This window comes from Mytilus californianus, unplaced genomic scaffold (assembly GCF_021869535.1).
Source record: "Mytilus californianus isolate M0D057914Y unplaced genomic scaffold, xbMytCali1.0.p SCAF_7, whole genome shotgun sequence".
NCBI lineage: Eukaryota > Metazoa > Mollusca > Bivalvia > Mytilida > Mytilidae > Mytilus > Mytilus californianus.
Genome location: NW_026262723.1, coordinates 77279639 through 77392845, shown reverse-complemented (window position 1 = coordinate 77392845; position 113207 = coordinate 77279639). Strand labels below are relative to the sequence as shown.

Sequence of the window (113207 nt, the reverse complement as noted above, 5' to 3'; positions counted from 1 at the left end):
AGTTGCTTCAATTTTTTTTTTAAGATTTGAAAGAACAAACATTAAACATTCGTATATTGTAAATTTATGTTTATCTAATGAATTGATTATTAAGGCAAAATAATTAATATTTCATCAAGGTTTTCAAAAGCAACGCATATATATATCAATGTAAACGATCCCCATCTTCACCCCAAGTCCATGATGTCACTCCATACCAAGTTTGGAATAAAATGACAGGTGATTATAAAACAGTTGGTCAAACATTCTTGGGCTTTACACTGCTTGAAAGATTTATATGTTTTCTTTAAAATGAACCATAAATGAAAATTATTATAGGCCCAGAAATAATTCAAATAAATGTGGATAGTGTTCACATGTTGACACAGATGATGCCCCCGCTTGCATATCATATAGTTATAAAGGGATATAACTGAAGAACGGTAAAAGTGACGCTATCCAAATTTGAACTTGATCTGAGTTTTATAGTAATAAGCATTGTGTGTAAGTCTCATAACATTTGGTTGAGGCTAACTTAAGTAGAGAACAGAAACTAAAAATGTAGCAATTTTTCTATTTGTTAAAACGCATAACCCGATCTAGAACGGTTGTGTATAAGTTTTATAACATTTGGTTGAGACAAACTAAAAAATTCAGCAATTTTTATGTTTATAAAGGGACATAACTCAAGAATGGTTAAAGTGTTGCCACCAAATTTCGTACTTAATCTGTATTATGTAGTAATAAGCATTGTGTATAAGTTTCATAACATTTGGTTGAGGCAAACTAAAGTTAGAAAACGGAAACAAAAAATGTGTACTTGATCATAATTTTGTGGTAATGAATATTGTGTATAGGTTTCATAATGTTTGGTTGGGGCAAACTTAAGTTACAGAATGGAAACATAAAATTTTGCAATCTTTCGATTTATAAAGGGGCATAACTCAATAATGGTTAAAGTGACACTACCCATATTCAACTTGATCTGTGTTTTATCAGTGGAAGTCAAAATTTAACATAAAGCATTGATTGTAGTTGATTCAACTATAACCATGGACAAAGGAAGATAACTCCAATTTAAAAAAAATACTGGATATTTAGAGGAAAATAAAAATTTTACAATTTTTCCATTTATAAAGGGGCATAACCCTAGAACTGTTAAAGTGACGCCACCAAAATTCAAATTTACTCTGTGTTTTGTAAAAATAAGCATTGTGTATAAGTTTCATAACGTTTGGTCGAGGCAAACTTAAGTTAGAGAACGGAAACTAAAAATTTTGCAATTTTTCCATTTATAAAGGAGCATAACTCTAGAACGGTTAAAATGACGCCACCAAAATTCAAACTTGATCTGTGTTTTGTGGTAATAAGCACTGTGAATAAGTTTCATAACATTTGGTTGAGGCTAACTCAAGTTAGAGATCGAAAAACAATTTTGGGACGAACGGACGTACAGACGAACGTACGGACGGACGTATGTACAGACGGACAAGGGTAAAACTTAATGCCCCCTCCGCTACGGCGGGGGCATAAAAAATAATTAGTGTAAATTCAATTAACCTAGACTCATTTTTTGCATCAATAAAATTTTATAATAAACAAGAAATAATTGTAACAGGATGCCGTCTCCCAAACAAAGCTCCCATAATTCGTCATTCCCATGGTCGCCTGACATTGGGCAATATCCAGTACAAATTGGTTTGGTATAGTAAAGTGATATGCATATGTGACGCCTAGGGGATTGACCCTGTATGTCAGTCAAATCTTTTTGAAATGACGAACAGGAATAATATGGTTTAGGAGTGGGTATCTCGACCGTTTACAAGTTCTCAAACAGGAGGGGTGGGGTGACCCCAGGGACTCCCCATATATTTCATTTGATTTGTTTTTAATATTGTCCCATACATGAATATATATGGTTTAGGGGTGAGGAACTCGACCATTTGCAAGTTCTCAAACAGGAGTGGTTGGGTGACCCCAGGGATTCCCCTTTTATTTCATTTGATTTGTTTTATTGTCCCATACATGAATATACATGGGTTAGGGGTAGGGATCTCAACAATTTCCAAGTTCTCAAACAGGAGGATGTGGGGTGACCCCAGGGACACCCCCTATATTTCATTTGATATGTTAAATTGTCCCATTCATGAATATATATGGTTTAGGGGTGGGGATCTCGACCGTTTACAAGTTCTCAAACAGGAAGGGGTGGGATGATCCCAGGGACTCCCCATATATTTCATTTGATTTGTTTTATTGTCCCATACATGTATACATATGGTTTAGGGGTGGGGATCTCGACCATTTCCAAGTTCGCAAACAGTAGGAGGTGGGGTGACCCCAAGGGACCCCATATATTTCATTTGATTTGTTAAATTGTCCTATGCATGGATAAATATGGTTTAGGGGTGGGGATCTCTACCGTTTACAAGTTCTTAAACAGGAGGGGTGGGGTGACCCCAAGGACTCCCCCTATATTTCATTTGATTTGTTTTATTGTCCATTACATGAATATATATGGTTTAGGTGTGGGGATCTCGACCGTTCACAAGTTCTCAAACAAGAGGGGGTGGGGTGACCCCAGGGACTCCCCATATATTTCATTTGATATGTTAAATTGTCCAATACATGAATATTTATGGTTTAGGGGTGGGAATCTCTACCGTTTACAAGTTCTCAAACAGGAGGGGTGGGGTGACCCCAAGGAGTCCCTTTATATATCATTTGATTTGTTTTATTGTCCCATACATGAATATATATGGTTTAGGTGTGGGGATCTCGACCGTTTACAAGTTCTCAAATAGGAGGGGTGGAGTGACCCCAGGGACTCCCCCTATATTTCATTTGATTTGTTTTATTGTCCCATACATGAATATATATGGTTTAGGGGTGGGGATATCGACCGTTTAAAAGTTCTCAAACAGGAGGGGGTGGGGTGACCCCAGGGACTCCCCATATATTTCATTTGATTTGTTATATTGTCCCATACATGAATATATATGGTTTAGGGGTGGGGATCTCGACCGTTTACAAGTTCTCGAACAGAAGGGGTGGGTGATACCGGGTACTCCCCCAAATTATTTTCATTTGATTTGTTTTATTGTCCCATACAAGTATATCTATGGTTTAGAGGTGGGGATTGCGACCGTTTACAAGATAAAAGCACATTTTCAATTGAAGGGGATAGGGATGACCCCCATGGACTCACCCTATACTTTATTTGATTTTTTTTATTATCCTTTACTCATTACTGCAGACCGAGTGTGTCTATCACTTAATGTTTTCGAGAAATAGTCATTTGAAAATTCAAAAACTAAAACCCCATAGGGTTCTACAGTAAACCTATCCCTTCTTTAGGCCCCTCAAAATACCCCTAAATAGACCCCAATGCACAAACAAAAGATTGATGGCTACGCTAGACATGTTAGTCTAACATTTTATGAAACCCTAAGTAAATCTGACAAGCGGTCCGAGTTGTCTTCTTAGACGGTTCGAGTGGATTTGGTCCGACTTGTCTCGGGGACGAGTTGTCCACATTACTTAAAACATCCCATCGACGTCGATTTCCGGATCTGTTTCATGACCTCGTTTCATTCATAAAACAACAACCTTATTTGGCAAGAAAAGTTGTAAAATTACCGCCAACTTAGATATATAACTTAATTTCCTCTTTCATAGAGATTTGTTGTACATGAACAATATTCCTGCGCATTTTGCCATTTGGGAAATATAAACGACTTGTATTTACATATTTTCGGCGATGAAATATTCCATACAATTGTTCTTTGACATCTTAGGGGACGACCATTTGATATTCTGGGGGGGCCAGGAGGATTTTGAAAATAAATAACTCAGCCTTGATAATCACAAAAATAAATGGTTTGTTCTGTGGTAGTTTGAAAATAAATTACCTGACTTGCAATGTATAGAAAATAAATAACTCAGCAGGTCTAATTGAAAGTATGAGATGGCACCAGATTCTTCATAAATTCATCTTTTTTCCAAAAAAAAATCGGGAAACACTTCCCATTTCTTTTAATAATAAAAGTATAAATATTATTTAAATATACTTGAAATGTCAGAAAATTGGTTTCATTTAACTTGAGGTTAATTGTCTCTGGAACACTTACCTCACTTTTATTAAATCAGGGCCGTAACTACATGTATGAAATTTCAAAACCAAACGCTTGTCTCCATATCAAATTGTGTTCACCGTGAGTGCCTTGCAAGAAGCAAGTTCTGTTCTCCCTCAGACGTAGCCCCTGATTTTTCAGGATCAATGTTTCTTATTTATTTGTCTTTTGTTCATTGATTGCCCTTCTGTATTCTGTTAGTGTTGCATTCATTTTGTAATTTAGTAATTTTATTATTAACTTGATCATGAGTTTAAAAAAACACAGCAGCCACAGACTTAACTATGTGAATTACATTTTTGCTTTATCATGCATATTTGTCTTTTGATGTTGTCCCTAGAAACTTAAGTCTTACACTGAATCTATAACGTGATTTTGCTTTGAGACCAAAATATTGTCATAAAATTATTAAAACAGAACTTGCATTTTTAGTTTAAGAAAGGGTCTGGGGAACACCCAGAAGGCATGATTTTGCATCATTTGTTCTATAGCTTCTTGGGCTTTCAGCGGTTCAAAAACCCTTCAAAATTTTTTTTTTAAAGAGCCTTAGTTACAACCATACTTTAATACTGTGTATGTATGCAATACATGTATATGCATTGGGGGATATAGAAGATTCATTTCTGCAGAGGATAATAATTAATTCTGATTAAATGGAACATAATGATTTGACTATACATGAATTATTTATAATAAACAAATAATTTAAAATTGTATGTTTTCGAATATTATAAATATAGTTGTGAAAATAAATAATCAGTCCCTGGCTTTAATGAATATGAAAAATCTTGCTTCAATAGTGCAGAAAATAGATAATCTGTCCTCTTAGTTTACAAAAATAAATAACCGATCCAAAACAAATCCTCCTGCCCCCCCCCCCCCCCCCCCAGAATATCAAATGGTCGTCCCCTTAGCCAAAAGCACAGGGGATAATAAACTACGCACGGATTTCTATTGAGCACTATTAAAATTTTCCTATGTGCAACTTCAAATATTATGGGTCGTTCGACGATCAGTTAAGGTTCTTCTGGTTATATTTTTTGTATTCCAGAATTAAAAGTATGAAAAAAATGTCACAGTCCAATAAGTTATAAATAACATATCAGCCTGCTAGATTATAACAATGGCACTTTTTTCAGTATTCGTTGGGAAGAACACAAAATCTAGGGTGCTAGCATAAGGCAGCTTAACTGCCTAAAAAATATGTTAATCTTATGGTAAGATGAAACCCTCCGTGAACCTCTCCTTTGTGGATATGTTTTTAATTTCCTGATTCTCAACAATAGCATACTCTCTGTTCCATCGTATGAATGTATGAACTTCAATGAAGTGAAATGACTGGATTTATTTCAGATTGTTTTATTTGACTGGGAATAAATGTTATAAATAAAGATATTCTGCATTGTGGTACACCGACATCAAATATTCATTGGTGTGTTTCTATTAGATTCGGTTACACTTCTTTGGATTGGAGACATATAAAATACTATGCTACATTGATATATTATTTTGAAAAGCGTCTATGTTAGAAAAATACTTATTGCAAGAATTAGCAGATTTATAGAAATATGGCCTATTGTCTTCTTCAAATTACACATATATTAAAAGTTTAACATGTTTAAACATAATACGTTTGTTTATTCATGTTTAAAAATAACCTTCTAACTTCAACAACCTCCAGTTCTTGGTATAAGTTCTTTAAAAAAAAAAATTTCTACGTCATAACAAAAATGTTTATCTCTGGTATCTAAATCTATTTCTGTCTGTTTGAAAACTGTATTAGGCTATAGATTCAATACTGTTAATCAAATAGATGATACAAGTTTCATTTAAGAACAGCTTGTGATTAGGGTCATATAAAACGAGTTTCTTGTAATTCTAATGTTATCAAAATTATTTAGATGAAGAGATTACAAATGGGACATGGTTTACATTTGGCCAAATATGGTATAGAAAATCAAATTTATCATAATTTATCAAAAAGGTTATCGTTTTGTTCTAACTTGAATGGATATATTTCAAAAGCCTTATTTCCAAGGAAAGTAAATCTCTTCACAAAGTACACTGGAGGCTCCAACACATTTTGGATATTTTGTCAAAAAACAATAATTTTGTACATTTATTCTAATCCATTGTTTTAGGAAAACATTGGCCCAAAACTAGCTACGATCCAAAATGTTCTGCAACCAAAAAATGACAATGTTTCTATTGAATCCTTTGACCCAACAATTTTCCGGATCGGAGGTTAATTTGAAAGATTTCGAAAACTATTATGAAGTATGGAATAATTTGACCAAAACTGAAATAACAACACACATAATGCATAATTAAGGGATCATAACTGCGTAATTTATTAAGTAATGTGCCAAAAAAAAGATGGTTTATATAAGAAGTTATATCACAAATGTTTCTAAGTAAAATTTCGGTATTCTAACAAGTAACAGATAAAAAAAAAATGTTATGTTATTACAAATCCGGTAAATAGTCTAATTCGGTAGGTCACATTCGTGAAAAGGGAAAGGGTATTGTAGTTGCGACATAAGGAACATATCCGATATGATCTGTGAAACGGTTATTCCATAACGGTCAACCAACTCATAATGGCGTCCGTAAAATTTACGAAGGGATGATTTCAACTTCACCATTTGGAACTCTTGGTTTAATAGCTTCCTTGTGAGCAGCAATCCTCTATCAAGGAAATCATGATAGGAAATACAAGCCCGGGAATATCGTATCAATTGGGAGATATATACATACTCACTGTTCCATCGTATGAATATACGAACTTCAAGTAATTGAAATGACTGGATTTATTTCAGATTGTTTTATTTGACTGGGAATAAATGTTATAAATAAAGATATTCTGCATTGTGGTACACCGACATCAAATATTCATTGGTGTGTTTCTATTAGATTCGGTTACACTTCTTTGGATTGGAGACATATAAAATACTACGCTACATTGATATATTATTTTGAAAAGCGTCTTTGTTAGAAAAATACTTATTGCAAGAATTAGCAGATTTATAGAAATATGGCCTATTGTCTTCTTCAAATTACACATATATTAAAAGTTTAACATGTTTAAACATAATACGTTTGTTTATTCATGTTTAAAAATAACCTTCTTACTTCAACAACCTCCAGTTCTTGGTATAAGTTATTTAAAAAAAAAAATTCTACGTCATAACAAAAATGTTTATCTCTGGTATCTAAATCTATTTCTGTCTGTTTGAAAACTGTATTAGGCTATAGATTCAATACCGTTAATCAAATAGATGATACAAGTTTCATTTAAGAACAGCTTATGATTAGGGTCAAATAAAACGAGTTTCTTGTAATTCTAATGTTATCAAAATTAGTTAGATGAAGAGATTACAAATGGGACAAGGTTTACATTTGACCAAATATGGTATAGAAAATCAAATTTATCATAATTTATCAAAAAGGTTATCGTTTTGTTCTAACTTGAATGGATATATTTCAAAAGCCTTATTTCCAAGGAAAGTAAATCTCTTCACAAAGTACACTGGAGGCTCCAGCACATTTTGGATAATTTGTCAAAAAACAATAATTTTGTACATTTATTCTAATCCATTGTTTTAGGAAAACATTGGCCCAAAACTAGCTACGATCAAAAATGTTCTGCAACCAAAAATTGGCAATGTTTCTATTGAATCCTTTGACCCAACAATTTTCCGGATCGGGGGTTAATTTGAAAGATTTCGAAAACTATTATGAAGTATGGAAAAATTTGACCAAAACTGAAGTAACAACACACATAATGCATAATTAAGGGATCATAACTGCGTAATTTATTATAAGTAATGTGACAAAAAAAAGTTGGTTTATATAAGAAGTTATATCACAAATGTTTCTATGTAAAATTTCGGTATTCTGACAAGTAACAGATTAAGAAAAATATTTTAATCTTATGGTTGAATGAAACCCTCCGTGAACCTCTCCTTTGTGGATATTTTTTTAATTTCCTGATTCTCAGCAATAAAAGAGGGACGAAAGATACCAGAGGGACAGTCAAACTCATAGATCGAAAACAAACTGACAACGCCATGGCCAAAAAAATAAAAAGACAAACAGACAAATAATAGTACAGATGACACAACATAGAAAACTAAAGACTAAACAACACGAACCCCACCAAAAACTGGAGGTGATGTCAGGTGCTCCGGAAGGGTAAGCAGATCCTGCTCCACATGTGGCACCCGTCGTGTTGCTTATGTTATTACAAATCCGGTAAATAGTCTAATTCGGTAGGTCACATTCGTGAAAAGGGAAAGGGTATTGTAGTTGCGACATAAGGAACATATCCGATATGATCTGTGAAACGGTTATTCCATAACGGTCAACTTGGCCAACTCATAATGGCGTCCGTAAAATTTACGAAGGGATGATTTCAACTTCACCATTTGGAACTCTTGGTTTAATAGCTTCCTTGTGAGCAGCAATCCTCTATCAAGGAAATCATGATAGGAAATACAAGCCCGGGAATATCGTATCAATTGGGAGATATATACATACTCACTGTTCCATCGTATGAATATACGAACTTCAAGTAATTGAAATGACTGGATTTATTTCAGATTGTTTTATTTGACTGGGAATAAATGTTATAAATAAAGATATTCTGCATTGTGGTACACCGACATCAAATATTCATTGGTGTGTTTCTATTAGATTCGGTTACACTTCTTTGGATTGGAGACATATAAAATACTACGCTACATTGATATATTATTTTGAAAAGCGTCTTTGTTAGAAAAATACTTATTGCAAGAATTAGCAGATTTATAGAAATATGGCCTATTGTCTTCTTCAAATTACACATATATTAAAAGTTTAACATGTTTAAACATAATACGTTTGTTTATTCATGTTTAAAAATAACCTTCTTACTTCAACAACCTCCAGTTCTTGGTATAAGTTATTTAAAAAAAAAAATTCTACGTCATAACAAAAATGTTTATCTCTGGTATCTAAATCTATTTCTGTCTGTTTGAAAACTGTATTAGGCTATAGATTCAATACCGTTAATCAAATAGATGATACAAGTTTCATTTAAGAACAGCTTATGATTAGGGTCAAATAAAACGAGTTTCTTGTAATTCTAATGTTATCAAAATTAGTTAGATGAAGAGATTACAAATGGGACAAGGTTTACATTTGACCAAATATGGTATAGAAAATCAAATTTATCATAATTTATCAAAAAGGTTATCGTTTTGTTCTAACTTGAATGGATATATTTCAAAAGCCTTATTTCCAAGGAAAGTAAATCTCTTCACAAAGTACACTGGAGGCTCCAGCACATTTTGGATAATTTGTCAAAAAACAATAATTTTGTACATTTATTCTAATCCATTGTTTTAGGAAAACATTGGCCCAAAACTAGCTACGATCAAAAATGTTCTGCAACCAAAAATTGGCAATGTTTCTATTGAATCCTTTGACCCAACAATTTTCCGGATCGGGGGTTAATTTGAAAGATTTCGAAAACTATTATGAAGTATGGAAAAATTTGACCAAAACTGAAGTAACAACACACATAATGCATAATTAAGGGATCATAACTGCGTAATTTATTATAAGTAATGTGACAAAAAAAAGTTGGTTTATATAAGAAGTTATATCACAAATGTTTCTATGTAAAATTTCGGTATTCTGACAAGTAACAGATTAAGAAAAATATTTTAATCTTATGGTTGAATGAAACCCTCCGTGAACCTCTCCTTTGTGGATATTTTTTTAATTTCCTGATTCTCAGCAATAAAAGAGGGACGAAAGATACCAGAGGGACAGTCAAACTCATAGATCGAAAACAAACTGACAACGCCATGGCCAAAAAAATAAAAAGACAAACAGACAAATAATAGTACAGATGACACAACATAGAAAACTAAAGACTAAACAACACGAACCCCACCAAAAACTGGAGGTGATGTCAGGTGCTCCGGAAGGGTAAGCAGATCCTGCTCCACATGTGGCACCCGTCGTGTTGCTTATGTTATTACAAATCCGGTAAATAGTCTAATTCGGTAGGTCACATTCGTGAAAAGGGAAAGGGTATTGTAGTTGCGACATAAGGAACATATCCGATATGATCTGTGAAACGGTTATTCCATAACGGTCAACTTGGCCAACTCATAATGGCGTCCGTAAAATTTACGAAGGGATGATTTCAACTTCACCATTTGGAACTCTTGGTTTAATAGCTTCCTTGTGAGCAGCAATCCTCTATCAAGGAAATACAAGCCCGGGAATATCGTATCAATTGGGAGATATATACATACTCACTGTTCCATCGTATGAATATACGAACTTCAAGTAATTGAAATGACTGGATTTATTTCAGATTGTTTTATTTGACTGGGAATAAATGTTATAAATAAAGATATTCTGCATTGTGGTACACCGACATCAAATATTCATTGGTGTGTTTCTATTAGATTCGGTTACACTTCTTTGGATTGGAGACATATAAAATACTACGCTACATTGATATATTATTTTGAAAAGCGTCTTTGTTAGAAAAATACTTATTGCAAGAATTAGCAGATTTATAGAAATATGGCCTATTGTCTTTTTCAAATTACACATATATATTAAAATTTTAACATGTTTAAACATAATACGTTTGTTTATTAATTAATTAACATACAGTATCACAATATATCATTTTACAAGTCCGTGACGCGCGGAAGTAGTCAAGGAGATAGTATTATTTTTTTTCAGGGATTGACAGGATACACGTAATAGTTTTAGTTTCAACTTCAAGGTTATTATGCAAGAAAATTTAATATGTTTTTTATTTGATTTTCACTTTAAATAGGGCTTTATCTCTGATCTTATTTCAGTGTGCACAATTCTTTTCTACGTATTTCACCTTTATCAATATTACTGTTTGGTCGATTGCATATACCATTTTGTTTTAGGGGTGTTCAGATTCAATGTCGAGTTAATGTATATTATTTAGCGTTGTCTGCGAGAAACAAATCATTTCTTTGATAAAGTATTTAAATTCAAATCCAAAATAAATATAGTTAATATATATATTTTATTGAACTGTGTAAATTGATCGGAATGCGAATGCTAAGGGAGCTACCATTTGATTTTTATGGGGGGGCTAGGATGAAATTTGAAAAAAATAGGCAGGACAGGAGTTTTGAGTAAAAAAAAAGGCAGGATGAGATTATTTGCAAAAATAAAAGGCAGGATGACAATTTATGTAAAAAAAAAAGTCAGGATAAACTAAAAAAAAAAAGGCAGGACCGAATAGAGTGAAAAATAAAAAGGCAGGACCGAAAAGAGGGAAAAATAAATAGGCAGGACAAAATTTTCATCCTAGCCCCCTCATAAAAATCAAATGGTAGCTCCCTAACATACACCTAAAATTCTTTTTTTGTGTATCCCGTTTAACACATGACATTTTCGCAGGAACTTCATCCATTGACATCGTAATCATCATCGTGACAATTGAATTTGGGGATTAATGTAATGTGAAGTAACAGCAATTGATTTTTGGATGTAATGTGATATTATTTGTTTCTTCTATAGTACATAATTTGACGTCAGGTTTGTACACATTAAGACTCTAGTCAGTGGCGGATCCAGGGGGACAGGGGATTCCGGACGTTGAAACCCCCCTTTTTTATTGACATGTGACGATCAATGCATTTGAATGGGGATATTTAGTTGGAACTGACCCTTTATCCTGGGTAAGGTTACTGAAGAAGATGTACAGCATATTACAACAAAAAATGTCCCAGAAAAGGGGGGGATCGGGTCTGTTCGCAACATGCTCGCCCTAGGTCCGTTCGCCCTGATTACATGCTCGCCTTAGGTTTGTTCGCCCTTAAGTTATAGTCCGTTCGCCCTAGGATCGTTCGCCCTATTTTTATTGGATATATATATATATTCCAAATTTGGGGGATATTTAGTTGGAACTGACCCTTTATCCTGGATAAGGTTTTCCTCTTTTTGAAAATAGCTGTATCCGACCCTGCTAGTCAAGTCAGAACTGAAGAAGATGTACATCATATTACAACAAAAATTGTCCCAGAAAAAGGGGGGGGGGGGGGGGGGGTCGGGTCTGTTCGCAACATGCACGCCCTAGGTCCGTTCGCCCTGATTACATGCTAGCCTTAGGTTTGTTCGCCCTTATAGTCCGTTCGCCCTAGGATCGTTCACCCTATTTTTATTTAGGATATATGTATATGTTACATTTATGAACGGGAAAAGGGGGAGGGGAAAGGCCTTAATCTGTCTCTGGTCATATGAATTCGTACTACATGCTATGCTATGCATGCTTTTCAGTGGAAAATATCACATCACTGCATTCTTAATAGTACATAAACCCACGAGACGAGTGTAACGTGAAACCGGACAGGGCGTTTTAATATGTTTATCCTCCAGTTTATGATCGTACCAGTTTCCTGGAATTTGAAGATCAATGGCCAATGCAAAATTTCTAAAGTCAATTAAATACTATTTAATGTGAATTTCAACACCTATCAACTTAACTCGAACCTGGTAAATCAAAACTGTTTAAAACCCTTTCAGTCTGATATTCGTTCAAACCAAATATTTGGAAATGGGCAGAAACCTAAATGTATGAAACTGGGCTGAAACCCTAATGTATAAAACCAATTAAAACAAATGTATGGAAACTATTTGAAGTGGTATGAAACTTTATTTAAATATATGTCTCTAACTGTCGGAACAACAGGGTAGCACAAAGGTATGGTTTAACAGCAAACACTCACTGCAATAGTGAGAGATGTGTAACGTTAAACCCTAGCACCAGTTTGGAAATTTGTACCGAACCAACTGTTTCAGCCTTTCTATATCCTGTCAGTAGGTTTCAAACACTTCACTATTTAACTAATCCTGTAAACTATATAAGATATCTTATAAAATATGAGATATCTTATAAAGTATATAATATATCTTATACATGTATAAGAAAATATTTTTAAGATACATTATAAACTTTAGAAAATATCTTAGATTTATAAGATATCTTATATACTTTAGAAACAAGTATGAATTTTTGTGGCATCACTTTTACCGTTCTAGAGTTGTGTCCCTTTACAAATGGAAAAATTGTGGAATTTTTCGTTTCCGTTCTCTAACTTTACTTTGCCTCAATCAAATGTTATGACACTTACAGACAGTGCTTATTACAATAAAACACAGAACAAGTTTGAATTTTGGTGGCGTCACTTTTACCGCGCTATAGTTATGCCCCTTTACATATTGAAAAATTGCTGAATTTTTGGTTTCCGTTCTCTAACTTCAGATTGGCTCAACCAAATGTTATGAAACTTATAAACAATACTTTTTACCACAAAACTCAGATCAAGTACAAATTTGGGTAGCGTCACTTTTACAGTTCTTCAGTTATGTCCCTTTATAACGTTAAATACAAGCGGGGGCATCATCTTGGTAACATGGACACATTCCCCATTTATTTATTTAAAAAGGGGAGGATTTCCCAGTTATTTAATATGCTGAATGAAGTTGATTTTAGTTTTTGGATTGTGAGCCCTTTTTTTGGGGTAATTGATAAGTATTGATAAGTATTTAGGTGTAAAGGGTATAAAATTAAACAGTGTTAGATCACATATAAATTGATTTATTAAAGTTCTTTGACATGTTTAATCCAATGGTCTATATATTTAATTTTGGGTTTCAATTTTAGAGTCTAAAATCCAACAAAAATTCTTGGGGTTCAATGGTACATGTATGCTGAATTTAACGGCATATTTTGAATATTGATTTGGGCCTGGTATACTTTGTCAATATACTATGTTCCAGATCAAATACACAACCAATAGGAGGAAGTGAGAGCCATGCAGTTGTATGTGCGGAAGGGGAATAACTTTTAGATTCAGAGCTTTAACAGATATGAAAAAGTTAGATATTTAAGACATGCATAAGCAGTCCGGAATGCGGTTCGATAAAATTGCTCCCCTTGTTTATTTCGCTCTCCTGTCAAATCATGTAATTTCGCTGCCTCCAATGGTAGACGCGACAACGGTGGGTGTCGTCAGGACAGGTACGATTAAAGGAATCAGTTAGGAATTAGACGATCTCCATTGGTATAGGTGAGTTGTTTAATAGTTGTTGCTTCAAGATAAATGAATGTTTTGGATTAATTCATAATCAGGAATAGCTGGAAGGGAAAGAAACCTGTTTCTACGAGAACCCGGAAACTGATGGTCGAATTTTAAAAAAAAATCTAGAGACGATCGTTCTGAGTGTGCCACCTACACATTCAAACATGTACACAACCACAGTAACTCCTATCTATCTAATGTGTTTTCATAATTATGTGATATAGGGCAAAAAAAGTAGCAGTTTTTTGTGTCGTGTTGTTAAGCATTTCCAGGGGAGATAATGTTATTTTTTACGGTGTGTTTGATAGGTTTGTTACAATGTAACATTATATAATACACACTCATTAAGTTGCTAAAAAGCGCCTCTCACACACAATTAACTCAATTTCAATTATTCTATTTACCGGGTTATTGTAGTCCTATAATATAAGACTTCGGAGGTTCACATCATTTACATTCAACGTTTTTTATCGGATTTTTTTTAATATCAATGTTGAGCAGTTCAACGATTCAACTTTGATAGTAAAAAAAATCCGAAAAAATGCGTTGAATGATAATGATATGAACCTCCGAAGTCTTATACTATGATTTATCATGTTTATAGGACTACCGTTTATTATTTCTTACTCCTAACTAAATGTGTTTGTGGTGTATATTACAAAAAAAGGGGGGTGCTTTAAAAACACCGAAATACCTTAACAATCCTACAATACCTGTTTACAGAATAAGAGAGATATTTCGTATTCTAAACCTTACTTTTCTCACATATTTGTTAGATATGTTGAAAATATAGCCAAATGTTTAGTACGTTCATCCATCCCCTCTTTTCCAATCCACTGATTAGTTAAACAGACAGCTCTAAAGAATACAGGCGGAAACCCAGTTGAAATAGAACAAAAGAATCGAAGCTCTTTGTTAGAGAAGGCGATAAATGCTTACAGTAATGTTTACTATAGTAACAAAATTTTTAAAAGTTAATAGAAACAAATAAAATGACAGTTTTCGGCTAAATTACGAAGTATTTTATCATAAAAACACAATTTGCATAAGTTTTCCTATTTATCTATTACATAATTAAGCAGAACAATTAGATATCAAGTCGGCGACATGGGTGTCTATTCAGTTGGATCTAAAAAATGCATAACCTCCGATTTTTATTTTTTTTTTACCACGGACGGAGAACATATCAATCTATTTGTTCCTTAATTTTCGTTTCTGCCCTTCGATTATGTAACTCAAGAAAAAAATTCAAAAAAAAGGGTAACAATTGCATCGAAAAGATAAAATCGAGTGCACCTTTTTATGTTTGGGCGTGTTTGGGTTAAATATTTTGTCTTGAAAACGTATAAAGCAAGAGTATTGATACATCATCTCGCTTCAGATTCTATTATTTTTATATATCAAGGCTACAGGTTGACTTTAAAACATCGAAAGTTCACAGTACTAAAAAATTAAATATATGGGTCAAGTGAAATACCTTTCTAATGAATCACAAAAACAGAGTAGGTGTGTTCGAATAGCAAATTTTTACTAAAAGTACTTGACGACTGACTTTAAAGTTGGATCTTAAAAATGCATATCTTCGAAAAAACTTCATTTTTTGTGTGTGATAATTAGGGTTTATAGTCTTCAACCACTGAAAATTTTTAGTCTGCCCTTCCACGAAATGTTTAATTAGAATTTTTTTAAATGTTTATGAATTTCCGAAAATTCCACCTGACAACCGATCCGACAATAGTTTTAAGTTGACTGAATGCAGACAAGTACATTAACTGATGCTCTTTAGCTAGTAGATACATTTGTCTTTTAAAATACACCTGGCATATAAGGATCGTAATGGTGCTATGTGGATAAATATATCGGTTTTCAAGAGCTAAATTGGAAGCGCGTCATCCCTACAATGGCTTCCATTTTTACGATGTAAAAATGAACTGGCGTAATGGGGAGATAATTTTGACGAAGTAGAATCCTGACTGTAAGGTGTAACAAAATGTGTAACAAAACTTTTTAAATAATACAGAAATTATGACTGTCGGAGTAATTGTAATTGTTTAAGAAAAAAAACATGTCAAACATGCAAATATTAATTTTAAATAATAGTTTTAATCACTTAAAAGTCATGTGATGTTACATATATAGGACGGGGTGTGTTCGATGCGTTAATCAATGAGGAAAACCCCGCCATATAACATTCAACTTTGAAATTGCGTACAAATGTCAAATTTAGGTGTGCCACTTTGGGAATGGTCTTAACCGATTGATAATTCATTTCTTAAAATTCGTAAATTTTCCCAGATTTTTTCTATGTCGAGCAAAAAAAAATAGCAGTTTATAAGGAGACCCCCTAATTGACGTAACAACTTGACTTATGGTCGTTTTAAAAACGATTGTTTGCAAGTTGCATTGTTAACAGTTGTACAATATGAAAATTAATCAACGTGAATGCAAATATTCATAATGATTTTACGGAAAGTAACTTTTGTGTCATCTTGACAACCGTATACAAAGTTCATTTCACTTTTCTACCTTCTAAACACAAGAGTTCGAATTCTTTTGTTCTATTTAAACCGCATACCGGACTGGTAAGCTAGATCACATTGACATGTATATAGTCTTAAACATAGAGTATATAGTTAAACAAGTAAAAGAAAAAAATGTATATGTCATGATGGATTTTTATCATTGAACAACAGTCGGTTAATTACATTAAAATTCATTATATTGATGAACAGGCATCTCAATCAAGAATTGAGAAATAGAGACTAGAATATGTATTTGAAATGAGGGCGAAATACAAGTCAGGACAGATTACAAGAGCAAAATTGTTCATTCCTTGGTCTTCAGATATCAAGCGAAAACTGACCTGTGGTAGCTATGCGTGTCTTTGATGTCTTTATAATGTTTACTTTTAGGTATATATAGCTATATCAATGTGCTATGAAATTATTTTTAAACACGAATGTGCTATGGAATGACTAACTTTTAACCATAAAGAAAATATTGTAAAAACGCAAATGTCCTATACAAAAAGGGCAAATGTCCATAGTTAAAAAGCGCAAATGTCCATATTTAAAAAGCGCAAATGTCCATTAAAAAAAAAGCGCAAATGTCCTATGAAAAAGCGCAAACGTCCCGCGCCGTGTGAAGTAGACACTGAATACTTATTTATTAGGTCTCAGTACTTTCCTAGAAAAAAATGTGCTTGTGATATGCCAAACTCTTTAATTTGAACCTAAATATGTGAGATACCTTTTAAATAGTTACTAGAACATAATACATGATATGTAGGTCATAATGACCCAGTTTTTGAAATAATTATTGTGTTATAAAACAGAGATTATAGCAGCGAAATAGTATGGTTTTTTTTTAATTTCATTTTATGATACTGACCTAGACAAATTACTTAATCAGTCACTTAAATGTGAAAAAACTTGTTGTGGTGACAAATTATTTTGCTCAGCTGTGATGATACATATATTAGAATTGGCAACGTGAAATATTATTCCTATACCATAATACTGTATTGTACTGTATAATAATTCTGATGAATGTTTAAATCAAGGATTTGTATAGTCTTACTTTACAAATCCATGTTTAAATGAACAAGAGTGCACACGCTGAAATGTCTCGCCTGTTTTACTAATCATGATTTTTTTTTGTTTTATCCAAAAAATAAATGTTTACTACAAGTACCACATAAACTTAACATAAATAATGATCCATGAAAATGAGATCAAGGTCAGATAAACCAAACAGACAGACATAAACACCTTGCAATCAATACAAACTCAAATATAGTTGTCCTATATAGCTTATAGTATACAAGAAACAGACATCATGAAAACTTAATATTGACCAATGTACTATGAAAATGAGGTCAAAGTCAGATGAACCCAGACAGACAGACATGTACTATTACAACCCTTACACACACAAACTGTAGTTGACCTGCTTACAGTATCTGAGAAACTGATCTAATCATGTAACTATAACCTTGATCACTGATCCATGAATTGAGCTCAAGGTCAAGTCAACGGTATCTGAAGGATATAAAGACCTTGTAAGGATCCCATATACTAAATATAGTTATCATATTAGATTTAATAAGGGAGTAATTCACAAAACGATAAAACGTTTTTTTTCCAAGCAGTCGCTGAACCATGAATATGAGAGCAAGGACAACGGACATATGACAGACACAAACTTTGTAACATAAGGCATATGTATACAAGGTATGAAGCATCCAGATCTACTACCCTCTGAAATATAAAGCATTATACAGTTTACACCGCTGCCAGATTGTAATCCCCATTGCTCGCATTTGGAGACTTTCGTCGCTGGCGAGACAATACCTAAACAAGTCACTAAAGTAGAACTGCTTATTTGGTACTAAATATTAAAATATGATCGTATTATGATGTCACCTCCCCATTACTTTCAGAAAAATGATCATAATGGAAATAAATTGCTTCGTTGAGCGCAGCTGGATACGACTGCAGATGTCAAACCCTGAACAGTTGGGGCAAAAATGGACACAATATTTGCGCTTGATACAGGTCTGAATTTGGATTTTAATTCAATATTTGACACATAATAGGTTTCTGACACAGAATAACTGTAGTCAAAGAACTTAGAATGAATTAGTTATATGATTTGAATTTATATTCAATGTTTTGCTTTTGTGCAATGCACTATACTGTTACGAATTGACCCCCCCCCCCCCCCCCCAAAAAAAATATTTACCCCCCTTTTTTTTGCTTTTGTGCAATACACTATGCTGTTGCGACTTAACCTCCCCCCGAAAATCTTTTTTTTACCCCCCCCCCCCTTTTAAAAAAAAAATATTTGAAGAAATTTTCTTTTTGATTTCTGAAATCTTAAGGAGGAAAAATTGTTCCCACCCTCAATTTTTTTTACCCCCCCCCCCCCCCCCCCAATTTTTTTTTAAACCTCCCCCCTTTTCCAAAAAAAATTCTTTCCCTCAAATTTCCAATGGAGTTTGCAACCATAATAACCCATTTAAATACATCATAAAAGTCTTTTAAATAGAAAATGACATACATAATCATGGCTAAAATTAATATACCATAATCAGCATTTTTAAATAATAAAATTTTTAAAATAGTAACTTCTAAAAATAAATTGACAGCTAATCACCTCAAGACAATACATTTCTTTATACATAATTTAAAAGCAGTATAAGGGAGGTAATTCAAACACAACATTGTATTTAAGTAATTGTCCATTAACCAGGACATACTTGTTTTTTCTCACTTTTTTGCCCCTAATTCCTAAACGGTTTGAGCCATAACACCCCAAAGCCAATCCTAACCATCCCTTTGAGGTATAATTTCAGAGAGATCCATACACCGTTCCACAAGTTATTGTCTGGAAACTAGAAAAATGCTTATTTGGGCCCCTTTTTGGCTCCTAATTCCTAAACTGTTGGGACCATAACCCCCAAAATTAATCCCAACCTTCCTTTTGTGGTTATAAACCTTGTGTTTAAATTTCATAGATTTCTATTTACTAATACTAAAGTTATTGTCCGGAAACCAAATGTCTTCGGACGACGCGGACGACAACGATGTGCGGTCGTATAAAAATAACTAGTTGGAACACACAAGCATAAAATCTTATAATTAAGACTTTAAATGTTGTTGAAACTATTAAAGTTATACCACTTATGATTCAGAAATACCATCAATTTACCAGTATTGGTTTTCTTTTATAGCAACTTATAAACCAGCTTACAAGAGGCACACCTGCGCCTGTATCGCTCACCTGGTGAAATAATCAAGATTGCTAATTAGGACTTTTATATACATTAACATGAATTAATCTTTGTGTTGCTGATCATTTTTTTCAATCTAAAATTGAGAATGGAAATGGGGAATGTGTCAAAGAGACAACAACCCGACCATAGAGCAGACAACAGCCGAAGGCCACCAATGGGTCTTCAATGCAGCGAGAAACTCCCGCACCCCGAGGCGTCCTTTAGCTGGCCCCTAAACAAATATGTATACTAGTTCAGTGATAATGGACGTCATCTGCATGTTTAACATAGCTCCTATAATTTTTTTTTTAGATAACAACCAAAACGGCAAAAACAGTAAAAATCTAGATTTCAGGGGGTACCAACTATAAAAAAAAGGTTGTGAGTAGATAGAAATTGACATGTTGATAATTTTTGTAATTGTCCTTTTTAAGCTAGCTCCTGTGGTTTATTAATCAACATTTCAAGGGCAATAACTCCAAAATAGGTGGGTATATTTTTCTAAAATGTTCCTGGAAGATAGTTGTTGTGCTGAACATTTGTACCTTGACAGTCTTTCTCTAATTGCTATAGTAATAAAATGTTTGCTAACAAGCCTTGTACAAAACCCACTTTTAGACCCTGGCCTACCAGTATATAAATTTTAAGAAAAATAATAAGCTATACTGCTGTACCCCAATTTTTGACATTTTTACCTATTATGTCTGTTTGTTTTGTTCACACATTGTTGTCAAGATAATGGAATTTTATGCATCTGTCATACAAGTGAGAGGTTTAGCTAGCTGTAAAACCAGGTTTAATCCACCATTTTCCACATGGGTAAATGCATGTACCAAGTCAGGAATAGGACAATTGTTTTCCATTCGTTTGATGTGTTTGGACTTTTGATTTTGCCGTTTGTTGGGGGACTTTCTGTTTTGGGTTTTCTTGGAGTTCGGTATTTTTGTTATTTTACTTTTAATCAAAACACAGAAGAATTATATTTCATGTATGCCTCTATTTTTATAACTGTAACCTTGACTTTGACCTATTGACCTAAAATTCAGAGGCCTTGTCTCATTTCTATTCTGATATCTACAATTTGTATAATTTATAATAAAATCCAACACGAGTACCTCAAGTAAGTACCCAGAAATAGCAAATTGTATCTCATATTTTTATATTTTCAGCATCTGTGACCTTTCACACAGAAAGACGAACCTTGAGAAAAGAATAGACTGAAGACAAAGCAACGACTATGTGATTCTCAAATAATTTTCAGAGAACATGAAAATTAAACTAACTGAAAAAGAATGTAATAATATATTACATGAATAGCTCTTTTATTTGTTGTTCTTCAACTTGACAATGTTGGAAGTCAATTATCAGATGTATGTGACTGTTTTTTTATACTTCAAGATGTATTTTTATCTGTGGATTGAAAAGGAACTAAAAACTAACAGATATTTTTTAATTGTCACCTGTTTACAAACAACAATAATTTAAATCAAAATCACTAAATTTCTCAATCTTAAATAATGTATACCTGAATGCATAAATCATATATTTTAACCATTTACTACATGTAAGCACATTATTCTGTAGTCTTAAATTGCTCTGACTTCTGACAGGGGGAATCAGGGAATAAAAAATACATATTTGGAATACAAATTGAATAAGGAAATGAATGGTGTATCATTTATTTGCTTGACAAAGAATCTTTTACAATTTATAATCAGAAACTTGTTGCCCAAAGTTAGGGTTATCAATTTCCAAGTTTCCTACATGGACTGCGTTATGATGTCCCATGGTCCATGCAAAACGAAAATAACACCGTCAGATGTTAGAGCAATCTAGAACTTATTATACCCATTACCAAAACTACCCTTTTCTTAATGAGGATGGTAAAGGGGGGTGCTTGCACGGCAAAAACGTGAAATAAGACATAATTTCTGTCATGAACCTTGCACGAGAAATAAAGACTTTGATGTGAACCTTTTGTGACTGAGTCACTGTCCTCTTGTATATATAAACTCTCTGTTTTACTTAATATTCCGGATTAAGTATACACATTTATGATATAAATGGTTTACGGCTTTTAAAAAAGTATATAACGATCTTCTTAACTATAAAATGAAAATAAAGGAACAACATCATAGGCCTTTCTGCTTTATCAAAAAACAAAATTCAATCATTTTTTTTACTTGACGATCCCTGCCTAGTGTTTGAAATTTATTTGAAAAATACCGAGCACGCAAAATAAGCATTTGAAATTCACGATGCACGTAAAATTAAATAAGCAGAACACGTTGAACGAGGCACCTGTCTTGCACGACTGAACGTCAAATAAAAAAGTTAAAACACGTTGAACGTGAAATAAAAAACGGCGATCACGTTGCACGAAAATAACCCTTTACCACCCTCCTTAATGTTTATCTAAATTTATTTAGTTTTGTGTTTGCAACCCCAAACAATTAAATCATTATGAAATATACAAACTATAAATATAAACAACCACATTGCAACAGTATAGATCTAAAATAGTTTATCAATGTTCATTCTAAGTTATAATCAAGCTGTGAGAATTTCTAATTATTTGTGAGTTATTTCTGTCTATTGAAATTTTTTAAATTTACATTACTTGTAAAGATTCACCAGAGAAGTCGATCTCATCTGTCAACAATACACATCTGATCTTTTTGTTTAATTTTTTTTTATCTCAACATGCACATGTATCATTTCAGCCACAACTTTTGTTCTTTGAACAAACCCAAAATGTTGTTGACAAAAGGATAAAATATTATGGTTGACAATCTAGACTAAAAAAAATTATGACTATTCATAAACTATCATTTATAATACCCAAATAGTAGAAATTGCTTTCTAAAGTATTGTTTTACTAGATGATGTGACTTTCAAACAAGGATGCTGTGTTCTCAAATAGGGATTCTCTTCAAGAAACTGCTAATTAAACATCAATATAAAACTTCACCTGAGTCAACCAAACATACTGTCAAAAGTGGTCTAGAATTTTATTTTACAAAAAAATTAGATGTGCTTGTAATATGGAAAACTCTTAAGATGAACATAAATGAATGAGACATTTTAAAAAATCTACTAATACATGATATGTAGGTCATAATGACCTAGTTTTTGCAAAATTGTTTTGTACAAAAACATGAGGATTGCAGCAGTGAAATATCATTGTTTTTCCCGTATTTTATAAGATACTTACTTAGGCACAATACTTAACCAGTCACTAAAATGTAAAATGCCTGTAGTAGGGATTCATTTTGCTCAGCTGTGATGTAACATACATTAAAATTGACAATGTGAAATAAGGTTGCTCTACCAAAATGGATTTCTATCGAATGGATAAATGAAAAGCTAAACAAGTCACTAAAAGGTGACATAACTCTTACAGAAAAGAACTGTTTATTTGGAAGTTAATTTCAAAATATTATTAATTTATAATACATGTATCAACAATTTTTTTCTTTCAGAAAATGATTCTAACAGAAAATAAATTAACTACTGGTAATAAGACATCAAAGCATGAAACTGAATAATTGGGAACTAAAATGTTGTAGGAACTATTAAAATTATACTTTTACTGATTTATGATTAATTAATTTACAAATATTGGTTTCTTTGAAAGCAACTTGAAAATGAAACTTTTCAAAACCAGATAAAGTAAATCATCTTTCAACTGTGAGGGGCATAACTTTTTTTCTTTTTTGGGACAATAAACCCAATTGTTTTCTTTTTTCAATACCTGTATCACTTTAACAAAGCACACAAAACATTACACCGGTAAAGTTTTAGCTAATGTATCACAGAACTGGTTGTATGCATATAATGATATCTTACATGATAAAAAAGTCTTCCTTTAAAAGGTTTTTAAGAACCATATTTTAGCGCTTTATAAAGTGATTTTGTTTTCCTAATATATATTTTTTTTATTACAAACAATACATACTAAGTGAGAAAAGCTCACACTGGCAAAAAAGGCCAGGTCTGATGAACTAAAAACTACAAAATACAAATCTTTACCCCCTAAATTAATTATACAATGAATGTTAATTACTTACAAAATTCAATAATCATCTTCTGTGTTTAAAATGAATATTCAGTGATGGTTTTTTAAGACTTAACAGTAACATAAAATAAATAAATTTTAAATTATAAAATTTATATAACAAAATACTAAATATAATTGTCTTCTGCATAACTGCACATAGAACTCTTGTATATAATTCTTTCTGTCATCTTTTGATTCTGTCCTGCTTATCACAATCTATAATAACTATGTCTCCCCATTGGCATCATTATCATCTGGTTTTTCACCAATGTCTGGGTCTGTACTATCCATGGCATGGGATGTGTCTGTGGCATGCGAAGCATCTGTTACATGCGATGTATCAACATGGTCTTCAGAAACAGACCTGAAAAAATCCAGCATTCTTTACAATCAATTTAAAAAGACGATAAATATGATAGTTGGATTTACGAGTTAATGTGTAGTACACTTCTGTCTCCTAAAAGAATTTATAGTTTACTATAGATAGAAGATAGAAGAAAGCAGATAGATAAATGATACCAACTTTCAGGTACATGTCCTGTATTTTCTAGTGAAAGTACCATAACCACAGCAAATCAAATGTTAAAAATTAAACTTTGTTTTATAATCATCATTAAACATTTAGGTTTTTTAAATAAGTAGGACTATTTGTGGTTGTGTAAATGATTATTTTGTTCTGAAAATTGATGCCACAATCATTGTGTGCAGTTTTTTTTAAATTTTAAATGCAAATAATGTCATATTTCATATCAACTAACAATCACTTATTGCTTATTGGTTTTTGAATAAATGGTAAAAGAAAGCATGGTAAGAGCCAAATTCACAAAAAAATGTAAAGTTATAAATTTCAAATTTAAATTAATTCTGAATTAAAATGAAAACAATAATTTAATATGGCTATTGCAAGGACATCGTTGCCAATAATGATCATCTCTTATGTCATCAACAGTGCAAATCAGATGCCAACATAGACTTCTATGACTAAGGTCAGAATGCATTCTTGCTGTTGTGCACAGATTCAGACAGTTTTTTCTAATGTATATCCTTATTTCAACTTCCTTTACATTCAAATGTGAGAAGTGGTCATAATGAAAAAAAATTCAAACTTGATCTGTATTTTGTGGTAATAAGCATTGTGTATAAGTTTCATAACCTTTGGTTGAGGCAAATTTAAGTTAGAGAACGGAAACGAAAATTTAGCAATTTTTTCATTTGTAAAGGGGCATAAATCTAGGACGGTTAAAGTGACACAGATGATGCCCCCGCTTGCATATCATATAAAGTTATAAAGGGACATAGCTGAAGAACGGTAAAAGTGACTCTACCCAAATTTGTACTTGATCTGAGTTTTGTGCTTATAAGTATTGTGTATAAATTTCATAACATTTGGTTGAGGCAAACTTAAGTTAGAGAACAGAAACCAATTTTGGGACGTACGTACGTACAGACGGACAAGGGTAAAACTTAATGCCCCCTCCGTTACGGCGGGGCATAAAAATTTGAATCATATCAACACATGTAGTTACAACAACTATATCGTGCCATTATAGAAATTGTTGAAAAGATTGAGTTTAATCTGCAGATAAGGTTTCAGAAAATTATCTGTTTTGACTAATCAGAATTTCCTTTTAAAAAATGATTAATATAAAGCTACAGCCTAACATGCAAACAAAAAAAAAATACAATGCCAAAACTAAACAGTAAAAAAGATGTTTTTCAATAATGTTAAATGTATAGGTTATATGGTCATGGTAATATTGATAGGTATGAAAAAAAACAAAGAAAAATTTAAGATTTTAATGAAGTTCACATTTTAATTCCGTGGACTAGACTATGAAATATGATACTACATGTACCAGTATGACTACTTTACAGAATAAACAAGTTTGACCTGTAACTAGCAGTACTTGTGACATCAAACTGTTCATGGAAACATTACTAACATTGAAAATGTGAAGTGTTGGGCAATCAGAATTGAGACAAAAACCTAATATGAAATATAAAAAATAATCAGAGGTGAATAACTGACTTGTAATCAAATATTATGGAAAGCAACTAGTCTGCTTAACCCTAACTATGGAAGGGCTGTAACATTACTGCCTTTCCCCAAATTTCCAATTAGGCTCTCCATACTTTTTGAGGTTACCTGTTTGATATTGATTTAAAAATGCAAGCATGACCCACCAAACTAAGGATATTTATTGTTATGTGCATCAAGTTTAAGGTGTAGTTTGAGCCCAAATTTGAACTCTGAATTGAAATCTGAAAAAATGACAATTATGGAGGGGTGAGCTTCCCTTCTTTATCTGGCCAAAGCAGTAGAGGTATGTTACTTCCAAAAAACAGTGTAAACCAGCAGGAAAATTACTGTACTACTAATCATGTTTATAACTTAAAATACATTTTTGGAATGACTATTTTAGATTGCAGGTCCAAATGAAACAAATCTGGGGAGACAGGATTTTTGGTCAAAATGGCCACCTTTAAACAGGGATGTATTCCTAAAAAGGTTAAGGTTGGAGAATTCCTTTTGTTCAGAAGCTTTATTTATGAAACTGACAATAATCTTAAATTTACACTGACCTACAAATCTGTAAATGTAATATTCAAGCAAAACATTTGAACACTATCATAATGTAAATTACCCCACAAAACAGCTAATACCACTGAAAGTATATTAAACTACCTTTAACAATATTCTTTTCTAAGCTAAAATATTAGTATACAATCTAAATTCTTTTACTAACTGTACAACAAGCTACATGTATACAGCCAAACTTTATCATCTTCTCTTCATTTAGTTATAGGAACTCAGAAATCTTTTTTCTATCCAGTAAATTAAGAAACTTTTGTGATGTTTTTTTTTTATATTGTGAAAAATACTACACAGAAGTAAGATTGTATTTACTTTCAGAAAGATGCATTTTTTCATTTGTTCAAAACACATCAAAACTCAATTATTCAATAAGATGACGAATAGCAATTAAAGATATGTTCCTTTTTGGTTTTTTTTTCATGAGTGTGTAGGGACTTTGTGTCATGAATGAATACACTGTAATTTTTCCTTTCCCTTTAAAGTTCAAAATATGGTCTGGAATTTTATCTAAATTTTCAAATATATAAGAAACAGTAAAAATGGATAACATTATGACAGATCATAATAAAGATTTACTGTAGATCTACTCATGCATATTTCCATAAAGCACTAAACATACCATCACAACTAGTATAAAACAAAATCACAAGGCTTGATAAAAAAAAAAACATTACATACATGAAGGAATACTTTATATTTTAAGCTAATACCCTGTTTACAGTTTTCAAAATGTTTTGCATGAGCAAACATGTATATCCTTTGTCCTTTTCTTAATCAAATCTCCATAAAACTGGCAATTTTTTATTTAAAAATATATTGTATTCAGTGTTCCTCAAAATATTGCCAGTTTATTTGGCTAGTAGATCTGTTACTTCCTCGTTCCATAGATTGCATCTGAATCTGTCCTCTCCAGGAAACTAGGATATCACACAGAAGCACTTCTATCCATATTCCACCGACTTTTAAAACAAGCTAAGGTTTGTCCAGCTTTCCATGAAGTACACTGTTAACCTAGGATACTTTCCATGAAGTATACTGTTAACCCTAGCTACTTTCTATAAAGTATACTGTTAACTAGGATACTTTTCATGAAGTATACTGTTAACCTAGGATACTTTCCATGAAGTATAATGTTAACCTAGGATACTTTCCATGAAGTATACTGTTAACCTAGGATACTTTCCATGAAGTATACTGTTAACCTAGGATACTTTCCATGAAGTATACTGTTAACCTAGGATACTTTCCATGAAGTAAACTGTTAATCTAGGATACTTTCCATGAAGTATACTGTTAACCTAGGATACTTTCCATGAAGTATACTGTTAACCTAGGATACATACCATGAAGTATACTGTTAACCTAGGCTAGTATAAAATTGATTCTACTTTAAATGAGAGCTACATTTGAAATGTTCATACATAACTTAACAACTTTAATTTATATTTGTTAATCCAAGGTTAGATTGGTGCAACTGCCGACAGGTTTTTATCCAGTAAAGATGTTTTAAAAATTATTCTGAAATTAACAGTTCACCAAAAATAAGTAAGAAATACAAGCTCACATTGTTATGTTTTTAGAAATCTATAAAACAAATAAATGGGAATTGTGGACACAGATGATGCCCCCACTTGCATGTAACATTATAAACGAATTTAACTCAAGAACGGTAAAAGTGACGCTACCCAAATTCGTATTTGATCTGAGTTTTGTGGTAATGAGCATTGTGTATAACTTTCATAACATTTGTTTGAGGCAAACTTAAGTAAGAGAATGGAAACCAATTTCGGGTCGTACGGACGGACAGACGTACAGACGGACAAGGGTAAAACTTAATGCCCCCTCCGCTATGGCGGAAGAATGAAAAGTGCAAAAAGCTTCATAATGAACACAGGACAGAAAAATGGAGGCAAACACATTTAAATGATGTATGTCAAAATTAATGTTACATGGATAATGTGGTTTATAAAATCCATCTTTTAATCATATTGTACTTAAAACTTAATGGATTGGTTAAAAGTATATAATTATTATTCTTTCAACTGCTCCAAATAAAAAAAATAATTTCTACTGCAATATAACAGATCCTTTTCACTTTTATTCAATTAAACAAAATCTGTTATACCTTCATTGTCTTTCTTTGAATTTAAAGTCTTAGCCATTTCAGCAAAAGTGTAGTTATTTTTATTTAGTACATGTACCATTGTAAATGTTATATATGGACAACATAATCTAACCACAGTTATTTTGAAGTATATGTACACATGAAGAAATAGCTCTATTTGTTTATTGAACATTAACTGTATATCCCCAAGAACACCACTAAGTTTTCCTCCTTTAACATATACTGATATGTCAACTTCCATGTCATACAGGGTGGTTCTTTACCGGTACACATGCACTGAGTTTAAATGTAATAATCTTTTATTAGTTCTTTCTGCTAGGTCATGCCATAAATTCAGGACAAAACTTTTCTTTTGAATATTTCTGTGTCCATCTTCCATTCTTAGTGTAAAAATTTCCATCTAATCATATTTCAGAATTTCTGACATCTTTCTCCCTATATGTATTTGAGGAGGTCATATGTTAGACCTTTATTATTGTCAAGACACAATTAAAAAAAATCATAAAGGTTTCCAAAAAAACCCTAAGCTGGGGAAACCTGTGTCTTGCCTGCAATTGCTCTGTCAGTGTAAAAGTGTAATGATGACTGTAAAAAGTGAGTCTATTTATCGGTAAAATAAAGAATCTAAAAAAAAAATCAATCTTTTTCCTTAGATGCTATTTCTTGATCTTGAAGATTAGGTTCTGTCCAAGTTCCATAACAATCTATGAAGGTTTATAAATTATCATGTCAAAAAAATTGAATCCCAGACTGTCTGTTAATGTTAGACAAGGGGCTGTCGAGTGACAGCAAACTGGATTTTCCTGCAGAGGTCGAACCCTGAACAGTTCAGCAAGTATGGACACAACATTTAAGCTGAAAACAGCTCTGAATTTGGACTGTGATTGAATATTTAAAATAGATTATTATCTAATTAATACTGAAAATGATATTTTCAAATCTGAACCCCCAAACAGGATCATGTAAAAATTAAACATTAACACACACAACAAAAATAAAATACCACATAACAACTGTGACATCTACCTTCATAACACACATGACTTAAAAAAAATAGTTATAAAGAAATTTTGACAACTAATGACTAAAATTAATTGAACAGATTCCATATACTTAATGTTATCATTACCGGTTCATGGAACAAGTTTGAGCTATTTCCCTTTGAACGGAAATTGTTTAACTAATAAAGCAAACGTAGTTCTCTAAAATTAGATATGATTCAACCACTAAAATTAGATATGATTCAACCACTAAAATTAGATATGATTCAACCACTAAAATTAGATATGATGTAACACAATGTATATCTGTTTTCAAATTATAATCAAATATAATTAATAGTTCCAAATATTTTTTCTTCAATTGTTACAAACTAATATAGATCTGCAACTTATCTATCAATGACAACTTTATCTACACAATGTAATGTAATGAAATATATCCGTTAATAAAAATAGATTATTATCTAATTAAAGGAGTTCACTTCATCAAAAAAAAAATAAATATATAGCTTTCAGAAAATTAGTTTATACAGTAAAACAAACAAACCTACCACAAAATTCTTCAAACAATTTACCAAAGAAAAGAAAAAAAAAATCCAAAATGTCATTTATCATTTATACAATGTCTTTTATAAATCTTTTAAAAAATGAGTTATTTCCCTTTGAACAGAAAAGTAGTAATCATTAAGTATTTCATCAAAATTGAATTCTTGGGAAAGGGCTATAACTAAACAAGAAAAGCTAAAATCGTGAAAATATAACTCGACCTTCATTTAGTCACAGGAAACAACATATCTAATTTTGAAAAAATTTCGTCAAAGCATTTTCATGTTAATGAACAGACACCGTTTGGCAGCCGCCCGCCCGCCCACCATACATTACCAAATTAATAACCATTTTTTTTTTTTACAAAATCCTGTTAAAAACTAAGTGCATCTATCAGAAAAATACTGAAAATGAAAAAAAAATATATTTTCCTTTTGCTTCAGACATCTCTTATTCATAAAAAAAGCTTCTGCCAAAGTTTCATAAAATTCTATGAAGGTTTGACAAAGTAATTGATGGTTAACAAACTGTAAAAATGCTAAGTTCATTTATCAGTTAAATATTTCAAAATGAAAATAAATATTTCAAAATATTGCTCTGGATACTGTCTGTTGGTCATAAACAAGCTTCTGTCCAAATTTCATAAAATTCCGAGGTTTGACAAAGTTATAAAATGACGGGAACAAAAATTTAACCTTAGACTGAATCTTAATGTTAACCGTGAAAAAAGTCCTTTTATCAGTAAAATACGAAAAAAATGAAAAGAAATACTTTAAAATTTTGCTCTGGATACTGTCTCTTGGTAATGAACAATCTTCTGTCCAATTTTATAAATTTCCATGAAGGTTTGACAGAGTTATTGATGTCTAAAAAAATTTTAACAACAGACTGAACCTAAATGTTGACAACGCTGACAACGAAATCTAGGATTGCTATGTCTTGCTTTCACGACATAAATGTTGCAGGCTCGACAAAAATGTATAAATATACTTGCACTTAAAATAAAGGTGAAATTGTAGCATAATTAGCATTTTTAAAGGGTAATAATATGCAGACAACAATTGTCTTTTTTTAATGCATAAATAAAACAAAATAAACTGCTTTAAAAAATCTACTTAAAGTATTGTATGACTATTCAATCTTAGTAAATTTCACACAGTCTAAAATCATTTTTACAACAACAAAACATACGGAACAAAACATCAGTGAATAAATACTGACTATAAACAACAAAAGCAAACATGAAAATCTAACTGCCAACTTTTATCTTAATATGTGTTAAAATACATGTATCTTCTGGAAAAAGTAGACTACAAAAAAATAAAAATCAATATTCTTTCTAACTGTTCAATACCCCAAAAGTTTGTTGTTATTAAACAGATTACCTTTATAAATATATTGGAAATAATCTTACATTCAAATACAAGAAACTTCAACACAAAGAAAATTTTCTGTACACTAGACTTACAAAATTAAGTAATATCAGCATATTTTCAGCATCAAAATATTGACTTGTAATTTAAGATCATATGTATTATTAAAATATTTCAATACTGATCAGTAATTATCAACCTAAATAGGAGAAAATGTGCCAAGCAAAAGAAGAAGGTGCAAAAGGCAAAAGTTGACATATAGATTTCCATTTAGTAAATGAAGGGTATTCTAGCCAGAAAAAAAAATGTTAGTAAAAACATTGTTAGTTTCTCCGACCAGTGCTACTCACATGGATAATATAAGTAAAGAAATCTTCTGAGATTTGGCTTTTTACTATCAGCATGAGTAGTGTGGTTGTGGTGGTATTGAGTATGTTTTAGAGATAGTGGGTTATCTCCCCTTGGTCTCTGACATGAGTTTTAGTTCCTGATAGTGAGTTATCTCCCCCTTGGTCTCTGACATGAGTTATTGATCCTGAGTAGCTGCCATTGAGTTTGTAACTGAGTAGTAGTTAATCATGTGGGCGAGTTCATACTCCTTGGAGCAAAGCTAAATGTTGATAGACCAGTTATAACACACATGTCACAATATAGTACTAAAAATGTCTTATGTGTAAATAAATTTTTTATTTCAGAATCGTATGGGATTTGCAATTTCCCAAACATTAATGATCTTACAATAAACCAGATTGAATTCAATAATACTTTATAATCAAACAATTTATGTATAGAAATGATTCACGCATATTTGCTATTCACTGAATTGATGAATAATTTTCAAATACAGGGAAAACTTCAAAATATGTGCGTTAAGATCAACTCCATTTTTACAGCAAAAAAGTTCAATTCAACATCACCCTAAAATACACATATTTTCTTTGTCTATCAAATATTCCATATTTTTTATTTGAACAATTAAAAAAAAAAATTGTCATATAAAAAAGGACACCTTTTAAATCAGTAAATCTGACAAAGGAAAAATTATCTAAATAATTAATTTATAAAAATTTTACATCAACAATTTATCAAGTAAAGGAATTAAAATTTAATAGAATAGCAAACCGTTTTAACATATGGCTCTAATTATGTATCTCTTTAACAAGTTATAAAATGTAGTAACTTTTTTCAAAGTATATTTTAAACAGATGATACCTACCCTTGATTGTCCCTACTTTCATCTGGTTTCATATCACTGAAAAAAAAGTTTTACATGTCAATAAAAAACATCATAGATACCTGATAAAACTACCAATCATTGAATTGGGGAATCCAAAGTTCAGACTGAATCATTAGTGTTATATTTGTACACTTAAGTATGTATTTTCAACAGCTGAAAGTATCTAAGGCAAACCAATATTTTGTTCTAATATGAAGTTAAAAAAAAATCAGACTTTAGGTCAATGGATGTAGTACTATTTCTATATTACTTTTATTTTTTTGTTTCAAAATTTCACCACAGGAAACCATTCCAAGCACAGAGGTCAATGTGAGCTAGTTTTTATTCGCATGCTTCACAGATTTTGATTGAATTTACCTTGAAAGTCTTTGAAAAAAAGGTTATATAAGTAACAACAAAATTTGATATAAAATTAACATTATCAATGATCCAAGTCAATGTGGTCATATGAACCATATCAGACAAACATGTAACCTTACAATCATTACATACACAAAATATAGGTTAACCTATTGCATATAGTATCTGAGAAACAGAACTAGATAAGAAAACTTAACTTTGAACAATGCACCATGAAAATGAGGTCAATGTCAATTAACACTGCCAGACAGACATGTTCACCTTGCAATCATCCCATACATCACATATAGTTAACCTATTGCTTATAATTTTCCAGAAATGGACTTAACCATGAAAACATAAAGCTGACTTTTGAACTATGAAAATGACATTAAGATTCGATGAATCCTACCAGACAGACATGTACACCTTACAATCATTCCATACACCAAATATAGTTGACCTACTGCTGATAGTATCTGAGATACAGACTTGACCACAAAACTTTACCACAATCACTGATCCTTGATTGATTTGAAGTTAGGTGAACACTGTCTGACCGACATGTAGACCTTGCAAGGATCCCATATACCAAATATAGTTATCCTATACTCATAATAAGTGAGAAATTCACACAACAAAGAAACTATAGTTTTTTTAAACAGTTGCTTAACCATGAAAATGAGGTCATGGACAATGGGCATATGACAGACATGAATTTCACATCATAATCCATCTGTATACAAGGTATGAAGCATCCAGGTCTTCTAGTCTGAATATAAAGCTTTGTACGAATAGTTTACTTGGTTGCCATTGGGCTATAATCCTTAGGCAGCAATACACAGTTAGGAAAAAAACTCAAAATTGACAATCATAATTTTTAACCCTCTTTCCCTTGCTTTCAAACAAATAAGGCTTAATGTTTGTGTCATGTATGTGCATATGTATGGAAACAGCATGATCCATAGATTTGATTTACAATAGTTAAAATGGTGAAATATAATCTCTTTGTGGTGTAACCATGGCAGCAATCTGCATTTATTTGATACAAAATATTGCAAAAAGGGTGGTCACAAAAGTCCATCCATTTGAGTGATACCTTTTATGAAACCCTTGACATTTATCTATCAAGAGGTAACAAATAAAATCATATGCATTTCACCTCATTTTTCCATAAAATTGAATTGAAAAATTCGAGCATAAAATATTTGTTGGAAAACACTACATTAATTTCTGGACCTATGGGTGGTACAGATGTAAAAATGCAGACTGTCAAACAGAAAATGGCCTATAAAACATGCAAAAAATAAATGGGGAATGTGTCCATGGGACACAGATGATGCCCCCGCTTGCATATCATATAAAATTATAAAGGGACATAACTGAAGAACAGTAAAAGTGACGCTAACCAAATTTGTTAATGATCTGCGTTTTGTAGTAATAAGTATTGTGTCAAAATTTCATAACATTTGGTTGAGGCAAACTTAAGTTAGAGAACGGAAACGAAAAATACAGCAATTTTTTCCATTTCTAAAGGGGCATTACTCTAGAACAGTAAAAGTGACACCACCAAAAATCAAACTTGATCTGTATTTTGTGGTAATAAGCATTGTGTATAAGTTTCATAACCTTTGGTTGAGGCAAATTTAAGTTAGAGAACGGAAACAAAAATTCAGCAATTTTTTTATTTGTAAAGGGGCATAACTCTAGGACGGTTAAAGTGACGCCATTAAAATTCAAACGTGACCAGTGTTTTGTGGTAATTAGCATTGTGTATAAGTTTCATAACATTTGGTTAAGGCAAACTTAAGTTAGAGAACTGAAACGAAAAATTCAGCAATTTTTCTTTTTGTAAAGGGCATAACTCTAAAACAGTAAAAGTGACACCACCAAAAATCAAACTTGATCTGTATTTTGTGGTAATAAGCATTGTGTATAAGTTTCATAACCTTTGGTTGAGGCAAATTTAAGTTAGAGAACGGAAACAAAAATTCAGCAATTTTTTTATTTGTAAAGGGGCATAACTCTAGGACGGTTAAAGTGACGCCATTAAAATTCAAACGTGACCAGTGTTTTGTGGTAATAAGCATTGTGTATAAGTTTCATAACATTTGGTTAAGGCAAACTTAAGTTAGAGAACTGAAACGAAAAATTCAGCAATTTTTCTTTTTGTAAAGGGCATAACTCTAAAACAGTAAAAGTGACACCACCAAAAATCAAACTTGATCTGTATTTTGTGGTAATAAGCATTGTGTATAAGTTTCATAACATTTGGTTGAGTCAAACTAAAGTTAGAGAATGGAAACGAAAAATTCAGCAATTTTTCCATTTGTAAAGGGGCATAATTCTAGAACGGTTAAAGTGACGCCACCTAAATTCAAACTTGATCTGTGATTTGTGGTAATAGGCATTGTGTACAAGTTTCATAACATTTGGTCGAGGCAAACTAAATTTAGAGAACGGAAACCAACTTTGGGGCGTACGCACGGAACGTACAGATGGACAAGGGTAAAACTTAATACCCCCTCTGCTACGGAGGGTGCATAATTATCTTGATGTGCATATAAACCCACTTTGAAGGCTATATTATTCTTCAGGTATCTAAAAGTTAATTTGAATGAACAAAAACTTTCATATTTGAAAAATTCACCGTGACCAAACTCCTAACTGTGTATTGCTACCTCATGTCTCCTTTGCGAAACAAAAACAAAACCAGTGACCACCTTATATTTTCATATCTTAAATGGAAATGCCAACAACAAAATTGTATAAATTCTAATCAAAATTCTGTGGACTGATATTCAAGAAGTGCAATTTGAAGTGAACAAATGTATATTTTTTCGCCACTGTTCACATACATTCCATACATTTATAGACTTTATGCACAAATTTTTAATTGAGTGTATCTCTTGAATTTTAAATGCTGCACATATAATTTTTTCCGTCTTAAAGGCAATAATTCCAATAAACAGTCAGTTGAAGGTTACAGTACTCAAGCGACTTACATCTCGCCTTAATCATAATACCAGTCTATTTATAATAGTATTCAAGATAAAGGGGAAGCACTTAATTTGGTTATTAATCTTCATATAAAGGCAATAACTCCTATAAAGAGTCAATTTATGTTTTTTTTTTAGATCTTATATTGGGGATCATATCGGCTGAATAAATTTCCGTCTATCAAATAGTTTTCAAGATATATTACCCATATGTTGTTTTTTTGTCAATACAAGGGACAAATCTAAAATCAGATACCTTAAGAATGATTGACACAAGTGATTTCAGAGCAGAAGATTTTTTTTTTTAAGTTTAAAGTCATAAGATGGGGACAACAGATTTGACTAGCTCACACTGGCCCATTAAGCCATGTAACCTGATGAGACAAAAAGACAGTCCACGAAACACTACACAGAAAACCAAACATTGAGCAACATGAACCCCACCAGGGGTGAACTACAGTGATCAGAAAGAGTAAGCAGTTCCTGCTCCATAAGCTGCTCCATAACAAGTAAAAATCTGGTGATATGAGTGATTCCTAATTAGAAATCAAAATTTTAAAGGGATTGGATTGCTGATTTACAAACCAAATTACCTTGAGGCAGACTGGTCCATTTTATCAGATTTGGTGGGAGATGGTGAACGATCTTTAGAAGATGTTGAGACGTTGTTGTGCTCTGGTGATTTACTCTGCCTTTCTGGTGATTTACTCTGCATTTCTGGTGATTTACTCTGTGTTTCTGGCGATTTACTTCTTCTTTCTTGTGATTTACTTCTGTCTGGTGATTTACTTCTTTTGTCTGGAGATCTACTTCTTCTGTCGGGTGATTTACTCTTTCTTTCTAATGATTCATTGTTTCTATCTTGTGATTTCGTTTTCTTGTCTTGTGATTTACTCTTCTTATCTGGTGATTTGGATGCATGCTTTGATCTTGATCTGCTACGCCTTGAGGATTTCCTTTTTGGAGATTTACTTCTGGATCGGGAGCGGGATTTTGATTTACGTCTGAAAATAGTTTGAAATAGATAATGCAATGTATACTTAAAAATTGTTGATAGATATCTCTTTAAAGTATATTACAGAAAGCATAATTATTCTTCATACTGATGTACTGTCTGTCACTAAATAGTAACCAAAACATGTCACTAGATATCAAGTTTTGATAAAGTCCAAGCATTATGATTTTTATTTTTTTTTTGGTGGCCATTTCAAAAATAGGGGAATGACTGACTATATTTTACACCAGGAATTTGGAATAGAATATTATAACTATATAGCACTTTTCATTGAAATCCTAACACAAAAAGATGTTTGTGATTTTTCAACTGAAGTTAAAATAAACGGTTTTTCCAATTTTCACTTACTGCAAATTTGACACTGGAAACCAATCTAGTTTTTGGTCCTAAATCTCTTAAATTTAATAGCAGTTATATAAAATTAATCTTCAAATAAAAGTTTTTTCAATTTGTTGAAGTAATATGGTGTCATTTACCCTTTTTTTTCTTTTCATTTTACAGGTATAAGCATATAATATTGATGAAGTCTGATGCATAACCGTATCATGTAAGAATAAAATCTCCTATGATAGCCAAAGGTATATAATAAGAATCTTGACATCCAAAAAGTTCATTAACTTTTCTTTCCTTGGTTTACATTTTGATAAAATCTGTTGCCAGAACTACTTTCGTAACCTATGTTAACACTGCGTTGACTCATTTCACTGTGACATATTTATGAATGGGATGCTGGTGTCCCCAAAAATGTGAAAATTTATGAAAACAAGAATCTGTGTCCATAGGACACCATGCCCTGCTCACATTATGTTTATATGTTCAGTGAACCATGAAAGCTATTTGGCACAAAATTTAGATAGTTCACATAATAATGCACATGTGTTCTAATTTTCGAGTTGATTTCACTACAATTTCATAGTAAATTATCTTAACCAAAACCGTTAACATGATATGGGAAGGAGAGACAGACAGACGAATAGATGAATGCACATACCAACCATCATAACTATCATTTGCGGAGCATAAAAAAAACATCTGCTTTGGTTGAAAATTATAAGGATCAAACACATTTTTTCTACAGGTTACTGAAGTGTAAACTGGGCAAATGCACTCACAAACATCCAGACAATTTTCTAGTTTGTAAGTGCATTGGTCCAGTTCGCACTTCAATTACCTCTAGAAAAAGGTAGTGTAATCCCATAATATATACCCTTTTGCTTGCAGCCGTATCTTATACCATAAACAGTAAGTGTAAAAACAAAGAGAGAGATACATAAAAATATTCTTCTTTGATGCAATATTTCTAAATTCTATGGGCCTTTACAAAAACATATGTATATAAAAAAACATAAACACTCCAGAGAACTGTACACATTTTTGCAGTATCTGTTCTTAACGAAACTGTGACCTAAATAATTAAGAAAATAACAGAACAGACTTTTAGACCTGATGTAAGTTGTCAAATGTCTTTTTAATGACTTTGACAGTAAAATACAATAATACAAGAATGTGTCCATAGTACACGGATGCCCCACTCGCACTATCATTTTCTATGTTCAGTGGACCGTGAAATTGGGGTCAAAACTCTAATTTGGCATTAAAATTAGAAAGATCATATCATAGTGAACATGTGTACTAAGTTTCAAGTTGATTGGACTTCCAACTTCATCAAAAACTACCTTGACCAAAAACTTTAACCTGAAGCGGGACAGACGGACGGACGGACGAACGGACGAACGGACAGACGCACAGACCAAAAAAAAATGCCCCTAAGTGGGGCATAAAAATAGTGGCAAACCTATAATTGAGTCAGTTTAAGCCAAGTTTCAGGAAGAGTCCAGCAAAATTGACCTTAAATAAATTCATGGTCATGGTCATAAGCGAAATAATCTTTGCAGCATTGAATTACCCTCAGGGTAATTTCAGTATTTTCAAGCTTATTCATTTGTTAACTTACTCTGAAATACTGCTTCTTTCTTTTGATCTTTTTCTATCCCTTGACCTGGATCTGGAAGATGACCTAAAACATGTAATATCACTTCAATATATTAGTTCATCCTGGAAGGACAAATAAACATGTTCTATTAATAACTTAAGCATTGTGACAAAGGAAATGTGGAGGAACATGAATTAGAAAGTCACCTATTTGGTTAATATGTTCAGCATTAAAGATATTTATATCAATTTTAAGAACAAAATAACGAATAACTGTGAAAAATAATTTGAAAATATAAAAGAACATCAAAAAAGAGCATTCTCAAAATAACTGGCATTTAAAAATGTTCCTGCTAATCAATTTTCATAAATTTAAAAATTAGACAGTGAATCAAGTTTCAGTCAAATTCAAATATCAATTAGTTGACTGATGGATGTCCTGGTGGAGAGTTGTTTCATTGGCAATTCTTCCACATCATCTTCTTTTCATATTGAAAACTGATATGAACGAATAAATCATTTTGATTCAGTTTGTCAGGATTTGAATCAATTATCAGTCTTTTTTATTGACAAATTGTTTTGGGGTCACTAAATTTTCATGAGAGTCAAAATGTTGCCTGCAGCATTTAAATTCTAAGGGAAGTATTTCTTCAAAAAGTAAACATATTATAAATCACAATCATAGACTTGTAAACCTAAAATCAGCTCAATATCTACAAGCATTAGGGGAAAAATAGGATATCTCTTGGTTTTGACAGGTTTATTGCAACACACTTTTAGAGTTTGATATTCTTTGTTGACAGGGTTTGGTTGACACTGTACAAATTCCAATCACAAATAGGGAAATGCAATAAGACTGCAAATGTATAGAATGTTGATATGGATAAAAAAAAAAGCGAGGAAAACTGCAGAATATTTACCTAACATCCTGGTAGAATTTTATTTGAAATTGGTGTTCATTTTTGCTTAAATGGTGTGAAAATATAAGGGGGTCACCAGATTCTTCTTTTCCCCGTCTTAATCGATAAATATAAATTTAAGGTTAGGTGAGGAAGAAAAAACATGAACACCAATATTGCAGTATATAAAGCGTATCCGTGTAAATCTGTAGACGCAATTTCGAGAAATTTAAATTAAAAAAAGAATAGAATGGATTTGTATCGATGCGTTTTACGTACATTCTATACACTTTTATTTCACAATTTTTTGATCTGAATTATTGTAGTAAATATTTCACCTTTCAGATATTAAAATTTAGTTCAACGTGCTCCAAATGCGTTCAAAATCTGAAATGCCGCCAAATTACATGACGACGCCTTAATTTTGAAACAATAGCAGTTGTAGTTCATGTAGTTGTAACCCAGTTCCTTTTTTGATAAGACATTTGTCTATAGAACTTCAAACTGCAACAATGTTCTTGTGGAAGCTCATGTCCAAGCAAGCTAGAACACTTGCTATATCGTTTCTCGAGATATAAGAAAATTTAATAGAACAATATAAAAAAGAAGATGTGGTATGAACGCCAATGAGACAACTCTCCACAAGAGACCACATGACACAGAAATTAACAGCTATTATAGGTCACCGTACGACCTTCAACAATGAACAAAGCCCATACCGCATAGCCAGCTATAAAAGGCCCCGAAATCAAAAATGTAAAACAATTCAATTGAGAAAACTAACGGCCTAATTAATGTACAAAAAATGAACGAAAAACAATTATGTAACACAGCAACAAATTACAACCACTGAATTACAGGCCCCTGACTTGGGACAGGCACATACATACAGAATGTGGCGGGGTTAAACATGTTAGCGGGATCCCAACCCTCCCCCTATCCTGGGACAGTGGTGTAACAGTACAACAGAAGAACGAACTATAAAAATCAGTTAAAAAAGGCTTAACTCATCAGATGGATACAAATAGAAATACATATAACAATAACACGTGGACGTGACCGGGTACTTGTACATCCCAACAACAAAAAGACACTAAGTACAGATCTGAGAGTACTTGCAGTCACTGACAGCTAGTTCAAAGCCAATAGCAACTAGTATAAAAATCATGTACACTGTACTATTGCAAATAAGAAAAAAAATAAGACTTAGACAAATCATACTAATAAATAATAATAATGTGCATCAGAATCTTCACCAAACTAAAAAGACAAATAATAAAAGGACAAATAATAAAAAGAAAAATAATTAAAAGAAAAATAATAAAAGGAGAATTTGAAATTAAAAATGATCAGTTATGTTAGAATACCCTTTTAGTTTTGAGGTTTGAAAAAGTTTCTCTAAAACCAAATAAATATATCACGGGGAAAAGGCAAACAGGCAGGCTAATGCACGAATAACTGCCCAGCTTCGGGCGGTTTAGGCGACACCAGGATCCCCGCCTATTCTAATGCCTCCTATTAAACAAGTTCTAATTTGCGTGTCTGGGATCCGACTTCATCCTTGAAGGATCTTAGAGATAAGGTGTATACCCTGATAAGGGATGAAGCACATATCCCTTTTGCCTCTCGTTCCAAGCCGAAGAGACCTTCTTCAACTTTTGAAGCTTCCTGTGGTATTTCTCAGGATACTGTGACTTCTCACAATTCTTTTCCTGAATCTGGCCATATGGCATTTGCATAACAAATTATCAATGAAGGTATTGCTAATTCGGCTAGTGAAAAGGTTGCTAATAACAATATCTCTGGATTTGGTATGTCTTCCTTTTCTGATCACTTCAAGTACAAAGATTTTGATATCTTTGATTCTTCGCTGGGTAGACTTGTTCCCATTTGTGACAAATCTTTTTCATCTTTATTGGGAACACAGCCAATAGATGGTCTTCGTCTCACTCAAACTGTTTGAGGCTGAGAATCTCCTTCGTAGAGCTTCTCAAGTTCTTGGGACAGCCGAACATTTTCTAGCTGCAACCGGACATTTGCTTAACAGCGAAGATTCGGTTGTTTCAGCAGAAGTACGATCTTTCTTACTTCAACTGGATAAAGCTCTAGGTTCATCTCAGTTGCTTTTAATGGGTTCGATTGCTAATTGCACCCTATCTAAAAGAGCAGAGTTTCTTGAAAAAACTTCTGCTGCTGAGTCTTTGAAAGATTCTTTACTGAAATCTCCACTTTCTGACAAGATGTTTGGTTTACCCGTACAGCGGGTTCAATAGGAACTCAGCAAAAACCCTCCTCCCGTCAAAGTTAATGTACAAGTTAACAATGGCAAGAGGTCGGTTAATGCTACATCTAGTTCTACTAGTACGTCTGCTTCTGGTGGTCCTCCTTCTTCTTCTAGAAAAGGAAAATAACTACGGCAAACCTTAGAACAAATCCCATAACTCCGGTAAAAGTTCAGGTAAGCCTTCTGGTGGTTTTAAGGGCCCCAAGAAATCTGGGTCTAGTACCGAGGTTCTTGCCCCCTCGTACGTTATTGACAGCTTCCCCAGGGGAAAATTTACAAGAAGTTCCTCAAAATTCAATACCAGTATGGGGAGGTTAAGTTTTTTTCTAAATCAGTGGAAGAAAATTACCTCAGACTGTTAAGTGCTGTCAACAATTCGAGGGGGATTAACACTTCAGTTCAAGAACCCATCTCCTCTGTCTGCAGTTTGTCTCATACTCAAGACCCAGTCAAGTATCAACTTCTATCAGTAGAAGTAGAAACTATGTTACAGAAATTTGCAATAGAGGAGGTGTCGCTCTTAACTCTGTCTCCGGGATTTTATTTCCGTCTTTTTCTGGTTCCAAAGAAGACGGGAGGAATGAGGCCGGTTATAGACCTATCTATTCTGAAAAACTTTCTTATTGTTCCCCATTTCAAAATGGAAACCAACAGATCAATCAGGGCTTCAATCCTTCCAAGAATGTGGACTACCTCTCTGGATTTTTCAGATGCTTACTTCCACATTCCCATTTCCCGTACCTACAGGAAATACCTTCGCTTCGTTTGGAACAACAAAGTTTTTCAGTTCAAGGCTCTCCCTTTTGGTCTACAGCCCCTTTGGCTTTTACCAAAATCATGCAGGCAGCTTTAGCTCACCTACATTCTCTGTCTATTCAGATTCATTCCTACCTGGACGATTCCCTTCTCAAGGATTTTGCCCAATCAAATTGAGGGTTCAGACAGATTTGGTCATCAGTTGCTTTCTGTCCCTAGGCTTCCTAATTTCCTGGAAAAGTCAGAGATAGTTCCTTCTCAAGACTTTGTTTTCCTTAGAGAACATTTCCTAACCAATCTAGGCCTTGTTCTTCCCCCAGAGGAAAAATTTACAAAACTATGTCAGAAAATACATTTATTCCTGACAGTTCTATCAGTCACAGCACGTCAATTCTTGCAACTTCTGGGTCTATTGAATTCTCTGGCAGATGTAATTCCATTGGGACGCCTTCACATTCGTCCGCTTCAGTTTTATCTGCACAAGTTTTGGATTCTAGCTTCACAAGAATGGGAAGCATTGATTCCAATCACTCAGCCTCTATTTTCACATCTTCAATGGTGGTTAGTACGGGAAAATGTAATGAGGGGCCTATCTCTGTCCCCTCAAGTTCCCAGTCTAACTTTATTTACAGATGCCTCCAACCTCAGTTGGGGGGCATATCTGGAGGGGCTTACAGTCTCGGAAGTCTGGAATCCAGATCTTTTGGAAGAGCATATCAATGTATTGGAAATGAAAGCAGTTCTGTTTGCACTGAATCATTTCCAACTGTCTAAAGAATCAGTCTGTCATTCTGGCCACGGACAACACAACAGTTGTAGCTTATATCAAAAATCAGGGAGGAACTCACTCGTCTTCTCTTTATCAGAGAGCCAGAGACATTCTCCTTCTGTTTTTTCAACTCCAGGTTCATCTAGTGGTGAGACATATCTAGCCGACACTCGATCCAGATCCCCTGTTCCAGTAAACACGGTGTGGGAACTACTTCAAGTAGTTTTCAAAGCTGTGACTCTTCATTGGGGGTCACCTCAGATAGATCTGTTTGCGACCAGTCTCAATCACAAACTTCCCACATTAATTTTGTGTCTCCGGTTCCAGATCCGAAATCTTTTGCGATAGACGCAATGAGCCTATCTTGGAAAGGAATGTTCGGGTACGCCTTCCCTCCTTTCAGGTTTCTCTCCCCAGTACTTCAGAAAATAGCAGGGGAGAATTGCAAGATCATAGTTATTGCTCCAGCATGGCCCAAACATTCTTGGTTTCCAGAACTTCTGCGCCTATCATGTGCTTGTCCTCAAGTTCTTCCTCTGAGACCAGACCTTCTGTCTCAAATCAAGGGCAAGGTTCTTTATCAAAATCCAGAAAAACTTCATCTACACGCCTGGTTTCTCTCAGGGTTAGCCTCAGAAAGAGAGGTTTTTCTGAAGGAGCAACCAAGCATCTCACAAAGTCTGTCAGAGATTCCACTAGCCTTGTCTATGATGCAAAATGGTCAATCTTCTCAGATTGATGTAGTTAGCGGGAAATCGATCCTTTCCAACAATTAGCAGACTTTCTAGTTTTTCTTTTTGAATCCAAAGGATTATGTCCCTCTACTATTAAGGGATATAGATCAGCTATTCCAAAAACTATTCATATTTCTGGTGGTCCAGATTTTGGAAACAATGAACATATTTCTCTTTTGGTTCGTAGTTTGTCTTGAAAGACCAAGACAAAAAACTGTAGTTCCTAAGTGGGACCTTGGACTAGTTTTATCTCTTTTAAAACTTTCTCTTTTTGAACCAGCAGAAAAAATAGATTTAAGGTTTCTTTCCTATAAATGCTGTTTTCTTTTAGCTTTGGCTTCTGGACGGAGAAGGAGTGAAATCCATGCCTTCTCTGTTTCTGATGCTTGCCTTCGATTTAACAGGGATAAATCTTCTGTTACTATTTTAACTGATCCTGCTTTTTTGGCAAAGAATCAGATTCCGGATAAGGTCGCGGTACCAGTCGTGATTCCTGCACTCCCTAGCGATTCTATTTCTGTACTTTTATGTCCAGTAAGAATCCTTCCTATTTATTTGGATAGAACGAAGAGTTTACGTTCTGTTTCTAACTCAAGACTCTTTATTCCTATTAAAAAAGGAATCTCAGATCTTTCTGCTTAAACTATTTCTACTTGGATATGCAAATGCATATCTTTAGCTTATGGTTCTTCTAAGGCAGAACTTTTGGATAGTTTTAATATTAAAGCTCATGATGTTAAGGGTATCTCTACATCCTGGGCTCTGTTTAACAGTGCATCTTTAGAAGAGGTACTGTCTGCAGGTTTCTGGAGAAATGAGAACTCTTTATCTCTCATTACCTCCAATCTATGGCTACTTTTGCTGAGAGTTTATACTCTCTTGGACCTACAGTTTCAGCACAAAGATTGAACTTTCCTCCTGTTTCTTCTGTTACAGGGGATTCACCTTTACGTTAGATTCAGTTACTCAGAATTTATGATGGTAATGTATTTATGGCTATAAAATAATCAAATTTTAAAGTAAATTTGGATTTTATTAGATTAAATACTTACCATCATAAATTATAGGTCCCACCCGCCTCCCCTTCATCCCCTTTCCTTACGTTTCTGTCTTGAGGAAATTGAATGGGAGAATATGGGTACACAGGGGTATATGTCCGGACCAGTGATAGTACGTTTACTTTTAGTCGGGGATATTCCATCTGACCTAATGACGCAGTTGGGGTACACTCAGAATTTATGATGGTAAGTATGTATCTAATAAAATCCAAATTTACTTTAAAATTTAATTATTTTGAAGAGTCGAAATAGGATGAACGGATTAGATAAACCCGAAGGCAAATATAATACAAGCCCAAACGAAAACATATAAACAAGTCTAAATTGAAAACAACGTTCAAACCTATGATTGCGTTGAATAAAAACCGCAATTTTTATACGTGTGCATGCAAAACAAATTTCTTGTTAGAGGGGTCTAAATACAGCACAAACATATATATATATATATATATATATATATATCTAAGGTCAAGGGCATAGTTTCTAAAATAGATTGGTGTACAACTGTAATACTGTCTTAAATTATAACAGAAAAGAATCATACCTTAAAGTAAACAGAAAAATCTATGCCAGCAGGTCACTCTTTCCCCCTTTATATGCATGGAGTTATGTCAAAGGTTCTTTAACTGATTCTTATTGGTCAGGCTTTAAAATCCAAGATGCATCCTTACACCTATTTATGTGGTTGTAGGTTTTTTTCTTATTATCTAAGAATTGATCTAGAGCTGTTAAATATAAACAAAGCCTTTCAGTTGAACAGTATAGCAAGCTCACAATATCCCATGCCATAACCTTTTGTTTGTAGCAAGCAACAGCTTAGTGGTGTGACAAATATGTCCTACCCAAAATAAAAGTAATTTTGATAATCAAACTTCAGCCTTTCTTAGGATATTAGGCATGAAATTACTGTAATTGTAATAAGAGATCTTTCTGTCACTGTTGTCTCTGGGCACATGTATTTACTTGAGGTACACATGTTGTATTTTATTCCTATAAATTAAAGATGTAGATATCATAATAACAAGAGTGCACACGCTGAAATGTCTCGCATTCTTTATTAATCATTGATATTATGTTGATAGTCCTAAATATAAAGCTTTATTACAACTGTCACATAAACTTAACATTAACCAAAAAACTAAACATTGACCAATGAACCATGAAAATGAGGTCAAGGTCAGATGAACCATGCCAGGCAGACATGTACAGCTAACAATTCTTCCATACAACAAATATAGTTGACCTATTGCTTATAGTTTAAGAAAAACAGACCACAACACAAAAACTTAACACTGAGCAATGAACCGTGAAAATGAGGTCAAGGTCAAATAAAACCTGTGCGACCGACATATAGATCATAAAATATTTCCATATACCAAGTATAGTTGACCTATTGCATATAGTATTAGAAAAAAAGACCAAAACTCAAAAACTTAACTTTGACCACTGAACCATGAAAATGAGGTCAAGGTCAGATGAAACCTGCCAGCTAGACATGTACACCTTACAATCATTTCATACACCAAATATAGCAGACCTATTGCATACAGTATAAGAAAAACAGACCAAAACACAAAAACTTAACTATAACCACTGAACCATGAAAATGGGGTCAAGGTCAGATGACAACTGCCAGTTGGACATGTACACCTTATAGTCCTTCCATATACCGAATATACAAGACCTATTGCTTATAGTATCTGAGATATGGACTTGACCACCAAAACTTAACCTTGTTCACTGATCCATGAAATGAGGTCGAGGTCAAGTGAAAACTGTCTGACGGGCATGAGGACCTTGTAAGGTACGCACATACCAAATATAGTTATCCTATTACTTATAATAAGAGAGAATTAAACGTAACAAAAAATCTGAACTTTTTTTTCAAGTAGTCACTGAACCATGAAAATGAGGTCAAGGACATTGGACATGTGACTGACGGAAACTTCGTAACATGAGGCATCTATATACAAAGTATGAAGCATCCAGGTCTTCTAGCTTCTAAAATATAAAGCTTTTAAAAAGTTAGCTAACGCCGCCGCCGCCGTCGGATCACTATCCCTATGTCGAGCTTTCTGCGACAAAAGTCGCAGGCTCGACAAAAATGATACAGCCGTCTACAGAAGGTTTCAACTGGAATTCATTTGTTTGGGACAGATGGAGATGGACGGAGTCTGATGGACTGAAAACAAAGCAATGATTATGTGATTTTGAAATTGTTTTTGATAGCATAAAAATTAAACTAACTGAAAAGATGTAATATATCACATAAACAGCTCTTTTGTTGCTGTTCTTCAACTTGACAATGTTGGACGACAACAGTTAGATACTGTTTTTGGTAAATGGTAACTAGAGGCTCTCAAGAGCCTGTGTCGCTCACCTGTATCTACTGTGGTTTTGGAAATCATGTAAAATAATGTTAAAATCATATAGATACCCTAATAATGATGGAGGTCAAGTTTGGTTTAATTTGGCCCAGTAGTTAAATTAAAAGCAGAAGATTTTTGAAAAGATTTACAAAATTACCAATAAATTGCAGAAAATAACTTTAAAGGTCAACAACTCCAATAAGATGTCAATTGCAAATTGGTCATGTTAACTTATTTGTAGATCTTTCTTTGCTTGATATTTTTTCTGTTTACAGTATATCTCAATCTATAATGATATTCAAGATAATTAACAAAAAATAAAAAATAAATTCCTCCGCACCAAAATTTATTTCACCCAGAGTCTGTATAATGCTGAAAATGCCTTTAAATTTTTTTATGGATCACCCTTCAAAAAAAAATTTGGGCAGGGGTTCCCCTGACCCTGACTAACCCGTCAGGTCTGGGGGGCATTCACCCAATATAAGTATACTGAAAGAAAAGATACAATAATGGTTTATAGAAAAAGTAACACTGAATAATTCTGATAATGGAACATCAAGGAGAAATTATTAGAACCTCCCACCCCCACCCACCCCCTGAAAATATTGCACCCCCTGGAAAAAAAACAAGTCATCCCATTGTAGTCTTACAATAGTAACTAAAGACCCCCTATCATTATTTAAATTAGTTTTCAAGTTGTGACCATTTGAAATTGTTTTTTTACATTTTCCCCCGTAGACTTCTATAGTTAACCCCTATGTTCTATTTTTACCAATGGGGACCATGTTGGGTGTAGGGCAGGGTCATCAGATACATTTTTCAATCAAGATACTCTAATAATAACTGTGGCTAAGTTTAATTCCATTTGGCCAAGTAGATTAAGAGGAGAAGACTTTTGTCAAAGATTAAAAAGATTTACGAAAAATACTGAAAAATTGACCTTAAAGGGCAATAACTCCTTAAGGGGTCAATTGACAATTTTTGTCATCTTGACCTGTTGAACATTTTAACCCTGTTAGATTTGTTCTAAATGCTTTAGTTTCAGAGATATAAGCCAAAAACTGCATTTTACCTCTATGTTCTATTTTTAGCCATGGCAGCCATCTTGGTAGGTGGGTGCGGTCATCGGATACATTTTTTAAACCAGATACCCTAAGGTAGAAATACACAGTTTGGAAAAAAACTTAAAATTGACACTCATAATTTTTAATCACCCTCTTTCCTTTCCTTTCTAACAAATAAGGCTTAATATTTGTGTTATGCATGTGTATATTTATGGAAAGAGCATCTTCCATAGATTTGATTTCAAATAGTCATAATGGTGAAAAATAGTCTCATATTGGTGTAACCATGGCAACAATCTGCATTTATTTGATACAAAATATTGCAAAAAGGGGGGTGAAAATGTCACAAAAGTCTCCAAATATTGGTCCAAAGAAAAATTTCAATCATTTTGGTCATGGTGAATTTTTTAAATATGAAAGTTTTTGTACAATAAAATTGATTTTTAGATAGATGAAGAATAATATAGCCTTCCAAGTGGGTTTATATGAACATCTAGATTGTTTTTAGCATGTTTTATAGGCCATTTTTCTGTTTGACAGTCCATATTTTTTCCCATCCGTACCGCCCATAGGCCCAGAAATTATTGAAGTGTTTTCCAACAAAGATTTGACCCTCGATCTTTTCAATTCAATTTCATGGAAAAACGAGCAGAAATGCATATGATTTTTTTTTTGACCTCTTGATAGATAAATGTCTATGGTTTCAGGAAAGGTATCACTCTAATTGATTGAAATTTTCCTTTGGACCAAATTTTTGAGACTTTTGTGACATTTTCACCCCCCTTTTTGCAATATTTTGTATCAAATAAATGCAGATTGTTGCCATGGTTACACCAAAAAGAGATTATTTTTCACCATTATGACTATTGGAAATCAAATCTATGGAAGATGCTCTTTCCATAAATATACACATGCATAACACAAATATTAAGCCTTATTTGTTAGAAAGGAAGGGAAAGAGGGTGATCAAAAATTATGAGTGTCAATTGTAAGTTTATTTCCTAACTGTGTATTGCTACCTTATGGCATTTGAGAAAGTACAGAATTGCTTTTTTTTTTAGAAAAATCATACAACAAATCTATTGATGTTTAGATTATAGATACAATTCTGAGGGAGAAAAATCTTTTAGTATGACAGTATATTTTAATTTTGTTGTTAATTGTCCTTAGCAACCAATATAGACATTTTGACACAAAGACTTGGTTCGGTCATAAATTGATACTTTATTGGCTACCCCTTGGAAAAGAAAGAATAAGCGTTATGTAGCAACCTCAATATGGAACGCTTTTTATTTTTTCATGCGAATAAATCAAATTTATATTTTTAGCAAGTATAATGTTACAATTTAGCATGAATTAAGTCTGAATTTGTCCCTGCTGTTAGAAATTGATTCAGTATTTGCCAAATTTTAACTAAGGCTTTGGTATGCTAATAAACAAAAAAATTGACATTCTAGAGCTTTAAAATAGCTTTAATTTGTAAAATCTGTCTACTGTTAAGGTTAATTTAAGTTTTTAAACAAGAAAAGACAAGCACAAAGGGTATAGCTTTAGAAATTTAATTAAAAAATTAGAATTTACACTTTGACATGGCATGTTTCTTCAAATCACTATTTTGTTGCATTTCAGTGGCAACTGCTAACCTTCATAAAATATTTATTTATGAACCAATTTTCAAAACTAGCAGGCCAATTTGCTCGTTTTAGCTAGCAGAACACAGAAATTCTTTAAAAGTGGAAATTGAAAAAAAAATGTTTAACCTTAATTTCCACTTTTAAAGAATTTCTGTGTTCTGCTAGCTAAAACGAGCAAATTGGCCTGCTAGTTTTGAAAATTGGTTCATAAATAAATATTTTATGAAGGTTAGCAGTTGCCACTGAAATGCAACAAAATAGTGATTTGAAGAAACATGCCATGTCAAAGTGTAAATTCTAATTTTTTAATTAAATTTCTAAAGCTATACCCTTTGTGCTTGTCTTTTCTTGTTTAAAAACTTAAATTAACCTTAACAGTAGACAGATTTTACAAATTAAAGCTATTTTAAAGCTCTAGAATGTCAATTTTGTTGTGTATTAGCATACCAAAGCCTTAGTTAAAATTTGGCAAATACTGAATCAATTTCTAACAGCAGGGACAAATTCAGACTTAATTCATGCTAAATTGTAACATTATACTTGCTAAAAATATAAATTTGATTTATTCGCATGAAAAAATAAAAAGCATTCCATATTGAGGTTGCTACATAACGCTTATTCTTTCTTTTCCAAGGGGTAGCCAATAAAGTATCAATTTATGACCGAACCAAGTCTTTGTGTCAAAATGTCTATATTGGTTGCTAAGGACAATTAACAACAAAATTAACATATACTGTCATACTAAAAGATTTTTCTCCCTCAGAATTGTATCTATAATCTAAACATCAATAGATTTGTTGTATGATTTTTCTAAAAAAAAAAGCAATTCTGTACTTTCTCAAATGCCATAAGGTAGCAATACACAGTTAGGAAATAAACTTACAATTGACACTCATAATTTTTGATCACCCTCTTTCCCTTCCTTCCTAACAAATAAGGCTTAATATTTGTGTTATGCATGTGTATATTTATGGAAAGAGCATCTTCCATAGATTTGATTTCCAATAGTCATAACGGTGAAAAATAATCTCTTTTTGGTGTAACCATGGCAACAATCTGCATTTATTTGATACAAAATATTGCAAAAAGGGGGGTGAAAATGTCACAAAAGTCTCAAAAATTTGGTCCAAAGGAAAATTTCAATCAATTAGAGTGATACCTTTCCTGAAACCATAGACATTTATCTATCAAGAGGTCCAAAAAAAATCATATGCATTTCTGCTCGTTTTTCCATGAAATTGAATTGAAAAGATCGAGGGTCAAATCTTTGTTTGAAAACACTTCAATAATTTCTGGGCCTATGGGCGGTACGGATGGGAAAAAATATGGACTGTCAAACAGAAAAATGGCCTATAAAACATGCTAAAAACAATCTAGATGTTCATATAAACCCACTTGGAAGGCTATATTATTCTTCATCTATCTAAAAATCAATTTTATTGTACAAAAACTTTCATATTTAAAAAATTCACATTGACCAAAATGCGAAACTAAATTTCTAACTGTGTATTGCTACCATAAGGTTAAACATTTTTTTTTCAATTTCCACTTTTAAAGAATTTCTGTGTTCTGCTAGCTAAAACGAGCAAATTGGCCTGCTAGTTTTGAAAATTGGTTCAAAAAATAAATATTTTATGAAGGTTAGCAGCTGCCACTGAAATGCAACAAAATAGTGATTTGAAGAAACATGCCATGTCAAAGTGTAAATTCTAATTTTTTAATTAAATTTCTAAAGCTATACCCTTTGTGCTTGTCTTTTCTTGTTTAAAAACTTAAATTAACCTTAACAGTAGACAGATTTTATAAATTAAAGCTATTTTAAAGCTCTAGAACGTCAATTTTGTTGTGTATTAGCATACCAAAGCCTTAGTTAAAATTTGGCAAATACTGAATCAATTTCTAACAGCAGGGACAAATTCAGACTTAATTCATGCTAAATTGTAACATTATACTTGCTAAAAATATAAATTTGATTTATTCGCATGAAAAAATAAAAAGCGTTCCATATTGAGGTTGCTACATAACGCTTATTCTTTCTTTTCCAAGGGGTAGCCAATAAAGTATCAATTTATGACCGAACCAAGTCTTTGTGTCAAAATGTCTATATTGGTTGCTAAGGACAATTAACAACAAAATTAACATATACTGTCATACTAAAAGATTTTTCTCCCTCAGAATTGTATCTATAATCTAAACATCAATAGATTTGTTGTATGATTTTTCTTAAAAAAAAAAGCAATTCTGTACTTTCTCAAATGCCATAAGGTAGCAATACACAGTTAGGAAATAAACTTACAATTGACACTCATAATTTTTGATCACCCTCTTTCCCTTCCTTTCTAACAAATAAGGCTTAATATTTGTGTTATGCATGTGTATATTTATAGAAAGAGCATCTTCCATAGATTTGATTTCCAATAGTCATAATGGTGAAAAATAATCTCTTTTTGGTGTAACCATGGCAACAATCTGCATTTATTTGATACAAAATATTGCAAAAAGGGGGGTGAAAATGTCACAAAAGTCTCAAAAATTTGGTCCAAAGGAAAATTTCAATCAATTAGAGTGATACCTTTCCTGAAACCATAGACATTTATCTATCAAGAGGTCCAAAAAAAATCATATGCATTTCTGCTTGTTTACCATGAAATTGAAATGAAAAGATCGAGGGTCAAATCTTTGTTGAAAAACACTACAATAATTTCTGGGCCTATGGGCAGTATGGATGGGAAAATACTGACTGTCAAACAGAAAAATGGCTATAAAACATGCTAAAAACAATCTAGATGTTCATATAAACCCACTTCGAAGACTATATGATTCTTCATCTATCTAAAAATCAATTTTATTGTACAAAAACTTTCATATTTAAAAAATTCACCATGGCCAAAATGCGAAACTAAACTTCTAACTGTGTATTGCTACCTAAGGATGATTTAGGCTAAGTATGGTTTAACTTAGGCCAGTAATTTCAGGAGAAGATTTTTGTAAAAGATTACAAAAATTTACAAAAAATTGTGAAAAATTTACTTTTTAGGGCAATAACTCCTAAAGGGGTCAATTGACAAGCATGTTGACTTATTTGTAGATATTATTTTGCTGAACATTTTTGCTGTTTACAGTTTATCTCTATCTATTATAATATTCAAGATAATAACCAAAAACTGCAAAATTTCCTTAAAATTACCAATTCAGGGGCAGCAACCCAACAACAGGTTGTCTGATTTGTCTGAAAATTTCAGGGCAGATAGATCTTAACCTGATGAACACTTTTACCCCAGTCAGATTCGCTCTAAATGCTTTAGTTTCCGAGATATAAGCCAAAAACTGCATTTTACCCCTATGTTCTATTTTTAGCCACGGCGGCCATCTTGATTGGTGGCTGGGTCATCGGATACATTTTTTAAACTAGATACCCTAAGGATGTATTTAGGCCAAGTTTGGTTTAATTTGGCCCAGTGGTTTCACAGGAGAAGATTTTTGTAAAAGTTACCGACGACGACGACGGACAACAGACGAGAAAAGCTTACTTGACCCTTTGGGTCAGGTAAGCTAAACAAGAGGCTCTCAAGAGCCTGAATCGCTCACCTGTATTTCAGGGGAGAAGATTTTTAAATGTTAGCAAACTTAATGAACAAATTGTGTAAAATTGTCTTTAAAGGGCAATAACTCCTTAAGGGGTCAATTGACAATTTTGGTCATATTAACTTTTTTGTAGATCTTACTTTGCTGAACATTATTGCTGCTTACAGTTTATATATATCTATAATAATATTCAAAATAATAACAAAAAACTGCAAAATTTTGTTAAAACTACCAATTCGGTGGCAGCAACCCAACAATGGGTTGTTCGATTCGTCTGATAATTTCAGGGCAGATAGATCTTGACCAATTAAACAGTTTTACCCCTGTCACATTTGCTCTAAATCATTTAGTTTTTGAGATAAAAGCCAAAAACTGCATTTGACCCTTATGTTCTATTTTTAGCCATGACGGCCATGTTTGTCGATGGATACAAACTTCGGATACAATTTATAAACAAGATACCCTAAGGAACATTTAGTTAAAGTTTGAAGGTAATTGGCCCAGTAGTTTCAGAGAAGATTTTTAAATGTTGGCAAACTTGATGAACAAATTGTGTAATATTGTCTTTAAAGGGCAATAACTCCTTAAGGGGTCAATTGACAATTATGGCCATTTAACTTTTTTGTAGATCTTACTTTGCTGAACATTATTGCTGCTTACAGTTTATATATATCTATAATAATATTCAAAATAATAACAAATAAAATCGCAGCTTGATACGACCGCAGAGGTCGAACCCTGAACAGTTGGGGCAAGTATGGACACAACATTCAAGCTTGATACAGCTCTGAATTTGGATTGTGATTAAATATTTGACACAGCATAGGTTTCTGACACAGAATGAATGTGGTCTAAGAACTTAAAAATTTTAAATTGGACATTCACCTTTTATGGTCCAATATCCAAAATCTAAATACATGGTTAGATTCAGCATATCAAAGAACCCCAAGAATTCAATTTTTGATGAAATCAAACAAAGTTTAATTTTGGACCCTTTTGATCTCAATGTGGACAAAGTTGATAACGGGGCCCAAAAATCAAAAATCTAAATACATGGTTAGATTCAGCATATCAAAGAACCCCATATATTCAATTTTTGTTGAAATCAAACAAAGTTTAATTTTGGACCCCGATTTGAACCAACTTGAAAACTGGGCCCATAATCAAAAATCTAAATACATGTTTAGATTCAGCATATCAAAGAACCCTAAAAATTCAATTTTTGTTAAAATCAAACTTAGTTTAATTTTGGACCCTTTGGACGTTTATGTAGACCAATTTGAAAACGGAACCAAAAATTAAGAATCTAAATACACGGTTAGATTCGGCATATCTAAGAACCCCAATAATTCAATTTTTGATGAAATCAAACAAAGTTAAATTTTGGTCCTTTGGACCTCAATGTGGACCAATTTAAAAATGGGGCCCAAAATCCAAAAACTTAATACACGGTTAGATTCAGCATATTAAAGAACCCCAAGAATTCAAGAATAAAACCCCATTGAAATTGATCAAGAAATAAGCAATTTATAGGAAGTATCTTCTTTTGCACAATACTGTGCAATTGAATATTTCTTGCTATTGCGCAATACTGTTCAATTGACAATTTCTTGCTATTGCGCAATATTGTGCTATTGGATATTTCTTGCTATTGCGCAATACTGTGCAATTGAAGATTTCTTGCTATTGCGCAATACTGTGCAATTGAAGATTTCTTGCTATTGTGCAATACTGTGCAATTGAAAATTTCTTGCTATTGTACAATACTTATTATATAATAATTTACACATCCTGTTTGGTGTGTATCTCCTACCATATCATTATTATTTGCTTTTAAATATAAATAATCAGAAATAACCAACTTAAAATGGAAAATTTTAAAAGAAAGGAAAAAAAGAAAAAAAAAGAAAAAAAAAAAAATCCCCCCCCCCCAAATTTTTTGAACCCCCTTATGATTCATCACCCCCAAACTCAATCCCAACCTTTCCTTCGTGGTATGGTACCTTGCAGTACAATTTCAGAGAGATCCATACACTTGAACACAAGTTATTGTCTGGAAACTAGAAAAATGCTTATTTTTGGCCCCTTTTTGGCCCCCAATTCCTAAACGTTTCGGGCAATTACCCCCAAACTCAATTCCAGCTTTCCCTTTGTGATATGGAACCTTGTAGTACAATTTCGAAAATATCCAAACACTTACACACAAGTTATTGTCATGAAACTAGAAAAATGCTTGTTTTTTGCCCCTTTTTTTGGCCCCTAATTCCTAAAATTTTGAGGCAATTACCCCCAAAATCAATTACAGCCTTCCCTTTGTGATATGGAACCTTGTGGTACAATGTCAGAGAGATCCATACACTTACACACAAGTTATTGTCTGGAAGTTACAAAAATGCTTATTTTTGGCCCCTTTTTGGCCCCTAATCCCTTAACTGTTGGTACTATAACCCCCAAAATCAATCCCAACCTTCCTTTCGTGGTATTGAACCTTATGGTAAAATTTCATGGAGATCCATTCTCTTAAACTAAAGTTAGAGTGCGAAAACCAATGTGTTTTCGGACGACGACGACGACGCCAACGTCATACCAATATACGACCAAAAAATTTTCAATTTTTGCGGTCGTATAAAAACTGCAAAATTTTGTTAAAACTACCAATTCGGTGGCTGCAACCCAACAAGTTGTTGGATTCGTCTGAAAATTTCAGAGCTGATAGATCTTGACCAATTGAACAATTTTACCCCATGTCAGATTTGCTCTAAAAGCTTTAGTTTTTGAGATATAAGCCAAAAACTGCATTTTACCCCTATGTTCTATTTTTAGCCATGGCGGCCATGTTTGTCGATGGATCAAAACTTTGGATACAATTTATAAACTAAATACCCTAAGAAACATTTAGTTAAAGTTTGAAGGTAATTGGCCCAGTAGTTTCAGAGAAGAAGATTTTTAAATGTTAGCAAACTTGATGAACAAATTGTGTAAAATTGTCTTTAAAGGGCAATAACTCCTTAAGGAGTCAATTGACAATTTTGGTCATATTAACTTTTTTGTAGATCTTACTTTGCTGAACATTATTGCTGCTTACAGTTTATATATATCTATAATAATATTCAAAATAATAACAAAAAACTGCAAAATTTTGTTAAAACTACCAATTCGGTGGCAGCAACCCAACAATGGGTTGTTCGATTCGTCTGAAAATTTCAGAGTTGATAGATCTTGACCAATTGAACAATTTTACCCCATGTCAGATTTGCTCTAAAAGCTTTAGTTTTTGAGATATAAGCCAAAAACTGCATTTTACCCCTATGTTCTATTTTTAGCCATGGTGGCCATGTTTGTCGATGGATAAAAATTTCGGATACAATTTATAAACTTAATATCCTAAGGAACATTCAGTTAAAGTTTGAAGGTATTTGGCCCAGTAGTTTCAGAGGAGAAGATTTTTGAAATAGTTTACGACGACAGACGACGGACGCCAAGTGATGGCATAAGCTCACATGGGGCCCTTTGGGCCCCGGTGAGCTAAAAAGGAGAAACAAAAACTAACAGATAATTTTTAATTGTCACCTGTTTACAAACAACATAAATTAAAATGTCAATCACTAAATATCTCAATCTTCACTAATATATATCTGAATGCAAAAATCATATTTTAACTATTTACTACATGTAAGCATGTATTCCTTAATCTTAAATTGCTCCGACTTCTGACGGGGTAATGGGTGAATAAAAAGTACATATTCGTGGGCAAAAATTTAATAAGGAAATAAATGGTGTATCATTTATCTGCTTGACAAAGAATCTTTTAGAATTTATTATCAGAAACTTGTTGCCCAAAGTTAGGGTCATCTATTTTCAAGTTTCCTATATGGACTGCGTTGTGATGTTCCGTGGTCCCAGCAAAACAAAACAAAACAAAAACCGTCAGATGTTAGAGCAATCTAGAACTAATTATACCCATTACCAAAACTACCCTTTTCTTAATGTTTATCTAAATTAAGTTTGTTTTGTGTTTGCAACCCCAAACAATAAAATAATTACTGGTATGAAATATACAAACTATAAATATAAACAACCACAATGCAACAGCATACATTTAAATCAATTTATTAATGTTCATTCTAAGTTATAATCAAGCTGTGAGAATTTCTAATTATGTGTGAATTATTTCCGCTAATCCAAATTTTTACATTATTTGTAAATATCTCACCAGAGAAGTCCTACAAATCAATAGATCTCATCTGTCAACAATACGTCTACGATCTTTCTGTTTTCATTTTATTTTATTCTTACCATGTACATGTAGCATTTCAGCCATAGTGTTTTGATCTTTGAACAAACCCAAAATGCTCTTGGCAAAAGGATAAAATATCATGGTTGACAATTCAAACTTAAAAAATTATGTTCATAAACTATCATTTATTATACCCGAATAGTAGAAATTGCTTTCTAAAATATTGTTTTACTAGATGATGTGACTTGTTCTCAAAAAGGGATTCTCTTCAAGAAACTGCTAATTAAACATCAATATAAAACTAAACCTGAGTCAATCAAACATACTGTCAAAAATGGTCTGAAATTTTTTATTTTACAAAAACATAAGATGTGCTGGTGATATAGTAAACTCTATAATTTGAACCTAAATGAGTGAGACATTTAAAAAAAATCTACAAATGCACGATATGTAGGTCATAATGACCTAGTTTTCGCAAAATCGTTTTATACAAAACATGAGGATTGCAGCAGTGAAATATCATTGGTTTTTTCCTTATTTTGTAAGATACTTACTTAGGAACAATACTTAACCAAAGTCACTGAAATGTAAAATACCTGTAGTAGGGATTCATTTTGCTCAGCTGTGATGTAATATACATTAAAATTGACAATGTGAAATAAGGTTGCTCTACCAAAATGGATTTCTATCGACTGGATAAATGAAAAGCTAAACAAGTCACTAAAAGGTGACATAACTCTTTCAGAAAAGAACTGTTTATTTGGAAGTTAATTGTAAAATATTATTAATTTACATTACATGTATCAACAATTTTTTTCTTTCAGAAAAATGATTCTAACAGAAAATAAAATGCTTCGCTGGGCGCAGCTTGATACGACCGCAGAGGTCGAACCCTGAACAGTTGGGGCAAGTATGGACACAACATTCAAGTTTGATACAGCTCTGAATTTGGATTGTGATTAAATATTTGACACAGCATAGGTTTCTGACACAGAAAGAATGTGGTCTAAGAACTTCAATTTTTTTAATTTACCTATTATGGTCTAATGTCCAAAATCAAAATACATGGTTAGATTCAGCATATCAAAGAACCCCATATATTCAATTTTTGTTGAAATCAAACAAAGTTTAATTTTGGACCCCAACTTGGACAAACTTGAAAACTGGTCCCATAATCAAAAATCTAAACACATGTTTAGATTCAGCATATCAAAGTACCCCAAGAATTCAATTTTTGTTAAAATCAAACTAAGTTTAATTTTGGACCCTTTGGACCTTAATGTAGACCAATTTAAAAAACGGGACCCAAAATTAAAAATCTAAATACACGATTAGATTTGGCATATCAAAGAACCCCAATAATTAAATTTTTGATGAAATCAAACAAAGTTTAATTTTGGACCCTTTTGACCTCAATATGAACCAATTTGATAGCGGGCCCACAAATAAAAAATCTAAATACATGGTAAGATTCAGCATATCAAAGAACCCCATATATTCAATTTTTGTTGAAATCAAACAAAATTTAATTTTGGACCCCAATTTGGACCAACTTGAAAACTGGGCCAAAAATCTAAAATCTAAATACATGTTTAGATTCAGCATATCAAAGAACCCCATATATTCAATTTTTGTTGAAATCAAACAAAGTTTAATTTTGGACCCCAACTTGGACCAACTTGAAAACTGGGCCCATAATCAAAAATCTAACCACATGTTTAGATTCAGCATATCAAAGAACCCCAAGAATGACATTTTTGTTAAAATCAAACAAAGTTTAATTTTGGACCCTTTGGACCTTAATGTAGACCAATTTAAAAACGGGACCCAAAATTAAAAATCTAAATACACGGTTAGATTTGGCATATCAAAGTACCCCAATAATTCAATTTTTGATGAAATCAAACAAAGTTTAATTTTGGACCCTTTTGACCTCAATATGAACCAATTTGATAGCGGGTCCACAAATAAAAAATCTAAATACATGGTTAGATTCAGCATATCAAAGAACCCCAAGAATTCAATTTTTGATGAAATCAAACAAAGTTTAATTTTGGACCCTTTTGACCTCAATGTGGACAAAGTTGATAACGGGGCCCAAAAATCAAAAATCTAAATACATGGTTAGATTCAGCATATCAAAGAACCCCATATATTCAATTTTTGTTGAAATCAAACAAAGTTTAATTTTGGACCCCGATTTGGACCAACTTGAAAACTGGGCCCATAATCAAAAATCTAAATACATGTTTAGATTCAGCATATCAAAGTACCCTAAAAATTCAATTTTTGTTAAAATCAAACTAAGTTTAATTTTGGACCCTTTGGACCTTAATGTAGACCAATTTAAAAACGGAACCAAAAATTAAGAATCTAAATACACGGTTAGATTCGGCATATCAAAGAACCCCAATAATTCAATTTTTGATGAAATCAAACAAAGTTAAATTTTGGACCCTTTGGACCTCAATGTGGACCAATTTAAAAACGGGGCCCAATATCCAAAAACTTAATACACGGTTAGATTCAGCATATTAAAGAACCCCAAGAATTCAAGAATAAAACCCCATTGAAATTGATCAAGAAATAAGCAATTTATACGAAGTTTCTTCTTTTGCACAATACTGTGCAATTGAATATTTCTTGCTATTGTGCAATACTGTACAATTGACAATTTCTTGCTATTGCGCAATATTGTGCTATTGGATATTTCTTGCTATTGCGCAATACTGTGCAATTGAAGATTTCTTGCTATTGCGCAATACTGTGCAATTGAAGATTTCTTGCAATTGTGCAATACTGTGCAATTGAAAATTTCTTGCTATTGCACAATACTTATTATATAATAATTTACACATCCTGTTTGGTGTGTATCTCCTACCATATCATTATTATTTGCTTTAAATATTAATCAGAAATAACCAACTTAAAATGGAAAATTTTAAAAGAAAAAAAAAAGGAAAAAAAGAAAAAAAAAAATCCCCCCCCCCCCCCCAATTTTTTGAACCCCCTTATGATTCATCACCCCCAAACTAGATCCCAGCCTTCCCTTTGTGGTATGGTACCTTGCAGTACAATTTCAGAGAAATCCATACACTTGAACACAAGTCATTGTCTGGAAACTAGAAAAATGCTTATTTTTGGCCCCTTTTTGGCCCCCAATTCCTAAACGTTTCGGGCAATTACCCCCAAACTCAATTCCAGCTTTCCCTTTGTGATATGGAACCTTGTAGTACAATTTCAGAAATATCCAAACACTTACACACAAGTTATTGTCATGAAACTAGAAAAATGCTTGTTTTTTGCCCCTTTTTTTGCCCCTAATTCCTAAAATTTTGAGGCAATTACCCCCAAAATCAATTACAGCCTTCCCTTTGTGATATGGAACCTTGTGGTACAATGTCAGAGAGATCCATACACTTACACACAAGTTATTGTCTGGAAGTTACAAAAATGCTTATTTTTGGCCCCTTTTTGGCCCCTAATTCCTTAACTGTTGGTACCATAACACCCAAAATCAATCCCCACCTTCCTTTCGTGGTATTGAACCTTATGGTAAAATTTCATGGAGATCCATTCACTTAAACTAAAGTTAGAGTGCGAAAACCAATGTGTCTTCGGACGACGACGACGACGACGACGCCAACGTCATACCAATATACGACCAAAAAATTTTCAATTTTTGCGGTCGTATAAAAATAACTACTGGTAATAAGGCACCAAAGCATGAAACTTAATAATTGGGAACTAAAAATGTTGTAGGAACTATTAAAATTATACTTTTACTGATTTATGATTAATTAATTTACAAATATTAGTTTCTTTGAAAGCAACTCGAAAATGAAACTTTTCAAAACCAGATAAAGTAAATCATCTTTCAACTGTAAGGGGCATAACTTTTTTCTTTTTTGGGACAATAAACCCATTTGTTTTCTTTTTTCAATACCTGCATCACTTAAACAAAGCACACAAAACATTACACCGGTAAGGTTTTAGATAATGTATCACAGATCTTGTTGTATGCATATAACGATATCTTACATGATAAAACAGTCTTCCTTTACGAGGTTTTTAAGAACCATATTATAGAGCTTTATAAAGTGATTTTGTTTTTCTAATATATATATATTTTTTTTGTTACAAACAATAGATACTATGTGAGAAAAGCTCACACTGGCCAAAAAGGCCCAGGTCTGAGGAACTAAAACTTACAAAATACAAATCTTTACCCCCTCAATTAATTATACAATAAATGTTAATTACTTACAAAATTCAATAATCATCTTCTGTGTTTAAAATGCATATTCAGTGATGTTTTTTTAAGACTTAACAGTAACATAAAATAAATAAATTTTAAATTGTAAAATTTATATAACAAAATACTAAATATAATTGTCTTCTGCATAACTGCACATAGAACTCTTGTATATAATTCTTTCTGTCATCTTTTGATTCTGTCCTGCTTATCACAATCTATAATAACTATGTCTCCCCATTGGCATCATTATCATCTGGTTTTTCACCAATGTCTGGGTCTGTACTATCCATGGCAAGGGATGTGTCTGTGGCATGCGAAGCATCTGTTACATGCGATGTATCAACATGGTCTTCAGAAACAGACCTGAAAAAATCCAGCATTCTTTACAATCAATTTAAAAAGACGATAAATATGATAGTTGGATTTACGAGTTAATGTGTAGTACACTTCTGTCTCCTAAAAGAATTTAAAGTTTACTATAGATAGAAGATAGAAGAAAGCAGATAGATAAATGATACCAACTTTCAGGTACATGTCCTTACAGGTACATGTCCTGTATTTTCAAGTGAAAGTACCATAACCACAGCAAATCAAATGTGAAAAATTAAACTTTGTTTTATAATCATCATTAAATATTTAGGTTTTTGAAATAAGTAGGACTATTTGTGGTTGTGTAAATGATTATTTTGTTCTGAAAATTGATGCCACAATCATTGTGTGCAGTTTTTTTTTAATTTTAAATGCAAATAATGTCATATTTCATATCAACTAACAATCACTTGTTGCTTATTGGTTTTTGAATAAATAGTAAAAGAAAGCATGGTAAGAGCCAAATTCACAAAAAAATGTAAAATTATAAATTTCAAATTTAAATTAATTCTGATTTAAAATGAAAACAATAATTTAATATGGCTATTGCAAGGACATCTTTGCCAATTATGATCATCTCTTATGTCTTCAACAGTACAAATCAGATGCCAACATAGACTTCTATGACTAAGGTCAGAATGCATTCTTGCTGTTGTGCACAGATTCAGACAGTTTTTTCTAATGTATATCCTTATTTCAACTTGCTTTACATTCACATGTGAGAAGTGGTCATAATGAAAAAAAGGCTTATGTCTATTTTTCCTCCGGAAAAGTTCGTAACAAGTTTTCATATTTGACCAAAACTGGTCCTTGAGATCATTATAAACAGCAATTTTATTTTAAATAAATGGGGAATGTGTCCATGGGACACAGATGATGCCCCCGCTTGCATATAATGTTATAAAGGAACATAACTCAGGAACTGTAAAAGAGATGCTACCCAAATTTGTACTTGATCTGAGTTTTATGGTGATAAGCATTGTTTATAAGTTTCATAACATTTGGTTGAGGCAAACTTAAAAAAGAGAACGGAAACGAAAAATTCAGCAATTTTTCCATTTGTAAAGGGGCATAACTCTAGAATGGTAAAAGTGATGCCACCAAAATTCAAACTTGATCTGTGTTTTGTGGTAATAAGCATTGTGTATAAGATTCATAACATTTGGTTGAGGCAAACCTAAGTTAGAGAACGGAAACGAAAAATTCAGCAATTTTTCCATTTGTAAAGGGGCATAACTCTAGAACGGTAAAAGTGACGCCAACAAAATTCGAACTTGACCTGTGTTTTGTGGTAATTAGCATTGTGCATAAGTTTCATAACATTTGGTCGAGGCAAACTAAAGTTAGAGAACAGAAACGAATATTTCAGCAATTTTTCCATTTGTAAAGGGACATAACTCTAGAACGGTAACAGTGACGCCACCAAAATTCATACCTGATTTGTGTTTTGTGGTAATAAACATTGTGTATAAGTTTCATAACATTTGGTTGAGGCAAACTAAAGTTAGAGAACGGAAACGAAAAATTCAGCAATTTTTCAATTTGTAAAGGGGCATAACTCTAGAACGGTAAAAGTGATGCCACCAAAATTCAAACTTGATTTGTGTTTTGTAGTAATAAGCATTGTCTATAAGTTTCATAACATTTGGTTGAGGCAAACTAAAGTTAGAGAACGGAAACGAAAATTTCAGCAATTTTTCCATTTGTAAAGGGGCATAACTCTAGAACAGTAAAAGTGACGCCACCAAAATTCAAACTCGATCTGTGTTTTGTGGTAAGCATTGTCTATAAGTTTCATTACATTTGGTTGAGGCAAACTAAAGTTAGAGAATGGAAACGAAAAATTCAGCAATTTTTCCATTTGTAAAGGGGCATAACTTTAGAATGGTACAAGTGATGCCACCAAAATTCAAACTTGATCTGTGTTTTGTGCTAATAAGCATTGTGTATAAATTTCATAACATTTGGTTGAGGCAAACTTAAGTTAGAGAACGGAAACCAATTTTGGGACGTACGTACGTACAGACGGACAAGGGTAAAACTTAATGCCCCCTCCGCTACGGCAGGGCCATAAAAATTTGAATCATATCAACACATGTAGTTACAACAACTATATCGTGCCATTATAGAAATTGTTGAAAAGATTGAGTTTAATCTGCAGATAAGGTTTCAGAAAATTATCTGTTTTGACTAATCAGAATTTCCTTTTAAAAAATGATTAATATAAAGCTACAGCCTAACATGCAAACAAAAACAAAATACAATGCCAAAACTAAACAGTAAAAAAGATATATTTCAATAATGTTAAATGTATAGTTTATATGGTCATGGTAATATTGATAGGTATGAAAAAAAAAAAAGAAAAATTTAGATTTTAATGAAGTTCACATTTAAATTCCGTGGACTAGACTATGAAATATGATACTACATGTACCAGTATGACTACTTTACAGAATAAACAAGTTTGACCTGTAACTATCAGTACTTGTGACATCAAACTGTTCATGGAAACATTACTAACATTGAAAATGTGAAGTGTTGGGCAATCAGATTTGAGACAAAAACCTAATATGAAATATCAAAAATAATCGGAGGTGAATAACTGACTTGTAATCAAATATTATGGAAAGCAACTAGTCTGCTTAACCCTAACTATGCAAGATCTGTAACATTACTGCCTTTCCCCAAATTTCCAATTAGGCTCTCCATACTTTTTGAGGTTACCTGTTTGATATTGATTTTAATATGCAAGCATGAACCACCAAACTAAGGGTATTTATTGTTATGTGCATCAAGTTTAAGGTGTAGTTTGAGCCCAAATTTGAACTCTGAAAGTTGAAATCTGAAAAAATTATGGAGGGGTGAGCTTCCCTTCTTTATCTGGCCAAAGCAGTAGAGGTATGGAACTTCCAAAAAAACAGTGTAAACCAGCAGGAAAATTACTGTACTACTAATCATGTTTATAACTTAAAATACATTTTTGAATGACTATTTCAGATTGCAGGTCCAAATGAAACAAATTTGGGGAGACAGGATTTTTGGTCAAAATGGCCACCTTTAAACAGGGATGTATTCCTACAAAGGTTAAGGTTGGAGAATTCCTTTTGTTCAGAAGCTTTATGAAACTGACAATAATCTTAAATTTAGGCTGACCTACAAATCTGTAAATGTAATATTCAAGCAAAACATTTGAACACTATAATAATGTAAATTACCCCACAAAACAGCTAATACCACTGAAAGTATATTAAACTACTTTTAACAATATTCTTTTCTAAGCTAAAATATTAGTATACAATCTAAATTCTTTTACTAACTGTACAACAAGCTACATGTATACAGCCAAACTTTATCATCGTCTCTTCATTTAGTTATAGGAACTCAAAAATCTTTTTTCTATCCAGTAAATTAAGAAACTTTTGTGATGTTTTTTTTTTATATTGTGAAAAATACTACACAGAAGTAAGATTGTATTTACTTTTAGAAAGATGCATTTTTTTTCATGAGTGTGTAGGGACTTTGTGTCATGAATGAATACACTGTACTTTTTCCTTTCCTTTTAAAGTTCAAAATATGGTCTGAATTTTATCTAAATTTTCAAGTATATAAGAAACAGTAAATACGGATAACATTATGTCAGATCATAATAAAGATTTACTGTAGATCTACTCATGCATATTTCCATAAAGCACTAAACATACCATCACAACTAGTATAAAACAAAATCACAAGGTTTGATAAGAAAAAAATTACATACATGAAGGAATACTTTATATTTTAAGCTAATACATAGTATTCAGTGTTCCTCAAAATATTGCCAGTTTATTTGGCTAGTAGATCTGTTACTTCCTTGTTCAATAGATTGCATCTGAATCTGTCCTCTCCAGGAAACTAGGATATCACACAGAAGAACTTCTATCCATATTCCACTGACTTTTAAAACAAGCTTAGGTTTGTCCAGCTTTCCATGAAGTACACTGTTCACCTAGGATACTTTCCATGAAGTATACTGTTAACCCTAGATACTTTTTATGAAGTATACTGTTAACCTAGGATACTTTTCATGAAGTATACTGTTAACCTAGGATACTTTCCATGAAGTATACTGTTAACCTAGGATACTTTCCATGAAGTATATTGTTAACCTAGGATACTTTCCATGAAGTATAGTGTTAACCTAGGATACTTTTCATGAAGTATACTGTTAACCTAGGATACTTTCCATGAAGTATACTGTTAACCTAGGATACTTTCCATGAAGTATACTGTTAACCTAGGATACTTTCCATGAAGTATAGTGTTAACCTAGGATACATACCATGAAGTATACTGTTAACCTAGGATACTTTCCATGAAGTATACTGTTAACCTAGGATACATACCATGAAGTATACTGTTAACCTAGGCTAGTATAAAATTGATTCTACTTTAAATGAGAGCTACATTTGAAATGTTCATACATAACTTAACAACTTTAATTTATATTTGTTAATCCAAGGTTAGATTGGTGCAACTGCCGACAGGTTTTTATCCAATAAAGATGTTTTAAAAATTATTCTGAAATTAACAGTTCACCAAAAATTAGTAAGAAATACAAGATCACATTGTTTTGTTTTTAGATATCTATAAAACAAATAAATGGGAATTGTGGACACAGATGATGCCCCGACTTGCATGTAACATTATAAACGAATTTAACTCAAGAACGGTAAAATTGACGCTACCCAAATTCGTATTTGATCTGAGTTTTGTGGTAATGAGCATTGTGTATAAGTTTCATAACATTTGTTTGAGGCAAACTTAAGTAAGAGAATGGAAACCAATTTCGGGACGTACAGACGGACAGACGTACAGACGAACAAGGGTAAAACTTAATGCCCCCTCCGCTAAGGCGGAAGAATGAAAAGTGCAAAAAGCTTCATAATGAACACAGGACAGATAAATGGAGGCAAACACATTTAAATGATGTTTGTCAAAATTAATGTTACATGGATAATGTGGTTTATAAAATCCATCTTTTAATCATATTGTACTTAAAACTTAAAAGATTGGTTAAAAGTATATAATTATTATTCTTTCAACTGCTCCAAATAAAAAAAATAATTTCTACTGCAATAAAACAGATCATTTTCACTTTTATTCAATTAAACAAAATCTGTTATACCTTCATTGTCTTTCTTTGAATTCAAAGTCTTAGCCATTTCAGCAAAAGTGTAAGGCATATCATGTCTAGTTATTTTTATTTAGTACATGTACCATTGTAAATGTTATATATGGACAACATAATCTAACCACAGTTAATTGAAGTATATGTACACATGAAGAAATAGCTCTATTTGTTTATTGAACATCAACTGTATATCCCCAAGAACACCACTAAGTTTTCCTCCTTTAACATATACTGATATGTCAACTTCCATGTCATACAGGGTGGTTCTTTACCGGTACACATGCACTGAGTTTAAATGTAATAATCTTTTATTAGTTCTTTCTGCTAAGTCATGTCATGTCTTTTGAATATTTCTGTGTCCATCTTCCATTCTTAGTGTAAAAATTTCCATCAAATCATATTTCAGAATTTCTGACACCTTTCTACCTATATGTATATAGTCATATGTTAGTCCTTTATTATTGTCAAGAAACGATTTAAAAAAATCATAAAGGTTTCCAAAAAACCCTAAGCTTCTGAAAACCTGTGTCTTGCCTGCAATTGCTCTGATAGTGTAAAAGTGTAATGATGACTGTAAAAAGTGAGTCCATTTATCGGTAAAATACAGAATCTAAAAAAAAAAATCAATCTTTTTCCTTAGATGCTATTTCTTGATCTTGAAGATTAGGTTCTTTCCAAGTTCCATAACAATCTATGAAGGTTTAAAAATTATCATGTCAAAAAAATTGAATCCCAGACTATCTGTTAATGTTAGACAAGAGGCTGTCTAGTGACAGCAAACCGGATTTTCCTGCAGAGGTCGAACCCTGAACAGTTGTGCAAGTATGGACACAACATTTAAGCTTAAAACAGCTCTGAATTTGGATTGTGATTGAATATTTAAAATAGATTATTATCTAATTAATAATGAAAATGATATGTGCAAATCTGAACCCCCAAACAGGATCATGTAAAAATTAAACATTAACACACACAACAAAAAAACTGCTTCGCTGAGCGCAGCTGGATACACCCGCAGAGGTCCAACCCTGAACAGTTGGGGCAAAAATGGACGCAATATTCAAGCTTGATACAGGTCTGAATTTGGATTGTAATTAAATATTTGATATATTATAGGTTTCTGAATAAATGTAGTCAAAGAACTTGAAATTGGTTATATGAAAGATTTCTTGCTGTTGTGCAATACACTGTGCTGTTGCGTAATACTTAGTAAATCTGTTGTCAGACTATAAACAAAAATCTTATAACTCAGAAACATAAAATCGAAATTTAAAAAAATCAAAAGGGAGCTTACAAAAATAGATATAAACAATTTACAAAGTTTCATAAATAAATGTGGATAGTGTCCACATGTGGACACAGATGATGCCCCCGCTTGCATATCATATAGTTATAAAGGGACATAACTGAAGAACGGTAAAAGTGATGCTACCCAAATTTGAACTTGATCGGAGTTTTGTGGTAATAAGCATTGTGTGTAAGTCTCATAACATTTGGTTGAGGCTAACTAAAGTAGAGAACAGAAACTAAAAATTCAGCAATTTTATTATTTGTAAACACGCATAACTCTAGAAAGGTTGTGTATAAGTTTTATAACATTTGGTTGAGACAAACTAAAGTTAGAGAATGGAATATAAAACTTCAGCAATTTTTATGTTAATAAGGGGCATAACTCAAGTAGGGTAAAAGTGTTGCTATCAAATTTCGTACTTAATCTGTATTATGTAGTAATAAGCATTGTGTATAAGTTTCATAACATTTGGTTGAGGCAAACTAAAGTTAGAAAACGGAAACAAAAAATTTGTACTTGATCTTAGTTTTGTGGTAATGAATATTGTGTATTGTATAGGTTTCATAATGTTTGGTTGGGGCAAACTTAAGTTACAGAATGGAAACTAAAAATTTTGCAATCTTTCGATTTATAAAGGGGCATAACTCAATAATGATTAAAGTGACACTACCCAAATTCAACTTGATCTGTGTTTTATCAGTGGAAGTCAAAATTTAACATTGCATTATATAAAGCATTGATTGTAGTTGATTCAACTATAATCATGGACAAAGGAAGATAACCCCAATTTTAATAAAATTACTTGATATTTAGAAGAAAATAAAAATTTTGCAATTTTTCCATTTCTAAAGGGGCTTAACTCTAGAATGGTTAAAGTGACGCCACCAAAATTCAAACTTGATCTGTGTTATGTGGTAATAAGCATTGTGTATAAGTTTCATAACATTTGCTTGAGGCAAACTTAAGTTAGAGATTGGAAACGAAAAATTCAGCATTTTTTCCATTTGTAAAGGGGCATAACTCTAGAACTGTAAAAGTGACACCACCAAAATTCAAACTGGATCTGTGTTTTGTGGTAATAAGCATTGTGTATAAGTTTCATAATATTTGGTTGAGGCAAACTAAAGTTAGAGAACGGAAATGATAAATTCAGCAATTTTCCATTTGTAAAGGGGCATAACTCTAGAACAGTAAAAGTGACGCCACCAAAATTCAAACTTGATCTGTGTTTTGTGGTAATAAGCATTGTGTTTAAGTTTCATAACATTTGGTTGAGGCAAACTAAAGTTAGAGAACGGAAACCAATTTTGGGACGTACGTTCGTACGTACGTACGTACAGACGGACAAGGGTAAAACTTAATGCCCCTCTGCTACGGCGAGGCATAAAAATGCTGAAAGCATTTTTGAGTTATTGTCGAAAAACTGGAAAATCCCCCTTTTTGTAATGAATAAAACCCCATAAATCGAAAATGTACAGTCTGAAATTTATAAAAATCAAAAGGGAGCTCATGTCGATAGAAATAAACAATTCACCAAAGTTTCTTGCAAATTGGTGAAATTGTTTTTGAGTTATTGTCTGAAAACTGGAAAATTACCCCTTTTTTAATGAATAAAACCCTAAGACTTGGAAACGGTAAATCCGAAATTTATAAAAAATGAAAGGGAGCTCACGTCAATAGATTTAAACAATTCACAAAAGTTTCATGCAAATTGGTAAAATTGTTTTTGAGTTATTGTCCGAAAACTGGAAAATCCCCCCTTTTTTAATGAATAAAACCCCAAAACTCGGAAACTGAAAATCCTAAATTTATAAAAAACAAAAGGGAGCTCAGGCCAATAGATATGTACATTTCACAAAAAAGTTTCATGCAAATTGTTGAAATTGTTTTTGAGTTTTTTTTCCGAAAACTGGAAAATCCCCCTTTTTTTAATGAATAAAACCCCAAAACTCGGAAATGGTATTTCTGAAATTTATAAAAAACAAAAGGAAGCTCACGTAAATAGATATAAACAATTCACCAAAGTTTCATGCATATTGGTTAAAGCGCTTTTGAATTAATGTCCGACATGTTGACGACGGACGGACAGACGGTCAACGGTATACCATAATACGTCCCATAAACGGGCGTATAAAAATAAAATACCACATAACAACTGTGACATCTACCTTCATAACACACATGACTTAAAAAAAATAGTTATAAAGAAATTTTGACAACTTATGACTAAAATTAATTGAACAGAATCCATATAATTAATGTTATCATTACCGGTTCATGGAACAAGTTTGAGTTATTTCCCTTTGAACGGAAATTGTTTAACTAATAAAGCATACGTAGTTCTCTAAAATTAGATATGATTCAACCAATAAAATTAGATATGATGTAACACGATGTATATCTATTTTCAAATTATAATCAAATATAATTAATAGTTCCAAATATTTTTCTTCAATTGTTACAAACTAATATATAGATCTGCAAATTTTCTATCAATGACAACTTTATCTACACAATGTAATGTGATGAAATATATCCTTTAATAAAAATAGATTATTATCTAATTAAAGGAGTTCACTTCATAAAAAAAAAATTAAATATATAGCATTCAGAAAATTAATTTATACAGTATAACAAACAAACCTACCACAAAATTCTTCAAACAATTTACCAAAGAAAAAAAAAAAAATCCAAAATGTCATTTATCATTAATACAATGTCTTTTAAAAATCCTTTAAAAAATAAGTTATTTCCCTTTGAACAGAAATATAGTAATCATTAAGTATTTCACCAAAATTGAATTCTTGGGAAAGGGCTATAACTCAACAAGAAAAGCTAAAATCGTGAAAATTTAACTCGACCTTCATTAAGCCACAGGAAACAACATATCTAAAATTGAAAAAAAATCGTCAAAGCATTTTCATGTTAATGAAAGGGACACTGTTTGGCAGCCGCCCGCCCGCCCGCCATACATTACCAAATTAATAACCTTTTTTTTTTTAAATCCGGTTAAAAACTAAGTGCATCTATCAGAAAAATACTGAAAATGAAAAAAAATATATTTTCCTTTTGCTTCAGACATCTCTTATTCATAAAAAAGCTTCTGCCAAAGTTTCATAAAATTCTATGAAGGTTTGACAAAGTAATTGAAGACTAACAAACTGTAAAAATGCTAAGTTCATTTATCAGTAAAATATTTCAAAATGAAAATAAATATTTCAAAATTTTGCTCTGGATACTGTCTGTTGGTCATAAACAAGCTTCTGTCCAAATTTCATAAAATTCTGAGGTTTGACAAAGTTATTAAATGACGGGAACAAAAATTTAACCTTAGACTGAATCTTAATGTTAACTGTGAAAAAAGTCCTTTTATCAGTAAAATACGAAAAAAATTCGTAAGGGTTCCGCGGAACCCAGTGTCTCGCCTACTTTTGCTGTTAATCGCAGGCTCAACAAAAATGAGAAAAAAAATTAATAAAATTTTCCTCTCTATACTATCTTTTGATTGTAAGTAGCTTCTGTCCAAGTTTGGTAAAAATCCAGGATAATTTATGAATCTAATAAATGTTTTAAAAACTTAAACTGCAGAATGTATGTAATGTTGACTGGAAGAAAAACTAAGTCCATTTATAAGTAAAATACTGAAAAAATGGAACAAAATTTTATCAAAATTTCCTTTTAGATACTAGCTTTTGATCATAAACAAGCTTCTGTCCAAGTGTGGTACAAATCCAGGATAGTTTAAGAAAGTTGTTAAAATTTTAAAAACTTTAACCACAGAGTGAATGTTATGTTAACTGGCAGAAAAACTAAGTCCACTTATAAGTAAAATACGGAAAAAATGGAATTTTTTTTTTACAAAATTTACTTCTGGATACTATCTTATGACCATAAACAAGCTTCTTTCCAAGTTTGGTAGAAATCCAGGATAGTTTAAGAAAGTTGTTAAAATTTTAAAAACTTTAACCACAGAGTGAATGTAATGTTAACTGGCAGAAAAACTAAGTCCATTTATAAGTAAAATTTGGAAAAAAAGGAATTTTTTTTTTCACAAAATTTACTTTTGAATATAATCTTATGATCATAAACAAGCTTCTGTCCAAGTTTGGTAGAAATCCAGGATAGTTTAAGAAAGTTATTAAAATTTCAAAAACTTTAACCACAGAGTGAATATTTGTGGACGCCGCCGACGACGCCGACGGAATGTAGGATCGCTATGTCTCGCTTTTTCGACAAAAGTCGAAGGCTCGACAAAAATGAAAAGAAATACTTTAAATTTTGCTCTGGATACTGTCTCTTGGTAATGAACAATCTTCGATCCAATTTTATAAATTTCCATGAAGGTTTGACAGAGTTATTGATGTCTAAAAAAAATTTAACAACAGACTGAACCTAAATGTTGACAACGCTGACGACGAAATCTAGGATTGCTATGTCTCGCTTTCACGACATAAATGTTGTAGGCTCGACAAAATGTATAAATATGCTTACACTTAAAATAAAGGTGAAATTGTAGCATAATTAGCGTTTTTAAAGGGTAATAATATGCAGACAACAATTGTCTTTTTTTAATGCATAAATAAAACAAAATAAACTGCTTTAAAAAATCTACTTAAAGTATTGTATGCCTATTTAATCTTAGTTAATTTCACACAGTCCAAAATCATTTTTACAACAACAAAACATACGGAACAAAACATCAGTGAATAAATACTGACTATAAACAACAAAAGCAAACATGAAAATCTAACTGCCAACTTTTATCTTAATATGTGTTAAAATACATGTATCTTCTGGAAAAAGTAGACTACAAAAAAATAAAAATCAATATTCTTTCTGACTGTTCAATACCATAAAAGATTGTTGTTATTAAACAGATTACCTTTATAAATATATTGGAAATTTTCTTACATTCAAATACAAGAAACTTCAACACAAAGAAAATTTTCTGTACACTAGACTTACAAAATTAAGTAATATCAGCATATTTTCAGCATCAAAATATTGACTTGTAATTTAAGATCATATGTATTATTAAAATATTTCAATACTGATCAGTAATTATCAACCTAAATAGGAGAAAATGTGCCAAGCAAAAGAAGAAGGTGCAAAAGGCAAAAGTTGACATATAGATTTCCATTTAGTAAATGAAGGGTATTCTAGCCAGAAAAAAAAATGTTAGTAAAAACATTGTTAGTTTCTCCGACCAGTGCTACTCACATGGATAATATAAGTAAAGAAATCTTCTGAGATTTGGCTTTTTACTATCAGCATGAGTAGTGTGGTTGTGGTGGTATTGAGTATGTTTTTGAGATAGTGGGTTATCTCCCCTTGGTCTCTGACATGAGTTTTAGTTCCTGATAGTGAGTTATCTCCCCCTTGGTCTCTGACATGAGTTATTGATCCTGAGTAGCTGCCATTGAGTTTGTAACTGAGTAGTAGTTAATCATGTGGGCGAGTTCATACTCCTTGGAGCAAAGCTAAATGTTGATAGACCAGTTATAACACACATGTCACAATATAGTACTAATAATGTCTTATGTGTAAACAAAATTTTTATTTCAGAATCGTATGGGATTTGCAATTTCTAATACATTAATGATCTTACAATAAACCAGATTGAATTTAATAATACTTTATAATCAAACAATTTATGTATATAAATGATTCACGCATATTTGCTATTCACTGAATTGATGAATAATTTTCAAATACAGGGAAAACTTCAAAATATGTGCATTAAGATTAACTCCATTTTTACAGCAAAAAATTTCAATTCAACATCACCCTAAAATACACATATTTTCTTTGTCTATCAAATATTTCATATTTTTTATTGAACAATTAAAAAAAAAAAATTGTCATATAAAAAAGGACACCTTTTAAATAAGTAAATCTGACAAAAGAAAAATAATCTAAATAATTAATTTATAAAAATTTTACATCAACAATAGAATAGCAAACCGTTTTAACATATGGCTCTAATTATGTATCTCTTAAACAAGTTATAAAATGTAGTGACTTTTTTCAAAGAATATTTTAAACAGATGATACCTACCCTTGATTGTCCATACTTTCATCTGGTTTCATATCACTGAAAAAAAAGTTTTACATGTCAATAAAAAACATCATAGATACCTGATAAAACTACCAATCATTGAATTGGGGAATCCAAAGTTCAGACTGAATCATAAGTGTTATATTTGTACACTTTAGTATGTATTTTTAACAGCTGAAAGTATCTAAGGCAAACAAATATTTTGTTCTAATATGAAGTTAAAAAAATTTCAGACTTTAGGTCAATGGATGTAGTACTATTTCTATATTACTTTTATTTTTGTGTTTCAAAATTTCACCACAGGAAACCATTCCAAGCACAGGGGTCAATGTGAGCTAGTTTTGATTCGCATGCTTCACAGATTTTGATTGAATTTACCTTGAAAGTCTTTGAAAAAAAGGTTATAAAAGTAACAACAAAATTTGATATAAAATTAACATTATCAATGATCCAAGTCAATGTGGTCATATGAACCATATCAGACAAACATGTAACCTTACAATCATTACATACACAAAATATAGGTTAACCTATTGCATATAGTATCTGAGAAACGGAACTAGATAAGAAAACTTAACTTTGACCAATGCACCATGAAAATGAGGTCAATGTCAATTAACACTGCCAGACAGACATGTTCACCTTGCAATCATCCAATACATCACATATAGTTAACCTATTGCTTATAATTTTCCAGAAATGGACTTAACAATGAAAACATAAAGCTGACTTTTGAACTATGAAAATGACATTAAGATTAGATGAGTCCTACCAGACAACATGTACACCTTACAATCATTTCATACACCAAATATAGTTGACTTACTGCTGATAGTATCTGAGATACAAAACTTTACCACAATCACTGATCCTTGATTGATTTGAAGTTAGGTGAACACTGTCTGACCGACATGTAGACCTTGCAAGGATCCCATATACCAAATATAGTTATCCTATACTCATAATAAGTGAGAAATTCACACAACAAAGAAACTATAGTTTTTTTAAACAGTTGCTTAACCATGAAAATGAGGTCATGGACAATGGACATATGACAGACATGAATTTCACATCATAATCCATCTGTATACAAGGTATGAAGCATCCAGGTCTTCTAGTCTGAATATAAAGCTTTGTACGAATAGTTTACTTGGTTGCCATTGGGCTATAATCCTTAGGCAGCAATACACAGTTAGGAAAAAAACTCAAAATTGACAATCATAATTTTTAACCCTCTTTCCCTTGCTTTCAAACAAATAAGGCTTAATGTTTGTGTCATGTATGTGCATATGTATGGAAACAGCATGATCCATAGATTTGATTTACAATAGTTAAAATGGTGAAATATAATCTCTTTGTGGTGTAACCATGGCAGCAATCTGCATTTATTTGATACAAAATATTGCAAAAGGGTGGTCACAAAAGTCCCCTAAATTTGGTCCAAAGTAGAATATCAATCCATTTGAGTGATACCTTTTCTGAAACCCTTGACATTTATCTATCAAGAGGTAACAAATAAAATCATATGCATTTCACCTCATTTTTCCATAAAATTGAATTGAAAAATTGGAGCATAAAATATTTGTTGGAAAACACTACATTAATTTCTGGACCTATAGGTGGTACAGATGTAAAAATGCAGACTGTCAAACAGAAAATGTCCTATAAAACATGCAAAAAATAAATGGGGAATGTGTCCATGGGACACCGAAGATGCCCCCGCTTGCATATCATATAAAATTATAAAGGGACATAACTGAAGAACAGTAAAAGTGACGCTAACCAAATTTGTTAATGATCTGCGTTTTGTAGTAATAAGTATTGTGTCAAAATTTCATAACATTTGGTTGAGGCAAACTTAAGTTAGAGAACGGAAACGAAAAATACAGCAATTTTTTCCATTTCTAAAGGGGTATTACTCTAGAACAGTAAAAGTGACACCACCAAAAATCAAACTTGATCTGTATTTTGTGGTAATAAGCATTGTGTATAAGTTTCATAACCTTTGGTTGAGGCAAATTTAAGTTAGAGAACGGAAACAAAAATTTAGCAATTTTTTTATTTGTAAAGGGGCATAACTCTAGGACGGTTAAAGTGACGCCATTAAAATTCAAACGTGATCAGTGTTTTGTGGTAATAAGCATTGTGTATAAGTTTCATAACATTTGGTTGAGGCAAACTTAAGTTAGAGAACTGAAACGAAAAATTCAGCAATTTTTCTTTTTGTAAAGGGGCATTACTCTAAAACAGTAAAAGTGACACCACCAAAAATCAAACTTGATCTGTATTTTGTGGTAATAAGCATTGTGTATAAGTTTCATAACATTTGGTTGAGTCAAACTAAAGTTAGAGAATGGAAACAAAAAATTCAGCAATTTTTCCATTTGTAAAGGGGCATAATTCTAGAACGGTTAAAGTGACGCCACCTAAATTCAAACTTGATCTGTGATTTGTGGTAATACGCATTGTGTACAAGTTTCATAACATTTGGTCGAGGCAAACTAAATTTAGAGAAGGGAAACCAACTTTGGGGCGTACGTACGGAACGTACAGACGGACAAGGGTAAAACTTAATACCCCCTCTGCTACGGCGGGTGCATAATTATCTTGATGTGCATATAAACCCACTTTGAAGGCTATATTATTCTTCAGGTATCTAAAAGTTAATTTGAATGAACAAAAACTTTCATATTTGAAAAATTCACCGTGACCAAACTCCTAGCTGTGTATTGCTACCTCATGTCTCCTTTGCGAAACAAAAACAAAACCAGTGACCACCTTATATTTTCATATCTTAAATGGAAATGCCAACAACAAAATTGTATAAATTCTAATCAAAATTCTGTGGACTGATATTCAAGAAGTGCAATTTGAAGTGAACAAATGTATATTTTTTCGCCACTGTTCACATACATTCCATACATTTATAGACTTTATGCACAAATTTTTAATTGAGTGTATCTCTTGAATTTTAAATGCTGCACATATAATTTTTTCCGTCTTAAAGGCAATAATTCCAATAAACAGTCAGTTGAAGGTTACAGTACTCAAGCGACTTACATCTCGCCTTAATCATAATACCAGTCTATTTATAATAGTATTCAAGATAAAGGGGGAAGCACTTAATTTGGTTATTAATCTTCATATAAAGGCAATAACTCCTATAAAGAGTCAATTTATGTTTTTTTTTTAGATCTTATATTGGGGATCATATCGGCTGAATAAATTTCCGTCTATCAAATAGTTTTCAAGATATATTACCCATATGTTGTTTTTTTGTCAATACAAGGGACAAATCTAAAATCAGATACCTTAAGAATGATTGACACAAGTGATTTCAGAGCAGAAGATTTTTTTTTTTAAGTTTAAAGTCATAAGATGGGGACAACAGATTTGACTAGCTCACACTGGCCCATTAAGCCATGTAACCTGATGAGACAAAAAGACAGTCCATGAAACACTACACAGAAAACCAAACATTGAGCAACATGAACCCCACCAGGGGTGAACTACAGTGATCAGAAAGAGTAAGCAGTTCCTGCTCCATAAGCTGCTCCATAACAAGTAAAAATCTGGTGATATGAGTGATTCCTAATTAGAAATCAAAATTTTAAAGGGATTGGATTGCTGATTTACAAACCAAATTACCTTGCAGCAGACTGGTCCATTTTATCAGATTTGGTGGGTGATGGTGAACGATCTTTAGAAGATGTTGAGACATTGTTGTGCTCTGGTGATTTACTCTGCCTTTCTGGTGATTTACTCTGCATTTCTGGTGATTTACTCTGTGTTTCTGGCGATTTACTTCTTCTTTCTTGTGATTTACTTCTGTCTGGTGATTTACTTCTTTTGTCTGGAGATCTACTTCTTCTGTCGGGTGATTTACTCTTTCTTTCTAATGATTCATTGTTTCTATCTTGTGATTTCGTTTTCTTGTCTTGTGATTTACTCTTCTTATCTGGTGATTTGGATGCATGCTTTGATCTTGATCTGCTACGCCTTGAGGATTTCCTTTTTGGAGATTTACTTCTGGATCGGGAGCGGGATTTTGATTTACGTCTGAAAATAATTTGAAATAGATAATGCAATGTATACTTAAAAATTGTTGATAGATATCTCTTTACAGCTCTTTTCATAATGCTAGCAAGACAGAGGTTTGTTTGACTTGCTTGCTTTGTTTGTATAAATGTTTGCTCAAGCATTGTAATTAAGATTGACATCTACAAGATCTACCAACAATAAAAGTAGGTGGAGTTAAACCTGTGTATATTTAATTTTGATTATTTGATAATGTCCAATCAAATTCAAATATAATGTATACAAGTTTAAATCCGCCTTTTTATGTTGTTTTCAGATGTCAATCTTAATTACAATGCTTGAGCAAACATTGATACAAACGAAGCATGCAAGCCAAACAAACCTTTGTCTTGCTAGCATTATGAAAAGAGCTGTAAAGTATATTACAGAAAGCATAATTATTCTTCATACTGATGTACTGTCTGTCACAAAAAAGTAACCAAAACATGTAACTAGATATCAAGTTTCGATAAAGTCCAAGCATTATGATTTTTATTTACACTTACTGCAAGTTTGACACTGGAAATCAATCTAGTTTTTGGTCCTAAACCTCTTAAATTTAATAGCCGTTATATAAAATTAATCTTCAAATAAAAGTTTTTTCAATTTGTTGAAGTAATATGGTGTCATTTACCCTTTTTTTCTTTTCATTTTTCAGGTATAAGCATATAATATTGATGAAGTCTGATGCATAACCGTATCATGTAAGAATAAAATCTCCTATGATAGCCAAAAATATATAATAAGAATCTTGATATCCAATAAGTTCATTAACATTTCTTTCCTTTGTTTACACTTTGATAAAATCTGTTGCCAGAACTACTTTCGTAACCTATGTAAACACTGTGTTGATTCATTTCATTGTAACATATTTATGAATGGGATGCTGGTGTACCCAAAAATGTGAAAATTTATGAAAACAAGAATCTGTGTCCATAGGACACCATGCATTGCTCACACAATGGTTATATGTTCAGTGAACCATGAAAGCTAATTTGGCACATAATTTAAATAGTTCACATAATAATGAAAATGTGTTCTAATTTTCAAGTGGATTTGACTACAATTTCATAATACATTATCTTAACCAAAAACTGTAACCTGATATGGGAAGGAGGGACAGACAGATGAACAGATGAATGCACAGACCAACAATCATAACTATCATTTGCTTTGCTTGAAAATTATAAGGATCAAACACATTTTTTCTAAAGGTTACTAAAGTGTAAACTGGGCAAATGCACTCACAAACATCCAGACAATTTTCTAGTTTGTGAGTGCATTGGCCTAGTTTGCACTTCAATTACCTCTAGAAAAAGTGAGTCTAATCCCATAATATATACCCTTTTGCTTGCAGCCGTATCTTATACCATAAACAGTAAGTGTATAAACAAAGAGAGAGATACATAAAAATATTCTTCTTTGAAGCAATATTTCTAAATTCTACCGCCTTTACAAAAAACATATGTATATAAAAAAACATAAACACTCCAGAGAACTGTACACATTTTTGCAGTATCTGTTCTTAAAGAAACTGTGACCAAAATAATTAAGAAAATAACAGAACAGAATTTTAGATCTGATGTAAGTTGTCAATTGACTTTTTAATGGCTTTGACAGTAAAATACAATAAAAAAATACAATAATGTGTCCATAGTACACGGATGCCCAAATCGCACTATCATTTTCTATGTTCAGTGGACATGAAATTGGGGTCAAAACTCTAATTTGGCATTAAAATTAGAAAGATCATATCATAGGGAACATGTGTACTAAGTTTCAAGTTGATTGGACTTCAACTTCATCAAAAACTACCTTGACCAAAAACTTTAACCTGAAGCGGGACAGACCGACGGACAGACGAACGGATGAACGGACAGACGCACAGACCGAAAAACATAATGCCTCTAAGTGGGGCATAAAAATAGTGGCAAACCTATAATTGAGTCAGTTTAAGCCAAGTTTCAGGAAGAGTCCAGCAAAATTGACCTTAATAAATTCATGGTCATGGTCATGAGCAAAATAATCTTTGCAGCATTGAATCACCCTAAGGTTTATTTCAGTATTTTCAAGCTTATTGTTAACTTACTCTGATTTACTGCTTCTTTCTTTTGATCTTTTTCTATCCCTTGACCTAGATCTGGAAGATGACCTAAAACATGTAATATCACTTCAATATATTAGTTCATCCTAAAAGGACAAATAAACATGTTCTAGGTTGCACTTTGTAAATACAGCTGTTTCTCAAACCACGCCTCTTTTGGGGAGATATTTAATATTCATAGGTATGTTAATTTGTTAACATACTGGTTCCCATTGATGATCTCTGTGTTTCATCTCATAGAGACATCACTTGGGAATGTAACCAGTATAGAAAAACATGGTAGCGGCTAAATTTTAATTCTTAGGAGGTCCAAAAATGGAGGTAAGGGTAGTATAGAATTTTAGTATAAGTTTAAACTCTTAGAAGTTCAGGGCATATAAATGTTGAAAATATGCCGCACAGCCCTATATTTTGACCTTTGAATAAAATAGTAGTGCATATAAACTTTCCGTTCAGGGATTTTATTTTTCACGAAACTTCATAGTAAAAGTGTCACAGTTTTAGCCGCAAAGGGAGTTCCTATGGGAAATTGCATTGTCTGTATTTACAGAATTGCAACCTATATAGGGTTAAAAAATAGAACATACAGAATTTCACAAAATCTGGTTTATCTCAGAGATTTTAAAGAATTTAACTCAAATATGAAGTTTTATAAATATTTCATGAAGATTGAGAAAATCCTGGGCCTTAACTATGATGACTCAGCATAAATTCACAGTTTACAGTATGCATGGTTTACTTAAAGCCCTGAATTCAAAATAAATTCATAATATATGCCTATTTGTAATTTAAATTGTTTAGAAGTGCTTATATTTACTCTTCGCAGTAATTGCAACTCATTGATCCTTCCTAAATATTTCTGCTGGGGTGTTTTTGTCCTGTCGATAACCCAAAAGTAAGCCGTAACGCCTAAATGTGCTTTTTTGTGACTGCGGCATAAAAAAGTACAAGCTAGAATTACAAAAAGACCTCAGTAAAACTTACAATAGTGTGTTCTATCCTAAATATGTAGTAAATATTCCACATTGCTAGAAACAGGGAAAAAAATTAGGAAATGTGAGGCCCCAGGGGCAAAACACAGAGAAAAATGCCTACCCCTGAGTCATAAAACAGATAATTTAACTTGTAAATGCTATGATTTTTTTATTTTAAAGGTCTTTTATAAAGTAAACAATAACTGTGCTAGGAAGTTATGCAAAAATCAGATGTAAGCAGTCATTTCAATCAAACTTTTAGTGAATTTATGCACCAGACTGATATCTTCATAAATACAACTTTTGCAAATATGGCTTTGTTTAAACACTTCTAGGACATATATTAACTAACTTATGTTAGATATATGGTTAGGGATGATACTGTTGTGACAAGAATTCTAAACTGACCATTTGAGGCAGAAATTGTGAACTTTCATTGACAAATAGGCATACAGTAAGATGTGGACTGGAGACATAGGCAGGATTGGATACTTTGTATAATCTTGAATGTTGGAATGCTTAACTACTAAACAATACATTTATAGTATTCTAAAATGCTTTCAATTTGTTATCAGAATAGTTTCAAACAGGTTTTAGACAGTTCATGTCAGAAAACATGCACATAGGGTAAGCTGGCAATAATTAGAGTCTTGTTTTCAAAATCTTTAAAAAATTGAAACAGGGGTAGGGGTATAAAATGTACTGTAAAAGGAGACTTAGAGTATATGCAGTGATTTCTTTAAGGCTATAATTCTGATAAATAAGTATTGTTGTGAGAAAAAGTGTTTTTAGAGAGTTTTCTATTTGAATAAATGTTTGTATAGGTTGCACTTTGTAAATACAGCTGTTTCTCAAACCACGCCTCTTTTGGGGAGATATTTAATATTCATAGGTATGTTAATTTGTTAACATACTGGTTCCCATTGATGATCTCTGTGTTTCATCTCATAGAGACATCACTTGGGAATGTAACCAGTATAGAAAAACATGGTAGCGGCTAAATTTTAATTCTTAGGAGGTCCAAAAATGGAGGTAAGGGTAGTATAGAATTTTAGTATAAGTTTAAACTCTTAGAAGTTCAGGGCATATAAATGTTGAAAATATGCCGCACAGCCCTATATTTTGACCTTTGAATAAAATAGTAGTGCATATAAACTTTCCGTTCTGGGATTTTATTTTTCACGAAACTTCATAGTAAAAGTGTCACAGTTTTAGCCGCAAAGGGAGTTCCTATGGGAAATTGCATTGTCTGTATTTACAGAATTGCAACCTCTATTAATAACTTAAGCATTGTGACAAAGGAAATGTGGAGGAACATGAATTAGAAAGTCATCTATTTGGTTAATATGTTCAATATTATAGATATTAATATCTATTTTAGGAACAAAATAACGAATAACTGTGAAAAATAATTTGAAAATATAAAAGAACATAAAAAAAAAAGCATTCTCAAAATAACTGGCATTTAAAAATGTTCCTGCTAATCAATTTTCACAAATTTAAAAATTAGACAGTGAATCAAGTTTCAGTCAAATTCAAATATCAATTAAAAGATGAATAGTTGACTGATGGATGTCCTGGTGGAGAGTTGTTTCATTGGCAATTATTCCACATCATCTTCTTTTCATATTGAAAACTGATATGAACGAATAAATTATGTTGATTCAGTTTGTCAGGATTTGATTCAATTATTAGTCTTTTTTATTTTCAAATTTTTTTGGGGTCACTAAATTTTCATGAGAGTCAAAATGTTGCCTGCAGCATTTAAATTCTAAGGGAAGTATGTCTTCAAAAAGTAAACATATTATAAATCACAATCATAGACTTATAAACCTAAAATTACCTAAATATCTACAAGCATTAGGGAAAAAAAAACATCTCTTGGTTTTGACAGGTTTATTGCAACACACTTTTGGAGTTTGATATTCTTTGTTGACAGGGTTTGGTTGACACAGTGTAAATTCCAATCACAAATAGGGAAATGCAACAAGACTTTGATTTAAGTTTGGATTAGAGTGATTTTCGGTTTTGTCAGGCTTTGGTACAAACAGTTTTTACTGTAATATTTCTAATCACTACTATTTAGATTGTCAATAGCTTCTTTCAGAAAATGTTACTTCAAGTTACCTCTTTCGTTTACTAGTACGGGTACTTGATTTTGATTTTCTTCTGTCTCTTGATGAACTTCTTGACCTGTAAATGATCCATCCAATTCTTATTATAAAATAACAAAGCTTATTCTGACAAGTACTAATCCTTTTGAAAAAAAGGAAAACAGAAAATAGAATGCACAAACACTTATGTATAGTGATAACTAGTGATGGGTATAAAGCATTTTTTTTTTACCTCTATTTATTTTGAAAAATAGCCATATCTTTTTGTTTTGGTTCAGGAAATGCCAAAACCACTTACCAGGTAAATTAAAATTAAAAACTTCATGTCTGTAAAATTATCAGTTTAAGTTTGGTGAAATTCTGTCATGTTGTTTTCATGGAATTGCTGATCAACAAAGTGATATAAGCAGAAATGGCTAAGTCCATATTTTGGTATAGGAAATGCCAAAAATCACTCAGATCAAAATTCATGTATCAGGGTAAAAAACTTCATATCCTACATGTAGAAGAATCTGCAAGTTTTGGTTGAATTCTGTTGAAGCGTTTTCTAGAAGTCACAGATAAACAAAGTGTGATGCCGATGACAAAATAACAGAAATAATCCCAAGGTGTGCTTCACTTTCAGATTATACAAAAATAATAATATAAAGCAAATCTAAAAGAGTCAACAATACTGAAGTTCATTTATGATCTGCAAAATTCCCTCTTTTCAGTTACATCTTAAAATCAACTGAAATCTGACAGGAAGGGAGATAACAAAGCAAACAACAATAATAACATCAAATTTTATAGTTTCAATTTTTGAAGAAAAAAAAAGTGTGTCAACAAAATCAAAACTGATATGTGATGATCATATATCAGTTTTAATCATATTGTGATCTCAAATATGTCATTACACTGCTACCTAAAACATTGTAAATATTGCTATGTACAAGATTTTTTCAGGCCTTTTTATTAATTTTATCCCTATGCTCTATCTTTAATAATGGCACCCATGTTAGTTGGATAACAAAAACACCAGATATAATTTTAAAACTATCTTAATTAAGGACAACACAAACACATATGATAGTACAATAAGATTCATGAGGTAAGGGTTGATTCTAGACTTAAATCAGGAATACATTAATTTTGTAATTAATAACAAAATCATATATTTGATAAGTACACATAAACTTTCTTGTTGTACCTCATAGCTCAGGAGCTCATTTCAAGTATTCACCACATAGAAATTTTTAGTAAAATCCATTCTCTCATTCTGTATATGGTCTATCATAATCAAAATAAAAATTCTGATAAAATGCACATTATAAATAGGTCACAAGATTTGCCAAATTTCATCAAACTCCTTGAAGTAATGAGGAAATTACAATGATGTGAACCAAGAAGGTTGTTCATTATTTATAAATTTAAATTTTGCTGTTGAACTAATATGAAAACAATATCACAGTTAGCTATCTATTCACAAGCACATTATCATGAGATCAGCAACCACAAAACATTACCTTTTATGTGACTTTGACCTTGATCTCCTATTGGATCTTTGTCTTGACCTTGATCTTGATCTGCTGAGTGATCTGGAATCTGGTCTGTAAATATATATATTCATTCATTGTCTTCCAGTAGTTGAGAAACAATGTTAAAACTGAACATCCAAATCTGAGATTTATTTACACCTTACAATCATTCCATACACCAAATATATATATATATAGCTGACCTATTGCTCAAAGTATTAGAAAAACAGACCAAAATACAAAATCTTTACATTGACCAATGAACCATGAAAATGAGTCAAGGTCAGATAATACCTGCCTGGTCAATGTTTGGTTGATTTATCCCTTGAATGTCTTACCTATACATTGGTCATTCCATTTGGTTGATTTATCCCTTAAATGTCTTACTTATACACTGGTCATTCCATTTGGTTGATTTATCCCTTGAATGTCTTACCTATACTCTGGTCATTCCATTTGGTTGATTTATCCCTTGAATGTCTTACCTATACACTGGTCATTCCATTTGGGTGATTTATTCCTTAAATGTCTTACCTATACACTGGTCATTCCATTTGGTTGATTTATCCCTTAAATGTCTTACCTATACACTGGTCATTCCATTTGGTTGATTTATCCCTTAAATGTCTTACCTATACACTGGTCATTCCATTTGGTTGATTTATCCCTTTAAAAATGTCTTACCTATACACTGGCCTTTTCCGTTTGGTTGATTTATCTCTGCGATGTTCGTCATATGGTACTGCATGTTCTACTCTAACTCTTCTCCCACATATAACTCTGAAACATCAATTCAAATTAATCACAAAGTCATATGTATTTCCAAATAATGGGTTGTGATGGAACTGTAAACCTTGAGATGGAGGTATGGGATGGACTTATCTAATGTCAAAGAAACAATGTTACATGTATTAGCTTTCTTCGTCTGGAGGTTTGATGGAAGATGTTTGTTCAAAGACAAGGTGATGAACTCATACCTTACAGCATAATGAAGACAGTCATATCATCTATTTAAGCAGTACCTTATCATATTTATATGCACCAAGCAACTGGCAAAGTTATTTCCTGTCCAACAAAAGACATTGTTAACAATACAAAATTAGTTGTATTGTATTGTGTATTGTGGTCACTTTTGGGGTTATTACTTTGTCTGTTACACGATTAACAGCATGCCCACTGTAACTTAGTAACAGGACAAGATTTTGGTTTCCATGAAATTTTCATAAGTAATATCAGATTGCATGAACCAAATTAAATATTTTCGAAGTAAAATGAAATATAATACTTCCATGGTCTAAGCAAGGGCTAATGAAACTTCAAAAACAATATTTCTGAAATATCAAAAAGAATACAGACCTAAGGTTGTACGATTGCCAATGATTGCGTACATTCACTTCATTTGAACTTGGGTAGATAGTTGTCTCATTGGCAATCATACCACATCTCCTTATTTTTATAATAATCACATAACATATATTATAAGATTTCATAATCCATACAGAACTGTGAAAGTATTTTCTGACATACAATGAGAATTTCCAACCTAATCACATTACATAAACACTTCACGTCAAAATGCCAGATTTTGATTGGATAATACAAGGGAGCTAATTTACTCTATCCCATGGCTCAGCGGGAGACAATTTTTTTAATGTCACCCTCTCGTGCAGACCAATCAAAAATCGATAATTTAAAGGACAATGAATTGAATTTACATCAATAAATTAAAAACAATGCTCATGTTCTTAGTTTTGGCCTCAGAAGAACTTTTTCCTAGACTGTCAAAATAAAAGGAAAGTGTCTTGCTTCCATTCTGTTGTTTTTCTAATAACTATTACGTTGTTATGTGCGTGACGTCATAGTTAAGTAGTTTCAATTTAGAATTTAAAAGTAAAAGACAATAATGATAGAACATTCAGTATAATAAATTAAATAACACATAGGTAAGAGGGTGATAGAGCTCCACCTCAGTTGACAATGTTTCCTCGGGGTAACAATCTGCTCTATCACCCTCTCAGCTATGTGTTATCTATATAATAGTATGCATTTTGAAAATTTGCAAGTAGGCAAGAAAAAAAAAATCTCATAAAATTTGCTTTTTGTAACTTTTATTTGCTGTCAAGCTAGTTTGTCATGAAGTTTTTCAATAGTCATCTTTGGCATAATTATACACTATTTGGTTTTCTTATCAAAAGAATGTACTTAGAATGAAGGATATCTACAATGTATATGTCTTTCTTATCAGTAGGTCCAGCCCAGCTGTAGAATGTTAAGATAACTCTACAGTGACAAACACCTTTCAGGTGACAACTTTCTCATGAACCATAAGACTTCCTTTATAAATCATGTAAAAAAAATTTAGTTTTGACAACATCAATATATCCATTCTAATTCTCAATGATTGATATATAAATAAATAGGACTACACAGATTTTATATTTTTTATAGACTACATTTTTTTATTTGAAGATTGAAATGTTTTTGTAGCAAAGTTAATTGCTTATGAAACATAAACTTTGTCTGGACTTCTCTAACTTTCATCTTTTACGAATTCAAAATAGTCGTCATTTCTGTTACATGTGTATATAAATCTTGAATTTCCATAAAACTGGAAATTTGCAAAACAGTTTTATTTAAAATCTAGTAAATGATATACAATGCAAGTAATGATTTTTACTAGGTAACACTACATATATTATAAATTGACTAAACGTCTCAGAAACTTTATGTCTTCATTAAAAAAATCCTATACTATTCATCAGATTATTTTTTATTGACAGAAACTAATGAAGTAAGAAAATCAATGAAATGAACATTTTTATAAACAATACAATAGACAGGACAAGATGTTTCTATATTCTACATTATAATGACAATGCTGATACCATACAAGCTGTTACTTCAATAAATCTTTTCTAATTCATATCCTTTTCACATCACTTATTAGTCATCTTTAATATTCTAAAACTCATCCTGTTAGGGTGGCTGGACGAGGGGGTCCTTGATATGTTGGGTTAAAGTATATTTTTTTTTGTATTTGTAGTACAAGTTTTGGTTATTTAATAAAGTAAATATACAAAAAATCACACTTTCAAGAATGAAAGAAAATTTCTGAGTTTTGTCTTTCCACTTGAAAAAATTAAACTAAAAATTGCAACATTGCCAAAAAAAAATAAAGAATTTGTTTAAAATCACTCTTTTCCCATTAAAGGTAACTAACTAAACAAACTGATATAGCCTTAGATATATACAACTTTTCTTTTAATATTGGTACATTTGAAAATATTGAACTTGAAAAGTTTGACTGACCAACTGCTGAAGATACTTTAAACAAACAAAAAAATATCACATTTCATATACTGATTCAATGATGATACTCTAAACATCTTAATTGTTAGGATTTCTAACTTTTTGTAGTTTTGTCATAGCAAGTTTTTTTTGCCGTGATTTCATCAGAGTTCTTATAAAGTGGTGGACTGAAGGTTTTGACCACCAAAATTTTGCAAAGCACCGACACAATTGTGGTATTTTGAAATAGAAATAATAGTGAGGACCAGTAAATTTTCTTCAAGGACCACCAGGGGAAAAAAGATTTCAAGAACTCTGTTTTATTCTAATAAAGCTTACATTCTGTTATTGCAGTTTTTTAGGGGGATTTTTTTTTTTGACAGTTTTGAATGTGCTGTAAAAATAACAACAATTTGTATTTTAACAGTACATCAACCTTACATGGAAATGTTACTTCTTGTAACAGCAGTCAGCACTAAAAACCATGTATAAATATCGCTGATAGGGAAGTAACCTTAACTGAATAACTTCAAGCAGAAACAGGTCACTGAAAGTAAATAATTAATCACAATAAATTCATGAACATACCCTGAAGAAAGCTTTTCTATATATTTCAATCAATTTCCCAGACCAGAATAAAGGTTATCAGATCTATAAATCAAATTTCTTAAAAACTTTGATGTTTACCTGTTTATTTTCTATTAGTGAAATGAACAAAGTAGACATTAAATATTTATATTTTGAAATAAACCATTAAAATGAAATGTATTTTTGTATTGATCATATAATCTACTTTCCCATTTACTTATACAAGGTATTAAAATAATATTTATCATTAGAAAGACTCAATTCTGTACTTATTATAGGACCTTTCTATTATATATTTACCTTCCATGGAGCCTATTTACACATTTTTCTGCATCATCTGAATATTTGTATACCATAAAAGCAAAACCTGGTGGATTTCTAAAAGAAAAAAAAATCACAATAGTCTACTTATTATAATATATTTTAATTTATATTATAACCACACTAAGCAGAATAAATTCTTATATGTTTGTTTTCTGCTACCTGACTCTCCAAACTGATAAATTTGAGATAAGAAATTTTAAGAAAGATTTAACATAAAGATGTTTTTATGCAGTTGCAACTCTGTGTCGTAAAACTTCATTTAAGAAAACCCAGCCAAGACAGCCATACAAAATGTACCACCCTAAAGCATTGAGAGTTTAAAAGACAATTTTTTTTTTATTTTCCTTGAAACTAAGTTATAAGACCAGTGAAGAATGAGCAAATTAAAATGTTTATTTTCATTCGATATTGGAGCTTATAAAAATAAAGGGATGTGTAGTATAAAGAGCCTTATTTCAACATCTTTTTCAGAAAACTATTGTTCATTCCAACCTCTGTATAGTTTGAAAAGTTGAGAACAGTTAAGCAGTATCTGCTAGAATGCCAAAATTATAGATTTATTAAGGCACAAACCATTTACATTCTACCAAGCAATGTTAATATACAAACATTTTATCAGGAAGTGAACTCGGTGATGAGGAAAACGAAAATATTTTTTAAAGTTGTCAAATCTTTCGATTTTAATGTTAACTTATATTTTGAAACTTTGTAATTAAACTTTATTTGGAGAACACTATCAAAAAATATATCATATTCACAGCTAAGACCACAATTCAAATGAGTTGACCAGACTGACTTCTGTGTTAAATTAACAAACAACAGATTAAACATGAAATGTAAATTGCAAATTATATTCTACATGTAGCATGTTTTTTAACGCTATGTTCCCAATGTTGTAATCATGTTAAGGGAGAGTCCGAGACGGATTTATATAAGTTTTTCTTGATTCCAAATCCCTGTATTTCTATTGTACATTTGTTATTTGTGTACTTTTGAAAAAATAAAATATTGTTTAAACTAAAGTTGTATACCCCTTCTTGGTATGTGACATTTACAAAAACATCAATGCACAGTGATTAAAAAAATCGTCTTTGAATAAGAAGTGAATGTCTGTCATATATATGAAAATCACCTTCATGTATATCTACATGGTACAACTCATAATAATAGCAGTCAATACTAAATATAAAATCAATCCTTAGCACAAAAGCTTAAAAATATGAAACTAAAATTCCATGTTCAGTGAGAATCATCAAAAATTTAAATATTGGTAATCAGGAAGTAGCTGCCAAGCTAATCTGAAAATAGCTTACACAGTACAGCTCATCATCATATAATTCCAGACTAAATGTCAAATCATTCCCTTTGTTGTCTCTTTGACACATTCCCCATTTCCATTCTCAATTTTACCTTATACAGAAGTCGAGAAATAGGTGTCGAGGAATCAATGGTCAGTGGGTTTTATAAGAATTAAAAGAATTTTCAAACTGAAAGTGACTGCCAGGCAAATGTGAAAATTGCTTTTATGGTACAACTCATCATTATAAATTCCCTGACCAAGTTTTGGACAGAAGAATGGATGAAAAGACAAACGAATAAATGGACAAGGCCAATGCAGTATACTACCAATTCGATAGTGGGGGTATAAAAAAATATTGATGTTGCAGTCTACAATATCTTGAATGCTTTTTCTAGAATCCCTTCGTCCTGAATATGAAATATTTGCCACTGGACGTTAAACAACCAACAATCAATCAATCTAGAATTCCTGGTGATACTGTTTATAATTTTTGTTATACTTTTGTGCACAGACTAGTGATTATCATGTAAATATTGTTCCTTAATATTCTACTTGTTTGTCTCCTAGACTATAGTGGTGGCAGATATGTGGATGGCTTTTATAATTAATAGGTCTTCTAAAAATTCCTTAAGGCCAGTCAGACATTTCTGTAACCCCATTTTTAAAACTTATTTTACTGAAGGCAATCACTAGGAGTAACAAGAATGTGTCCATAGTACACGGATGACCCACTCGCACTATCATTTTCTATGTTCAGTGGACCTTGAAATTGGGGTCAAAACTCTAATTTGGCATTAAAATTAGAAAGATCATATCATAGGGAACATGTGTACTAAGTTTCATGTTGAATGGACTTCAACTTCAACAAAAACTACCTTGACCAAAAACTTTAACCTGAAACAGGACAGACGGATGGACGGACGAACGAACGGACACACAGACCGAAAAACATAATGCCCCTAGGTGGGGCATAAAAAAAAACACAAGTTTAAGTAAAACATTATTGAACTTTGAAGTTCATTATTTGTTGAGAAATTTTTTCAAGATCATATTTTTCTGTACTGTTTGTGAGGTTGCATTACAAAATCTTCTTAGCACAATGGTAAATATTGATATTTTACAGCATAAGATGAATGCTCAAGGCCAAAATATTTAAAAATCCAAAACCTAACACAAACATTAAAGAGCTGATACAATTGGATAGGATCAAAAGTACATATATAGCTATGCATTCCTCTTTAAGTTTTACAACAGCAAGTTTCAATAAAACAATATCTGTACGTTATGCCGGTAACCAAAGTACTACTGGGTCGCTGATACCCTCTGGGACTTAACAGTCCCACAGCAAATAGATCCAAAGTCCAAATAGTTATGATTTCTGTATCAGTGGTAATAAAGTTCAATTTTTCGACACAAGGGTCTCTGGATTCAACACTTTTCTTGAATTTCAAATTTCAATTTATCCCTGAGCATACACAGTCAACAGGGGTTGTAATTATTTCATGTAATTAAGCCATTAGAGCTTTGAAATTGGCAACATGACTTTATCACAACAATGTTTGGTCACTATGAAGGTCAAAGTAGTGTAGAATACCCTTGAAATTAACTAAATGTAGTAATGTACCAACATCTTGTCAAACTGATAATTTTATAGAAATAATCTTTGCACATGTTAGTAAACTTGGCATGTGTAAGGAACATTATTCTGCTTGGGACAATATTCATCAATTTTAGTGCAATAACACGATAAAATAATATATTGTAATATTTTCCAATTCAAACATTATTAGTGCATGTAGTATTACATAAAGTATATAATAATCCTTTTTTAAACCTTTTTAACAACACTTTCAGACCTTTGGTATAGGTTTTTTAACCTTTGATACAGTAAACATGTTGATTTCCAATAACACATTTTTATTATCTGCTACTACATGCGGATTATGATCTGTTCAAATTTCTTTTATATATTTGACATAATAATCGCTTTATAGACAAAAAAAATATTTATAAACTTACACGTGATTTGGGTACATTGGTTTTAACTTTGATGCTCCAAGCATGGGCCAAAACTTACAGTCAGGGGAATACTTGTACAAGTAAATTTTATATACTGCTATGGGTAACTAATAGTCAAATCTTTTCTCTTCTTGAATTTTTTCTTGACAGCATTAAAGTGTTAATTGTCTGTCTGTAATAGTTGTCTGAATTACTATTCAGAAAATTACAATTTCATGGACAATGAAAATCTCATTTTTCTTTTACTTTCAGAATACTGCCTAATTACAAGCCTCCAGGGACAATTTTTGTTAAGGCTTTACTCCCTTATTTAACTTGTGACCAGTAGAGGTATTTGTAAAGTTTTTGAGATAAAAGTAGGAACTTTTCATAAAATATTGAAACCAAGAAAATATTTCTGATGTCGTTTGAAGAGGGTGGTGTATGATCCTGAATTCCTGGAAAAATACACTGAATCCTGCATTCCCAAATAATTAAGCATTCTTTCCAAGTTTCCATGGTTCTTGCGAAAAATTAATCATTAATTCTAGTCCAAATAATTATGACGTCTAGAAAGGCTATTTTAATTTTTTTCTGCGACGACTTACTCGTTTTAGACTTCATAATTATTTGGACTACATTAATTCCAGAGCTATGATAAGTTTTAATCCTGAATCCCCTTAAAAGGTCTGCCCAAATCCTAACATACTGAAAATGGTCCTTCCACCCCTCCTGTTTTCACCAACATGTAGTCCAATTTTTTTTCTAATTCTAATTCTAATTCTTTTTTTGCTGTTACACCTTCCTACCACATCATAAAAAGGTGTCACATCAAAAAGATTAAAATAGCTTGAAAATACGTCATAATTATTTAGACTAGTTTTGACTAAACATAACTTGAGAATGCAGGGGTTGTAAACAAATTACTTGTAAAGTATTTTTTGGAAAAGGCTAGCGTAAGGACAGACTGTTCAAACATTGAGAATAAAAGTATTTTGACAAATTAACTTTTTTTATTTTAATTATTACAAATTCATACAAGAAAATATTTCTTTCATCTTCAAGCATGTCAAGTATATCAAAAGTACTTGTATCAGTGGGACCCCATGCTGGATAGGCTAAGGATTTAGCTGAATTAATCTACATCAGCATTTATTGGAAAATAAATAAATTTCTGATCCAAAATACAAATAAATTTGTATAAGATAACTTACATAGAAAAATAAACTCATGGGTTCATTTCTATAAATATGGGTGGTAGGATTTATTGGCAAATAAATAAATTTCTGATCCAAAATACAAATAAATTTGTATATTAAGCATGTTAAGATAACTTACATAGAAAAATAAACTCATGGGTTCATTTCTATAAACATGTGTGGTGTTACAGTAGTCAGAGACATATAATACATTATTTCATTATATGTCCCCACAGTAGTGTTGCAGTGCTGCAATTTTGCAAAAATTAGCCAATGAAAAATAAACATGTATCATGTTGTTCCAATACTTTTACTGAAGCAGGAAGAAAAAACCGTAAATGTTTATTTAATTATTCAATCAAAAACTATCCTACCTAGGTTTTCTTGACTTCAATATTTAAAAAAGTCTTATCACCAGACAGAATAAAATGTGGCATTGGTCAATATACTCATTCTTGTTATACATGGCTTACCTTGCAACCCAAACATCCAAAATTGGTCCAAACTTTTCTAGCTCTCGTTCAAGTTCGTACTTCCCTACACGACTTCCAAGATCCCCAACAAATACCCTGTACCCTCCTCGGCTAGAATCAAAAATTGCCATTTTGTAGCTTTATCAGTTTGTATATCTATAATCTAGTAGCTTGTAAACCTGTGGGCCGGTGGGTCGTTTGTTCATTGATAACAGACTGGTACTTGCCTAAAACAGCCACATTAAGAGGATAATAAAGGTGATCACGCTTTGAACAGGGAACCCCATTATTGTTGAGCATGCTTATTTTGGTCTTCCGGGTGGATAAATCAGCCCCAAATTTGTTATTGTCTTTCTTCGGATAAATATTAAACCAAAGAAAGAAGCGTTACTTGCATTTTTGTATAAATTGCCAAAATAGACAGTAAATTGACAAAATCGATATAAGCCCAATATTACAAAAGTGTACACAAAAACATGACACTTTAGGTGCGCATCGAGGATTTTGAAAAAGGGGGGCCCTGGCAAGCCAACGTTCGGAGTAATACTTGTAAAAAGTATATGCATTTATCATATATGTGGCTCCAAATGGGGGCTGATCCCCTTAATCCGCCTCTGTACATTCTATTTCAGAAGTTCATTACTAAGACGTATTTGAAATCTGAGAAGAATATATATTACACTATGTCGGAATATATCAGTGTATACATATTAAAAATATTAAATGAAGTCTGTTATAAATCTTTAAAATATTAAGAAAAAATAGTATATATATTCAGTGTAGGTCCCCATATAAACTGAAATTCTGTAACTGTAAAGATTCATCAACTAATCGTTGTTTTAACCGGCTTGAACATGGCGCCCTGATCGAGACTGTAAAATGATATTTGATCATAAAACAAAACCGCCCTAATTCTTGTTAACATTGAATTTTTATTCCACGGACATTAACTTTGTTCCATATATATATACAAATCTGGATGACCTAATTTCTACTAGTGATATTGGAATTATAATTTGTACTGGATTTTAATTAGTATCCATCAGAATTCCAATACCTACTAGTACTAGTATATATATTGGAATTCCGATTTGTACTAGAAGGATTCTGGATCCTACAACTCAGTAATCTCAGATCCTACTGAATTCCAATTTGTACTGTGACATATTCTTCATAAACAAGCGCATTAATAGATGTATAAGATAATTCAAATCTATATCTTATTGACGGATCACAAGAATTTTATTTATAAGAGGTAGTAAGGCTAGTTCAGATCTACATTCATCATTTGAGCTATGACAGTGAACCCAAAGTATTTCCTTAATAAACTTAATATGAAATTTCTCACATTGTTCCTAATTTTTAATCTTTAATGTGGATTCTAGGCCTCATACTTCACACCAATATAAAAAAAATGGAGATATCAAAGAGCCTAATAATCTCTCTAACTTTTTACAAGAGTTGTTAAAACCAACATTTTTGTAAATTCCGAAATATGATTTTCTTGCCGTTTTTATTAATAGCGGACGATTTGATAGTTTCACAAGAATATACTAAATTTGTCGGAGCAATCTCGAACTAGTAATCAACAATCTTTACTGGATTGGCATTATCGTGCCGCATGATCAGTTTTTTTTTTTTCAAATATAGTGTTAATGAAAAAACATAAGGCTCGGAGCATCTATAAATTATAAATGACGGGCTCAAACCATAGAATAGACGAAGCAGTACTCTGCATAGGACGTAAAAGACATGCGAGTTCCTCCTTAAAATTATATTGGGGAATAGTGACTTGAAACCTACATAATAGTCTTGTTTGTCCCAAACGTCCAAAGATTGCCAATACGTATATATAGGATCAAAATCAGAAACATCCCACTCAATAGTTATAAGAAGATGTGGTATGAGTGCCAATGAGACAACTCTCCATCCAAGTCAAAATTTATAAAAGTAAACCATTATAGGTCAAAGTACGGTCTTCAACACGGAGCCTTGGCTCACACCGAACAGCAAGCTATAAAAGGCCCCAAAAATTACTAGTGTAAAACCATTCAAACGGGAAAACAACGGTCTAATCTATATAAAAAACGAGAAACGAGAAACACTTATGAACCACATTAACAAACGACAACTACTCAAACCTGTTTTCATTCTGTTCATGTCGGATACAATAGTAGCAGGTTGAAATAGAATTAGAAGACTCAGATTGGAGCATTCTTCTTCTAGTAATTACATTAATCACTAATAACAAGGTGTCTACACAACAATCAAACTGTTCTATATAACTCTGATTCCTTGTCCGGATTTAGTTTCACTGTTGGTTCTGTAATCAACTATTCAACGCTTGTATGAGATTTTGGATTTTCAAATATTTTGGCCTCGATCAACAATGAAGAGATATTAATTGTTGATATAACCATTGGTACCCGCGTTAATGTTTTTTTCTAGAATACTGTTTCTTCATGCTAAACACTTGCTCTTTGGGTGTGACAAACTATCATAGTACATCAAATAATTCTTATTTCAACAATGGAAATACCAACCATCGAACATGATTGAGTTTACATTAACAGCGCTATTGAAAGGGTGAACATATACTGATTTGAACTACTTTGCAACTCAGTAAGGTCAACTATAAAAACCTGTAAAACATATAAACAGTAGGGACTGAATGGTACTACAGCAACTCGTTTTATTCCTACTCATTAAGTGGCTTAGAACCAAACCAAGATCTTAGGTCATATAGACGACAAAAATTACCATGCACAATATGCGAGAAAGCACGAAAAACAAAATACCACACAGAAATAACATTGGAATGTCAACAATATAATTCAATATTCTAGGCAAAAGTGAAAACACATATAGACTTGTCCATCTAGTTTCAAACCGAACTATTCTTCAACAAAATATAGTACATGATTATACCAAATGGTGATGACAGTAAGCATTCAACTTTAAACATATCAACCAATCCATTATTGGCGGACAGTACATCTAGAATCTATCCCGTTAATACCAAGATCAAGAATTAAACCCCCGTCATTTGAATCGGCATTATTGAACGCAGATATATACCGATCATGACATCATCACCAAAACCATCTCAACCAAGCCAGCAACCAAGAAATAATTAAGAATATTAAACATAACTTCGAAAGTTTACAGGGGCGGGTCCAGGTAAGGGCGTAATGGGCGTACGCCCCCCCTTTTCAAAAAAAAAAAAAAAAAAAAAAAAAAAAAAACTATCGTTATCTGCTTATATTGTAATTTATCATATTCATTAATTAAACACATACTCTGATTTCTTTTTATACTGATTCCCCCATCCGATAGGTGACTTGGACACCTTTTTAAACAACCAAAGCGGTTAAGTAAATCTATACATGAAATGGTTGTTTTGTGTGACACTTCCCCAATGGCCATTCTACATCTACCCGGGGGATACTCGCTATATATATGATACCGGGTATGTTCCGACAAACGGGGTTGCATTTTCAGCTAAATTGTCTGAAATGGGATTAGGTTTTTTTCGCCTTGCATTGGAAGGGGTCAGATTTGACTATCTAGAACGGGGTATCATAAATATAAATACAATGTTACACTATTGTTTCAGATAAGGGTGAATGTTTGGTACCATTAAAACGTTTAAACCCGCTGCAACTGTTTGCACCTGTCCTAAGTCAGGAATCTGATGTTCAGTAGTTGTCGTTTGTTGATGTGGTTCATAAGTGTTTCTCGTTTCTTATATAGATTAGACCGTTGGTTTTCCCGTTTGAATGGTTTTACACTAGTAATTTTTGGGGCCCTTTATAGCTTGCTGTTCGGTGTGAGCCAAGGCTCCGTGTTGAAGACCGTACTTTGACCTATAATGGTTTACTTTTATAAATTGTGACTTGGATGGAGAGTTGTCTCATTGGCACTCATACCACATCTTTTTATATCTACTAAATTGAAAACAACGTTCAAACCTATGATTGCGTTGGATAAAAACCGCAATTTTTATACGTGTGCATGCAAAACAAATTTCTTGGTAAAGGGGTCTAAATACAGCACAAACAACATTTTCCAAAAGACCAAAACAGTGAAAAGGTATATTTTAACAAAACGGGTATATCAAAAGTTCAGAAAAAGCTATCGTTAAAGATTTATTTTTCATTTTTCATGCCCATTTCATATAACCTTTAAACTGAATTTACAACTTCTTCCAAAGATTTGATATCCACATGTTAATCAATACATAATTTGAATGATCTGAAGGCAGACTATTTTCACCAATTTGTCTATCATGGAGTCTGTTATAATACTTCATAATTTGATGCTAAACTGTTGAAATCCAGGAGCTTCTGACGTTCCCCATGGACCCTGTTCCAGGGCAACCGGAATTACGCCTCCCGTTCATAAAATCCTGGCCTAGGACTATCGAGATGTAAAGTAACGCCCTATACCCTAGAATTTGGAATTTCTCGTTATTGGTCTACTGCTGTTAAGATCCATCCAATCATTTTAATATACCATAGACAACTAATGGAGAGAATTCGGCATAAAAAATATCCAACCCTGACACTTTAACTATAAAATATACATGCTCCAAGTCAGGAACCGTTACATTAGTGCATTTCAATTTATTTTATGTTTTTTAGCCAAAAAAAGGTCCAAAAAACTTTTCGCCTCGCTCCGCTCGGCAAAAGATTGTATCCTACGCCCCCTCTTTCAAATATCCTGGAAACGCCCCTGGTTTAAGAAAAAGGAAAAAAAACGATTGAAGCAGCAGAGCCAGAAATAATTTTATGCTCAGATACATGGTTAGATCCAAACGTCGAACTGAGTGAGAAGCTTCCAGATTTCTTCCACTATATATAAGTCATGAAACGTAGACATCACTTAAAAGACCACCAAGGAGTAATAATAGCAGCTAAACAATCACTCTAGCTGGGGAACATCACTAAAAGCATGTAGATATATAAAACTTTTCACTTGATAAATAAGCATAGAATGAAAAAAGAAAAAGCTTATAAGTGCAATCTATTGGCTCCAGATAAAACAGACGACATTTACCTGATCAAAATGAAGAATGAAATAAATGCCATCAGAACGAAATATTAAAAAGGTGTATTCTCAATTGTAGGCGATCTCAACCTACCAGACCTTAAATGGTCAGAAAAAAATCACCACTAATAGACAATATCCACCAGGACCAACCCATCTTTCCTAGATATTGTAACCGACAATGGACTAGAACAAATTGCAGTCTATCCAACAAGTAAGGTTAATGTTAACGTGTCACCCAGCAAGCATTTTAATATGAAACAGCAACTATGACATCTTCCTGCTAGATATCGGGCATGAACACCGTTTCAACAAGAGCAAGTTGTTTTTTGAAGTGGTCTTATTGTGTTGCCAGACACTACGCAAAGTTTTCCAGCGAAATTACATTCAATTTGAATTCGGTTCCTTACCTGGAAGAGGGAGAAGAACAATCTCCTTTTTTAACAGAAATTATGCAATTTATATAGAATGTTACTAGCATGTATATATAATGATATTTCTGAGATGTCACGAATATACAAGAGTTACCAAATGATCCCAGACAAACACCTCGGCTACACAGACATATCGCGAAGAAAGACCCCATTCTGCTGCTGTACTAGTAGCCATCCTGGTAGTGGTTGAGTTCTTCTTGGTAGATCACCTCTGTAAGGCCATCACTGAAAACAACATATTTACAGAGTCAGGACTCTGCTGGACTCATCACTTTGAACTAAACACCAAACCATACTGATGTGATATATATATAGAGACATTAAGGAACATATTGAAGAGCTCAAAGTAAAAGGCATTAACATCTCAACACTTTTGGCACCAGGACATGAAGTATACATTTAGGCAAAAACAGGAGCCAAAGAAGCTAGAAACTTACCAAAGAAAATAACATTACTGTGCAGTACGTTTAAAATCACCCAAGATACCAGGCTTATAATTTGGTACACCATACGCGAGTTTCGTCTACATAAGACTCATCAGTTGCGCTCGAATGAAAACAGTTGAAAGGCCAAAGCTAGTACGTGTATGAAGTTGAAGAGCATTTAAACCTGAAAATTCCGAGAAAAAAGTTAACATTAAGAAAAACAGACCAACAAAATGACAACACAAAATTCCAAAAGAGGTTCGTGGTTATAGATATCAGTTAAAAAGTACGAGAACTGTATGAAAAAAGTACGAGAACTGTATGAAAAAAGTACCAGGTGTAAAAAGTAAAACAACAAAAATACCGAACTCCAAGAATTATGTTCACATATTTAGGGGAATAAAACATTAATATTAAAGGGAAACTCCGCAAAAAAGTGAAAATTTGATATTATATTTATTCGATACAAATATGTAAATTTGATTTTTTTTGCGAAGTTTCCCTTTAATATTAATGTTTTATTCCCCTAAATATGTGAACATAATTCAAAATAATGCCACAACAATGAACTGGATACGGATTTTAACAATGAGCAAAAACACATACCGTATATGTAGCTATAAACGGCTCCGGTCTTTTTTTTTAATTTATTTTAGCGGGAAATAAGTATTTCTCTAGAAGACATTTTTTCGGCAAATAAATCTTAAGCCGGAAGACTCTTCTCAGCGGTAAATTAGTCTTACGTTAAGAGACTCATCTTAGAGGAAAATAAGCCTTACGCCACTTTACAGTTTACTGCACTAGATGCACATTTCAACAATTAATGTCTCTTCAGTGATGATCGATACCAAAATATTTGAAAAGCCAAAACCTTATACAAACTTTGAAGATTCAACCATACAAAAAAGGCATTCAAAGATCTTAAAAGAGAAGAGAAATATACCAAATCGATATTCAAACTCATAAGTCAAAAACAAACAGACAATGCCATGGCAAAAAACGAAAAACGACGAAAATACAAACAGTACACAAAACACAACAAAGAAAACTAAAGACTGAGCAACATGGACACTTCAAAAACGGGGGGGTGATTTTAGATGCTCCAGAAGGGTAAGCAGAACTTAAGTATAGGCAAATCCGGACAAGCAATCAGAGCTTTGCACGAGAAAGAGATGTTCCATCATTTAAATGATTTATAAATTTATAATACCTTACTTCAATCAAATATTGTCCGAATTTTCATGCCAGAACCGAAGTACAGGATACTGGGCTGGTGATAGCCTCGGGGACTCACAGTCCACTTACAAAGGTATCTACATAGTGGTGGTAATAACATAAACAGTACCTATTTTACTACACCAGATGCACATTTCGACATTAAATGTCGCGTCAGTGATACTCGAGGCCAAAATATTTTTAAGTCCCAACTTTATACAAATGTTGAAGAGCTGATAAAAGCGAAAAGGACTAACAATAATCCAAACACGAACAAGGAATCACAGCATGACGGAATTGACGTATATGTAAATTATAAATATCGTCTATTTTTTTTTATACTTATAGGAACTAATTGGTGGTTCTATGTTATCAAAACAGGAAAGTATATATTTTGAACGGTAGAGTCGTTATTCACAGGTTTATTACAGAATACTTTGCCATGAGACCTATGGTTACGTTGTCTTTTAAAAACAATATTTTTGACAGAGAAAGTTTAAGATATGTTCCGCTGTCCCGTAATTTATCGTTTAAATATTCAAGGGCCAATTTGGTCCAAAATGGTCCCTTTCCCGTTTTATAATTTAAGGATCCCAATCAGTGATTTTAATTCACACTTGTATACGCATACTCATTGCCTAGACAAATACACAGTGGTTCAACTTGTAAAACTAGCAGCATTGCTTTCAGTTGCTACTTATTAGAGGCGTCCGGAGAAACGACATGACATATATGAAACATACTTTTCCAATGGACGATGAAAAAATTTTCTTTGGTAAACGGGAGATAACTCAAATGTTAAACATAACAATTCATATGTCTCAAAAAGTACCGGATACCAGAGACATATGTACACAGAGATTGGCAACTCCGTGTATATATGTGTCTGCGGATACTTACGTTCAGAAAACATGTTCCATCGCCCATAACATTTCAAATGTCTTAAAAGTACGATACTATGTCGCTTCTTTTAAGATTATTCAGTTAGATTGATTGATTTACTGGTGTTAAACGCCACTTTTAGCACTATTGTGCTATTTTGTGGCGGTCATTTTTCATTGATGGAAGAAGCCGGAATGCCCGGAGAGAATCACCGACCTTCGAAAGGAATACTGTCAATTCTAGTCAATTAAGATTGGAGTCTAGCGCACCTGCAACGTGCGGGATTCGCGGAACTCGCAACTTAAGTCAGTTGACGGGCTAGTCAGGATACAGTCCGTTCGACTACTTCGATCACTCAACCACCAAGGACCCCAGTCAGTTAGAACATGATGCATGTTGTCTGATATATTCAAAACTAGCAGTAGGAAAATTAACAAATTTCTGAATTGTATGATTTTTGCGCAACAACCTGGTTGTCAAAATGTTTCCAGTGAAATTTAAGAGACATATAAATCAAAAGTATTTACAATACTTTATCAATATTGAAGTAATTTTTTCACCATTTTATCATCGGAATCATAACTCAAGTAAACTTATATGACTGTAAATAGAAGATATGAATAAACTGAAATGGGGCCGTGTATAATACGTCAGTGAGACTAAAAGACATAAATGACCAAAACACAACCAAGGGCAACATAGTCTTCGTCAGTAGATAGATGTTTATACAATATGTCGAGCTCTAAATCGTCCCGAGCTTAAATAATTTACAGAAACAAACAAAGATCTTTCATTAGAGGGGAATGACACGCCTTTGGTGTGTGGGATATAGGGCGTAAAAAGGTTAAATCTGGGAAAAGGGAAAAGGTGGGAAGAGGGAAAAGAAGTGGAAAGTGGGAAAAATACAAAAGCGGTATTTGCGAAATATGCATGCGCCCCTCATAAAACCCAATTCTTCAAATTGCGAAAAAAATTGAGATATGACATACGACAACCACTGACGAGTTTCCTTTGTATAGTATAAGAATCGGACATGTCAATTGTTAGGAAAGATATAATCTTACTAATCTGTGTCACGGTTGAATATAAAAGTTATCAGTATCAATCAGATATAAAACAAAGCATCCAAAGGAAACGATTTATTTGTTCAGATTTAAGCTTGCACATTAATTGTTGGTATTCATCTATGAGATATGTCCTTCAATCACTTGATATACAAAATTTGAATACAAAGCTCAATAAATTAATTAAATTTGTAAAATGTAAACTTTGTAACAGTTTTAAAACATTTTTAGTGGTCAAAAGATCTGATACCTTATCACAAGGTAATAGTAAATTAGAAAATTATTTCAACCTCAAGACTGACTTCGTAAAGGAGGCATATTTATCAATTAAAGATTTTAATATAAGAAGAGCTATATGTAAATTGAGAATAAGTACACATGATCTTAAAATTGAGAAAGATAGATATAGTAAAAAATACATAGAGAGAAGTCAGCGTCTATGTCATCACTGCCTATCACATGGATCAAATTCTATTGAAGATGAGACACATTTCACAGTAAGTTGTCCTTTATATAAAGAACAGAGAAAATTATTATGGGATAAAGTAAACAGTTTTTGTAATAATTTTAAAGAATTACCCAAGGATAAAAAATATTTCTGGCTGTCACAAATGAGCATTTACCAACTCTTATGTGCCTAGGCAATTATATAATTAAGTGTTTAGAAATAAGATCTAGGTGGTTACAAAATATATAAAATAATATTTAATTATTATGAAATTATTGTTATAGTTATGTAAGACACATGATGTGTTAGGCTCTGATCCTGTCCATAATATGATAGTATTATATTAGGATCTAGTTTTTCTTTTTTCCAATCATATTGTGCTTAATATTGTTGTAAATGATGCCCTTGATGGGTTCTTGATTAGATTAATAAAATTCTTAAATTCTTATCTTATAAACAAGGTCAGATCTTTATCTTTCAGTTGAACATTAAAGTTTTATGACACTATCTCTAATGGCGAAAAAACATTGATGCAAAGTATATCGTCAAAATCTGTTTCATACACTTAAACAAAATCCGTGAATTTGGAACAGAGGTTACTTAAATGTTTTCGAGCCTTCTGTACTGATCTGTACTGTATATGAAAAATTTGTGCAATATTGAAGCTAGATTTTCAAGTTTTAGATTGTGAGAAACTCGCTTGTCATGGTATTAAATCAACTATACCTAAAGATCCCTTTCAAGTTAGCTCATTCCTCCTTTCAGGCCTCTTGTGTGTATTCAGTATATAATTTTTGCTTTGGATCAAACATAATAGTCATAAATATTGGTATCCCTTAATATTGGTTAAAATATCATTATATCGATTTCGTGTATTACAACAATTAATGTCTCTTCAGTGATGATCGATGCCAAAATATTTGAAAAGCCAAAACCTTATACAAACTTTGAAGAGTCAACCATACGAAAAAGGCATTCAAAGATCTTAAAAGAGAAGAGAAATATACCAAATCGATATTCAAACTCATAAGTCAAAAACAAACTGACAAATCCATGGCAAAAAACGAAGAACGACGAAAAGACAAACAGTACACAAAACACAACAAAGAAAACTAAAGACTGAGCAACATGGACACTCCAAAAACGGGGGGTGATTTTAGATGCTTCAGAAGGGTAAGCAGAACTTAAGTATAGGCAAATCCGGACAAGCAATCAGAGCTTTGCACGAGAAAGAGATGTTCCATAATTTAAATGATTTATAAATTTATATAACACCTAACTTCAATCAAATATTGTCCGTATTTTCATGCCAGAACCGAAGTACAGGCTACTGGGCTGGTGATAGCCTCGGGGACTCAAAGTCCACTTACAAAGGTATCTACACAGTGATGGTAATAACATAAACGGTACCTATTTTACTACACCAGATGCACATTTCGACATTAAATGTCGCGTCAGTGATACTCGAGGCCAAAATATTTTTAAGTCCCAACTTTATACAAATGTTGAAGAGCTGATAAAAGTGAAAAGGACTAAAAATAATCCAAACACGAACAAGGAATTACACAGATGGAATTGACGTATATGTAAATTATAAATATCGTCTATTTTTTTTTATACTTATAGGAACTAATTGGTGGTTCTATATGTTATCAAAACAGGAAAGTATATATTTTGAACGGTAGAGTCGTTATTCACACGTTTATTACAGAATACTTTGCCATGAGACCTATGGTTACGTTGTCTTTTAAAAACAATATTTTTGACAGAGAAAGTTTAAGATATGTTCCGCTGTCCCGTAATTTATCGTTTAAATATTCAAGGGCCAATTTGGTCCAAAATGGTCCCTTTCCCGTTTTATAATTTAAGGATCCCAATCAGTGATTTTAATTCACACTTGTACGCATACTCATTACCTAGACAAATACACAGTGGTTCAACTTGTAAAACTAGCAGCACTGCTTTCAGTTGCTACTTATTAGAGGCGTCCGGAGAAACGACATGACGTATATGAAACATACTTTTCCAATGGACGATGAAAATTTTTTCTTTGGTAAACGGGAGATAACTCAAATGTTAAACATAACAATTCATGTCTCAAAAAGTACCGGATACCAGAGACATATTTACACAGAGATTGGCAACTCTGTGTATATATGTTTCTGCGGATACTTACGTTCAGAAAACATGTTCCATCGCCCATAACATTTCAAATGTCTCAAAAGTACGATACTATGTCGCTTCTTTAAGATTATTCAGTTAGATTGATTGATTTATTGATGTTAAACGCCACTTTTAGCACTATTGTGCTATTTTGTGGCGGTCATTTTTCATTGATGGAGGAAGCCGGAATGCCCGGAGAGAATCACCGACCTTCGATAGGAATACCGTCAATTTAAGATTGGAATCTAGCGCACCTGCAACGTGCGGGATTTGAACTCGCAACTTAAGTCAGTTGACGGGCTAGTCAGGATACAGTCCGTTCGACTACTTCGATCACTCAACCACCAAGGACCCCAGTCAGTTAGAACATGATGCATGTTGTCTGATATATTCAAAACTAGCAGAAGGAAAATTAACAAATTTCTGAATTGTATGATTTTTGCGCAACAACCTGGTTGTCAAAATGTTTCCAGTGAAATTTAAGAGACATATAAATCAAAAGTATTTACAATACTTTATCAATATTGAAGTAATTTTTTCACCATTTTATCATCGGAATCATAACTCAAGTAAACTTATATGACTGTAAATAGAAGATATGAATAAACTGAAATGGGGCCGTGTATAATACGTCAGTGAGACTAAAAGACATAAATGACCAAAACACAACCAAGGGCAACATAGTCTTCGTCAGTAGATAGATGTTTATACAATATGTCGAGCTCTAAATCGTCCCGAGCTTAAATAATTTACAGAAACAAACAAAGATCTTTCATTAGAGGGGAATGACACGCCTTTGGTGTGTGGGATATAGGGCGTAAAAAGGTTAAATCTGGGAAAAGGGAAAAGGTGGGAAGAGGGAAAAGAAGTGGAAAGTGGGAAAAATACAAAAGCGGTATTTGCGAAATATGCATGCGCCCCTCATAAAACCCAATTCTTCAAATTGCGAAAAAAATTGAGATATGACATACGACAACCACTGACGAGTTTCCTTTGTATAGTATAAGAATCGGACATGTCAATTGTTAGGAAAGATATAATCTTACTAATCTGTGTCACGGTTGAATATAAAAGTTATCAGTATCAATCAGATATAAAACAAAGCATCCAAAGGAAACGATTTATTTGTTCAGATTTAAGCTTGCACATTAATTGTTGGTATTCATCTATGAGATATGTCCTTCAATCACTTGATATACAAAATTTGAATACAAAGCTCAATAAATTAATTAAATTTGTAAAATGTAAACTTTGTAACAGTTTTAAAACATTTTTAGTGGTCAAAAGATCTGATACCTTATCACAAGGTAATAGTAAATTAGAAAATTATTTCAACCTCAAGACTGACTTCGTAAAGGAGGCATATTTATCAATTAAAGATTTTAATATAAGAAGAGCTATATGTAAATTGAGAATAAGTACACATGATCTTAAAATTGAGAAAGATAGATATAGTAAAAAATACATAGAGAGAAGTCAGCGTCTATGTCATCACTGCCTATCACATGGATCAAATTCTATTGAAGATGAGACACATTTCACAGTAAGTTGTCCTTTATATAAAGAACAGAGAAAATTATTATGGGATAAAGTAAACAGTTTTTGTAATAATTTTAAAGAATTACCCAAGGATAAAAAATATTTCTGGCTGTCACAAATGAGCATTTACCAACTCTTATGTGCCTAGGCAATTATATAATTAAGTGTTTAGAAATAAGATCTAGGTGGTTACAAAATATATAAAATAATATTTAATTATTATGAAATTATTGTTATAGTTATGTAAGACACATGATGTGTTAGGCTCTGATCCTGTCCATAATATGATAGTATTATATTAGGATCTAGTTTTTCTTTTTTCCAATCATATTGTGCTTAATATTGTTGTAAATGATGTCCTTGATGGGTTCTTGATTAGATTAATAAAATTCTTAAATTCTTATCTTATAAACAAGGTCAGATCTTTATCTTTCAGTTGAACATTAAAGTTTTATGACACTATCTCTAATGGCGAAAAAACATTGATGCAAAGTATATCGTCAAAATCTGTTTCATACACTTAAACAAAATCCGTGAATTTGGAACAGAGGTTACTTAAATGTTTTCGAGCCTTCTGTACTGATCTGTACTGTATATGAAAAATTTGTGCAATATTGAAGCTAGATTTTCAAGTTTTAGATTGTGAGAAACTCGCTTGTCATGGTATTAAATCAACTATACCTAAAGATCCCTTTCAAGTTAGCTCATTCCTCCTTTCAGGCCTCTTGTGTGTATTCAGTATATAATTTTTGCTTTGGATCAAACATAATAGTCATAAATATTGGTATCCCTTAATATTGGTTAAAATATCATTATATCGATTTCGTGTATTACAACAATTAATGTCTCTTCAGTGATGATCGATGCCAAAATATTTGAAAAGCCAAAACCTTATACAAACTTTGAAGAGTCAACCATACGAAAAAGGCATTCAAAGATCTTAAAAGAGAAGAGAAATATACCAAATCGATATTCAAACTCATAAGTCAAAAACAAACTGACAAATCCATGGCAAAAAAACGAAGAACGACGAAAAGACAAACAGTACACAAAACACAACAAAGAAAACTAAAGACTGAGCAACATGGACACTCCAAAAACGGGGGGTGATTTTAGATGCTTCAGAAGGGTAAGCAGAACTTAAGTATAGGCAAATCCGGACAAGCAATCAGAGCTTTGCACGAGAAAGAGATGTTCCATAATTTAAATGATTTATAAATTTATATAACACCTAACTTCAATCAAATATTGTCCGTATTTTCATGCCAGAACCGAAGTACAGGCTACTGGGCTGGTGATAGCCTCGGGGACTCAAAGTCCACTTACAAAGGTATCTACACAGTGATGGTAATAACATAAACGGTACCTATTTTACTACACCAGATGCACATTTCGACATTAAATGTCGCGTCAGTGATACTCGAGGCCAAAATATTTTTAAGTCCCAACTTTATACAAATGTTGAAGAGCTGATAAAAGCGAAAAGGACTAAAAATAATCCAAACACGAACAAGGAATTACACAGATGGAATTGACGTATATGTAAATTATAAATATCGTCTATTTTTTTTATACTTATAGGAACTAATTGGTGGTTCTATATGTTATCAAAACAGGAAAGTATATATTTTGAACGGTAGAGTCGTTATTCACACGTTTATTACAGAATACTTTGCCATGAGACCTATGGTAACGTTGTCTTTTAAAAACAATATTTTTGACAGAGAAAGTTTAAGATATGTTCCGCTGTCCCGTAATTTATCGTTTAAATATTCAAGGGCCAATTTGGTCCAAAATGGTCCCTTTCCCGTTTTATAATTTAAGGATCCCAATCAGTGATTTTAATTCACACTTGTACGCATACTCATTACCTAGACAAATACACAGTGGTTCAACTTGTAAAACTAGCAGCACTGCTTTCAGTTGCTACTTATTAGAGGCGTCCGGAGAAACGACATGACGTATATGAAACATACTTTTCCAATGGACGATGAAAATTTTTTCTTTGGTAAACGGGAGATAACTCAAATGTTAAACATAACAATTCATGTCTCAAAAAGTACCGGATACCAGAGACATATTTACACAGAGATTGGCAACTCTGTGTATATATGTGTCTGCGGATACTTACGTTCAGAAAACATGTTCCATCGCCCATAACATTTCAAATGTCTCAAAAGTACGATACTATGTCGCTTCTTTAAGATTATTCAGTTAGATTGATTGATTTATTGATGTTAAACGCCACTTTTAGCACTATTGTGCTATTTTGTGGCGGTCATTTTTCATTGATGGAGGAAGCCGGAATGCCCGGAGAGAATCACCGATCTTCGATAGGAATACCGTCAATTTAAGATTGGAATCTAGCGCACCTGCAACGTGCGTGATTTGAACTCGCAACTTAAGTCAGTTGACGGGCTAGTCAGAATACAGTAGTTCGACTACTTCGATCACTCGGCCACCAAGGACCCCAGTCAGTTAGAACATGATGCATGTTGTCTGATATATTCAAAACTAGCAGTAGGAAAATTAACAAATTTCTGAATTGTATGATTTTTGCGCAACAACCTGGTTGTCAAAATGTTTCCAGTGAAATTTAAGAGACATATAAATCAAAAGTATTTACAATACTTTATCAATATTGAAGTTATTTTTTCACCATTTTATCATCGGAATCATAACTCAAGTAAACTTATATGACTGTACATAGTAGATATGAATAAACTGAAATGGGGCCGTGTATATACGTCAGTGAGACTAAAAGTGAGACTAAAAGACATAAATGACCAAAACACAACCAAGGGCAACATAGTCTTCGTCAGTAGATAGATGTTTATACAATATGTCGAGCTCTAAATCGTCCCGAGCTTAAATAATTTACAGAAACAAACAAAGATCTTTCATTAAAGAGGGGAATGACACGCCTTTGGTGTGTGGGATATAGGGCGTAAAAAGGTTAAATCTGGGAAAAGGGAAAAAGTGGGAAGAGGGAAAAGAAGTGGAAAGTGGGAAAAATACAAAAGCGGTATTTGCGAAATATGCACCCCTCATAAAACCCAATTCTCCAAATTGCGAAAAAAAATTGAGATATGACATACGACAACAACTGACGAGTTTCATTTGTATAGTATAAGAATAGGACATGTCAATTGTTAGGAAAGATATAATCTTACTAATCTGTGTCACGGTTGAATATAAAAGTTATCAGTTTCAATCAGATATAAAACAAAGCATCCAAAGGAAACGATTTATTTGTTCAGATTTAAGCTTGTGTTATAAACGAGGTCAGATCTTTATCTTTCAGTTGAACATTAAAGTTTTATGACACTATCTCTAATGGCGAAAAAACATTGATGCAAAGTATATCGTCAAAATCTGTTTCATACACTTAAAAAAAATCCGTGAATTTGGAACAGAGGTTACTTAAATGTTTTCGAGCCTTCTGTACTGATCTGTACTGTATATGAAAAATTTGTGCAATATTGAAGCTAGATTTTCAAGTTTTAGATTGTGAGAAACTCGCTTGTCATGGGATTAAATCAACTATACCTAAAGATCCCTTTCAAGTTAGCTCATTCCTCCTTTCAGGCCTCTTGTGTGTATTCAGTATATAATTTTTGCTTTGGATCAAACATAATAGTCATAAATATTGGTATCCCTTAATATTGGTTAAAATATCATTATATCGATTTCGTGTATTTCAACAATTAATGTCTCTTCAGTGATGATCGATGCCAAAATATTTGAAAAGCCAAAACCTTATACAAACTTTGAAGAGTCAACCATACAAAAAAGGCATTCAAAGATCTAATATACCAAATCGATATTCAAACTCATAAGTCAAAAACAAACTGACCATGCCATGGCAAAAAACGAAGAACGACGAAAAGACAAACAGTACACAAAACACAACAAAGAAAACTAAAGACTGAGCAACATGGACAACTCCAAAAACGGGGGGTGATTTTAGATGCTCCAGAAGGGTAAGCAGAACTTAAGTATATAGGCAAATCCGGACAAGCAATCAGAGCTTTGCACGAGAAAGAGTTCCATAAGAGTTTCATAGTTGTATCCCATGTGTCTTTATGTTCTTCTACAGGATCAAAAGGTTAGAGCAGAAATTGTTTATGCATCATGCAAGACCCATTCAAATATTGTTGACACAGAGATATGTCGCAGGTGGCACAAGTATATGCAATGTTAAAACCTAAACCTGCCATATTCTTAGACACAAACGAAGATGAAAGTCA

At 32.5% G+C, this 113207-nt stretch overlaps 1 protein-coding gene across 8 annotated transcripts; it reads right to left on the bottom strand.

Annotated features, from left to right (window-relative positions):
* Window positions 1-21460: 21460 nt before the first annotated feature.
* Window positions 21461-95977, bottom strand: LOC127709049 (serine/arginine-rich splicing factor 7-like). Of its 8 annotated transcripts, none has more exons than XR_007985473.1 (10): window positions 95739-95976; window positions 90745-90822; window positions 87253-87348; window positions 86557-86640; window positions 85065-85130; window positions 81949-82011; window positions 79431-79841; window positions 75783-75818; window positions 62845-63257; window positions 21461-24035 (listed from the first exon to the last, which is right to left on the bottom strand). XR_007985473.1 is itself a non-coding variant. In XM_052214379.1 (9 exons), exons 1-9 carry the CDS (start codon window positions 95867-95869, stop codon window positions 24310-24312), a joined length of 1104 nt encoding a protein of 367 aa, XP_052070339.1. In that variant the 5' UTR covers window positions 95870-95977; the 3' UTR covers window positions 21461-24309. The 8 variants fall into 8 exon arrangements, 3 of the variants coding, with proteins under 3 accessions (XP_052070339.1, XP_052070337.1, XP_052070336.1); XR_007985475.1 differs by lacking the exons at window positions 21461-24035; window positions 62845-63257 and adding exons at window positions 24314-24448; window positions 74945-75204 and having other exon boundaries at window positions 95739-95977; XR_007985476.1 differs by lacking the exons at window positions 21461-24035; window positions 62845-63257 and adding exons at window positions 24314-24448; window positions 32076-32335 and having other exon boundaries at window positions 95739-95977.
* Window positions 95978-113207: the final 17230 nt, after the last annotated feature.

Excerpts from the sequence above, each read along its gene's own strand:
- LOC127709049 (XM_052214379.1), bottom strand. The coding sequence starts at position 95,869 with ATGGCAATTTTTGATTCTAGCCGAGGAGGGTACAGGGTATTTGTTGGG. Across the intron at positions 86,641-87,252 it reads CGGAAAAGGCCAGTGTATAG|ACCAGATTCCAGATCACTCA; the intron begins GTAAGACATTTT and ends ATATATTTACAG. Across the intron at positions 85,131-86,556 it reads AGGTCAAAGTCACATAAAAG|GTCAAGAAGTTCATCAAGAG; the intron begins GTAATGTTTTGT and ends GATCATTTACAG.